This window comes from Eumetopias jubatus, unplaced genomic scaffold, assembly GCF_037043125.1.
Source record: "Eumetopias jubatus isolate StellerSeaLion01/CBP00866 unplaced genomic scaffold, mEumJub1_p1.0 scaffold_11, whole genome shotgun sequence".
Classification (NCBI taxonomy): Eukaryota; Metazoa; Chordata; class Mammalia; order Carnivora; family Otariidae; genus Eumetopias; species Eumetopias jubatus.
Window position 1 is genome coordinate 126,189,982 of NW_028274817.1, and position 117,507 is coordinate 126,307,488.

Consider the following 117,507-nt stretch of genomic DNA (forward strand, 5'->3'; position numbering starts at 1 on the left):
AGATTCAGAGACAGATATTTATTGATCCCGGTCCTGGAGGCTGAGAGTCTGAGATCCAGGCGGGGCTGAGGCTGTGAGTCTGAGATCCAGGCGGGGCTGAGGCTGCAAGTCTGAGATCCAGGCAGGGCTGAGGCTGGGAGTCTGAGATCCAAGTGGGCTGGACGCTGGGAGTCTGAGATCCAAGTGGGGCTGAGGCTAAGAGTCTGAGATCCAGGCAGGGCTGAGGCTGCAAGTCTGAGATCCAGGTGGCGCTGGAGTCTGGGAGTCTGAGATCCAGATGGGTTTGGAGGCTGGGAGTCTGAGATCCAGGTAGGACCAAACCTGGGAATGTGAGATCCAGGCGGGGCTGAGGCTGCAAGTCTGAGATCCAGGCGGGGCTGAGGCTGGGGGTGTGAGATCCAGGCAGGGCTGAGGCTGGGAGTCTGAGATCCAGGCAGGGCTGAGGCTGGGAGTCTGAGATCCAGGCAGGGCTGAGGCTGGGAGTCTGAGATCCAGGCGGGGCTGAGGCTGGTTCCTCCTGAGGCCTCTCTCCTGGGCGTGAAGATCCCAAGTCCTCCCTGTGTCCTCATGTGGTCATCCCTCTCTGCGTGTCTGTGTCCTCAACTCTTTTTATAGGGACCCCAGTCCTATGGGATCAGGATGCACCCTATTGACCTCATTTTGATTTAATTACCTCTGTATAGACACTGTGTGCAAATACACCCACATTCTGAGGTCCGGCGGGTACAGTGTTCCAGCATGTGAGTTTGGGGCGGGGGACACACTTCAGCCCGTGATAGGAAAAAGACCTCAGAAAATATACAATCATCCAGGTGCTTACTTGGGAATAACAAGCAGTCGGAGTAAGCTTTTCAATCATTAATAGTAAGCGATCCGTTTCCAAAGTAAAATAAAATAATATGAAATGTATCCAAAGAAAGCGACACTTGAATGTACACCCTGTTCTCACCATCAACTTACCCATCCCAAGAGGCGCCCTGAATATATTCAGGTGGAACTTTTTTTAATAACATTTTTTTCAAAAATGTATATTAAAAAATCTGTGAAATCCCCTGCAGTGACCAACTGCGCCCTGGGGCCCCCCCCCCACACCTCCCCGGGAGCCCGCTGTGAAAAAGAGGAACCTTTTCCATGCCCCGGGGCTCCGCCTTTCGTAACCTTTGTGCGTTTAATTAAATCTGCCGATGACAGGTTGCCGTTACCAGCCGGCGGCTGGGTCCCCTGGGGTGGAGGGTTGGGGACCGTGTAGAGTTTGCCGGGTGGGGGACGGACCGCCCCGGGCGGGGTCCCTTCTCTAAAGGGAGAGCTACCTGTGCACCAGCATAAGGGTCCCCACCGCACACGGCTCAGACTAGCTCCACGGGGTCAGCTCGCCCAGGACCGTCGCCGTAAGTCAATGGGACCAAACGGGAGGTGGGGAGGCGCATCTGTAAGACAGAGTCCTGCAGAGGTGTCCCCACCCTGAGGGAGGCAGGGCAGACCCCAGGCGAGGGGATGCACCTCTCCACCTTACAGATGCTGCTTGATTGCGGGGTACGTGGGCAGCTTGGGCTTTGGGATGTGCTGTTATAATCCCTGGTCACCCCAGTGTCCAAACAAGTGTTTATGGGGCGCACGAGGAGAGCGCAGAGCCTGCCCGGCCAGGCCTCAGGGCTCCAAGGAAACCCCCGTCCTTGCACATCTCAGGATACGCGAACCAGGAAATAGCTCAGCGTCTTGTGGGTTTTCACACACATCCTCAGCCTCACGCCCAGCGCCCCTCTGCCCAGTCGCCGTGACTGCCCCGTCTCTCCAAAAACGCACGCTCGCCTTCTTCAACGTGGGTTTTCCCAGAATTCTCTGAACACCTGCCTTTCCCGCTTTCTTTTTCTTTTCTCTGTTTTCTTTTCTTTTCTCGGTCTGGGTTTAATGGGGGTGGAGGCATGTTGTTTTCAGTTTTTATGCGCCGTACTTAGCATGGACGGAGTGCTGATGGCCACGCCGGCCCCTTTCCCCGGGGTTGTGTGCAGGGAGTTTCTGAACCCTATTGTCCCGATGGGGAAACTGAGGTCCTCACGGAAGGGACCGGCCCAAGACCCATACCCAGAAAGGGGCGCAGCAGAAGGCTGGGTGCCTCGCACGTGTGGGGCTACCGTGGAATGACGGTGTGTTGGCTGAGGCGGGAGGCGTGGTCTCCGCAGGCTCCCTGGCTGGAATCAGGCCCCTCTGGAATTCTGTCCCCCAACGAAGGGCAGGCCGGCTCCTGATGGATGAGGCACAACTCTTGGGGTGGCACACAATAGACGCTTGATTCATGCTTTCTTAGGTCAAAGTGGAAATTGTCTAGTTGGGTAGTTAGGCATTTCAGGTCAGCTTCAGGCATGGCTGGATCCAGGAGTGTAAATGGTTGTCAGTTCCTGATCTCTCTCTCTCTCTCTCTCTCTCTCGCTGTCTCTCTCTCTCTTGTCCCCTATTTCAACTCTGCCTTCTTCCACCTCCCATCACTATAGGGTTTAGGGTCTCTGGAGGAAGTCCGCTTGCCCTCTGTGCAAGGAAAGAGGTTCCCTGGCAGGCTGGACCCCCTCTTTGGAGAGCAGAACCCAAAGGGACCAGCACCTCTTGAGGGTTGTGATGGATCGTGTCAGGGTCAGAGGAGGGTAAGTCTTGGAAAAGTCCCTATGAGTGCAGGGATGGGGTTCTGTGATGGGACACGCTTGGGCCACATCTCACTCACATGTGATTGACAGTCCTGTGTGATGGACCACGAAGCACAGAGAGGGACGGGGAGAAGGGGGCTGGACTCCAGGCTCCGCTGCAGCAGGGGGATGGCGGGCAGAGTCCGAGGACCTGGGGCAGGGAGCCAAGGGTGCAGGAAGGGGCGCTGGGCGAAAATGCACACTGGCCCCTTTCTTCCGTTCATGCATGCACGGGCTCACGCGGCATTTACGGAGTGCATCCTGTGTCCTTCATTCCTTGTCTCACTCATCCGTTCCCCCGTGCGTTCCCTCAGTGCGCACGGACGGGGAGCGGCCCGTGTGCTGTTCGCTCCCTCTGGGTGCGTTTAGCGAGGGCGCCCCGCGTGTCCGGGTCTAAACTCAGGACGGAGCTGTGTGTCTCCCGGGCGTGGCCTGGAGGAGAGGACCCTCACCTCCCCGGGCCAGCAGTCCCGATACCGTGCCCTGCGGATGCGCACAGGTGCTCAGACAGGACTAGGTGCTCGCTGGTCAGGGGGGACAGAAGACCAGCGTGGCCGGGACCCCCCAGACCTGTGCCAGTCCGAGGGCTGAGAGGCTGCGTTGGCAGAGACAGAGTCGGGACACGGTGGGGGGCCTCGGGGAGCAGGTAGGCTTGGCCGAGGGGCTCCTGGGGGACTCCCCAGACACGGGGACACTGCTGACACCCTCTGCCTCTTCTGTCCTTGTGTTCTGAGCTGTGCCCATGCCCCAGGCTCACACCCTGCCAAGAGGCAGGGGTGAACTCACCTGATGGCGGATCACGGCCAATGGTCTCAAGTGAGGACTTGTCCCCGCCTGACGGAAACCCAGGGCTGGTCACGGGCAGGTGGGTGCAGGCCACGGTCTTGGGCCGGCCCCCTTCTGCTCCTCAGCACACGGCATGGCCCCAGAAATGCCCGCCGGGACGGCAGACGCTGAGACAGGACAGCCAGACTCAGGGCACGAGCAGGTCTCAGACAGGATGGCCAGCGCCGCTCACAAATCGTTGCGCCAGACACATCGCCGTCTCTACCCGCGGCCGGGAAACGTGCGCCTGGGTCCTCGCTATACCTCTCGCTGGCTGCTCAGCTTCCTGAAGGCCTCCGTGCCTCGGTTTGCCCACTTGCGAGGCGTGTGTTTCCAGGACGGCTCGGGGAGAACAGGTTTGCAAACACCGAGTGTGGGGCACGCCCAGGAGTACCGCCGACGTGGTCTGAGGGCTCACAGACGGCTCAGCCCGAGCCTTCCCGCCAGCCCCGGGACACGAGCCAGGAAGAAACTGTCTGCGGCCTTGGGACAGAAGGAAATGAAAACGACAGGAGCCCCCTGGGAGCCCTGAACCCACAAACCCTGGCTTCCCGAGGGGAAAGTGTTATGTCACGAGTGAAGGCAGATGTTGTCACCCCTTCCTCTTTAGTCCGGTCCCGCCGCGGGTTCGACTGGCCACGGCAACCACAGGCCAGGAGACGTGGGTGTCCAGCTCCAGACACCCCAGCCAGGACCCCAGGGGTGCGGACGCCCGAGACCAAGGGAGGGAAGTCTCAGAAGCTGGGGTGAGCAGGGAGCCAGGAGGACACGGGGAAGTTCAACAGAAATGTCTTCAGGCTTTTTCCCCGCCGCGATCCCCCAGGCCCTTTGTTTTTATGGAGTTAGAATTCACACAGCACACGATCAACCCTTTAAAAGTAAGCCATTCAGGGGGCATTTAGTGCATTCCCAACATCGTGCAAGCACCACCCCTATCTGGTTTGGGAAGAGGCTCATCGCCCCACAAGGAGACCCCTTCCCCACAATGCAGTCCCCTCCCCGTCTTTCTCTGCAGCCCCAGGTGACCACCAATCTGCTCTCTCTCTGTGGGTTTCCCCTTCTGGACGTTTCACCTAAATAGCATCACACAGAATGTGGCGTTTAATGTCTGCATCTCTCCCTGAGTGTTGTGTATTCAAGGTCCGATTATGTCGTAGCGGGCGTCAGATTTTCACTCATTTTCCATGGTTGAGTAATATTCCTTTGTGTGCATGGACCATCTCCTGCTTATGCATCCATCCGTTGATAGAAACGTGGGTTGTTTCTACCTTTTGGCTGCTTTGAATAGTGCTGTTAGGCACATGCGTGTACATGCTTGTGTGTGGACATATATCTTCATTTCTCTTGGGGTTTATGCAGGAGCAGAACTGCTAAGTGATAGATAGATGGTAGACAGATAGATAACAGATATAGATGGATAAGTGCATGGACAGTCTAGGTAGGTGGGTGGGAACGTTCGCATGCAATATTTCGCCCTCCATTGCCTCATTTCAATGCACAGTTCACCATCCTACTGGAGGAAGAGCTCACTTTTTATCGAACCCTCCTTCGGAAGGAACCAGCCCTGCTGACACCTTGATTTGGGACTTTCGGCCTCCAGAGCCGGGACAGAAAGTTTCCATCGTTTTAAGTCCCCAGCTTGTGGTCACGTGTTGCCGTAGCCACAGGAAAGCAATACTGTCCCATCTTCCCTGGTGGAAACTGGGCTCACAGAGGGAGGTCCCTGTCCGGGGCCATCCCGCTCCCACTGAAAGAGCTGGGACTTGAACCCAGGTCTTGCTAACCAACCCCCCCTACCCAAGGCCAGGCTGCTCATCACCAGGCCATCAAGCCTCCATGGACACACTGCAGGGCAGGCCACCGATTTCACACGGAAAAAAAATGTAAATGGGTCCATTTAGGGGATTTCCCCCTCCCCTAGCCCCAAGTCACCACAGTTTTCCTTCCATTCATCTTAAGACACTGCTTCTTTGATGAAACAATAAAGTAAACATCTCATTTCATATAAATTTTAACTGTGGACGGGGGGCTTGGAGCAGATGAGTTTTAGTTAACAAGCAAGGTTTTTCTTAAGCAGAATGATGAATTATACGTTGAAACGAGGCAAGCAAGGGGAAATATTTCAGGCAAATGTGCTTCACCTCCTCATCCATTTATCTAGACAATCCACACACCTATCCATTTGTATCCATCTGTCGATCATCTACGTATCAACCTATATCCATCAGCCGTCAGTCATCTATCCATCCATCCATCCATCTATCCATCTGTACATGTATATCTGTCTGTCTATCCATCCATCCATCATCCATCCATCCATTATCCATCCATCTGTCCATCTATATTGATCTGTTATCTATCCATCTATCTATCCATCCATCTATTTATCTATCGATCTGCCCATCTGTATCTGTTATCTACCTATCCATCCATCCACCCATCTGCATGCCCATCCATCCATCCATCCATCCATCCATCTATCTATCCATCCATCCATCCACCCATCCACCCATCTGCATGCCCATCCATCCATCCATCCATCCATCCATCTATCTATCCATCCATCCATCCATCCATCCATCCACCCATCTGCATGCCCATCCATCCATCCATCATCCATCCACCCATCTGCATGCCCATCCATCCATCCATCCATCTATCTATCCATCCATCCATCCATCCACCCATCCATCCACCCATCTGCATGCCCATCCATCCATCCATCCATCCATCCATCTATCTATCCATCCATCCATCCATCCATCCATCCACCCATCTGCATGCCCATCCATCCATCCATCCATCCATCCATCTATCTATCCATCCATCCATCCATCCATCCACCCATCTGCATGCCCATCCATCCATCCATCCATCCATCTATCTATCCATCCATCCATCCACCCATCCACCCATCTGCATGCCCATCCATCCATCCATCATCCATCCACCCATCTGCATGCCCATCCATCCATCCATCCATCTATCTATCCATCCATCCATCCACCCATCTGCATGCCCATCCATCCATCCATCCATCCATCCACCCATCTGCATGCCCATCCATCCATCCATCCATCCATCCATCCATCTATCTATCCATCCATCCATCCACCCATCCACCCATCTGCATGCCCATCCATCCATCCATCATCCATCCACCCATCTGCATGCCCATCCATCCATCCATCCATCCATCCATCCATCCATCTATCTATCCATCCATCCATCCACCCATCCACCCATCTGCATGCCCATCCATCCATCCATCATCCATCCACCCATCTGCATGCCCATCCATCCATCCATCCATCTATCTATCCATCCATCCATCCATCCATCCACCCATCTGCATGCCCATCCATCCATCCATCCATCCTGCCATCTATCCATCCATCTATCTATCCATCCATCCATCCACCCATCTGCATGCCCATCCATCCATCCATCCATCCTGCCATCTATCCATCCATCCATCCATCATATCTATCCATCATATCTATCTATGTATCTATGTATCTATCTATTTATCTATTATGTATCTATCTACCATCTATGTGTCTTTTTTTAAAGATTTTATTTATTTATTTGAGAGAGAATGAGATAGAAAGAGAGCACATGAGAGGGGGGAGGGTCAGAGGGAGAAGCAGACTGCCCGCCGAACAGGGAGCCTGATGTGGCACTCGATCCTGGGACTCCAGGGTCATGACCTGAGCCGAAGGCAGTCGCCTAACCGACTGAGCCACCCAGGTGCCCACCATCTATGTATCTATCATCTACCTATCATCTATCTATTTATCTATCTACTTATCAATCTTCTACCTATGCATCCATCCATCTAAATGTATCTATCATCTATCTATTTACCTATCTGTGTAAACCTATGTTCCATCAGTCATCTACCTGTCTCTATTATCTATGTATTGATCTGCACACATATATGATGCCCTTATTAAAAAGACCCTTCTCTGGAACCCAAGCATGTCCTGACATCACCGGGAGATGCACGTCTGTCTGTCTTCACCAGCATGTTGGGGGAGCGCTTTGCATCAACAAGAGAGAGGTTTAAACACTATCTGGAAAACAGGAAAATGTGTTGGCCCAGGGTGTGTCACACTGAACAGCTCCTGTCCCCGGGGGGTTGCAATCCAGAGGACAAGGGAAGGGGCCCATGCTCAGGTTCAAGCAGGTGCAAGACAATCGGGATGCCTTGGCCTCTCCTCAAATGTTCCTTTGGACTGTTTTCTCTTTGGTAGAAACTGGATGAAGACAATGAACCCAGCTGTAGTTAAACTATTGCATGGCACGTCGATGTGTTAACCTAGAGAAGAGATTTGAATTGCTATCTTTGAACACAGGACAGCTGTAGTACCTTGACTGTGGACCCACCCACCCCTCTTTCCATCGGCTCCTTCTGTAGATCTTGCCAACGTCTTAATGCACTTGCCTTTCTGTTTCCTTCATGGTGGAGGTGCCTGAAATTCCCATTATGTGCTGCTTGCAAACTGCTATTTCCCAGCAGGTCCCCAACCCCCAGGCCGGCTGGGTTTTCTTTCACAGAATGGCTGTTCACGTTAATTAATGCTTGCACACCGTGGCTTCCTGCCTTACAGACAGACGCTGCTTTGGCAGGTGCCCCTCAGAACTGCTGGGGAACATGTGCGTAGGGGGTGCAGCTTGAAAATGGAAAAAACAAAACAAAAAAAAACCCCAACATTGTAATGCAAACAGAAAGCAAGGGACTTGTTGCACTTCAGAGAATCTGGTCTCTGGTTGGTGAGGTAGCCCTTTGGTTGTGTCCCACTCTGGGAAAAAGACACAGAAGGCAAGGAACCGCGATCGCGGCTGCTGTCTCGCGGGAGGCGGAGATTAAAATCTGCACACTCCACACACGTTTAGACAGACAACTGGCATGCAAATCATCTGTCATTTACAGCGTACTCGGGTTGTGCAATGCAGAGAGAAATAGGAGAACAGAGAGCGGTAAGACCATCACGTGTGCCCGTGTGCACAGAGGGAAGGATTCTTGCACTGTGATCTGAGCAGAGGGACGGGCCCTCTGTCCCCCACCCCCAGCCTCGCCCATCAGCTGTCCCCATGACTACTGCTTTGCCACCTCTTTGAAGTGAAGAGTGTTCACTCAGAGGCGACGCAGCAGTAATGGATGACTCGGGTCTACAACGATCAAGGACTTTGAGGCGTGGAGGCTTGGGTGATATCCTGTCATATACTTAAAGAAGATGCTGTGACAGGCTGCAAGGGTGACCAGGAGGCCACTGGTGATGCAAAGGCCCCCTCTGGAAGGCCCCTCGTGGATGGAGAACGGTTCCGCATCCTCACCAGCATTGGCTGTTGGCGGTATTTTTAGACCCCAGTCATTCCGATACCCGTCTCATCGTGGTATCTCATTGTGGCACTAACGTGCATTTCCCTGATCACACACCACGGGTGGTACCTTTCAATAGGCTTCTGTGCCATCTGTTATGTCTTCTTTGGTGAGCTGTTGGTTCAGATCTTTTGCCCATTTTTCAGATGGGGCTGTTTGTTCTCTTATGGTTGAGTTTTAACAGTTCTTTGTATATTGCAGATATACATATTTTAGATGTGTGTCTGGCAGATATCTTCTCTCCATCTACGGCTTGTATTCATGTGCTCTGGACACTGTCTTTTCCAGAGCAGAAGTTTTTAATTTTGATGAAATCCGGCTTATCCATTATATTTTTTTTCATGCATCGTGCCTTTAAGTTTTGATGAAATCCGGCTTATCCATTATATTTTTCTTCATGCATCGTGCCTTTGGCGTGCTGTCTAAAAAGTTATCACCATGCCCAAGATTATCTAGATTTTGTTCTGTGTTAATCTGGAGAAGTTTTATACTTTTGCATTTTTACACTTGGGTCTGTGACCCATTTTGAGCTCATTTTTTGTGAAGGATGTAAGGTTTCTGTCTAGATTCTTGGTTTTCTGGGGGCGACTTTTTTGGTTTTGGGGTTTTGGTGTTTGTGGATGTCCAGTTAGTTGCTGCATCAGTACGTTGAAGAAGCTATCTTTGCTCCAGTATATTAACCTTGCTTTTTTGTCAAAGATCAGTTGACTATATTTATGGGGCTGTTTCTGGGCTCTCATTCCTTTTCATCAGTCTATTTGTCCATTGTTCTGCCAATACCACACTATCTTCATTGCTGTAGCTTTATAGTAAGTCACAAAGTCGAATAGTGTTAGTTAGTCCCCCAACTTTGTTCTTCTCCTTCAGTATTGCGTTGGTTATTCTAAGTCTTTTGCCTCTCCAGATAAACTCTAGGATCAATTTGTCGATATCCACATCTCGTAAGGAGGTGTTGGGATTGGAGGTATCTCTCCTCTATCCCACACAGGCCATGACAGGTTCAGGCGAGGGCTTACAACCTCAGCTGGGGGAACAGTCAAGCTCACATGGGTGAGTGAGCTCAGGGATCTCTCGGGTACCATTAGTTTCTGAGCTTATGTTGTGTTTTCTTAGATCCGATCATTCATACATTCACTCGGCAGACACTAGGCCTGGGTTAAGAGCAGGCATGATGACATGATTGCCATGACAATTACAAGACAGCTTGGGCAACAGCCTGAGGATGACAACTGGAGACCAAAAAACTGTGGAAGCACTCAGAAAAGAGGGAGGAGAATGTTTTATAGTTACAGAATGGAAAAGCTATAAGACATAATACAGAAGACATCATGGGAAAGATCTTGTGACATAAAGATATAAAATGTTAATGCAACATGAAACACCACCAACAAAATTAAAAGATGGGTGGGTGCATGAATGTATGAATAGGTGAATGGATCGATAGATAGATGATAGGTAGATAATAGATAGATAGATAGATATGGATGGACAGATGGATGGACGGACGCATGGATGGATGGATGGAGAGAGGAAGGGAGACAGGGATGGCCAGATGGATAGATAGAGAGATGGCTCTGGGGTGGGACGCCCTATACACTGTAAGATGTTGAGCAGCATTCCTGGTCTCCATACACCAGACAGCAGTATCACCCCTAGCCCCACCCAGTAGTGACAACCAAAACTGTCTCCAGACGTTGCCAAGCGTCCCCTGGCGGGTCTAGCAAAGTATCCCAGGTGAGAACGCTTATCCCCGAGCTATAGGTATTGTCACCCCTCCAGTACCTTTTACCCATCCAAGAGATCTGTCCTTTTTCTGAATCAATAATCAAAATGTTTCTGTACTCTTCCATGCAGTTCCTGAGCCTGTGGGTGGGCTCCTCACCTCTCTCTGTTACCTTGCATTCCTACTCTTTTCATGCCTTATCTTTTCTTGAAGGCTCTTCCCTTTCTTTAAGTAGGATGATCATGGTTCCTATCATTTCTTTAGCTTGATGGAGTGTGTCAGTGAAACCCCTTCCCTCTTTTGTGTGTGTGTGTGTGTGTGTGTGTGTGTGTGTGTGTGCATTAGTTTCCTGGAAATTTGCTGTATCAAATTACCCCAAACTGGGAGGTGAAACAGCACAAATGTATTCTCTCTTATTTCTGGGGACCAGAGTCTGAGACCAAGGTGTCCAACGGGACTGGTTCTTTCTGGAGCGTCTCGGAGAGAGTCTGTTTCATTCCTGTTCTGTCTTCTGGTGGTTGCTGGCAATCCTGGGTGTTCCTTGACTTGTAGGAGCATCACCCCTCTCTCTTTCTCCATCTCCACGTGGCCTCCTCCCCACGTGCCTGTCTATGTCCAAATTTCCCCTTTTTGTAAGGACGCCAGGCATTCTGGAGTCAGGTCCCCTCCTGCTCCAGTATGACTTCCTCTTAACTTAACAACTTGCAAAGTCTCTATTTCTAAGTAAGGTCACATTCTGAGGTATGGAGAATTAGGATTTCAGCATACAAGTTTGGGGGAGGCATATTTCAGCTCATGACAACCACAGACTTTCTTGTGTCCTTGGTGAGTTGCCCACAGTTGACCAGAAAACCCAATGCATCTTCCTCTCCTAGGTCACATAACAAACATTGGCCACGTCCTGGGGCTGTGGTCAAGAGGGCGGTCTCCCAGACGAGGCTGGTGATGGGGGTGCACAGCTTCCTGGAGCCCAATGTGAATGGCCAGAACCTCTGGGTGTCAAAGTCAGATTCTAAACCACAGTCTTGCTGCCTCCACCTCTGCTGGCTGGGCATCCTGGGGAGTCTTCTCTCCAAGAACATCCCTCGGCACTGGTGGGGACATCACTGTTGCTGGGAGCATCACCCTGGAATGCACTGAGGGTCAGCTGCAGCTGGCTGGAGGGAGGGTCTCAGGGGGGTGGCTCTCATTCTGATGACACCCCAGGAGAAGTCAGTCCTGATGGACGCTTATTGGCTCTGTCTGTTTATTGAAGGCAGGGGAACCAGAAAACACTACAAAGAGCTCTTAGGAATATTCTCCTCATTGACACGTCCTGCAGTGGGCTGAATGGGGGGGTCCCCAAAACACATGGCCCCCAGAACCTAAGAATGTGATTTGTTGGGAAATAGGGTCTTTGCAGATATGATTAATGAAGGATCTGAGATGAGATCATCCTGGATCGGGGTGGCCCTACATCCAGTGGCAGGTGTCCTTGTAAGGGATAGAAAAAGAGACACAGACACAGAGGAGAAGCCACGTAAGGACGGAGGCAGAGATGGGAGGGACGTGGCCATGAGCCCAGCGACACCTGGAGCCCCAGAAGCTGGAAGAGGCAGGAAGGACCCTCCCCTGGAGCCTCTGGAGGGAGCATAGCCCTGCCCCGCCTGGATCTCAGCAGCCCTGCCCCACCTGGATCTCAGGCTTCCGGTCTGCAGAGCTGGGAGGAGGATGAATTCCCATGTTTGGAGCCCCCAAGTTGCGGTCACTTGTTAGAACTGCTCCAGGACATTCGTACAGTTGCTGATCTAGCTAAAAACATTTACACGGCACAGCGCAGTTTACAAAGTGTTTCCCCTTCACTGGGTCACCCCATATCACAGCAACGCTCTGAGGATCACAGTCGAAGAGGAGACTGATGGCCCAAGTGGGGACACCACACTGGGCACTCTCAGTGCTGCCAGGCATCCGTGCTTCCCACGTCTGGAGGCCGGTGAACCAAGCTCAGCTCGGCCCAGCATCTGAGTCTGGTGAGCAACACCTCAAGAGAAGTAGAGTCTTGCCCGTGCCGTGCTCATGTGGGCACGGCTGCTGGGAGCTCAGCCCGTGCGTGCCCCATGACTGAACATTCTCCGACATGACTAAAGACACGTCCCATTTGCATTATCCAACGGCACCACGTCTCCAACACTGTGGCATTGGGTGGGGGCCGTTGGAGTCTCCCAGGGCCGCCATAACAAAGCACCACAAAAACCCAAGACACCCAGAAGGGAGACCAGCCCACAGTGCAGGGGGCTGGCTCATGGTTTCCTGTCCCCACGGTGAGCTCAGCACCTGGGACAGCCCCCAGCACGCAGGAAACACAAAGCCTGACCGTGAGAGAAGATGCCGGGGACCCAGAAGGAGCACTCACGAGCCTGAGTCTCCGCTGCTCTTCGCCGGCTGCTTTCTGACCTCTGAGGAAGCCCCACCTCAACTGAGTCCAAAGGACCCCCATGCTCAGCACCGGGAGCCTCCAAGTACAGGGTCCGGCGCCGGGTGCAAGATCAACAGCATTGTTCACAATCGCCAAAAAGCAGAAACAACTCTAGTGTCCACGCACAGAGGGATGGATAAACCAAATGGGGCCCTTCCTCACGGGGGAATAGGAGTCAGCCATAAAAAGGACCAAAGGTCTAACGCCTGCAGCCCAGGGGACGGACCTTGAAGGCACGAGGCTCTAGCAGACGCCCAGGGCCACAGCGTGTGTGATCCCGTGTCCCTGAAATGTTCATAACAGGCTCGTCCACAGAGACAGGAAATCGATGCATGGCCACCTGGGGTCAGGGGTCCGGGAGGAATGGGGCTGGGGCCTAGCGGGGGAATGGGGGTGCTGGCGCTCCGGTGTGCAGGATTTCCTTTAGGACAGCTCACAACGTTCTGGGACGGCATTATGCTGATGTCTGCGCATCTGCGAACATATTCAAAACCGCAGAATTGTCCACTTTAAACGGCTGAACTTGACAATATGTAAATGAGGTCTCGATAAAGGTGTGAAGAACCAAAAAAACGAGGGGCATACAGCGGTCCCAGACAGGAGGGCATTCGCCCGCCGCCGCCGTGCGCTCAGACCCGCATGCATTTCCTGCGAGGCAGGGGGTGAGAGGCGGTCCCAGCCGCGTCCCTCTGCAAGAGCCCCCTCCGCTCGCGCATTCATACACTTTCCCACCGCACCACCCGCCGCCGCCGTGCGCTCAGACCAGCGTGCCAGAGCTGATTTCTTTATTAATCACCCGTGCCGCTCAGCGGGCAGCCACACCGCGTGGGGGCCCAAGCGCTCCAGTCGCAGCTGGGGCTGGCCTAGCGCAGAGGGGGCTGAGTGCTCTCCAGAGGTGAGTCATGGGGACGCGGGGGGCCCGCGGGCAGGGGGGCTGCTTCACGGACCTCTGTTCCTCCCACCACCCACCACGCACGTCGGCTTTCAACAGGGCCGCACAGCATGCAAATATGTGGGGCTAACAAGCAGCCACCTGCGGGGGGGAAGGGGGCACATTAGATCCCCACGTCCCTCGCTCCTCTGTGAGCAGAAAGGGAAACTGTTTCCCCCCCCCAGGGCCGCTCTGTGCTGGGAACAGCAGGGCAGCGTCCCGCACAGGTCCGTCGCTTTCCTGCCGACCATTGTGGGCTCCAGGACATCTGCTCAGCCCCCTGCAGCGGACACGTCCTCAGAGCACACAGCAACGTCCCTGCTCACCCTCTCTGCACCCTGCACGGTCTTGGCATCTGGCCCCCACCTGTGTCCCTCCGTGGCACCCCTGGGGACCCCAAGGAGCATGTATCCCTCTCTCTGGCTCCTGACGCCCCAGCGTGGACTGAGGCCGCCCCGGGGTAACTGTAGGATGCACACCTGAGCGTGCTTTAGTGGAGCAGAAAGCATCCCACTCAAACTGAAACTCGAGGCCATTTTTAAACCGGTTTGAGGAACCTCTCCGATGCTGGCGGACGGTGGCAGGTCTTGAGGCAGGAAGAAAGGCCCGCTCAGGGCGGCGGGTGGAAATCTGCAAGGGCTTTGAAGGCGGTGTGCGGCCTCTCCGGCATGCGGACCCTGCACGTCGTGCTGGTGGACACCCCCTGGGACGGTGTCCCCTAGGATGAAACGGCCAACGCCCAGGCTAGCTGGCGTCACGGTGAGACAGGTCGCCGTGGGGCCTGCCCAGGGAGCCGAGGGTGTCTTTGGGGCTCCCGTCTGCATGAGGGAGGCCTGATCTACCAAGAGGCCACCCTGAGCCCCACGCCCTGCTCTCAGGAGCCCCCACATCTTGCAAGTGGGGAGCCCACAGACTCAGCCCCCTGCAGAACAGCAAGCAGGAATCCACGTCTGGATCTCAAGCCAGCAAAGCTCAGGAGAACGGTCCTCGGCACCTGCCGCCCAAGCCCCAGGCCCTCCTCCCAAGGAATGTTTTCTGCCCTCCACCCCCCAGGAAAAGACCAGCTGCAGGTGCAGACAGCCGGAAGCAATGAGGCTTGCCCAAACAGGACAGAACCGGTCAAAACCAGAACAGCTTGCTCAGCGTCCCGGCCTGAGGCCATCAGTATAACGGTGGTGAGGCTCATGGTCCACAAGAACACCAAGGCTTGAGGACACGCTGCGCGCTCTGGGCCCGTCCCAGCCCCAGCTCTATGCTTGCCCCTCTTGCAACCTCTGAGCCCCATCTGTAAAATGTGACCCTGACGCCCGCCTCACCACCTCCGGGCATGGCGGCAGGGACCAGGGAATGGGCGAGTGGCCCTGTGCCGTGCGGTGCCGGCCATACAGAGAAGTTACCGTGACCTGAGCGATCACAGGAGCTCCTGTGCAATCACAGTGTGAGCGGGGCCAGGGGCGGCGGGCTGAGGCCGTCAGCATAATGGTTGGCGGGGCCAGGGGCGGCGGGCTGAGGCCGTCAGCATAATGGTTGGCGGGGCCGGGGCGGCGGGCTGAGGCTGTGAGCACATCCATCTCTATGTGTATAAATATGTAGTAGGTTGTGTGTATATCCACATGCATATATATGAGAGAGAATAAATGTGCAATAGGATGTGCATATATACACATACATATACAATACGATGCATGTATTTGCAGTGACTGCATACGCAATAGGACATGTGTGTATATACATACATTTGTATAAATATACGCAAGAGAACATACGTGTGTATGTATGTATATAAACACACGCATATACAGAAACATACAAAAAAACATACATCAAGGAATTGGACTCACGCGATTGTGGAGCTGGTGAGCCTGAAACCTACAGGGCAGGTGGGCAGGCTGCAGACTCAGGAGAGAGCGGGCCCTGCAGCCTGGGGGCAGGACACCTTCCTGGCTTCCCTTTCAGGCCTTCCCCTGATTACACAAGGCCCACCACAGGATAGAGCATCATGTCTTTACTTCAAGGCAGTTGCTTGTCCTCTAGAGCTGCACCTACGAAACCCCTTCACAGACACCCTCGCAGGTACACCCAACTGGAGAGATGGGGGCTGTAGCCAAGCCACGTGGACACATCGGCCAGCCCTCCAGGTGGACTTGACCTCACCTCAGGACACACTCTTCCTTCCCCGGCACAGGCACACTCTCTCTCCTGCACCCCTGGGCTCCACCAGCATGCACAAGACTGCTTTGCGGCTCTACCCAGAGCACACACCACCTCCGCCTCCGGCAGGCAGACCTCCACTGGGGTCAGCCCTGCCTGGTCGGCCCCGGCTCACAGACACGGCACAGGTGGGGCCTGACCGGGGTGCCCTGGCCCAGGACCAAAATAAATAAACCAAATCACTGTTTCCCGAAAACTTGGATAACCAAAATTCCCAGAGTTTGCCGTGTACTCCACTCTTGGTATATATTCAGATGATTTCATAACCCCACCCCAAAGAGCCCATAGTCCGTTTGGGGAAAGCCATGGGACCTAAGGCAAGAAATCAAGAGTACGAAACAGAGATAAGATGCAGATGGCAATGTGGAGACCGGTCAGGTACTCTGTCTGCCCCAGCCAGAGAGGGCTGCCTACCTGGGCGTCTGGGTTCCTGTACCTGGGAGGCTGGGAGGGCTATGGGGTTTTGAAACCACACTGGAGACGTGTGTGTGTGTGTGTGTGTGTGTGTGTGTGGTTTTGGGACAGGTGCACAGGTTTTGTACCTTGAAGCAGGTGCATGGGTGTTGTTACCTTGAAACAGAGACGTGAAACAACCGTGTGACAAGTGGGTGCACTCTTCCCTGCACCTGTGGCCATGCACTTAAATGCATGGGTAGAGGGGGCTGTGGGGCCATTGGCGACGGAGCAGGGGACTTCCTGTGTGGTCTGCGTGGGGCCCTCCCAGAACCCCCATCGGGGCCTCCAAAGTCCCCCCGGCGCTAAAGGGTGGCCCCCCAGTGGGCACCCCAAGATTGGGGCCTTAGCGGCAGGTGGGCGGGGCTGCGGTGTCCAAGCACGAGGCAGAAGAAAGCAGGAGGGCCAGGCGCAGGGTGACAGGGACGGACCTACTGGGACTTCAGTGCTGGCGGCACGGCGCCCCCGTGTGGCCAGGTACAGTAGCCAGCCATAGTCAGGACAGGGGGCGGGGAGGGAGGGGGACCCGAGGCGACCCCCTCCACCTTTCAGGGGTCCCAGAGGAACTTCTGCAGCTGGAAACCGGGTTAGCGCCTTGGCAACTCTGTAACCTCGCAACTGTGTGGCACGTCTCCCCCGGCGTCCTCCTGGCCCCAACGATGAAGCCGCTGCACCCTAGCTCGCAGCCCGCTCCCTGCGCTTCCAAGGAGCAGGAAGGGCGCGACTGCCCAAGCAAGCGCCCGGTGTCCCGGCGCACGGGAGGCGTCTGGGTGCGACGCAGCTTCCCGGGATTTAGCGCGCCTCCGCTCCGCCCCGTGCCACAGGGGGAACCACACCAGCTGCGCACGAGCGTGCGGGACAGCGGGGGAGGTGAGCGAGGGAGGCCGGCCGGGAGCCCCGTTGTGCTGTCCTCCTCACCCGGGTGCCCCTTGCCTTCCAGACGCGCGCGCGCGCGCGCAGCAGGTGCAGGAGCAGGATGGATATGAACATGACGCGTCCGGACAACGCCACCATCCTGATGCTGCGGGACCCGACCATCGCCGTGGTCCTGCCCGTCGTGTACTCGCTGGTGGCACTGGTCAGCATCCCCGGCAACCTGTTCTCGCTGTGGGTGCTGTGCTGTCACATCGGGCCCAAGTCCCCGTCGGTGATCTTCATGATCAACCTGAGCGTCACGGACCTCATGCTGGCGAGCGTGCTCCCGTTCCAGATCTACTACCACTGCAACGGGAACCACTGGGTGTTCGGGGAGGTGCTCTGCAACGTGGTCACCGTGGCCTTCTACGCCAACATGTACTCGTCCATCCTCACCATGACCTGCATCAGCGTGGAGCGCTTCCTGGGCGTGGTGTACCCGTTGGCTTCCGCGCGCTGGCGCCGGCGACGTTACGCGGTGGCCGCGTGCGCCTGCGTCTGGCTGGTATTACTGGGCGCGCTGTCCCCGCTGGCGCGCACCGACCTCACCTACACCGTGGAGGCGCTGGGCATCGTCACCTGCTTCGACGTGCTCAAGTCCACCATGCTGCCCAGCGTGGCCATGTGGGCCATCTTCCTCTTCACCCTGTTCATCGTGCTGTTCTTCATCCCGTTCGTGGTCACCGTGGCGTGCTACACGGCCACCATCCTGACCCTGCTGCGCTCGTCCGACGTGCACGGTCGCGGCCAGCGACGCCGCGCCGTCAGCCTGGCCGCCGTGGTTCTGCTGGCCTTCGTCACCTGCTTCGCGCCCAACAACTTCGTGCTGCTGGTGCACATGGTCAGCCGCCTGTTCCTGGGCGGCTCCTACTACCACGTGTACAAGCTCACGCTGTGTCTCAGCTGCCTCAACAACTGCTTGGACCCCTTCGTGTACTACTTCGCGTCCCGCGAGTTCCAGGAGCGGCTGCGCAGGTACTTGGGCTACGGGCGGCTGCCGACCGGGGGCCGGGACGCGCGCCGGGACACCCTGTTCTCCGCTCGGACGCTGTCGGCGCGCTCCATGTCAAGCGGCCCCGGCGACGGGCTCGACGCGCCCAGCCGGCCCTCCCTCAAAAGGCAGGAGAGCGTGTTCTGAGCCGCGCCCCCCCCCCCCCGCAGTGCGCGCAGTAGAGAGGTGTGGGACGAAGGGGCGGTGCTCTTCCCCGCCCGCCTGCCCCCTGCAGCCGCTGCTACTGCGTCCGTGCGCATGGACAGGGTCCCCGGGGGGGGGGGGGGGTGCTCGAGTCGGGTGCCCCAACACAGCCGCAGGGTGCAGGGACGCAGCGTGCCAGGCGCACTGGCCCTGCTCCCTGAGGGTGACCACCCAACCCGACCTGGCCGAGCGCCCAGCCAGCCCAGCTGAGTCCCCATCGACCCGCAACATCCGCCTGCCTGGTTCTCTGTGCCTCTCGCTCGGGGACGCCAGTGACACCTGATGCTCCCCAGCCTCGCACAGCTTGGACTTGGTGCTCACACCGCCCTCGGTCACTGTGCGCGCTGGGATTCACCCCAGCGAGGCTGCCCCCGGCTGGGTCCTGCATCCTGCTCCCAGCGGAGAACCCCGAGTCACAGGCAAGGCCTCCCACGTGTGAGGTTGGCCTCGTGCACCTGGCCTGACCCAGGCACCCAGCAAGACGGCGGACCGCACAAGCCTGTGGGAAGACCAGAGCCCAAGGCTCCTTTGTGCCTACTGGCCGCCTGAGCACACGGGCAGGGGCTTCCTTATCTCCTCCTGAGCCCAGGACACAGCTGTGCCAGCCCCAAGATGCACGGTGCTTCGGGAAGACAAGGAACCGCATCCCCACGGGGTCCGGGATGCCAAAACAGTGCGTTTCCAGAGCCTGAGATTTGCCTGAAACAGCAAAGTTTCTGATACTCTCTTCATCACAAGGCGATGCACGGTTTCGGGCTCAGGGGCCTTCCTGGGGCAACGGCTGCGGGGCAGGCAGCCTCCCCACAGGAGGGCCGAGATACAGATGGAGATTGATAGCTGCCGTCCAGGGGCCCCTGGGGGCACCTGCTCCTGCCATCACTGCTTTGGAAGGAAAACAGACACACCTGTCCTAGAGCGAATAGTGACCCCAAACCCGTGTCCACCCAGGACCTCGGGGTGTGATCTCCTGGATCGGGGTGGCCCTAAATCCAATGACAGGTGCGCTTATTAACAAAAGAGGAGACAGAGATACAGAGGAGAAGCCGCGTGAAGAGATGGGGTGGGGGTGGAACGCGGCCACCAGCCCAGAGACGCCTGGAGCCCCAGAAGCTGGGAGGCAGGAAGGACCCTCCCCTGGAGCCTCTGGAGGGAGCTTGGCCCTGCCCCGCCTGGATCTCAACGGTCCTGCCCCGCCTGGATCTCAGCAGCCCCTCCGACTCTGGGATGAATCCCCTGTGGATTTAAGTCTCCAGCTTGCACAGAGAAGGCCGGAGTCCCAGCTGGAACTCTCACCCACGGGCTCCTCAGTCCTCAAGACCACGTGGCCGAGAGGTGACCTCTCCCCTTGTCGATGCACACAGTGACGTGCACGCATGGAATCCAAAAATGATGCAGGTGGCCGCCCTTCACGGAGGCACCCGCTGCACGCAGTAACTGGAGAGGCACGCACGGTTCCGGCTTCTGGTTACGTGCTGTGGATCTCAGAGGTCAGCGTATAAACTGTGGACCCCGATACCAGCCTGGGGGGCTCCAGGCCCCCTTCCCTGTGCGTGGTCCTAGAATCAAACCCAGGTTCCTAGCTTTGCCCGGTGCCCATGCATGTCTGGTGGGGGCAGAGGCACGTGCAGGTGGAAAGCAGGTGAGTGCATGCTATGCTCGCCCTCAGGAACTGAGAGTCAGCCTTGGGGGTCCCCCTCAACACCCCCCACGCCACGCCGGGGTCGCGTATCATCCTTGCCCACTGCCTTGCAGCTAGAATGTCCCCACAGGGGACAGTGTCCGAGCAAATTGGTCCCGAATGCCCAGCTGTGTGCACCGAGTTCAGAGCCACCGTAGGGACCCTTCAGAGAGACCCCTTGAGACTTACCTGGTGAAGGATTTACCTGGGGGAGGCACAGGTGACTCCAAGAAGGCCGGCATCAGGAACCCGAATTCTGCAGGGAAGGAGCCACATCCCCCTATCTCTTCCAGACTCTCCCAAACCCAAACCCTAGAAAGCAATGTCGAGGCAGTAGGATCCAGACTCGGAAATCCTGAGCCAGCAAGACGCCCCCACCCACACTCTGGGTGTGGGCCTCGGGGCGTCTGATGCACAAAAGCTGTGAAAACCTCAAACCAGCCGCACAGAACACCTTGGCGGCCCACGAGAAGCTGCACACCTTGATTCTGGAGGAAGCCTGTGTACATAATATCCTCCTCCACAGGATGTCAGGGCCTGGAGCCCTCGGGTGACAGAGGGGACTGTCTCCGGTGTCACTGTCCAGTAAACGGGCAGCACGTCAGCATGGGGCGTTAGCGGGGGGAAGGAGGCAGCCCCATGGGGTCTTTCCCATTGCTGGGAATCCTAGTGCACAGGTCCCAGCTTCATGCCACGGTGTCTGTCCTATGGCCTGAAATGCCAGGGCTGCTCTTGCTTCTGGTTCAACATGCGAATAGTGTAGTGTGCCGTGCGGGTCTCTGTGTGTGTGTTCCCCAGAAACTCAACCTGTTCACCTGCTAAGTAGCAAATAAAAGTATACACGTGTGTGGGTACGTACGGATGTGAGCTTTTTCAAAAGATGTGATACCGGGATTCAGCTCCTGGCTGCACGTGGAGAGGCAGAGGCACCCCGAGACTTATGATCCTTGATGCCAACCCTGATTTTTCCCCGTGCAGAAGGTGAACGCATTGCTCATTCTGACCTCTGAGACCCCCGCTTTCTAAAGACATGTCCCATCTTGCTTTGAACCGCACATTCCCTCCAGCCAGCTCCCGGGATCTTCAATGCGAAGACTCTCCACGGAGGGTGGAATCAGGTTCCTTGGAAGCACACGGCATGAATCGGGGCAGCACAACATGGATGGGGCGTGGGGTGTAATCAAGGATTTGTTGCCCCGATGTCAGGGCTTTAAAAAGACATCCTTTTTTGTAAGAGATACATGTGTAAATATTCATGTGTCTAATGATATGATGATTGATGCTAGGCTTAAAATACTAGAGCAAACACATGCATACTCACACATACGTGCATGAACGCACACACATACCCATATTCACACAGGTATGCGGGCATCCCTCAGGCACAAATGCACACAACATACCCATGTGCATGCATGCCAGCATCCATCCGTGCATGCACATACATGCATACACACACACATGCACACCATGTACCCATATGCACACATGCAGGCATCCATTCATGCACGCACACATGCACACACATACGTGTACACAATGTATCCATATGCACGTGGATGAGCTCCTCCGTCTCACTACAGTGGGGTAAGTTTTGGGTCCATTTTGCAGAGGAACAAACTGAGGCACGGAGAAGTTGGAAGGACTTGTCTGGGGTCCCAGAGCCAGCAAGTGGGACATCCTGGTTTTGAACCTGGCACTGTCCCCAGAGCTCCAGCCCATGTCCGCCGGAGCCCGGGCAAACCATGAAAACACCAGCCAGCCTGTTGGCAGTCCCAGCAAAGAAGCAGGCGGGGGGTGGGGGGTGGGGCCTCTCCGGGAAAACGACATTCCGTTAACCAGATCGTGGAAGGGTGCTGGGCAAACGGGCTGCCTTCGATTGTGGTCTGGGGATGTGCCCGTGCCGGCTCGTACTTGCGACCAACGCAGCACGTGACGGGAGGGTGTTGTCAACCGGACAGGGAAGGACGTGACAGGTGTGCAAGGACCCTCTGTGCTATTTGGGCAACCTCCCCAAGAGCCTAAAAGGATCACAAAATGAACTGGCTCTTCTTTAAAGAAGGAGACGAGTGGCTTGTGCACAGACGTGATGAGGATCTTGAGGGAAATGTCAAGCTCAACCTACCAAGGACTGACTTGCAAAATCCGCGGGATGCTCAGGGCAGGCTGCCCTGGGTGAGGCCAGCCGGCGGTCAGAACCGCTATCAGCGGGCTGGCTGGTGGGCGGCCCTAACCAAGAGAGGCTCCATGATGGGGTCTGGGGGGCTGGGATGGACAGGCATAGGGATGGGGTGAGGAAGGGGTGGGATTACCTGCATCCTGCCCTCCTGTGGGGAGAGCAGCAGGGACAAGCAGAAGGCGCCACTGTGATCTCTACGGAAGGTCCCCAGGCTCTGCCCACCACCCCAGCCCCCTCCGTGTGTATCACGACACGGGCTATGAGTATCTAAACCTGCTTCGAGCCCTTATCCCATGCCTCACGGGGGATCAGCCAGTGCAGCACATTAAGGGGGAAAAATGAGAAGTAGCAATGCCATCAAAATATATCACAGGCTGTCACGTCGAAATACGTCTGTGCCATATATATACAGACACATGGGCATGTACATAGACATACTTATGTGCGATATGGGTTTGTATGCCCGTGTGCATATTCGTCTGGGGACATTTCTGGTGGTCACAACAGTGGGGGGCGCTCCTGGCACGTGGAAGATAGAGTTAGGGACACTGCGTGGCACCCTCCGGTGCCCAGGACGCCCCACATCAGAGAGTCCGTCAGCCTCAGATGTCAGCAGTGCCCAGGCTGAGAAGTTCGGACCTGCATGAGAGACTCTATCTGTCCATCCATCTACCTACTCATCCATCCACCATCCATGCAGCCAGCCAGCCATCCATCCATCTCTGTCACTATATCATCTATCTATCATCTATCTATCACCTATCAAGCATGTTTATGGTCAGGGTTCTCAATCAACGGTTATTCTGTTCCCGGAGACCCAGGGTCAATGTCTGGAGAGAATTGGGGTTGTTCACAACTTGAAGGGAAGGCACTGCCATCTAGTGGCAGAAACTGGGCATGCTGCTAAATATCGTGGCGTGCGCAGGTCGCCCCCACAAAAATCAATCATCCGACCCCCCAAATGTCAGTCGCGCTGAGGCTGAGAAGGCCCCCCCGAAAACGTTAGCAGGAGAGAGTCCTCCTCTCTCCCTATCTACCTGTTTACCTGTATCTGACTATATGTGGCAGGGCTGTCAAACAAGGGCTATTCAGACCCCCCCGGGGAACCCCCATCTCTGCCCCTCCACCACCTCCGGGGGACCCCCATCGCCGCACCCTCCGCGGTGCCCCGGGGACCCCATCTCCGCACCCCCATGCCCGCGCCCCCCCACCGCCTCCCGGGGATACCCCCATCTCCGCACCCTCCGCGGTGCCCCGGGAACACCCCATCACCACACCGCCCGCAGCGCCCCGGGGACCCCCATCTCCGCACCCCCATGCCCGCGCCCCTCCACCACCTCCGGGGGACCCCCATCGCCGCACCCTCCGCGGTGCCCCGGGGACCCCCATCTCCGCACCCCCATGCCCGCGCCCCCCCACCGCCTCCCGGGGACACCCCGATCTCCGCACCCTCCGCGGTGCCCCGGGGACCCCCATCTCCGCACCCCCATGCCCGCGCCCCCCACCGCCTCCCGGGGACACCCCATCTCCGCACCCTCCGCGGTGCCCCGGGGACCCCCATCTCCGCATCCTCTGCGGTGCCCCGGGACCCCCATCTCCGCACCCCCATGCCCGCGCCCCCCCACCGCCTCCCGGGGACACCCCCATCTCCACACCCTCCGCGGTGCACCGGGGACACCCCATCACCACACCGCCCGCAGCGCCCCGGGGACCCCCATCTCCGCACCCCCATGCCCGCGCCCCTCCACCGCCTCCCGGGGACACCCCGATCTCCGCACCCTCCGCGGTGCCCCGGGGACCCCCATCTCCGCACCCCCATGCCCGCGCCCCCCACCGCCTCTCGGGGACACCCCTATCGCCGCACCCTCCGCGGTGCCCCGGGGACCCCCATCTCCGCACCCCCATGCCCGCGCCCCCCCACCGTCTCCCGGGGACACCCCCATCTCCGCACCCTCTGCGGTGCACCGGGGACCCCCATCTCCGCACCCCCATGCCCGCACCCCTCCACCGCCTCCCGGGGACACCCCCATCTCCGCACCCTCCGCGGTGCCCCGGGAACACCCATCACCACACCGCCCGCAGCGCCCCGGGGACCCCCATCTCCGCACCCCCATGCCCGCGCCCCTCCACCGCCTCCCGGGGACACCCCGATCTCCGCACCCTCCGCGGTGCCCCGGGGACCCCCATCTCCGCACCCCCATGCCCGCGCCCCTCCACCGCCTCCCGGGGACACCCCCATCTCCGCACCCTCCGCGGTGCCCCGGGAACACCCATCACCACACCGCCCGCAGCGCCCCGGGGACCCCCATCTCCGCACCCCCATGCCCGCGCCCCCCACCGCCTCCCGGGGACACCCCCATCTCCGCACCCTCCGCGGTGCCCCGGGGACCCCCATCTCCGCACCCCCATGCCCGCGCCCCCCACCGCCTCTCGGGGACACCCCTATCGCCGCACCCTCCGCGGTGCCCCGGGGACCCCCATCTCCGCACCCCCATGCCCGCGCCCCCCCACCGTCTCCCGGGGACACCCCCATCTCCGCACCCTCTGCGGTGCCCCGGGGACCCCCATCTCCGCACCCCCATGCCCGCGCCCCTCCACCGCCTCCCGGGGACACCCCCATCTCCGCACCCTCCGCGGTGCCCCGGGGACCCCCATCTCCGCACCCCCATGCCCGCACCCCTCCACCGCCTCCCGGGGACACCCCCATCTCCGCACCCTCCGCGGTGCCCCGGGAACACCCATCACCACACCGCCCGCAGCGCCCCGGGGACCCCCATCTCCGCACCCCCATGCCCGCGCCCCTCCACCGCCTTCCGGGACACCCCCATCTCTGCGTCCGCCCCCCACGGCTCCCAAGGGGTCCCGCCACGTCGGGTTCCCGGAGACCGTCCGCAACGACCTCCGCCCCTGCCCCTCGGCGGGCACAGCTGGTTTTGAGGCGCAGCGCGGCGGCGACGCGCAGCCTGGGATCCGGACTAGGAAGGCAAGGTCGGGGCTCCGGCGGGCGGGGCGGGGGCCTGGGCGGGCCGTCGCGCGGGGCGGGGCCTCGTTAGGGGCAGGGCCTCGCTCGGCAAGGAACGGGCGGTGCGGGGCGGGGATCCGGCGGGCGCGGCGTGGCGTGTCATGGGCGGGGCGCCGCGCCGCGCGGGGCGGGGCCTCGTTAGGGGCGGGACATCACTCGGCCCAGAGCGCGCGGCGCAGGGCAGGGCTCCGGCGGGCGGGGCGGGACCTGGGCGGGGCGTCGCGCGGCCCGTGCCTCGTTGGGGGCGGGGCTTCCATGGATCCACATCGCGCGGCGCGGGGCGGGGCCTGGGCGGGACTTCACGCACGGCGCGGGGCGGGGCTCCTGTGGGCGGGGCGGGGCCTGGGCGGGGCGTCGCACGGCCCAGGGCCTCGTTGGGGGCGGGGCCTCACTGGGCCGGAAGCGCGAGGCGGGGCATCCGGCTCCAGGTCCGCCTGCAGGCCCGGTACGCGGCGCGGGTGTCGGGGCGCCATGGTGCTGAGCCCGGTGATCAGGAAGCTGCTGCACAAGCGCGTGGTGCTGGCCAGCGCCTCCCCGCGCCGCCGGGAGATCCTCAGCCACGCGGTGAGCCAGCGGCCTGCGCCGGGCCTGGGGCCGGGGTCTGCGGCGGGGCTGGGGGCCGGGGGTCTGGTGACTGCGGGCCTGGGGCCGGGGTCTGCGGCGGGGCTGGGGCCCGGGGGGCCTGGTGGCCCGGGGGCCTGGTGACTGCGGGCCTGGGGCCGGGGTCTGCGGCGGGGCTGGGGGCCGGGGCCCCTGGGGCCGGGGGTCTGGTGACTGCGGGCCTGGGGCCGGGGTCTGCGGCGGGGTGGGGGCCCCGGGGGCCTGGTGACTGTGGGTCTGAGCCCGGGGTCTGCGGCGGGGCTGGGGGCCGGGGGCCTGGGCACCTGCGGGGGGCCCTGGAGCCTGGGGGCCTGGTGCGGGGGAGGCCTACTGATCTGGGGCATCTGGGGCCAGAGGGTCTGGTGACCTGGGGCTCTGGTGACTGGGGGACTGGGGCTCCAGGTGATTGGAGGTCTGGTGACTGGGGCTTCTGGTTCTGGTGTGGGGGCGGGGGCGCGCTGGTGAGCCAGGGACCTATTGATCTCTAGGCCGGAGGCCTGGGGGAGGGGTCTGGAGACCTGGGAGGTGGGGGGCGGTGGGGGGAGGTGTGGAAGGGGGAGGTCTCGGTGACGGGGGGATCTAGTGATTGGGAGCCTCGTGCCTGTCGGCCCGTTTCCAGGGGCCTGGGGACCAGGAGCCTGGTGACCAAGGAAGGGTCTGGTGCCAGGTGGCCAGGGGGGTGGTCTGGTGACTGGTCCCTGGGGCCAAAGCGCCCTGGTGACCCAGGATGGCCTGGTGCTGGGGGACCTGGTAACCGAGGGCTTGCTGACCAGACCAGTGGGGCTCGTGCCAGGAGTCCTAGTGACGCTGCGGGGCCCTGTGACTGGGGTCTAGTGACCAGTGGCTCCAGGCCAGGAGCTGCGGGCTGCAGGCTGGGGAAAGTGGGACTCTTATTGATCTGGTAGCAGGGGTCTGCAGACTGGGGTCTTCTTTGGAGCCATGGCATGGTGCTGCAGGGTCCCAGTGACTGAGAGTAATTGCAGTCTGTATGGTGTGGGACCAGAGTCTTCGGGCCAGGCCAAGTAGCCTAGGACCTGCCGGCCGGGGGGCCGGTGGGGGGTAGCGCTGCCAGGCCAAGGCCATGTCTGTGCCTGAGCTGGGTCCATCCTGGAGCTGGTAATGGGGGAGAGACGGAGCCAGAGTGGAGGGGACGTGGTCACTGTGGGGAGGCCCTGTCTGGGGGGCAGGGGGTACTGGAGATAGGAGGAGGGGTTGGGGGGTGGTACAGAGCAGAAGACAGGGTGTAGGAGGTCAAGGGCCGAGGAGGGGGCCCCTGAGAGAGGTGGGGGCAGGGGTGCCCAGAGCCCTACGGGAGCTCTGTCGGGGGGCTGCCGGTGGGTTGGGGAGGTTTGGCGGTCTGTGTTCAAGACCACAGTCCTGTCTCCACCAACTCCGGGGTGTCACCTTCTGCATGACCAGCTCCCCATGGGGAGCTGCCTTGCCTGTCCACATGTGTTTGGGGACCACGGTCGGTCCTTTGTGGCATTTTGTGCTGGCGGGATGTTTTCAGCTCTTTGTCCACCGTGGGGGTGAAATGCTGGCCTCAGGGACACTTTGGGAGCCCTTTGACCCCACAGAGCCTCGGACCCCTGCGCCCCAACCAAACTGTCCTGCTGGCCTCTGCGTGGCTGCCCCGTGTACCGATGTCTTCCCACCAGGTCTGCGGGTCCCCGGCCAGCCAGGGGCTGACACTGGTCAGTGTCTCACTTCTTCCTGGCACGTGGGAGAGGCCACGTTTGCTATAAACCTGGCACATGCTGCTCAAGGTCCTTGGGTTCTTCCTGTCATGCCCCAAGACCCTGTTCTCCCCTCTTTCAGGGTCTCAGGTTCGAGGTGGTGCCTTCCAGGTTCAAAGAGAAGCTTGATAAAGCGTCCTTCCCCACGCCTTATGCCTACGCCATCGAAACCGCCAAGCAGAAGGCCCTGGAGGTGGCCAGCAGGATGCACCAGGCAAGGGGGCTCTGCTTCTGCGTCTTTAGGGAGTTCTCTTGCTCGGTTTTCGATGGACATGTCATAAATAAATGCCATTTACCGTATCCTATGCAATTACTGCAGCTGATCTATGAATGAGTGTTGCCGTGTAGCATACTGTTATAATTAACGTGATAGTACCTTTGATGTAACATAGTTGACCCGTCTTACTCTGTAATATGCCATTGGGATTAACAGAATGGTATCATTTATCGTAAAAAATTAACGTAGCTTATTTATTACTATGTGCTACTGTGTAACATACTATTACGATTAATATTATAATATCACTTACAATAAGGAATGAATATAGAGTATCTATTTCTGTATGTGACTACGTAAGTAATATTGTAAGTAATATAATGGCATCACTCATGATACAGAATTAACGCCCAGGGTCCTGGGATTGAGCCCTATGTTGGGCTCCTTGCTCAAGGGGCACCTGCTTCTCCCTCTCCTCCCAGCTCCTCCCACCCAACACTGTGTCTCCCTCTCTCTCAATAAATAAAATCTTTAAAAAAAAAGAAAAAAATGATACAGAATTAACGGACCTAAATTAGTGTTTTATGTTGCTATGTAGTATACTGTTGCAATGAGCATAACATCGTCATTTATGATACAGAATTAATGAACCTAAAGTATTACTATTATTACTATGTAATATACCATTGCAGTGAGTATAACAGCATCGTTTATGATCCATAATTAAGGTAGATTAGTATTGCTAAGTGTTATAATAATATCCTATTGTAATTACTGTGACATAACAGATGCACTGTACTTAATGCTATAATAAGTATTGCTATAAATAAACAAGTATTGATCCATTGATTTTCGACAGTGGAAAGGTTAATTTTTAAGTACAACCTAGTCTGTATAGATCCCAGACGAGCGTGTTCAGCTGCAAGCCTGAATTTTCCACTTGGATTTATTTTATTGTCTGGACTACCTTTTCTTCAACTTACATTGAGCAGGTCAAAAAACCGGCTTTGTCCTTAATTCAGGGTAGCTTGGGGAGGATTTGGGGTCACACTCGTGTTCCTACTGGGGACATTCTTAATTTCCGAAGTGAGACAGGCTTCGTATCCACCCGTCACGCCACCAGGGTATTTGGGCAAGACCCACAGGGATGTCGTTTCTAAAGCTGGGTTCGGATTTCTTGCAGAAGGACCTCCGGGCCCCGGATGTTGTCATCGGAGCGGACACCATTGTGGTGAGTCCCCCCTCAGGGGCCTTTTCTGGCCTCCAGTTTGGTTTTTGTGTCCTTGGTGACTGAAATCAAGGTGTGGACGGTGAGATCTGGCTTAGTGAGAGTGGACCCCTCCCTGGTTCTCTGGCAGACGGTCGGGGGGCTGATTCTGGAGAAGCCGGTGGACAAGCAAGATGCGTACAGGATGCTCTCCAGGTGGGTGCAGACTGCGGTCCCCCTGGGAACAGCACTGGGGCAGGGTCTGGGGCAGGGTCCATGCGTGGGGTGGGGTCAGGGCCCAGGATGGGGTCCACACCTGGGGTGGGGAGCAGGCCTTAGGGTGGAGTGAGCACCTGGGTCTGGGTTAGTGTCCCAGGCAGGGTCAGCACCTGGGGTGAGGTTGATGTCCAGGGTGGGGCCTGGTTCCCAGGTTAGGGTCCCAGGCAGGGTCAGCACCTGGGGTAGGGATAATGTCCAGGGTGGGATCTAGTTCTCCCATTAGGGTTCTGGGCAGGGTCAGCACCTGGAGGGGGGGTTAATGTCTGGGGTGGGGTCAGGTCCACAGGTTAGGGTCCCAGGCAGGGTCAGCGTCTGGGGTGGGGTTAATGTCTGGGGTGGGGTCAGGTTCTCAGGTTAGGGTCCCAGGCAGGGTCAGCACCTGGGGTGGGGTCTGGTTCCCAGGTTAGGGTCCCAGGCAGGGTCAGTACCTGGGGTGGGGTCAGGTTCTCAGGTTAGGGTCCCAGGCAGGGTCAGCACCTGGGGTGGGGTTAATGTCTGGGATGGGGTCTGGTTCCCAGGTTAGGGTCCTAGGCAGGGTCAGTACCTGGGGTGGGGTCTAGTTCCCAGGTTAGGGTCCCGGGCAAGGTCAGCACCTGGGGTGAGGTTGATGTCTGGGGTGGGGTCAGGTTCTCAGGGTAGGGTCCTGGGCAGGGTCAGCACCTGCGGTGGGGTCAGGTTCTCAGGTTAGGATCCCAGGCAGGGTCAGCCCCTGGGGTGGGGTTAATGTCTGGGATGGGGTCAGGTCCTCAGGTTAGGGTCCCTGGCAGGGTCAGCCCCTGGGATGGGGTTAATGTCTGGGATGGGGTCAGGTCCTCAGGTTAGGGTCCTGGTCAGGGTCAGCACCTGGGGTGGAGTTAATGTCCAAGGTGGGGTCAGGTCCTCAGGTTAGGGTCTGCACCTGGGACAGCGTTCAGGTCCAAGGCGGTCCATGCCTGGTTCACGCCTGGAATGGGGTCCGAGCCTGGGGAGGGGTCTGCGCCCAGCCTCCCTGGCCACCCTTCTGGTTGTCCGTGTGTCCGTGAGCTTTTACTCCTGGTCTTGTCCTTCTGAGTGATGGCCTCCCCATGCCCACCTCCATATGACCGGCTTTCCCCGTGAGCTTCTGCTCAGGCAGAGGGCAGACGGGCAGTCTCCCTCCCGGCGGGGCATGCCCACCCACCCATCTCAGGGCGTCTCAACCCCCAGGCCCTGCTGTGTCCCGTGCACTGGTGTCTCACTCTACTGCAGGACAGTAGACAGACGCAGGCTGAGAGCCGGGTGGCCGGAACATGCTGCGTCCGTGAGGCGGGGGGGGACACATCATACTGATTGCATCTTGCAGGCTGAACGGGAAAGAGCACAGCGTGTTCACGGGCGTCGCCATTGTCCACTGTTGTACCAAAGGTACAGTGCCAACAGCACCCTCCCCAGGCCCGGGGCCACCACTGGAGGAGCATGCTCCTCCGTCCCCGCAGAACTGCACCCTCACTTCTGCTTCCAGAAGTTGGGGCTGCATGGAGGCTTCGAAGCACTTGACAGAGATGGGCTCGCCCGCCCAGCGTGACCCATACAGGTGCTTCCCTCCACACCTTCTGGGGTCTGGAAGGCAGAGGGGATTGGCTCACTCTGGCCATCCTGAAATCACAGTAGAACAAAGAAGGTGTGTGTTTCTTTTTTTTTTTAAAGAACCCAAACCCCAAGGATTTGCTGTAAATGCTGCTTTGTGTAATGTGCCCTGCAGGCTGTGCTCAGGGCTTTCCAACCCCACAGCAAAGGCCTCTATTCCTGCAGGAAACCCCAGACCCCCCCTCCCCCCCCCCCCCCCCCCCCCCCCCCCCCCGCCAACCCTTAGTCTGGGTCTGTAAGTTGCAACTTTTTTATCTCGCAAATCCCAGGCCCCCTGCTGGTCTGGGTCTGCAGGTTGCAACTTTTTATCCCCCAAACCCCAGCCCTCCCCCACCCCTCTGCTGGTCTGGGTCTGCAGGTTGCAACATTTTTATCCCCCAAACCCCAGGCCCCCCCACTGGTCTGGGTCTTCTGGTGGCAACTTTTTATTCCTCTCACCAGTTTTGCTTGCTTTAGTTTATAACTCTTACTTTTCCTGCTTGGGGCCTCCTCTTGCCCCCGATTAACAGTTCTTAGCTGACTTATACTCAGAGCCAGGGCACATGTCCCTCAGATACGCAGAGAACAGCTCTGGGGTCCTGAGGCCGTGCACCCTGACCGGTAGCCCTGTGTTGCAGACGGCCAGCTGGACACGGAGGTGTCCGAGTTCCACGAGGAGACCACGGTGAAGTTCTCCGAGCTGTCCGAGGAGCTCTTGTGGGAATACATCGACAGCGGGGAGCCCATGTGAGTCCCTCGTACGAGGACACTAATCCCGTGCGTGGGTGCGCCACCCTCATGATCTGATCCCCTCCCAAAGGCCCCACCCCCTAACGCCGTCGACTTGCAGGTTAGGTATACTTGCTTGCATATATACTCAATATATGAATTGGAGGGGGGGCGGGGGGGGACACAGACATGTAGTGCATAGTCATCGTGTTCGTGTCCCGATTACAGCGGGGGCCGGGCTCGGGCTGTCAGTGCAGGGACTCAGGTGATGCCTGTGCTAGAGGAGCAGTCGGGGCCGGGGGCTGCAGCAGGGCCCGTGTCAGGACCTGAGCTGCCCTGTGCTGGGACAGTGGATGAGAACCACCCACCGTGTGAGAAACAGTCTTTCTTCACGTGCTGCTGTCAGGTGAACCGGTGGCTACACGGCTGAGCACCCCTGCTCCCCGTTCCGTTTCCCCCCATGGAACGGGGCCGGGTGGGGGACAGGTGCATGGGTGCAGACGCCAGGGGACGGTCCCACTGCCGAGGACGCCCTGAACTGATGCCTCCTGCCATCTTAGGGACCGGGGTCTGGGCCAAGCAGAGGAGGGAGGGTCAGGTAGAAAGCACTAGGCGCTAAGTCAGGGTCCGGGAAAGGGTCTTTGAAGTGCCCTCTTTGGTCCCTAAGGAGGTCTTGGCAGAGGCTCCTGGACCAGAGATGCGGACATGCACAAGAGCACGGCCGGGGTCCGGGTCCTCTCTGCACTGCCCCCGAGACTGCCGTGCCCCAGGCCTGGCGTGGGAGGGAGGCAGTGACCCCGGGGGACCGCCCGGGACACCTTGTCGTTGCCCCTGGCGGGACCAAAGGATCACTTGGGACTTTTCCCAGAGCCAGACTCCTCACTGAAGCAGCCGGGGTGATGGGCCGGCCATCCCGTCTGATGGCACGGAATGAAGCCATCCACCAGCCACCAGTCTTTTGAGCCTCGAAACTTTGCTTTCTCCCGTAATCTTGCACCCGCTCTCCCTCCTGCCCCGTTCTGCTTCCTTCCTCCCCGCGCAGGGACAAGGCCGGTGGCTACGGAATCCAGGCTCTGGGGGGCATGCTGGTGGAGTACGTCCACGGAGACTTCCTCAACGTCGTGGGCTTCCCCCTGAACCACTTCTGCAAGAAGCTGGTGGAGCTATACTACCCGCCCCGCCGAAAGGACGTGCAGCGGGTCAAGCACGACTCCATCCCACCTGTCGACACCTTCGAGAACCTGAGCGACACGGAGCAGGGCAGCTCAGACCCTGCTCAGGGCAACGAGGGTGGCAGCCACCGAAGGGCAGAGGCGGGCGGTGACAGAGGACAGATTCCTGCTGGCTCGCAAGGAGCAGACTCCAACGGGACAGTGGGGATCACACCCCAGTTCCCAGCGGGCCTTCTAGAACTCATAGACGGCTTCAAAGCATCAAAGGTACCTGTCTGAGTGTCCTGGGGCAGCCGTAACAAATGACCGCAGACTGGGGGCTCAAGACCACGGAAATTCATCCTCTCCCAGCTCTGGAGACCAGAAGTCTGAGATCCAGGTGGGGCAGGACCACTGAGATCCAGGCGGGGCGGGACCACAGCGTCCCTGGGCTGGTGGCCGCATCCCTCCCGTCTCTGCCTCCGTCCTCACGCGGCTTCTCCTCTGGGTGTGTGTCTCCTCTTCTGTCTCTTGTAAGGACACCTGTCGTTGGATTTGGGGCCACCCTGATTCAGGATGAGCTCATCTCAGATCCTTCACTTCACATCTGCAAAGAGCCTGTTTCTAAATAAGGTCCCTTTCTCAGGTTCTAGGGGTCAGGACTTTGGCATATCTTCTTGGGGCCAGTGTTCAGCCCATTAGAGTGTCCCCAGCTGGTTTTCGTCCTTCACTAAATGGCTTGGCACAGAGATACTGACTTCGGGGGCCACAGAGGCTATGACCTGATTTCCCGGGGCGCACACCCTGGCGTGTGAGACTCCGTGCTCAGGGCTGCAGTGGCCGAGGCCTGTGCCCAGCGGGGGCAAGGTGTCTGTAGGGTGTTTGAAGGTGAGCAGCGGTCATGACCCCAGCCTGGGCCCGCAGTGCCTCGCTGGCCGACTTCTCTGCAGCCCAGGGAGGCAGGGCCAGAATGCTGACCGGGCAGCAGCCTTGGGATGCCCAGCATTCCCACTGGCCAGGTGGTAGGTGGGCTGTAGCACCGGGTCACCGGCTGCCTGGAGGGATCTGCGACCTCGTCCTGCTGTGTGGCCTTGGGAATCCCGGACAGCTGTCCCAGCCAGAGGGTGTCCCAGGAGGGGTGGGAACCTGCAGGCCAGTGAGTGCTTGCCGGAGGTAGCCGGTGCCTGTGATTGTGGCCTCTCCTGTCCTTCCTGCACGGTCACAGACAGTTTCCAGGAAACACCCGGGTGTCCAGGCCAGACTGGACAGCGTCTCAGGCAGAAGCCTACCTGGTCATCTCCCACCATCTCCGCCAAGGATGGGGCTGGTAGCGGCCGCCCCTGCACTCTGCCCTTCCGTGCCCACGCAGCTGGTGCATCTTCTCCGGCCTTCTCCCGCTGCCCCACTCAGCCGACCTCCCAGCTACCGGAGTGGCTCTGGGCTTGAGAGACAGCAGGGAGATGGCCCTCCCGGTGCCTGGGCTCTGCTGGGGCCACGTCAGTGGCTCTGGGGATGCTGGGTGGGGACTGCAGACTGCCCCTTCCCACACTCCACCCCAGCCACCTCCTTGTGATGGCCTTGTCAGGGGCAGAAGCTCTCATGATTAGGAGAGGTGGTTGTGCTGTGTTGTACCTCCAAATACCAAGTTTCCCTGCAAGTAATAGTTAAGACAGAACTGCAGCGGCATCGTGCTGTCACTCGATTGAGCTATACTCTGGTCCTCGCATCTGCCTACCTATTTTTTTTTCTTTTTAAAGATTTTATGTATCCATTTGACGGGGGGAGGGGGAGAGGGAGCATAAGCAGGGGGAGCGAAATAGGGAAAGGGAGAAACAGGCTCCCCACAGAGCAGGGAGCCCAACGTGGGGCTTGATCCCAAGACTCTGGAATTATGACCTGAGCCGAAGACAGACGCTTAACCGACTGAGCCAGCCAGGCACCCCTTCTCTGGTCTGTTTATCTGCCTACCCACCTATCATCAAACTATCGTCTATGTATCTACCTGTGTACCTATGGTCAAACTGTCTATCAATTATCTGTCTGTATATCAACTATCATCTGTCTGTCTCATGTATTATCTATCTACTTGCCCACCTGTGTATCCGTCTGCCCACTTAGTGCATTGCTCTCCTTACAAAGGTGTCCCAGTGGTCAGGTGAGCTGACCAAGCTGAGGGGCAGTAGGGAATCTGGGAGCATATGTCACCTTGCCAGGTCCATCACGGTAGTGCTAGAAGCAGCTCCGCGTCTGGCCCTTTGTGGATGTGCATCAGTTGTCACAAAAGGTTTTTGCGTTCCAAGCTGAGAGCAGCATGAGTGAAGGTCATCGCTGTTACCGGAGGCCATGTGTCCTGAGCTTTGTAGAGACTCTGCACCTTAGGACAGCCCTTTGCCTCCAAATACCATCACAACCTGAGGTCCTGGGAGTTAGGGCTTCAACATACAGATCTTGGGGGAAAACACAATTCAGCCCCAAACTGCAACATACCGGTTTTTCTCCCATGGGACAGTTTTTCCACTTGGTATTCACTGATGTGCTTTTGCCTTGTGCAAACCTTGTACCGGCTGGAGCCTAAACCCACGGTTCTCTAGAGGAGACGTTTCTATTGACAAGTTAAATACGTTTCACAGCTTTGACCTCCATGTCTGGGGTCTGTGGGAGTCAAAAGTACATGACAAGTCACGTAGTAAGTCGAATTGTACTTGTTTTTCATGGACAGGCCCTGTTCACAGCTTGCAAGCTGAAGGTGTTTGATGTACTAAAAGATGAAGCCCCGCTGAAGGCCATGGATATTGCAGGCAAAATTGATGCCTCTGTGTGTGGAACTGAACGGCTCCTGGATGTCTGTGTGGCCCTGGGATTACTAGAGAAGGCAGACAGAGGTAAGAACACATCCGAAGTGTCTTGCTGAGAATCGCTGTAGGTGGAAGGGAGTCACCGAGTGAAGGTGGCTTCTAAGCCAAGGCAGGGAGGACCAGACCCTCAGAACGTGGCTTTTCCCCAAGGGTAGGAAGCAGAGGATGGAAGCAAGGAGCCATAAGTGTGTGTGGGGGGGGGGGTTGTTTGTGTGTGTGTGTATTAGGAGAATGACTTCTTTATGGACTGTGCTCTCAAAGGAGCTGTATCACTTAGAGTTCAGCGGAGAAACAGAACCGAAGGAAGATGTATGTGTGCACGTCATAGATACGGGTTTGTTTTTACTTATCTAGAGAAATGAGATGAATGGGTGGATACACATAGACAGATGACGGATTGGTAATAGAGATGAAGAATAGCTAGGTAGGTCACGGGGTTTTGATGGATAGACTGACGGATGGATAGATGAATGGCTGCATGGATGGATGGAAGGACAGATGGAAAGAAGGAAGGATGGCTGGATGGATGGACAGAGGCAGGAAAGAAGGAAGGAAAGCGGTGACAGGAAGAATGGGTAAATGGGTAGATAGGAAAGTAGATGGATGGATGGATGATACGTAGATGGATGGATGGAAGGAAGGGTCGATGGATAGGTAGGTAGGAAGATGGGTGGATGGATGGGCGGGTGGGTAACTGTGTGTTTGCTGAAATGAACGAGACTCTGGCGCATGGTCTCAGAGCAGACGGTCCTATGGATGCTCCCTGTGGATGGCTTGGAAATGACGGCGGAGGGTCAAGGACCCCAGGCAGGAGAGGCACCTTCACTTCTGTGATAAGGAGGAAAGCGGGGTGCTGGCATGGGCCCCAGAACCTGCCCTTTGCACAAAAGTCATACAAATACCTAGTTACGATTTGGAACACAGACAACAGAACTTTCTCCTCACCCAGATCGTTCTAATGGTCTTCTCCTCTATCAAAAATAATGACTGAACCTAGAGAAAGTTCTGGGTGTCCAGACTTTTAATCACCCCGGAGCTTCTTCCCGCACGTTTTTGCCGATGCCTTGCGAACCCTGTGAACCATTCCCACACGTGCTCGTGGGGCATTGCTGCTCTTCCGAAGGCCCCTTTGGAAGTAACAACATTTAAGTATTAAAACGGATGCAGTGCTGTTCTTTATCTCCAATGGTTGCAGTCGGTGGGGCCTTCCGTTGAGAGATAGGGGTCTCCTCCACCATCACCTGTACCCCCAGCCTCCCATTCTCCAGATGTGGGTGCCCTGGAGGGGCTCTTGGAGACCAGGTCCTACAGACAGCCCGGCTGAGTGTGAAGAGGATGGAGGGAAGAAGAGCCCCACCAGTCCAGGCTCTCCAGAGAAACAGAACCCGGGGGATATAGACCTGCAGTTGTAAAGCAAGGAGACGGGTCATCGAGCTGCCATAGCGGGGATGGTGGAAAATCAATTCACAGTGGCCCTGAAGTCTTGAGGCAGAATTCCTTCTTGCTCAGCAAAACCTCATCCCTGCTCTTAACGCCTTCGACTGATTGGACAGGGCCCACCCCCATCGCCTAAGGTCATCTGGTTCTAGATGTCAAACCACCCTCCACAGCAATATCCCGCCTTAGCATTGCATTGAAGAACTGGGGGCCGTGGCCCAGCCGGGTGACTGTCCCCGGGGCTTTGGGGGGGTTCGCTCTGGGGATGTCTACTTTGGGTAACCCAGGAATCCACCTGCATGCTGGGTCGGGGCTTGTCTCCCTGTGGAGCCGCCCCCATGCCAAGACCCCCGCTGTGGGGTCTGCTGCCGCGTCCCCGTTAGGAGCCCCCACGATGCCTTGTCGCATCAGGTTACTGCAACACGGACCTGGCAGATCTGCATCTGGCATCCGACGGCGAGTATTCTCTGCACGGCTTGGCCATGCACAGCAATGACCACGCCTGGAACCTCTTCACAGACCTGGAGCTCGCCGTGCGGGAGGGAGCCAACGTGGCTTTCGGGAGGAAGGCGGAACACCCCGTTCAGGTAGTGTAACTCCGGACGTTCGTTTTCACATCACCGGCGTAGCTTGCGGAAGGACTGACGGGTGCAGAACCCGTCTCCTGCTGGCGGGTTAACCGGGACCTGTTACAAAACCGTGGAACGTTGGCCTCTGTGACATCAGGGATCGTCCAAGGAGGCCGCAGCTGGCTGGCTGGTGTGGGTGGGGGGCACGGCGGGGGAATGGCGTGCAGGGTGCCTGGCTGCTCACGGCTGCGATGACTCTGCAAGGGCCGGGCAGCACCCGAGAAGGAGACAGTGTTTGTAGGACCAGGCTCCGGAGGTTGCGCGGAATTAACGCACCATGTTTCCTACCTGCGGTTAAATCGAAGGGACCCTGTTACTCAAGTCACGGTTTACAAAGCACTTCCTGCCTGTGTCTCTCCCTCGTTCCCCTTTCCCCTTCGAGAACCCTTTGGGGGTCCACAGGCAAGACTGCAGTGGGTCCCGTCGGGCCCTCCGCCTCCGGCTGCAAGTCTGGGTCTGCAGAGCAGGACACAGTGGGTGCTTTGGGGTGCGCACGGCCATCGCGGCCTCGCCCCCCGCAGGCAGCACGGTGCTGCCTGCAAGGGCCACTGGGGGACCCCACCCCATACCCCCTCCTGCTTGTCCAGGGAGATACTTTGTGGGGGTCTGGGGCCTCCAGCGTGACCGTCCCCGTTGACTGACTTCAGATCTTAGACGTGGGCATCTGTGAGGGTTAGGATGGGCGGATTCCACTGGAGCTGGACCTCAACCCACACCCACACCGCTGTGCTGGACACGGCCCTGCCCCCACCGGACCCCACCCCAGTCTGCTTCTGCCCCACCCAACCTCCACCTGCCCCACCAGCCCTTCCCCCACCCAGGTGTGCCTAGCAGGGCTCTCCAGCCCCCAACCCTGCTCTGCCCCTCCCTAGTTGGCTGTGCCCCATCCACCCCCTCCCAACCCAGCTCTGCCCTGAAGGAACCCCCCCCCAGCCACCCGGGCCTGACTGTGTCCCCCCAACCCTCTCCTGACCCAGCTCTGTCCTAATGCCCCCCGCCCCGTGAGCCCTACTGAGCTCCCTACCTGCAGAAATGCCCGGTGGCCCCCAGCCAGGGTGCAGAAACCCCTGGGCCTCTGTGTGGCTCTCCTCAAACCCCGTTCTGTTTCAGAGCAAGCAGACCAAGCTGCAGTTCATGCGGGCCATGCACGGCCTCACCAACCTGACTGCACGCCAGGTGGCCACAGCCTTCGACCTGTCCCGATTCACCTCCGCCTGCGACCTGGGAGGTGCGTAGCCCCCCCCGCCAGGAATCGGGTGCAAAGGACTCCATGCGTTTCTTGTGTTAAGTCATGCCCAGCTCATCTGCTAATGAGATGTCCAAAATGGGTTTCTGTCTCTACAAAGCACCCAAGGCCCTGAATTTAACTGCCATGGTGGGGCTTGGGCAGATATTCCCAAGTGTTAGGAGGGTCTAGTGATGGGCAAAGACCCCCATAGAGTCTGTAGGGCCCTTTCTGGTGGCTGCTGACGGGCGGGACGGGATCGCAGACCTCGTCTGCCCCCATCCCATCAGCTGTAATTATGCCCCATATAGTTTCCACCCCATCCCAAACCCCTCCTTATCCCAGGACCGCAGACAGGAGGAGCAGACTCCTGCTTAAGGGGCCCAGTGGGGTTGGGGTCCCAGGGGGAGCCCAGAGCTACCAGCTTTCATTTGCCTGTCATCTGCACACCTTTTGTCCCAGTGGCCCAGAGTAGGTGCTCTAGCTCCAGCCATCACATCTGCATTCTTGCACCAGAAAAGAGAGAAGAGTGCAGCCCCCCACAGCTGGGCCCTGATGCTCCCTGCATGAGTCTGTGGCCACCCCTGCTCATCTGCGCTGGGCCTGCACCGGCTCGCGCACCGGCTAGCGAGGTCCTGACCCTGAGGGGCCCCGAGGTCTGCATGAGGCAGCACGGATCTCTGCCGCCGGCTGGCTTTCTTTCGCGGTGCTGGCCTCACTCTGTGTGCTCGGCCATCAGTTTGGTTTTGCCAAGGTTGAATTTGGGAGACCGGCAAGGGTTTCGTCAGCGCCAGACGGGTCGGGTCACAAAGTCTGTGTTTGCATTCCTGCAGGCTGCACAGGTGCCCTGGCCCGAGCGCTCACCCAGCAGTACCCGCGTCTGAAGGTGACTGTGGTTGACCTCCCGGAGGTCATCGAGCACGTCCCGTGTTTTCAACCTGAAGGACGGCAGACAGAGCGGATCAGCTTCGTGCCAGGTCAGTGCTTCTTTGTCTTTGCCGTGAGTCAATGTTGGGCCAGCCTCATTTGTTTCTACAGAGGAGTGTGCAGGTCTGAGTGTCTGTGTGGGTGCGTGTGTGTCTTCTGTGAATACGTGTGTTTGCATACGTGCGTATCTGTGTGTGATGTGTTTACGTGTCTCTGCGCAGGTGCATGCAAATGTGTGTATCTCTCCGCATGGACATGCGTGGGTGTGTTGTCTGTCTCTGCACGTATGTATTTGTGTGCATGTGCCTACATGTGTGTGTTGTCTGCGTGTGCAGGCAAATGTGTACATGTGTCTCTGCATGGATCTGTGCCTTGTCTGGGTGCGTGTGCATGCATATGGGTCTCTGTGTGTGTGTGCACGTGTGCATCTCTAAATCACGTGAACGGGAGCGTGAGCAGCTGCGTCAGTGGCATTGGAAGCGTCGTGGGGGGAGGGCAGGTGCGGACGTGGAATGGCAGACACGGGCGTCTCCGGGTGTCTACACCCGACCAAGGCCACAAACAGAAGTTACATGAAAGCCGGAGCAGGAAGGCCTTGAGTTAGACGTGAGGGAGAGCTTCCAGGGGGCAGCCCTAAATGTGGGAAAGAAACCCTTCCTGTCCTGAATCTCATGAACGCCGTGGCCTGGCCCCAGGGCAGACGTGCTGGCGGGCGCAGGGGTTCCGACTGGCATGTTCTGGGGCTCAGGACACAAGTCTCCCTCCCTAACAAGCAGTCTTTCTTCTGCTCCAGCAGTTCTGGGGAGCGGGCCGCCCCCCGCCGCCGTGTCCATCAGGTGCAGGACCCGCTCCGGCTTCCCTGACGGGCTCCTGACACCGTGTTTTCACCCCAGGTGACTTTTTCAAGGACGACCTCCCGGAGGCAGAACTGTACCTCCTTTCCAGAATTCTGCACGAGTGGCCGGACGACAAAGTGCACGAGTTGCTGAGCCGCGTCTCAGGCAGCTGCAAGCCAGGTGAGACCGTGCCGCGTCGGGTCCTTCCTGCAGATGTAAACGCCGTTTTCATTTAAAAAGAAACAATTTACAGAGAGCCAGGTTGCCCCCTTCCGGTCCCCTGGGTACCGTTTACCATCCCCCTGACCACGTGCTTAATCCACAAGGAGGATGGTGGGAGCTTTGGGAACGTCTCACCTGAGTCTCCTCGTCCTGGACCCATAAAGCCAGTGACGGCGTCCATGCTCCTGGGCCCCAAAGTCTCCTGGACACAGCCTGTGGCTTCCCCGAGTGGTGTCCTGTGTCCAAGCCAGTCGGGGCCGATATGCCCATCAGGCCGCGGAGCAGGGTGCGCCTGGCCCCCGGAAGCTCTTCCCGGGCCCTAAGAGGTCCCAGTCCCATAAAACACAGCGTCAGTGGCATTGGAAGCTTCGTGGGGGGAGGGCAGGTGGGGACGTGGAATGGCAGACACGGGCGTCTCCGGGTGTCTACACCCGACCAAGGCCACAAACAGAAGTTACATGAAAGCCGGAGCAGGAAGGCCTTGAGTTAGACGTGAGGGAGAGCTTCCAGGGGGCAGCCCTAAATGTGGGGAAGAAACCCTTCCCGTCCTGAATCTCATGAACGCCGTGGCCTGGCCCCAGGGCAGACGTGCTGGCGGGCCCTCACTCCCGTGTCTTGTGCTCCCGGTTTCTTGCAAGGCACCTCCGTTGCCGCCTTGTGCACTTAGGGAACATAAACGATGCAGCAGTTTGCGGGTCCTTTTTTACACTGCGACGGGGCTTTTGTCTTCTGCTCCGCGGGCGCCAGGAGACACCCCACGTGTTTGATCCCATTTCGCACACAAAGCAAAGCAAAGGTAAAGTGCAACGGAGTGTGTGTGTGTGTGTGTGTGTGTGTGTGTGTGTGTAGAGATAAAGAGAGAGACACAGATTTGTTGCCAGGAATTAGCTCATGTGATTGTGTAGCCTGGGACGTCCAGGCTGCAGGTTGAATGAGGCACCTGGAGACCCAGTGACAAGCTGATGCTGAGGCTCTAGTTTGAAGACCGGCCGGAGGCAGAATTCCCTCTTCCTGCAGGAGGTCAGTCTGTTTTTCTCTTGAGGCCTTCAACTGATTGGACAAGGCCCATCCACGCTACGGAGGGCCCTCTGCTTTACTCTGAGTCTGCAGACTGAACCGCGAATCTCATCCAGAAGGAAACTTCACAGGAACTCCACAGAATGATGCTCGACTGTGTATCTGGGCACCGTGGCCCAGCCGACATGACCCGTAAAATTAACCATCACCGCGAGCCCCTCCCCTGCAGGGGTCTGATGCCCCGCACAGCCGGGAAGGCCGTCTCTGGTTCTCAGTGGCTCCCGGTTCAGACACAGGGCCCCGTGGAGGGCGCACGGGAACGTTTTATTCTGGACGAGAGTCGGCCGACATTTTTGATGCGTCCCGTCCGCCTCTTCCTCCAGGGCCCCCTTCCACGTGCCGGCCGCTCTGTGTCCCCTCCCCCCACCTCCCATCCTCCACAGAAAAGCCCCCTGCCCCCGGCTGACGTGGGCGTTCTCCTAGCTCCAAGAGCGCCGAGCCCCCACTCCTCCCAGGTGAGCAGGTATCCAGGCCTCGAAGACACACGTGGGGCCCGTGGGACAGAGCATCAACACACCGGCTCCTGGAGGCAGAGGGCAGAGTCTGTCTGTGCACAGAGCATGGCCACAGGAGTAAAGAATGAGAATGTTCTTACAAATGAAGAATAAGGCAGAGACGGATTGGACCTACAGCCACGGCACGGAAAGCCAGGCGATTCAGGGTTCCAGCCAGGAGCCCTAACGCCCGACCCGTGGGGGCCCCCAGGCCCCGGGAGCCAGAAGCCGGGAAACCACCACATCCCGTATCGGGCACAAAGCTGACATTTGAGGATCCCGGGGACCCAGAGATGAGCCTGTGTGGAAACTGAGTCACACACCAGGAATGGGCATCAGAAACACACGGGGTCCCTCAAAATCAGTGTGAGGACAGCAGAGCCACGGTATATATTCAGCGGGAAGGGGGGCTGGGTGGCTCAGTCCGCTGAGCGTCCGACTCTTGATACCGGCTCAGGTCATGACCTCAGGGTCGTGGATCGAGCGGCGAGTCAGGCTCTTGGTCAGCGTGGAGTCCGCTTGAGAGTCTCTCTCTGTCCCTCTCGCTGGCTCGCTCTCTCTAAAATGAGTAAATCTTAAAAAAAAAAAAAAAGTGCAGCATGGAAAGTGAATGCACAGATTCCCCCATTACTGGTTTACATGTGTAGACAGAAGTACCGTAGACGTTTGTGGACTCAGTGAGCCTGCCATTCCTAGGAGGCTTCTGGAGACATTCTGGAGTGAAGTGCACACGGACACCCAGGAACCGGGACACTAGGATGCTCCCGCCACGGGACAACATTGGGGGGCCCCAGGTGACGGCCCAGGCAAGGGACGGGGGGCGGTGAGAGGCCTTTGGGCCGGACATGCAGAGCCATGGACACAGATGAGAGTTACATCACATGCCGGAGGGTTTGGAAACAGTATCACAACGTGTTGACAAATCTTCCGGAGCATTTAGGAACCTGTTAACAAGAGCTGCAGAGGAAACTAAGCAACTTCTTTTAAATGAGCAAATTTCAGGGCCAAGATAGCGTAGTTAAGGCATCCTTGTTGGTCCGTGTAGCAGGATGACTTGTTCAACCTTCCCCCCCCACCCCAAATTCATGTCTCCTTGGAACCTGTGAATGGGACCTTATTCGGAAACAGGGTCTTTGCAGATGTGATGAAGTGAAAGATCTGAGATGAGCTCATTCTGGATCAGGGTGGCCCTAAATCCAATGACAGGTGTCCTTGTAAGAGACACAAGAGGAGACACGGACACAGAGGAGAAGCCACGTGAAGACGGAGGAAAAGATGGGAGGGACATGGCCACCAGCCCGGGGACACCTGAGCCCCAGAAGCTGGAAGAGGCAGGAAGGACCCTCCCCTGGAGCCTCTGGAGGGAGCACAACCCTGCCCCGCCTGGATCTCAGTGGCCCTGCCCCGCCTGGATCTCCGACTCTGGTCCCCAGAGCTGGGAGAGAATAAATAACCAGTCCGTGGTCATTTGTTGCCACAGGCCCAGGACACGCATGCTCTTAGTGAGAGGTGTGGTCATACCCATGTCACATGGGCTCACCACGAAGAACGTGGCCCTGGGAGGACTGGTTTCTGCCTGTTTCTTCCCCGCCACATTCCCAAGCCCGGGAACAGAGCCCAGCCCAGAATGCATGTTCACAAAGCTGAGAATGAAAGAATTGTAAAACTGTAGTATCCCCTGGGGAGGAGACAGGGTTGGGAATTGAGCTCTGGGTGAATCCTCACCCCCCTCGGGAGACAATTAAGTTTCAAGGAGTGTTTATACTGTAGAGGGAGTGGGGTGGGGGTGGGGTTGTGCACGGGGGCATCGAGGCTTCTCCCCCACTGGGTGGAACTGCTGGGTAAACTTTCAGTAATGCTGCCTGCCCGCCCATTCATGCCAAGCTTGAAATCGGCCACGAGACACGTCCTTACAACACAGACCCTGGCAGCCGCCAGGAACCAGGGCTTCTCTCCACCCCCAGAGCTGGGAGTTCAGTGGTCAGCTGCACCGAGGGCAGGAGGGGGGGGCGGGGGGAGCCTGGGGGCCGCAGGACAGAGCGGAAAGTGGGTGGTTTTAACTTAAGTCTTGGGGAGCCAGTGGTATTAACCGCTCGTATGTATTACTTTGAAAAGCACAGACTGATACACTACAGAGCGAGCATATATGCTCAGATCCCGGTTCTGTTAACTGCCTAGTCACTGAAATGCCTGGAACCAACAGAAGACGCACCAGAATTCTCCTAGTTGCCGTCACTGCTGTGGTGTTGCTGTCTCCCTTGCCCCTTGTCCGTGGGTCTCAGTTTGAAGAACAACCACATAAAGCAAACATAACCTACTTCCTTCGGGGCTCCTTTCCATCCCAAGGGTGTTAGGTTCCCGCGGCTTGGTTTCTGCATCCTTTCTGAACGCTTTTAAGGAAAATAGAGGCGCAGACAGACGTCTATAAGGGCGCGCACACGGGCGCACACACACGCACACACTTCGTTCTTGAAGCTCACGCTTTGTGCACCAGTAATCCAAGTGTTCCTGGAACTGGCGGGGCGGGTCCTAACCCTGCTCCAGAGCTCCCGGCTGCTCCTGGGATTTCCAAAGTGAATGCGTGCTCCCTGACGGGATCTCGGGTCCCTACACCCAGAGTTCCTGACTTGTTTCCCCACGCGGTGAATCCATAGTGGAGCCCCGGGCTGTGGGCGCGTGCGCTGGGCATCTCTGCAGCGCGGGCCCTGAGACTTCTCCCTATCTGTTTTCCTCTTCTCCCCTCCATGCCTTTCTGTCTCTGTGCCCCTCTGGTCCTGGTTCCCCAGGCTGGTGGGCACTGTCCTCAGCCTCCCCGCAAGTAGTCCCGTCCCCCTGGAAACCGGCCGCCCCAGCCGGGCTCCCCGCCGGGTCTTGCGCACGACTGCAGCTGGCTGTGTTCTTCGCAGGTGGTGGCATCTTGGTGGCCGAGACAGTCCTGGAGGAGAATCGAGCAGCGCGGGGCAGCCTGCCCGCGTCCTTGAACCTGCTGGTGCGGACCCAGGGGCGGGAGCGCAGCCTGCCCGAGTACCGCAGGCTGCTGGAGCAGCATGGCTTCTGGGACGTCCGGCTGGCGCACGCGGGAGACAGGCTGGACGTGGTCCTGGGCACCAGAGCCTCGCCACCCTGAGGCCCCCGGCATTACACGCTGCTCTCCCCGAAGGCCCACGGGGGTCCCCGTCCCCACTGTTGTCCGCCAGGTACAACGATGACCGACAGCTCACCAACCGTGTAACCTAACAGATTAAAGCAGCAAAATGCACTTGCTCCAAGCTCATTTGTGGGTTCCGAGATGGGGCAGGCCGTGCCCGGAGGGGGTCAGCGCCGGCCAGGGCTCGCCCGGGGTCCCGCCTGCGTGGCCGGAGCCCGTCCGCCTTTGGAAAGGCGGCGCGGCACCCAGGGGCGCCGGTTGGGCGGGAGCCTGGGGCCTGCCCGGCTCTCTCCAGCAGGTGTCAGCGTTCCGCGCTGCCCTGGCCCCACCTGCTGACATGGTTGAGTCCCTCCTCCTTCACGCCTGTTCTAAATGGGTGTGTCCATGTGAGTCCCAGCCCAGGGGCACCCGGGGAGTGTGCCGGGTTCCTGGGGCGCCCCGTCTCCCACCGCCTCTGCCCGGATGCTGGGAGGCAGGGCCCCCTCCGCCCCCTGCGACCTTGAAGAACTGTCTCTCAGAAGCTGGTTGGCTCATGCGGGCTGTGGTTTATGGGGTCAAGAGGCGGTGTCCAAGCCACGTCCCCAAGCGACCGATGTCACGCCCAAGGCTCTTGTGGATTTCAGGAATTTATCTTGTGTTAAGAGAGCAGGTGCGTTTCCATTCTCTCTGTTGTTGACGTGACCTAACTGTTAGAAAAACGGCCCAGTCGGTCAGACGGGACACCTTCAGATAGGCCACCCTGTGTTATCGCGCTCATGCTTGCCCCCTAATGGTGACCTTCAGGGCCGCCGCCTGCCTCAGTCGGCTGAGGGCTGGATGCTTGGTTTGGGCTCAGGTCAGGAACTCGAGTCAAGGGATCAAGCCTCCTGTCTGGCTCTGCGCTCAGCGGGGCGTCTGCTTGAGATTCTGTCGCCTCCCCTCTGCCCCTCCCCCTCCCCGCACGCACCTGCTCGCTCTCTGTGTCGCTCACAAATAAATCTTTAAAAAATAATAACAGTAGGGGCGCCTGGGTGGCTCAGTGGGTTAAGCGTCTGCCTCCGGCTCAGGTCATGATCCTGGGGTCCTGGGATCGAGTTCTGCATCCTGCTCCCTGCTCAGCGGGGGGTGTGCTTCTCCCCACCCCTCCCCCAATCCTGCACGTGCACTCTTTCTCTCTTTCTGTCAAATAAATGAATAAAATCTTAAAAAGTTAATAATAAAAAATAATAGTAAAAATAAACCACTGTACGCAGCTCATAAAATAGACAAGTATATGCAAATTCTGTATATAAACATATTTCATATAACAATAAATTGTCTTTTATATACAATTATATAGCTATATGTACTTACAACGTATATCCTACATCTTGTGTATTACAATTATACGTGTATATATATATTCCACACACACATAAATGCATACTTTTGGTTGGAGTCCAATTTTTTTTTTTTTTAATCACAAGCTGGGTCTCCATAGGAGGCTGCAGTGGAGGAAGGAAATTAAACGCTGATCCAAGGGGCTGTGCCGTCCAGTGGGGTGACCACAGCGGGTGTTAAGAACAAAGGGTAACGGCTCAAGGCTCCTCCATCCCCGTCACCTGGCCCCGGGGTGGCGCCGGGGAAACACGCCTCCTCCCACACCGGGTCCCCTCCTCCCCCCCACCCAGTCCGCACACCGGCTGGACGATGCTCACATCCGCCGTGCTTGCTAGCTCCAGCTGGGTGGGTGGAGCTGGGGGACACTGACCCGGTCACCTTGGGCCACCCCGGTCAGCCTCCTTCGCAACCTGGGAGAACAGGGCAGTCTCTGCAGAACACCTTTTGTGTAGCGGCCCGGCTGGGCAGGTGGAGAGCTGTACCCTCCCCAGTCGCATCACACACCTGTTCTCCGGCCCGCTGGGGTGGCCCACGAGCTGTCTCAAGGACACCGGGTTTGTTAGAAGCCTCCGCGCTTCTCACCACCTCCGGTTCCTGCCCGCGTGGCTTGGAACACCCAACCCACCGTGCGTCCTGGCTGCCCTGTGGTGGCTGCACGCAAGGCCCTCACCCCGGGACCGCAGGAGCGGCCGACCCTGCGTTTGCAAACCCACGACTGTGCCCTGAAACCCAGGACCCTCCCGAGGGAGACCGCGGGGTGGAGAGCAGCGGCCAGATAACATTTGAGAAGGATGCAACAAACGGTCCGTGGGTTCGTTATCCCCCTCACTGCCCTGTTTGTGTTTGCTGGAACTTTTCGTAGCAAAACATCAGAAAAATGAGAAGAGAAAATGGGACTTCTGTACGATAGGACCTGACTTTCCATTGGTTAGGAATGCTGTGCACAGGCTACCTTTAGGGGAGTCTGAGGAAGGACGTAGAGGGTGCGCGTGCACACACACGCATTTATCTTTAAAGGGTTTTTACTCTTTAGGAATCAATAGGGCTTTCGAGGTTGGAATTCTGGGCCTGACCTCGCCCCCGTCCGCCCGGTGATACTCATTCGCTGATGCACACACACGCTCTCATTCAGCAGGGAGCCGCACTTTCTGAAGGCATCACTTAGATACAATCTGCCGGGTGGGGGTGGGGCTGGAGGCCATAAAGATAACAGCAGAGAAGACGTCCCAATGCAGAGTCCCATGTGGGAGAGTATCTGGCACCGTCCCTGGGCAGCCTCCTCGCCGAGCACCAGACCCGGTTACTTCAAAGCAGGGCCTCCGTCAATGCACCCCCCACCCCGGGGAAGGACTCACCCACGGCCTGGATCTGCCGCCCCCCACTCGATGCTCCACCCCCGTCACCTCACTGCCCCATTCTAAGCCGTTCGCTGAAACGCACACTCCTTTAAAACTGATTTTTAGGACAGTCTCCTTTTTAATTCACACCCGCATTTCTCAGATACTTTGGGGAGGCAGATTTAAGCACCTCCTGGCCAGGCTGTGGCTGACCTCCAGTAACACCCAGGCCGCCGTCTTAAGTCTTAGGAACGTGGGGCCCTTTTCGGTCTCCCCGTGGGGGCTGGAAACTTGACCTTTGGAAGACCCCCCACCCTTCCCCCCCCCACCCTCCCACTTGAGGAATCCTCTCCCCCTTCCCTGTCGGGGTGGGGGGCAGGGCAATCTACCTGGACGCTACGTTCCCAGGTCCATGAGGCTCTTGGTTTCCGGTGTTCAGACCGCGCTGCCCCCTTGGGTCAGCCCCCACCATGTCACCCACGCCCCCTGCCCCCGCACACATAGCAAAGACAAACAGGTTGAGTGCCTGAGTCTAACCCCCGCAGAAGAACGTGTTCTGAACGCCAATTAGCAATAAAGGAAAGAAGCCTCCCTCCCTCCCTCCCTCCAGAAGTGTTCTCCAGGGCCCCGGGGCACCACGCTGACCACTGGGGTGGCCACTGGGAATCCAGAGCACAGGAAGGGGAGCAGACCACTCAGAGGCTAACCACGCCCACCTACACAAGAGGGTCGCTCTAGGCAAGCACCTCACTCCAAGTCTCAGGCCTGGAGTTCCCCCGCTGAGCGGACCCCAACCAGCTGCATCCTGAATGAGCAACTGGCTGGCCCCGCGGTTCCCCCACGCGGTCATAATCATTGCCAGGGCCCCTTCTGCCCCAGGCAGGCTGATCCTGTTCTCCCTGGCAGCGCCCAGACGGGAGCCTCTGAGCGAACTCCGCATCCCCACTCGGCACCCAGGCCAACCCTCCGTCCTCTTCCGCGGGGCCCTAGAGCTGCTCTGGCCGGGGTGGGGCTGGACCCTCCAGGGACCTTCTCTCCACTTGCTGTCCCAGTGAAGGCTCAAGAATGCGCCGGAACCTCCAACGCCCTCCCCACAGCCATCATCGAAAGCCCAGACCCTCTCACCATTTAAGTGACTGAATTCAGAGTGCCCCCCCCCCACCTCCCCTCCTACAGCTGGATCAGCCTCTGCACCCTGGCCAGCCTCAGACGCCTATGAGCCTTACCTGCCTCTCCTGCAGGTCAGGACAGGCTAGAGAGAAGCATTTGCCAGGACACCAGGGACCGGCAAAATCACAGGCTCAGGGTGCCCCGGAGCTCTCCTGGAGGTTTTGCTGGCAACCATCCATCCCTCCAGTACAAGGATTTTCTACCTGCTACCGGGGACACAGGAAACCAAACAGAAGTGCGGCAAGCACAGAGGAAAAAGAGGAAGGAAGAAGAGAAGAGACAGGGAGGAAGAAAGAGAAAAACAGGGAGGGAAAAGACCAAGAATCCTTGCCTGAAGATTGCTCCTAACGATCTTTACACCACTGTAAAATTCAGCTAATGATGCACTTATTTGGTTACAATTCAATAAAAGCTTCAGGACTCGAGACCTCTGGGCTTGGTGAGCTTCCATTCGGGGATGTGCTCGTGGGTGCATGGGAGTGGGTGTGCACGCGTGTACGAGTGCACGTAAGGAGTGGGTATGCACGTGTGTGTACAAGTGCATGCGTGCGAGGAGTGGGTGTGCACGTGTGTGTACAAGTGCAGTAAGGAGTGGGTATGCACCTGTGTGTACAAGTGCACGTGCGTAAAAAGTGGGTATGCACGTGTGTACAAGCGCACGTAAGGAGTGGGTATGCATGTGTGTGTACAAGTGCACGCGTGTAAGGAGTGGGTGTGCACCTGTGTACAAGTGCACGCGTGTAAGGAGTGGGTGTGCACGTGTGTACGAGTGCACCTAAGGAGTGGGTATGCACGTGTGTACAAGTGCATGCGTGCAAGGAGTGGGTGTGCACGTGTGTGTACAAGTGCACGTGAGTAAGGAGTGGGTATGCACCTGCGTACAAGTGCACACGTATAAGCATGCACACGTGTGCAGCTGGCTGAGCACCGGCCCGGTGCGCCGAGCGCCAGCATGGATCACCGACCGAGGCGGGCTGCGAGGCCCCCACGTCCGGGTGGGGTCCTCCAGGGGGGCCCAGCGCGGCCGGACCCGGGATGGTCTGGGGTCTCTGGGGCAGGGGTGTGTCTCGAGATGTGTCAGTGGAGAGGGGGGCCCTCCGGCTGTTCTGGAGGTCTAGGTGAAGGACGGGTCCGGGAGCCAACGGTGGAGCCCACGGATCTTTGGGGTGAGCGCGGGGGGTGGCTGGCGACCTGACCTCAGGCGTCTTTAGGGCGAGCCTGAAGGTCGTGACCTGACCTCGAAGGTCAGCAGCGAGAGCCACAGGGTAGCGGCTGGGGATGGCGGGTGCGGGGGTGATCTGGGCGAGCTCGGGGGTCTCGGTCGGGCGTCGGTCAGAGAGATAGGCCAGGGGCTGGGGGTCGGGGGTCTTCGGGGCGAGCCAGAGGGTCGCGACCTGACCTCGGGGGTGAGCAGGGAGCGCCAAGGGGCTGCGGTCGGGAATCGAGGGTGGTGTTCGGGGCGAGCTGGGGGGTCGCGGTCGGGCGTCGGTCAGCGAGATGGGCCAGGGAGAGGGTCGGGGGTGTTCGGGGCGAGGCCGGGGGTCAGCAGGGAAAACCAAGGGGTGACGGCCGGGAATTGGGGGTGGGGCGTGTTCAGGGCGAGTCCGGGGGTCGCGACCTGACCTCGGGGGTCCGCAGAAAAAACCAAGGGGTGACGGCCGGAAATCGGGGGTGGGGCGTGTTCGGGGCGAGCTCAGGGGTCGCGGTCGGGCGTCGGTCAGCGAGATGGGCCAGGGGCTCGGGGTCGGGGGTGTTCGGGGCGAGCCCGGGGGTGACAACCGGACCTCGGAGGTCAGCGGGGCGAGCCTCTTCCAGCGGTTTGGAAGGAGCCCGGGCGCCGGGACCCAGCGACACCCGGCCTTTTTCCGTCCGCTGCGCGCGCCCGGGCCCCACGGTAACCTTGACAAGGTCACGGTGGCGGCCGAGCCCCCCCCCCCGCCCCGTACGGCGCATGGGCGGGGCCCCGCTCCCGCCATGCCCCGAGGCGCGGCGCGCGGGAAGGGGCGGGGCCGCAGCAGGGACGCGGCCAATGGGCGCGGCGCTGGCGGGCGCGGGGCGGGGCGCGGCGCGGCTCCCGGCAGCCCGCGGGGGCGCGGCGCAGCCAATGGGCGCGGCGGGCGGGGGCGCGGGGCGGGGCGTCGGGCCCTTAGCGGCTGCGCGCTGGCCGCCCCGTCTTTTCGGTCCCGGCGGCGGCAGCGCTGAGCCAGCAGCGCCCACACTCCGGCTCTCCGCGCCTGCACTCCGCTGTCCGCCCGCTGCGCCGCCACCATGACGGAGCAGGCCATCTCCTTCGCCAAGGACTTCCTAGCCGGAGGCATCGCGGCCGCCATCTCCAAGACGGCCGTGGCCCCGATCGAGCGGGTCAAGCTGCTGCTGCAGGTGCGGGGCGGGCCGCGCGCGCTCGGGGGGCCCGGGGCCGGGCTGCCGGGGCTGCAGGAGGGTCGGTGAGAGCAGGGCGGGCCGGCCGCGTGCACCGGGACCGGCCAGGCGCGCGGGCGCCGGAAGTGGGAGGACGCGCCGCTTTGTCCGCGCGCCGCCGGGTTCCGGGGCCGGCCGCGCGTCACGTGGGGGCTGCCGCATGCGCGGGGGTGGGGCCTCGGGCGCGCACGCGCGGGTGGGGCCGGAAGGGGTCCTTCGCGCGTGCTCCCGGGACCGGAGCCCCCCAACCCCACCGCCGGGGGCGAACGGACCGCGGGAGCCCCGCTGCTGCCGCCTTGGTCGCTCGCCGGGTCTTGTCCTCGCTCTGAACGGGTTTGCGCGGCTGCAAACCCGAGGGAGTGCGCCGGTGGCAACATTGTTGCAAAGCGTTCCGGTAGCGACATTGTTGCGGCGGCGCCGTTTACGAGCTCGGTAAACGGGTTTCCCGGGCTGTGAGCTCTCCCGACCAGCCAGCGCGCTCAGATGCACGGAGTAGTTCCCTAGGGACGGCTGCGGGTACCGGGTGGACGCCCTCTTGCGAGCCTGTCCGTCCGTCCTGCAGGTGCAGCACGCCAGCAAGCAGATCGCCGCCGACAAGCAATACAAGGGCATCGTGGACTGCATCGTGCGCATCCCCAAAGAGCAGGGCGTGCTGTCCTTCTGGAGGGGCAACCTGGCCAACGTCATCCGCTACTTCCCCACGCAAGCGCTCAACTTCGCCTTCAAGGATAAGTATAAGCAGATCTTCCTGGGGGGCGTGGACAAGCACACGCAATTCTGGAGGTATTTTGCCGGCAACCTGGCCTCGGGTGGGGCCGCCGGAGCCACCTCGCTCTGCTTCGTCTACCCCCTGGATTTCGCCAGAACCCGTCTGGCCGCGGACGTGGGCAAGTCCGGCACCGAGCGGGAGTTCAAGGGCCTGGGAGACTGTCTGGTGAAGATCACCAAGTCCGACGGCATACGGGGCCTGTACCAGGGTTTCAACGTTTCGGTGCAGGGCATCATCATCTACCGGGCGGCATACTTTGGCGTCTACGACACAGCCAAAGGTCAGTGTGTCCTTGTGTTGGGGCTTTAACATGAATTTCAGGGTGCACTGTTGACACCCCAAAAGCGAGCCTAGGCGTGCTAGCGTCGAGGGCTGGGGTGTCTGCAACAGAACAGCCTCACGTGTGGTGTGTGTGCTTCTCCGGGCTTGTCTGATCCCTGCCATACAGAGAAGCTGCTCCCAGGCACTAAGTCTGGGGCTCTGGGACTGTCCTGGACCTGCGGGTGGTTCCTCCACCTTCCCACCGCCCCCAGCAGGCCCTGTAGCAGAATCCGTCGTGATACCAGTGTTACCTGGTACTGGGAGCTCCCTGTGGAGCCAGGGTGGGTAGTACCGGTCTTGGACTGTTGTGTGTGCAGCGCTAGGATCTAACACTGGCTGGTGATCCCGCAGGCATGCTCCCAGACCCCAAGAACACCCACATCGTGGTGAGCTGGATGATCGCCCAGACCGTGACGGCTGTGGCGGGCGTGGTCTCTTACCCCTTCGACACCGTGCGGCGGCGGATGATGATGCAGTCAGGGCGCAAAGGAGGTATTTTCTTGTCTCAGTCCTGGTGACAGTGGCTCGTTCTTGGGAGATGAGAAAATGCGAGAGCTCCTTGAACGAATGGCCCTTTGGCCTCAGCCCTCGGGAGGCGTGAGCTAGCACACAGGTGCTTCCCAGGGAGCTTAGGGGCAAGGTTTTGTGGGCTGCCTTCACAGGTGCGGGGGGCGGGGGGCCTGGTCAATGACAGTAATTCTCCAGGCAGCTCCAGACCTACACAGCCCTGCTGGGTGCCTGCCTTTCCTTTGCTCTTGTCTCTCAGAGTGGCCAGAGCCCTTGTATTGACCCCAGGGCTGGAGATGGGGCTCCACGGTGGCTGGCAGCTCGAGTTTCTGGAATGATCATCCCTGTCCACCTCCCTGCCCACAATCTTGGGCTGGACAAGGGCCATAAACCTGGGCCATTGGTGCGCAGACCCTCATTTGTCCCTGTGATCAGAAATCCAGTTCGTTCCGAGAGCAGCCTCCGATTCGGTGTCTGTAACGTGTCTTCCGCGGTTCCCTCTGTGCCCCTTCCCAGAACAACATCCCAGTGAGCTCTCGTCTCTGTCTCTTGCAGCGGACATCATGTACAAGGGGACGATCGACTGCTGGCGGAAGATCTTCAAAGACGAAGGGGGCAAAGCCTTCTTCAAGGGCGCGTGGTCCAACGTCCTGAGGGGCATGGGGGGCGCGTTTGTGCTGGTCCTGTATGACGAGTTGAAGAAAGTCATCTAGACCTTCCTCCTCCAGACGTGGGGACCCAGGCAATCCTGTAGAATATTTGTAACTGTTACGGACCATTGATCTTCGAGAAATTCCAGGGTCCTTGTCCCAGCCAGATCATGTGTAGAGGGCTGGGGAAGGTTCCAAAGGGGGCTCATTGTGATCAGCCATTGGCACCAGATTCCGTGTATTGATTATGGGGGGGGAGGGGAATCAGGAGGTCTTCGTGGGTCCACAGGCTGGCAGCTCCGCCGCACAGACCTTCGAGTCCGGGTGCTTGTGGGACCCGAGTCGTGTTTAAGTATTTATTTAAAAAAAAAAAAAATTGTTTCCATTTGTACTTAAGCACTATTCTCTTTTGCACAACCGAATATTTACAATTATGTGTCATGTCAGGCATTCTGCTGCAAAACCATAAAAAATGGGACACAGAGACTCTGGTGGTTTGTTTTCAACTAAGCGGTCTTGTGGCGTTGGGGTGAGAGACACGTTTGGGGCCACGTTCTGCCTTTTGTTGGGTCGTCTAGCAGCCTTGCGGGATGGCATAGCACCCCAGCAGGGAGGGGATGGAAACTGAAAGGCACATCACAGGCCTGCATAGCTCAGGGAGGACCTCCCCCCTTGGGTGGTAGACCAATGTGAGGGAGCCTGGGGGCATCTGAGCCTCCCTGCTCCAGGGATCTTTGAGGAGACAGACCTTCCTTAACCTTCCATGAGCTGCTGGGGCCTCTTAAGTCCCCCATTCAAGTTAGTTTTCCTGCTGAGAAAAGCCAGCCCATTGCTTTGGGGGGACCTGGGCTAGAAAGACCCCAACTGAGGGTTCTGGAACCTCTCCAGGGCCGGCGCATCCGGGATGTGGAAGGCCAGTTTCCTCTTCAAGACTGGTGGGTGCAAATGCTTGTTTTTGCCACAACCGGGGTGGGGGGGGTGTCCAGTTAGAGATGAAGTTTGAACTTTGCCCAGGGTCGTGAGGCAGTTTAAAAGGGGTCAGGTTGGGACTGTGTGCCCTTAATGCCCATGTTTACCCTGCCCAGCTCCACAGAGGAGCCTCGTTGGGAACCTCAGCTTCTGACCCACTTGAGTGAGCCCTGGTGTTCTGGTGGACGTTGCCTCCTGCCTGGAGCCATGTTAACCACTGGATTTGGAGACCTGTTTTCACCCTCTGTTCATCTCAGCTAGCTGAACGGTCCCATTTATGCAGCCAAGCCCTTCTTACTTAGCTGTCAGGTCCCCAAATACCCACGGGTGCTGGTGGTCTCAATAGTATTTTTGCGATGACGCTGGGGTGCTTTCTGGCACGGCTGGTTCGGCAGTGTTAGGGTGCTCGCTTACCGCCCTACAGGAAACGTTCCAAAGGGGAAGCGGTCCCTCAGTAAATGCCGAGGGGGGGTGTGTGTCCAGGGAGCCCTGCCCCTGGGAGACCCAGGCTCCTGTGAGGCAGGCGGTGTCCACGGGTTTACAGTGGGCTGTCGAACGTGGCTCCGTGTCAGGTGTCCACGCTGTGGGCAGTGCAAGTCAGGCCACGCTGCGGGGGACGGTGTTGGCAGACAGCCAGGCCCCCCGAGCGTCCCAGGTGCTGCTCTCCCCGTCTCGGGGGGGTGTGTGGCGGCCCCTCCGTGTCAGGTGCTTACACTGAACGCGGCAAGAAGACCAGTCAGAGAACCAGACGTGGCCACTGCAGGCACTCGGACCAACCGGTCCCGCCGACTTGTTAGCGGCAGTCTGGATGGGGCCCATTTCAGGAGACCCGAGAGAGGGGCCCAGGGGGCCCACCATGGCGGGCTGTCTCCCACCCCTGGAGTCCAGGGACTGGGTGGAAACGGCGTTTATTTACAAAATGAGCCTGACACAACTTGCTCGTGGCGGCTCCGCGGAGTGTGCCCTGGGGTGTCCCTTACCCCACCCCCATACAGTCGTCCGTTGGTCCAACGGCAGCCAGGCTGTGCGGGCACCTGGCCGTGTGCCGAGGAGGTCTGAGGTCGCGTGTCATGTCTCCCCCAAAACCTGCACCTCCGCCACCGGGCAGTCCTCCCTGCTTGCTCTGCTGGCCTCCCAGGCCACCTGCAGGGGACAAGGGAGTCAGGCTGAGCCGTAGAGCTGCAGACTTGCAAGCGAGGGTACCACCCCGACCCGGAAAAACCGCAGGAGGCTGACCGGCCCTGGGCACTTGGGTCACCAGGGCTCCAGGCCTTGTCTGCCTGCAGGAGCGCCTCGGGGCGAGCGTCCATCTCACGTGACCGTCACCGGGCAGCCTCCCCCTGCCTCCCGCCAGGACCAACACACAAGCATCCTGCTCCCCAGGAGGGGCTGTGGCCACCCCGTCCCAGACCCACCCACCGCACCGCCAGCAGAAGCCCTGACGTACCAACTTGCTGCCCTCAAGGTTGTCAGTGATGGGGTCTTTCATGTGAGGGATAGGAGGGAAGAGCTTCTGCAACACTGAGTACCTTGGAGGACAGAGAGAGACACAGGCTCAGAATCCAGAATTCGGGGGTCTCTGGACGCCAGACAGAGCCGCAGGCTCCGAACCCAGAACTCGAGGGGGGGGGCACCGGATGCCAGGGAGAGCCACAGGCTCCGAATCCAGAACTCGGGGGTCTCTGGACGCCAGACCGAGCCGCAGGCTCCGAATCCAGAACTTGGGGGGCACTGGATGCCAGAGACACAGGCTCTGAAAACAGAACTCGGGGGCCCCCGGATGCTGGGTTGGAGTTAGGACGCTAGTCCCAGGGTGGGGGTGGGTGGGGGGCTGGTCTCTACCGCCTGCCTCCAGCACCAGGTCCTACAGCCAGGAGCAATCCTGGTCCACAGGGGCCGAGTGCTGATCTGCCGCTGGGGCCCGTGCACCCCACCCCAGCCCCTGCCACAGACCCCCCGGCCCCAGGCTGCTGGCCTGGGCGGACCCTGCCACTCCCCATGGCTTGCACACAGACCAGTGGCCCCTACCTGAGCAGGAGGCCCATCCACGCCCAACGCCCGAGCCCCTGGGCTGGGCGGCTCTGCCTGAAGCGGCTGGGAGGGGCGTGGGTGCAGCCAGACAGAGGCCAGAGCCCCCAGGGACAGACCCCGAGGCCCGCCCGCCCGTGGGACAGGACCTGGCAGGGCTCTGCAATTTGGCATTTGGGAGGCGCCCCAGGGGCAGGAGTTGCTATCCGGTGGGAAAGGTCAGGATGACCCCAGCGCTGGCCCTCTGCCTGCTGCGGAGATGGAGGAGGGGGACGAGGAAGGCGGCTCCCAGACTCACCCCCTGAAGGGGGTCGGGGATGGGGAATCTGGGCCGGGGTGCGAGGCCGAACAGCGGGGACACATGGGGACACGCAGGTGAGCCTGGCTGCAGACCCGGCCCTCGAGCTAAGGGTCTGAGGAGGGAGGGTCCTGAGGGTGCTGGGCCGGCCCCCAGCTTCTGGATTTCCAGGGGCGGGAGGGACCAGAACAGAGTCATGTCTCAGAAGGACCCCGGGGACGCTTGAGGCGGCAGGCTGCTCCCTGGGGGTGTCGCGGTCCTGCAGGTACGACCCGCACACGGTGGCAGGAGGGGTGGGACGGGGCGCCGCGCCCCGCGGGGAGGCCAGCAAGGTCGTAGGGGGCGGTGCGCTCACCTTCCACACAGCACGACCGCGAGTCCCGGGACCAGCAGTGTTCCCAGCAAGACCAGCGTGGTCAACAGCCAGTTGGGCCACTGTGAGTCCTCCCCAAGGTCGCACACTATGAGAGAGGGTGGACGGGGCACGTCAGCAGGTCCCAGGGCTGGTGCTGGCACCCAGCCCCGAAGCCTTCCCCAGGGGCGCCCCGACAGGGAGCAGGCACTCGGGCGCGTCCAGGAGGGGGCAGTGGCCCCCTGCACAGGGGGCCGGCCACAGCGCCGCCACGCTGAGGCCCCCACCGCAAGCCGCTGGGGCACCTCCCAAATGCCACACCTCTTGCAGCCGAGCCCCGGTCCTAGACCGCGAGCATTCCCCTGCAGCCTGGCCGGGAGGGGGAGCCCCTGACGCACCGATCTGCAAAGACCTCAGGCTCCCCTCTGGGACAGAGGGGCCCTGTGGGGGAGTTGTGAGTTGTCTGGGGCTGCCACAACCAGGTCCCACAGACAGGGTGGCTGAAACAGCAGATACCTGTGGTTTCACTGTCCTAGAGGCCGGGAGTCCGAGACCCAGGCGGGGCCGAGGCGGGCTCCTCCTAAGACCTCTCTCCTGGGCGTGTGGACCCTGTGTTTTCCCCGTGTCCTCACGGGGTCGTCCTTGTGCGCGTGTCTGTGTCCTCATCCCCTCTGCCTATGAGGACCTCAGTGCTATGGGATCAGAGCCCACACTACTGACCTCCTGTTACCTTAACCACCTCTTTAAAGACCCCACCTCCAAATACAGTCTCATCCTGAGGTCCTGGGGCTGAGGACTTCAACAGGTGAATTTGGAGGGACACATTTGAGCCCACAGCAGAGGGTCTTTGCAGATGGAATCAAGTAAACGTGAGGTCCCAGTCAATAGGATGGGCCCTAATCCAATGACGAGTGTCCTTATAAAGGGAGGAAATTTGGACACAGAGAGACACAGAGAAGCCACGTGAGGACGGAGGCAGAGATGGGAGGGACGGTGACACAAGCCCAGGGGCACCTGAGCCCCAGAAGCTGGAAGAGGAAGGGAGGACCCTCCCCTGGAATCTCCATAGGGAGCAGGGCCCTGCCCCGCCTGGATCTCAGCGGTCCTGCCCCGCCTGGATCTGAGACTCTGGTCTCCAGAGCTAGAGGAGGATGGATTCCTGTGCTTTTAAGCCCCCTCCCCAACAAGGTGTGGTTATTTATTGCAGTAGCCCCATGACCAAGGTTTCCTATGTGCCACCTCTGAAACAGGACGTTCTTGGGGGAGCCCAGGAGGAGGGTCTGGTTTCAGAACAGGTCAAGGAGAAAAGGCAGCTCTTAATTTGGGGGAAATCCTTCTATAATCAGGCCCAAGAGCCATGCCAGGGACCATGTTGGATAAAAGAGGAAGTCGTGTGCCTGCTGACAGCAAGCCATGGGGGCTCTAACTGGGGGTCTTGTTCCTCCCCCTCTCTGCCCCCCCATGGGGTGAGCACAAGGCGCAGGGTCAGCTGTTGTCTTCAGAGCCGTCTTTGGGGACACAGAAGCGCGTGGAGCTCGATTCTGGCTCCTTTGGCGGCGGAGCATCCAAGAGCAGGGATGAAGAGCCCGTCTGAGCGTGCGAGGGGTCTGTGCTTCCTTGACCAGGACTGGTGCCCACCCCCCCCCAGCGTCCGGCGCACATGAGGGAGAGGTGAAAGGGCTCCCCACTCACCAAAGTATTGGGGGGCACTCCACTCGCTCCACGTGTTGCGGAAGAAACCTTTCACCTTTAGTCTCGCCATGTAGTTCCCGGGATTGTGAATCTGGAAGAAGTTTTCCTGGAGCTGAGGTTGAAAAGGAAAGAAGGAACGGCTATTCCTGGTTGGCAGGGAGACAACGGGGCCCTGTCGCGGGTGGAGTGGGTCCTCCCCTGAACTCGTGCGTGAACGTTCTCACCCCGTAGCGCCTCCGAAGCTGCCCTCCTTTGGAAACAGGGTTGGAGGAGATGCAATCAGTTAAGGAGAGGGCCGCTTGTGTAGGGGGTGCTGTAATCCATTACCACTAGTGTGGTTACGGAAAGGGGGAATTTGGCAACAGACCACACACACACACACACACACACACACACACACACTCACACACACACACACCGGGGGAAGACCATGTGCATGATGGTCTCCCATCATGCCAAGGAGCCCCAGAAGCTGGGAGAAAAGCCTAGAGCCTCCGGAGGGAACGAGGTCCTGCCCCATCTGGATCTCGGACGTCTGGTCTCCCTGACCTGGAGAGAATAGAGCTGTGTTTTAAAACCCCCAGTCTGGGACACGAGTTATGGTAGGTGTCCCCCCACCGGGGGAGCTAACACAGGCCCTCCAAGAGAGCAGACCCGACCGGCCTCGATCAGGGACGATGCCTGCACTTCAGAGGGGCCCGGAGCCCCCTACCTTTCTCAGCCCAGGCTCTTGGTGTCCAAACAAAAATGTTCTCTGTCATCACGGGGAGGTAAAGAACCCAGGGACACCCTCAACGAGGCCAAGATTATGGTGCCATGAGTAGGTGTTGTGCCCTGCCAACTTATGAATGGGGACCTCCCCACCCCGTTCCCCAAGAAAGATATGTCCCCTCCCCCCGGAGGCTGTAGTCGGGACCTTCTTTGCAGATGTGCTTACGTGAAGGATCTCGGGATGACCTCATCCCGGATCAATGAAGCTCTACGTCCAATGACAAGTACCCTAACAAGGGACAGAAGTGGAGACAGACACAGAGGAGAAGCCACGTGAGGACAGAGCTTCATCTCCGAGCTGTTTCCACTCAGCACAGACTCCTGGAGATTGCCAGATGGCGAGCGGGGCCCCCACACAGAGTCGGGCACCGCGGAGTAGCTGGACAGTAAGAAAAACACATTTGTCATGCCCAGTTCAGGGACGGTGGGGGACACTCACCTTCTCTGTGTAGGCGGGATCGCTGCCCTACAAAACAGGAGTGGAAATTGGTGGCTGTCTGATGCTGTCCCCTGACGAAGGCCCTTGTTTGAGCCCTTTTAGGTTTATACAGAAACCGAGTACAAAATAATCAGGGACTGAGTCTAAATGATCCATATCATATATAAATATCATATATAAATATGAGTATAAAGGAGGGATTAACTAAAAAGTACCTGGTCTTTTTTTTTTTTTAATGGAATTAATAACCTTTATCCTTCTAAGCAGTTTTAGGTTTACAGAAACATTAGGTATAATCACTAGTTGAATATAAATAATAAATAAATACACAAAGAAGAAACATAATACATTTAATAACTGAGTATGAAATACTAATTAGCTCAAAACATTCTGTCATTTTCTTTTAACTTATAGACTTATAATTTTTTTAAGTTTATTTATCCATAGTCTCTACACCCAACGTGGGGCTCAAACTCACGACCGTGAGATCCAGAGTCGCACGCTCCACCAACTAAGCCGGCCTGGCGCCCCCATACTTGATCATTTTTTAAGATAACTTTATTCAGGCACAATTTGCTTGAGCAAACCACACATTGAAAGCATAGGATTTGGTGCGCTTTGAGAAATGTTGTGCACATAAAACCACCTCAGCGTTCCAGGTGAGGAACGACCCCGTCATCCCCAAATTTCCCTGTGCCCCTCTGTCATGCCTTCCTCCCTGCACACACCCAGAGCACACGTGTGTCCCTCACTATAGGTCATTCTGCATGTTCTATGCTTCTGTATATAAATGGGACCCTCTAGGGTGGACCTCGAGTCTGGCTGACCTTCCCTGGGGGTGCGGACTCCACAGAGCAGATATATTTTGTTCGTCTCTTCTCTTGGGTTGTTCCCAAACTCAGCTGCTATGAACACGCAGGTCCTCACTTTGGTGGGCTTACGTTTTCATTACCCTCGGAGCCAGACCCCGCACGGGAATGGCTGCCTCCACGAGATACTACCAAAGCCTCTTTCCAAAGTGCCTGTGCCATTTTTTTCTTAAAAGGATATGACTTTATCCTGGCTCTTACCATACGGAGAATGTTCATCCACAAGGGACACATCTCAGAGAAGAAGAAGCCACGTATATCATTTTAAGTGGTCACCAGTTTGTGACAAGCAAGTGTTGTAATCAACTGGGTGACAGCCCCACCCACCCTTGGTTTGGCCAGACTTTGTCGTTTTAGCCAATCTGAGGTGTGGGGAGAGTGGCCTCTCCCTGCGGTTTGTGTTTCTGTGGCACCTTTTCATGTGTTTATGGGGCAAGAATACATCTTTGGGGAAGTGGTTGTTTCAACTTCTTGCCCCCCCCCTTTTTTTTTAATGCGGTTCTTTGTCTTCTTGGTATTGACTTGGAAGCCTTTCTCATGCCCCCCAAACATGAGTCCTTGGACAGACAAATACGCACCTGGTTTCTTCCATCTGTGACCTGCATTTTCAATTTCACCTCTGTATTTTGAATAGCCAACATTGTTTCTTTTGTTAAAGCTAAATTTTTTTTTTTAGGGTTTGTATATTTTCTCTTGATGATTTTCACACATACAAAAGCTTACATGATCTTTAATTTTTTTCAGTTTTTTTTTTGTCTTAACATTCTTCATTTTTATGTAGGGTTTATGTTTTTATTTTTTTATTTAAAATTTACGTTTTATTTTTATTTATTTTTTTTACTTTATTTTTATTTGTGTTTATTTTTAAAAGACTAAAAACTTTTTTTTGATTCATATTTTTTTGTGTGTATGTTTTATCTGCCCCCGAAGCTTTGGGGTACGGATTCTAGAGAATCTAGAATTGCCAGCTAGGACAAGCATTTACCTTTTGTATTTGAAGTTGATACTCAAATCTGAGATTGACGTGGCTTGACGCTTTCCATTCCATCATCGAATATGATTTGTTACACATCGCAGTGATGTTGGGTGGACTTAATCTCTCTAGGACAGGAGGAAGAAAAAAAACAAAGAGACTTGAATGAGTAAACCAAATCAACATTCCCCCCCTCCGCTCCCAGAAGATACTTCGAAAACAGGCTTCATAGAAATTTAGGGTGGTGGGGAGGAGAGGAAAAAGTCGTTCCAAGGTTAAAGAATGGGCAAAATATCTATACAGATGCATGACAAAATACGTTGAGATATCTATCCACTCGGATTAGCCTTAGGTCTAGCTGCTCAGAGCCTGGGAGAGACCCCCAGCCACCCTGGGACCCTTCTGGAAAGCACTCTTTAGGTCTGTGCCTTGGACGTCCCCAGGTCCGGCGGCCTGGCCCGCTCCCCACCCTGCTCGGGGTGCGTCCCATTTCCAAAGCCCTTGGCCGGCCAGCTGTACTCCCAGAAACGTCTGTCCTCTTCACGTTCTCCAGGCCCTGCCTGCTGTAGCCAGGTCGTCCCCGGACGTCCTGCCCCGCCTCCTGGGTGCCGAGACCCACCTGGCCGGCCCCGTTCGGGGGCTCTGCCCTCTGCCCTCCTTCCGGGCCTTCAGCCTCCCCTGACTTCGTGGTTTCGCCAAGCTTCCGACGTGACCGCGTCTGAAACTACAGCCCAGGTCTGACCTCCACTGGGAGCCCAGCCCTGGGTCCTCACCTGCCTGCAGTGGACTTCCACCTGGACCCCCGGCTGAAAGCTCACTACAGGGCAGTCCCCAGCTCCGAGTCTCCTCCCCCCGGCCCCACAACCCACCTGCTCTTCCTCTCTGCGGGCCCTCGCCCTCCTCCCCCTCCCCTCCCCCATTTATGACATCACCCTGCCCCCAGGCTCCCTCAGTCCTGCCTCTACCGCAGCAGCATGCACAGAATCCATCCACAAAGTAGCCTCAAAACCAACTGCCCTCCCTCCTCCCCGCAGCCAACCAGGCCCTGCCCATCTGGGGCCACCTTGCTGTGGGACACGCCCACCCCCACCCCCACCCCCACCCCACCAAAGGCCTTGTCCCCTCAGAAGCAGGAGACAGGGCGCGAGGCCTGCTTGGGAGGGCGTGCCCACTGGCAGGGCCAGGAGAGTGCGGCCCGGAAGGCAGGCGCACCCCGAAGGCCAGGTAAGTCAGTCCTGCTGGGGAACAACCCTGAAGACGGCCCAGAACCCACCTGCTAGGAGCCACCCAGCCCAGGCGAGGGAGCAGGGTTACCCACCAGCCCCTCCGACTTTGGGCAGAGTGCTCACATCCTGCCTGCCTGTGGGCTGAAAGACTCTGGTCACAATATAACACGCACAGGCAGGGTCCCCTTGTACACCTATGGCTCCTTGTGGGAGGAAGGGCCAGGCACAGGGTGAGACGTGAGTCACTTTCTACAGAGCTCTACAGGGAGGGGAATGGCCACCCCCAAATGGTACATCCATGTCAAATCGCTAAAACCTGTGAATGGGATCTTGTTTAAAAACAGGGTCTTTGCAGGTATAATAAGGGAAGGATCTTGAGACGATGTCCTCCTAGATCACGGTGGCCCTAAATCCAATGACAGGTGTCCTTGTAAGAGACAGAAGAAGAGACACGGACACAGAGGAGAAGCCACTTGAGGATGGAGGCAGAGACGGGAGGGACACGGCCACCAGCCCAGGGAGGCCTGGAGCCGCAGGAGCTGGAAGAGGCAGGAAGGACCCTCCCCTGGAGCCTCAGGAGGGAGCACAGCCCTGCCCCGCCTGGATCTCAGAGGCCCTGCCCTGCCTGGATCTCAGTGGTCCTGCCCCACCTGGATCTCCAGGGCTGGGGGATAAATTCCTGTGCTTTAAGCCTCACGGTTTGGGATCATTTATTAAGGTACCAACTGGGAAATAATAAAGCACCACGGCCCTATTCTCTTGGTGTCAACTGGCAACATCCGGGACCCTCTTCAGCAGCCACCCCTGCAAGCCTGAACCTGGCCCATCGCAGCACAGAGCTGTGTGTGACTGATGTCCTTGCGCATGGCCCCAGGCTTGGGTCCATGCTCTCCCGGTGCCATGCTGAAATGGCTAGTAACGGTATTGTATTCATTTCCCAGGGCTGCCTGGTAGACCACCAACGGGTGGCTTGAACCATAGAAATATGTGTCCTCGCAGTTCTGGAGACCAGAAATCTGAAACCCAAGTGTCCACAGGGCTGGTTCCTTCTGGAAGCTCAGAGGGAGAATCTGTTCCAGGCCCCTTTCCCACGTGGGGTGGCTCCTGGCGGATCCTTGGCGTTCCCGGGGTACAGACACATCACCCCCATAGCCTCCCATAGCCTTCCTGTCTGTCTTTGGGTTGGCCTCTGTGTCCCCTCCTTTTCTTGTAAGGGACCGCCATACCGGATTAGGGCCTGCCTGTAATAAGCGCAAAGACCCTATTTCCACATAAGGTGGCATTCACAGCTGCCAAGATGTGGACAGGTCTTTTGAGGGGACAACAGGCATTTTTCAGTTTGTGTTCCTGGGGAATAATGGAGCATGCACTGGGGACACGGAGCCCCCAGTTCTCATTTGACCCCTCCGTGCATCCCCACGGGGCTCTCAGACACCCACCACCCCACTGCACTAACCACTGTCTCCACCCACCCCTGCTGGGAGCTGGGGTGAGGACACAGGGGTCCAGGTGAGAGCGTGCATTGAGTTGCAGGTGGTCTCGGACACGGTCTGGATGTACCAGTGAGGGCCCCGTGTCTGAGGGAACAGTGTCCAATCAGTGCCAGTAAAACATGGCATGGAGCTCAAGAGGCAGGAGGCCACAGACAAAGGAAGAGTCCCCCTGCTTTTCAAACAAGAGGCCTTGCCTTTTTCCCCTCTGCACCACGTCTCAGTTCATGTAGCCGGCCATGTGCTTCCTTACCCCACGTGGACCCGCCAGGGCAGGCCCAGGCTCCCGGAGGCTGAAAGCTGTCACAATCTGGGGAGGGGTCCAGTTAAAGAAAATGGATGGGGACATAGCTTTGTTACGATGGGGTTTGTGTTCCAGAAACCCATTGGCATATCAATGCAGGGCCGTGACAGGTGCTGTGGGCACGACTCTCACCCCTCTCCAAGACTTGTGACTTGGAGGCATGTGTCCCTTGTGTTATGGGAATGTTCCAGAAGCAAGCGGGTTACTTCCTTAGGTGCAAGGAGCTCCTAGCCACCGCTAGGAGCTGAACGCATGTCATCCCCAAATGCACAAGCCCTGGCCCCCAGTGGGATGGCATTCAGAGGTGAGCCTTCAGGAGGTAATTAGGGTTACCTGACATCATGAAGGTGGGGCCCCCATGATGGGACTCGGGTCTGGATAAGCAAAAGAGAACGGAGCTCCCTTTCTCTCCCTCATCCCCAACGTGAAGTCACCGTGAGAAGGCTGCCAGGTGCAAGCCAGGAAGAGGGACCCTCACCAGGAGCCAGATCTGTGGGCCCCTTAAGGTCGGGCTTCCAGCTGCCAGAACCGTGAGAAATCACGTGTCATTTCAGCCAGCCGTTTGGGGTTATTTTGTTACAGCCCCCTCAGCTCAGACACCAGCATCCCAGAGCCGAGGGTACAGCCTGAGAGCCGTGTCCTTGACCCGTACTCACCAATTTCTGATAATTCGACAGAACGGTCCAAGCAGGGGATCCTGGCGCCGTGGCTTGTGCCTCTCACCAGGATCTGGAGCTGTTTCGGCAATCTGGACACATCATTGAAACGACACCGGACGTGTCTCCCCCGATCATCCATTTCGTAATGTGGACACTCCTGCTCCCTGTGGGTCCTTCGGTAAGGAGGGAGCACCCAGTAATGACCCAGCAGCCCCATGTGCCCGGGGAGAGCCCAGCCGTGCCATGGCCACACCTACCTCAGCTCCTGCCAGTACAGGCGATACTGGACATCACTGGGGGCCTCCCTGCCCACCTCCCAGCTGCACGTCAGGAAGTCCACATCGTGCACCCAGCAGTCCAGACGTTGTGCGGCCGCCCCAGGGTTTCCTTCTGCACTTGCAAAGGAGGTGAAAAGAAGGGCAAATCCCCTTTCACACACACAGTTACAGGGACAAACACAGAGCTATGCTGTGGAGGCTTGACCCAGTTTCCCGTGACGATAACCCTTGGAAAACACGGTTGTGTGGTATCTCCAGCCAGATGTCAACACCCACACGCTCAAGATGCAGGACAGTCTCTTCCCCCAAGGGCTCCCCAGATGGTCCTTTTCTCGCCTTACCCCCTTCCCTCCTGCCCATCCTCACCCCCCCCACCACCAACCACTCATCTGTGATGCATTTGCACACTTCATCAACTCAGGTAGGTCCTATGAATGAAATACTCCTGCAGACGTGATGCCCTAGGGCTGTGTGCTTCTTTTCTTTTCTCCCCCCACTCCTTGCAGGTCCACCCAAGCTAAAAGTCATGGTTTTTGTATTCCTACGACCAACCAATGACTGAAGGCAAACAAAACCCAAAGAGGAACACGTTCCGCTCACCTTGCAGAGGATACTGAATCCCCATCAAGAATGGTGGGCCTTTGGTCAAGGAGATGGTGAAGTTTCTCACTTCACATAAGGGAAGTACGTGGAACTGGCAGTAACGGTTGTTGTCGATGGCCTGAGAGAGAGAGAGAGAGAACCATTTATTCATTGTTGAAAGAGCACACGTAGTGCCATGCTGATGAAATTCGGATTTAACAACAACAGCAACAATAACAACACCAACAAAACCATAAGTCTCCAGGACTTGCTCCATAGATTCCCCGCAATCTTCATCAAAACCCCAGCAATTTATTTTGTGGCGGCCGACAAACCGGAGACAGTCTATAAATTACTGGTTGGTGGAGAGGGAGGGAGATGTGAACAGGTGAGGAGCACAGGATTTTTTTTTTTTTAGGGCAGTGACATTGTTCTGTATAAAACGTATCGTTCAAACAAAACAAAACAAAACAAAACAAAAAACGTATCATTCTCCATTTGTTGAAAGTCACCAAATCACACACTAAGAGTGACCCTTCGATAAACTGTGCACTCTGGGTGACGATGATGTGTCCAAGCACGTTCATCAGTGGTAACGACTGTGCCATCTGGTGGGGAGGCTCATAGCGGGGAGGCCGTGGCTGTGTGGGGGCAGGGGGTTGGGGGCTCTATACCTTCCTCTCAATTTTCCTGTGAACCTCACACTGCTCTGGAAAAAAAGTGAAGTTTATTAATTGTTTAACACTGTACAAAAATTTCTATAAAATAATTCCATTTATAATAAATAAATGAATATTCCATGTAAGGAATTCCATTATGAATAAATCGACCCTTTTCTAAGGATCAAATGATAAAAGAAATTGGCATGGAAAAGCTGGGAAAATGAGGAAATAAAAATCGAATGTCACATGGAACAAAAATGAAAGGAAAATACTTATCAAGCTCATGATGGATTCCAGCTTCATACCTGTATTGTATAATAAGTTAATATAAATAGAAAATGATGTGAGGCTCCGAATGGATTAATAAGCAGAAGGTTATTTTCTTAAGACTTTCTTTTTAAGTCATCTCTACACCCAACGTAGAGCTCAAACTCACGACCGCCTGACGTCAAGAGTCACACATTCTACCAAATGAGCCAGCCAGCGCCCCCAGTTGGTGGAAAGTGTAATCAATAAATGAAGAAGACCTCTATCTAGTTAATCGTATATGTAACAGATTCAACCAGACTAGTTGTTAAATACATATTAACACAACGCATCTGAAACTCTGGGAAAATGTGCGCCTTTGTGCAGTTTTCGGCACTGATCTAAAACTTCCTTGGATAATTCAGGTGAGGTTCGTAAACACAGTCACTGTCTCTTGTCTGAGGAACTCGGGTTCCATAAAGGCTTCTAAAAGGAAGGTCAGAACAGCAGAATGCGGGGTAGACGAGTGTTTTCCCAAACCTCCCATAGCTGTGCTCAGCGCTGCCTCTGAGCATTCTCTGGCAGCCCGAGGATGGAGGTCTTCATGTATGCAGATCACGAAAACAGGAGTGGGACAGACTCCACCCACTGTGAAGGGGAACCCGTCTCCGTTGAGGACAAACACACCAAACCGAATGGTTCAACACAATATTTACCCATTTGGCCAAGAGCGTAACGTTCAAGTAGCACAGATACATGGGAAAACTGGACAAAAACGCAAAGACCGTTAACAAAACAGAAATGAATTCAACTTAGGGAAAACCAACAGCAGATGAGGGAATGACAACAGGGTCCAGTATCTTGAAACAGTCCTCAGCAATTCCTTCTACATCTTCGGTACCGAGAAAAAAATATCTAGATCTCTCCTACATGCAATTTACGTGCATGGACGTTGTGAAGTAGGAATCCAACTTAATTTTAGTGCATTTTGGAAATTGTGCTGACTTCATGCATACAACACTCTATCGCTTCTATATCGACTTGAAATATCGTCTTAGTTAAAATCCACCCCACCCCCACCTGCCACCAATGCATGCTTCTGCTTCCGGATTGTTCCATTTCTTTAATCTATCCATGCATTCTGTCAATCTGATACTTTGGATAATCATACCTTCTCAGCACATTTGGAGGCATCATGGAAAGGCAAATTCCTGATCACTAGTGTTCTTTATCAACATTTCTTGGTTCTTTCTGTAGCCTGTGTTGTTCCAGAGTTTAGAGTCAACTGGCCAAGCTCCAGTGAAATCCCACTGAGGCTTGTCATGAACTGGATTGTGTCCCCCAAAATTCACGATGAAGCCCTCACCCCAGGACCTCAGAAAGTGGCTGTATTTGGACATTGGGTCTTTAAAGAGGGGATTAAGGTAAAATGAGGTCAGTAGGGTGGGCCCTGATCCCATAGGACTGGGGTCCTTATAAGAAGTGGGGGATGAGGACACAGACATGCCCAGAGGGACGACCACATGAGGACAGAGAATGGACATAGTGTGTCTACACGCCCAGGAGAGAGGTCTCGGGAGAAACCAGCCTCAGCCCCAACTTGGATCTCAAGACTCCCAGCTTCAGGCCCACCTGGAGCTCAGACTCCCAGCCTCCAGGAGTGGGAGGAATAAATATGTGTTGTATGAGCCCCTTCCTCTAGGGTATTTGTTCTGGGGGCCCAGGTTGTGACGTATATTGTATTAAATCAGGAATCATCTCAAGACAGCAAATTCATTCTCAAGGAAGTTGACAGGTGCCTCTTCCTCATGAGGCTCTATGAGCTGTGAAAGTACTGTATTCTCACCATGGCCCACCCATAGGATCTGCCCCAGTTCTCAAGACCCCTGAGCCGCGGAAGATGACACAGTACTAGGTTTGGGTGAGGGGCGGGAAATGGAGGGAAGGCGAGCGCTCACTTTCAGCTGGGTTTGGCTCTCTACCCGCAATCCCTGAACACATTTTCTCACCAACGCTCTCCAGGGGCACCATCTTGGACATCCTCCAGGTGGCAAACCCTGAGCTGTGGTGCTGGGAATAGACCCCACATCCCACACCCAAGCCCAGAGTAGAACCCCCACCTCTGTGATGTCTGGGCTGGACTTGGCCCTGGGGTTCTGGTAGCTCTTAAGTCCCCAAAAGTCACAGAAGCTCCAGTGTGCCAAGTACAGGGAAGTACCTTAGTGATAAGTTTTGAATTTATGAAACACATAATTTCAGAAACATTTCCATGGAGGTCCCAGGTCAGTCTCCTTTCTCCCGGCTCCATCCTTAGGTTCTTAATCAGTACATTGGGATCTGAAATGTTTAGAGGTCAGAGTTAGAAGAAATACTGCGGATGTTTGAACCCTTACCGCCATGGAACTTCCTCCCACCGAATTCACCGACAACCTCGGGAAGCAGAATTCTACATGGACAAGGCATGGCTGGGACCTGGCCGAGGCCATCAATCAACACCGCCTTATTCCTCTCATTAGCCTGCCCTCCCAGTGATGGAGGAAAACAACCCCAAAAGTTGGGTGAAGCCGGTCACTTTCTGCCATCCCCATTTATGTTAAATGTACCTTTTGTGACCATGTTACTTTCCCTGAGAACCGAGAACAAATTCTGGCTTACATACATCTCTCAAGGTCAACGATTCTGGGACTAGTGGTTGCCAATGGCCATCAAAGATGCATTTCCTTTTTTTTTTTTTTTTTGTTCTACTTTGAAAATATAAGGCATGGTCCTTAGAATGATATTCATGACCTTCCACAGTTCACGGGCTGTTGGAACAATTCTGATATTGCTGGAAAAACTCCGTGAGTACATACATCTGGTTATGTTTTGAAATGGAATCAAAGCTCACGCATTCCTGCCACAGGGTCCCTGGGAAAGGGGGTCTCTAGTGGCAGACCACAGAGCTCAACATCTCTCATCAAAGTCTTGCTTGCCCATGTCCAAGGCGCTACTGAGTCATGTTTTGCCAATAAGTCTGTAAGGCTACAACAAATACTTGGTGAGATTTTATCTGTGGCTCCTTTCAAGAACTTACAGGATATGACTTTCATAAACGTTCACAGAGTTTATAAACTGCAAGTATCGTGATTAGTTATCAAGATCAACAGCCTTAGTTTCATAAGCAAGACCAAACCATATCAACACTTTGGTTTCTGCCATTATTTTCTTCTAACATATAAGGACAATTTATTCCTTCACAATAATAAAAAAATTCATTTGGAGAAATTTCTTTTAAGTTGAAAATGTAATTCTTGATAGATTCTTTTTTAATTTAAATTCAATTAACCAACATATAGTACGTCATTAGTTTCAGATGTAGTGTTCAATAATTTATCAGTTGTGTATAACACCCTTTTAAGAGAGTCTTATGCTTCAGGGGCGCCTGGGTGGCTCAGTCGTTAAGCGTCTGCCTTCGGCTCAGGTCATGATCTCAGGGTCCTCATCGGGGTCCCTGCTCCGCAGGAAGACTGCTTCTCCCTCTCCCACTCCCCCTGCTTGTGTTCCCTCTCTTGCTGTGTCTCTATGTCACATAAATAAATAAAATCTTTAAAAAAAAAGAGAGCGAATCTTATGCTTCAAAATTTGCACTCAGTCCTGCCAACACATTAAATATCATTAAAACAGATATGAAGGATGAAGTAGTAAATATTAATGTTAGTATATTTTATCATTTTAGTTTATTTTTATAAATAACATAAATGTATATAAATTATCAGATATTTAAGGAAGAAAAAGTATCATGTGCTCAAAAGTTCAAAAAAGAAAGGGTGGGGGCGACGGGAAATATTTTCTGATTCATTTTAGGAGGCCAGCATTATCCCAATATCAAAATCAAAGATATTAAAAGTAAACTCGAGACCAACGCCCTTTATAAACATAGACACAAAATCCATTCAGAAAATATTAGTAAAAAAAACCAGGAATACATAAACCTGGTAACACCTTATGACCCAAGAGATTTACTCTGGGAATGCAAGGTTTCTTTAGCCATCAATATAATTCGTCCCCATTAACCAGAGACTAAGGATCTTCTCCATAGAAGCAGAAAAAAAAAAAAAAAAAAAAAAACTGACCCAACTTAACAACCATTTGGGATTAAGAAATCTCAGCAAACTGGGTGCCTGGGTGGCTCAGTTGGTTAAGCAACTGCCTTCGGCTCAGGTCATGATCCTGGAGTCCCGGGATCGAGTCCCGCATCGGGCTCCCTGCTTGGTGGGGAGTCTGCTTCTCCCTCTGACCTTCTTCCCTCTCATGCTCTCTCTACCATTCTCTCTCTCTCTCAGTAAATAAATAAATAAAAAATCTTTAAAAAACAAAACAAAACAAGAAATCTCAGCAAACTAAGAATGGAACAAATCTTCCTTACCCTGATAAATCTATGAAAATCTTTGAGCTAATTCAGACTCAATGGTGAAAGACTAACCACGTCTCCTTAAGACCAGAACAAGGCAAGGCATCTGGTTTAACACTTTTAATCCACCTAGTACTGTACCAACGGCCCTCTTAATGCAATTTGGCCAACGGTGAAGCTTTAGGGGGCTTCCAGCTTGGGAGGGAAAATGTGAAAATTTTATTGCATCAGCTGCCTCCTTCAGCCTTTGATTTCTAGAAAGCAGCTCACTTCCTACCTGTGGTCAGCGATCCTAGAGTACCCTCAGGCCTGAAGTGACCGCAAAGGCGGCAGCGGACTCTGCCCCAGGACAAGACAGGCAAATCAAAGATAATGCTCAGACCTGGGGGTGTCGGGCTGAGAAGTAGGGGGAGCCCCTTCCCTTCCCAGACATCCCACATCTCCCAGCCCCTTGGGCATGGGGTGTGGCCATGTGACTGGGTTCTAGTCCACAAAATTCTACAGGAGACATCACAGTACTTCCAGTTCTCACCCATAAATGCTCCTGGAGATGGTGAAGGACCCTGGATCTTGGAGTAAATAACTGGGACAAAACGACCTGTTCTGAGTCGCACTGTGTCCCCTCAAAATTCATGCTGGAGTCCCAACTTGCAGGACCTCACGATGGGACCTTATTTGGAAATGGGGTCATTGCAGGTGTTAATTCATTAAGATGGGGTCATTCTTGAATACTGAGGAACCTAACACAATGTGACCGGTGTCCTTATTAAGAGGGAATATTTGGACACGAACAGATGCAGAGGAGAAGCCACATGAAGACGGAGGCAGAGATGGGAGGGATGCAGTCGCAAGCCCAGGGACGCCTCGAGCCCCAGAAGCTGGAAGAGGCAGGGAGGACCCTTCCCTGGAGTCTTGGGAGGGAGCACAGCCCTGCCCCGCCTGGATCTCAGTGGTCCTGCCCCACCTGGATCTCAGCAGCCCTGCCCTGCCTGGATCTCAGACTTCTGGTCTCCAGAGCTGGGAGACATAAATTAAGCCCCCTAGGCTATGGTATTTTATTCTGGCCGCCCACGCAGACTCAAATAGCAGCCTTCAGAAGAACAATCCCTTCCTCTCCGTCCCCCACAAAACATCTGAATTCCACCCCTATTTGAGGAAGGAATAAACGTCTAAGGGGTTATGAAATCTTGTGGCTGTCACTGCAGCTGACATCTTCCGGACTGATGTAACCACCAGGTGGATAAGATCCCAGACTGCTGGAGAACCTATCATGCCTGGGGCCCCGGGCTCGGCCCACGTCTGTGTGCCATGGGAACCCGGCGTGGAAAACATGCAGATGGCCTCTGTCTCAGGTCCGCCGCTTACTCGGAAAATTCCTGACAGTGACTGGGTTCCATGCGGACATTCCAGCAGGTCGGCGCGAACCTTCAGAGACATTAGCAGCCCCGTCTTCCTCGTGGCCTTGGGCACACTCAGGGCCCGCACCCAGGCTAAGTCAATGCTCTGTGCTCTGTACCGGGCTTCACTGGCTTCCAACTGGCTCCCTGGGACATTCCCTGCTGCATGCCCATCGGCCGCCCCTGTCCCCTGAGTCTGACCAGACAGTGACAGTCAGAAGTGGGCACAGATGGCTCGGGGATTGTAATCAGCATCTTCTCATCTCACTACTTCTGGTTACTATGGAATCTCATTATCCTTCATTGAATGATCTCATTATTCCCCATCATCATGATGCAATATCGTATGAGCCACATGGAAGGCAAGGAGACGGTACTTTGCCACACGTGGCCTTCTCCTCGGGCGCACGTCTGTGGCTACACGTTCCCTTCTTATAAGGACACCAGTCCTGTTGCATTAGGACCGCACCCTGATGGCCTTATCTCCGCTTAATTCCGTCTGGAAAGACTCCATCTCCAAACACAGTCACAGGTATAGGTTCTGAGGGTGAGGGCTTCCAGGGAGGAGCTTGGTGGGGACACAGGTCAGCCCATAACCAAAGCCTTTCCCGTGACCCTACCCAGGAAGGGGAGACACAGGTGAAACCCAATTTCGCACTGGAATAATGACTCAGGACCAAGGTAGGTGATGCATCTTTGCATTCGAGCTATATTGAAACGCTCAGCACCTCGACCCTATCACAGTCGGTATCCTGGCTATGAGACTGTACCGTGACAGCATTGCAAGGTGATCCCATTGGCGGGATTGGGGTGAGGGGCACATGGGCAGTCTCTGCATCAGCTCTTACAGCTGCCAGTGGATCTATAATGATCTTGACATGGAGTTTAACTGAACACCAAAACACCTAACACACCCACAGACCACAGTTGGGTTTTCGTCCTACCTTCCTCCATTTGCAGCAGACCGGAGACAGACGTCAGAAACACCATGAGCCACACCAAGGCCATAGCGATGTGGCTCCCACGGCAGGGAGGTCGTGTGCTGGAAGAGAAGGCACAGTCAGAGTGTGGGACAGGGGAGGGTGAACTTAGGGAAGCTACTGCTCACGAGCCTGGAGCTCCTTCCGGGAGGGAAGGCTCTGGGTATGTGCATGTGTGTGGGCGTGTGTGCATTCGCATACACCCATGTGCATGTGCTCACATTCATGTACGCATGTGTGCATGTGTGTGTGCATACGTGTATACCCATGTCCACGTGTGTGTTCATGTACCTCCATGTGCACATTCGTGTACGCATGTGTACATGTGTGTGCCTTTGCATATACCCATGTCCTTTTGTGTGCATTTGCGTACATCCATGTGCATATGCACACGTTCGTGTACGCATGTGTACATGCGTGTGCATTTTCATATATCCATGTCCATTTGTGTGCATTTGCGTACACCCATGTGCAGGTGCCTGTATTCGTGTACACCCGTGTGTGGGCATTCATGAACACCCACGTCCATGTGTGTGCATTCGCACACACCCACGTGCATGTGCTTGCATTTATGTACACGTAGCGTACCACTACCGTGTGCATGTGTGTGTGCATGTATATGTGTGTGCATACATGTGTGTGTCTGGGTGTGCATGCGTGCACCTATGCCTGTCGTGTGTGTGTGTGTGTGTGTGTGTGTGTGTGTGTGTGCATCCCTGTGTGTATGTCAGCCTGCCTTTAAAGACTTGCACCCTGAGGTCTGAGCATGCTCTTGGCTCCAGCCTCATGCAGAAACCAGGAAAGCACACTCAACGCGTGGTACCGGGAAACACTGCCATGACAAAGCCCTGGAAGGAAGTGTCATTAAAAATGTGAAGTCAACACAGATCTAATTTCCTGAATGGGCAGAGTTACGGTAACTGAACCCTGCATGGTCCGAACGCCCTGGCCAGGACCTTCCCAGGGTCCCCGGGAAGCACCCCTCCTCAGGCTGGCTCTCCGGGACCCTCGCCTGGGTGGCCAGCCTCCTGCCCCCACTGGGACCGTCAGCAACAGGGTCTCCTGATGGGCCCCCATTCCTCCCCACAATATTATCGTTGGCAAACGCCATTAGTGGCCTGGGGCCAGCCCTCTGTGCCCCTCAGAATTGCCCACAAAATGTGCTGCGTACACACCAACCCATCTGGAAAATCTTAGCCAGGATCAATGAGCTGGGGCCTCAGACTTCCCTGGTCTTGTCCCAGGCATTCACAGCCCCCATCACAGGACCCAACATGGACCCCTCTGGGGGTCTCATCTGCTCCCCTGAGCTCAGCCTTGGGGCTGCAAGGAGATTTCCCGTCTTGACAACAGGGCGGACAATGATTTCCAGCAAATGTGAACTCTTGCACGATCTGATAGTGAAAGTGCTTCTTGCCAAACCGGGGAGCACGCCTGAGAGACCCCTTCCCCAGGAGAGGGAGGGAGGCGGGAGGCGCCCAGGAACAGGTGTTTTGTAGTCGATTTGTAATACGGGATGAGCATGCAGACAGAGACGCATGAGGCTCCAAGTTTCCCGGGGGGCCCCCCAGCCCATATTCACCATAAACCATATGCATCAAAGTTCGGTGCAGGAAATCCACGATGGGGAAAAGCTCGGAGTTTTAAACAGAGTGGCCCGGGCCTTGTCGTTAGTTACTGAAGACAGCTGGCATGAGGCTGCAGATGGTCGGACAGGGTGGGTGCCGATGTGGACACACATGTCCGGGGCTCTGGAACCCCCATTCGGATGGAGCCCATGGCCAGCCCAGAGGAGAGGCCAGGGGTGTGCGTCCTAGAGCGGGGCAAGGGCTGCCCCAAACAAGGTCCTCGGTGTCCCCGTCTGGCATCATCACCTAAAAGACCTTGCTCCTCACGGGACCCACTCAGGGGGAGTCCTGGGGTGACATGCAGGCATCTGTGTTTGAAAAAAATATACCTATTTTTTCAAAAAGATTTTATTTATTTGACAGAGAGAGACACAGCGAGAGCGGGAACACAAGCAGGGGGGAGTGGGAGAGGGAGAAGCAGGCTTCCTGCGGAGCAGGGAGCCCGATGCGGGGCTCGGTCCCAGGACCCCGGGACCATGACCTGAGCGGAAGGGAGGCGCTTTACCACTGAGCCACCCAGGCGCCCCTAAAAATGTATCTATTAATTAATTTTTTATGGAAGTGAAACGCACATCCCATAAAGGTCAGCCTTTTAGAACGCAACTCAGGGGCACCTGGGTGGCTCAGTCGGTGAGGCGTCTGCCCTCAGCTTAGGTCATGATCTCAGGGTCCTGGGGTCCAGTCCTGAGTTGGGGCTCCCTGCTCAGTGGGAAGCCTGCTTCTCCCTCTGCCCCCCACCCGCTCGTGCTCGCTCTCTCTGTCTTCTCTCTTCTGTGAAACAAATAAAATCTTTAAAAAAATGTAACTCAGGGGGCATCTGGTGCCTTCTCCACCTCTCTCTGGCTCCAGAACATTCCATGCAGCTAAAAGAAAGCCCGTGGGCATGAGCTCTCAGTCCCCGTCCCCTGCCCAGCGCCGGGCAGCCACTGACGCACTTTCTGTCCATGCATTTCCCCGTTGTGCACAGTTTTCAGTCAATGGGATCACGCACGAAGGGGCCTCGTGCGTCTGCTTCTCTCGCCGCGCATCGTGTCCTGGAGCTCCGTCCGCCGGGCGGCAGGTGTCAGACCTCCGTTCCTTCTCGGGGCTGAGTCCCGTTCCCCTGCGTGGATGGAGCATGTTTTGTGCACATGTGGGCCGTTGTGCATAATGCACCTGCAGCGGATTTGTGCTTCCTGATCGATCCGAGCCCCCAGCCCCAGCAGCTCCCCGGCAGGCTGCGCCGGACGTCAGGAGTGAGCCGCCGTGCCCACCTCGTACCCGAGCTCCTGTGGACCACACAGCACTGCGGCCTCATGCGTGCGCTTACGCTGTTCCAAGAACCACGTCACGGAATGGGACGGCGTGCTGGAGCTGCATCTCCATTCTCTCCCGTGTGCGGCTCAGCACGCCCAGCCGGTCAGCATGCAAGCATGGCCGTCACCCCTGTCCCGGGTGGATACGCGCGCCGTCTCCTGCATCCTTGGATGCGGTAAGCCCTTCGGATCCCGGGTGCTGTGCCCAAGGGAGATGCACTGTGGCTGGCACGAGCCCCATCCCAATGCCCCTCGTCCCTCCCGGGGGTCAGGGGTCTTACCTGGGTGGCGGAGAAGGTCCCCCGTGGGAAAGGCAGCCGGCCTGGGGAGGGGGGGCGGAATCCAGACCCCGGACTCCTCTCTGTGGGTCCTCCCAAATGTGCTGGAGAAGTGTCCCCTAAAGAGAAACCAAAGCTGGCTCTCCCTTCTCTGCGTTTTTATGGTCACGACCAGGGGCCCCACCCCTAAAACCCGGACCCAATGGGGCTCGGGGTGGGCGGGGGGTGGTGGAGAGGAGGTGGGTGACTGGGTCGAGAACACCGTCCCCGTGTCTGTGTGTGTCTGTTCCCTTGAAGCCCGGGTCAGCCACTGCGAAGTTTCCCTGGAATGAGTCCCCTTTCTTTCAAAACTGTTACTTTCCTGTTCTCATTTCTGCTTGCGTGTTCCTCTTTGTTACAATCCTAATTACTGCTCACCGTCCAGGGCCGGCTTTGGGCAACTTCCTGGCATTGGGGACTATATTCCGCACACACCAGTGGCTGGGTGGAGGGTTCCTGCGCCGTCTTCCCACCAGGTCCCTGGGAAACGCTCTCCCGTCCGTGCCCCCGAAGACAGTCCCTGGTTAGGACCCTGGGTCCCCGGTGAGGACGCCGCCCAGGGTCAAATGCAGCCCTTCAGGTGGCAAGCGGCCCCCAGCTTTATTTCCAGCAACAACGGTCCTGTGCTCAGCCCCTGCTGGACGGACCCCACTCAGGGACGGGGCTGACCCCTAGTCTCCACCCCGCTCACGCCTGTGAGAACACACCAGCTCCTCAGCGGCTCCGCAGCTCTGATCCACCGGCACGGACTTTATTCTGGTAAAGGGTCTTTGCAGATCCGAGCGAGTCAAGGATCTGAGATGAGCTCATGCTGGAGTACGGTGGCCCTCAATGCAATGACAGGTGTGCGTCTAGGACACAGAAGAAGACACATGGAGACACAGAGGGGAAGCGACGTGACAGAGGGGACTGACTGGCTCATGCGTGGCAGGGAGTCCAGAACGGGCTTCCCCCACGGGACGGCCACACAGAGGAGAAAACAGCCACTACCACCCTGCTGAGCCCCAGGACGGACCCCTTTCCGGGGCAGCGATCATCCAGATGCCCTGGGCACGGAGCTCAGATGCAGAAGTCCGCGTGGGGGCATTGGAAGCCAGCTCCTGAGGATGCCCCAGGTGGCAGGTGCCCGGCTGCAGGTGTCTAGGACACGGAGGGGAGACCCAGGGCCAGCAGTGCAGAGCGGCCAGCGAAGGACAGGGCTGGGACGGGGGGGGCTGTCGGGGTGAGTGGGAACCTGGGAGTGAGTGTCGTGGGACGAAGCGTTCTCCTTGGGCAGAAGCGGAAGCTGCCGAGGATTATTAAGGAGGCAAAGCTGACGTCAGGAGTTTGCACCCCGGGTCACAACACACCGACCCCCTTGCAGCTCAGGACTCTGTGCTAAGGACGGTGTGGCCAGAACCAGGGAAGGATTCAGATCCACATGCTGGGCCAGACATCGACTCCCCGAGAAGGGCTTTGGGTCTGTTTTTCTGTTGGCTCCTTCCTCCCTCCCTCCTGCCTTCCCCACTGCCGGCTGCCAGGCTAGCGTCAGCCGTAACCCCGGACAGAACTGCAGGTTAGTCTCCGGAGGGTCCCTGGACCGGGGATGCTGGCAGGGCTGAGGATGGTGGCCCCCTCCAGACACCAGCCATGATGGCATCTGTCCATGCAAATGCGAGACCTCTTCCCTCCGGATTCTACAACGTCTTTAACTTCGCTCTGGGGAACCCCGCTCGCTCCCCACCTGCTTGCTGCATGCTTCCCAAAGCCCTGTGTTCTGTCCCCCGTGCTGATATATGGCCAGACAACCAAAGACTTCCAGATTTCAGAAAAGTGGAAAAGCAGGACCAAGCAAGCAATGGGGGGCCTGGGGTGGGGGTGGCGAGAGCTTCTGTTGTGAACAGAGAGTGCAGCCCTGCAAGGGCAGGGAATGCACCTGGGGGAACAGAGGAACAGAAGACAGGAAGCGGGAAAGGAAAGCGGGGGAGGCGGGAGGCACAGCTGCATGGTGGGGCAGACCCAGAGTAGACCTTCACCCAGCGAGATGCACCTGTGCACGGAGCCCTTTGGGGGGCACAGCAGGCTCGCCTGGGGGTGTGGTCAGCTCTGGGGGGAGGACAGGGCTCGTAAGAAACCCTTGGGCACACGGCCCCGGGGATGGCAAATGACAGCGCCAGCCTCATGGCTGTTGGGGGAAGGTGAGTCCTGAGAGGCGGTCAGATGGGCACCTCTGAGGGGCCCACAGAGGTGGCAGATGCCCCAACATTATATTATGTTATAGTATAGCTTATTGTGTTATATATCACTGTATTATATATTATTATATTATATATTATTATGTTGTATTATCTATTATTGAATTATGTTACAATGTATTCTATAAAACAAACTATGTATTACAAATAATACACTATTACAACACACGCACACCAATGTATTCTATCCATTATATTCATGTTGACATTAATTAATACCCATTAATTATTATATAAACACTATTTTCTTGATATTTTTATTAATTAATATTAATGTACCCATGTACTCACGCATATTAAAATGTTTTCGATATGCTTCTGTAGGAGGAAGTGATTTGTTTTCCTGTCCGGCGGTGCTGTGACCAGGTACGCGTTTTCCAGCGGGGCAGGCGGACTGGAAGGAGTAACGTGATCTGAGCCGTCACCCGCGGCCCCGCATCATGGACTCCTCTGTGTCGACCTGTTCCGTCAGGCGGCGGGAGGTGAGGCCCCCCCCCCCACCCCACGCAACCCCGGACCCTGTTCACACGGACTCGCCCCTGGTATTCCGAAGAATTTCCGGAGCTTCTTTCTTGGGAAGACCAGAGGCATTTCACCTGGTCTTCCCTGCACATTACCTGCAGACAACGCCTCCTCTCTCTGCGACGCCTGCCTCCCAGTTAAGAAGTCCCGTGATCTTGGGGGTCTGTTCTGAGCAGGACCGTCATGAAGGCAGGTCCAGAATGGGAAGGGGCACCTTGAGGGCCTCTTAGGGAGGGAGACCTCGGTCTAGGGGGGTCTCGGACTCCTGGCCACCGCACCCCCGCAGTGCACCCTTCCATGTGCTGGCGTGGGTGATGGTCTGCAGCTCAGAGAGAAGGAGCTGGGTCCTCCTGCACCGGGGTCTCCGAGCTGCAGGAGGACCCGGGACCCAGCATGTAGGAGTGCTTTACGTGCCCGGTGCAGGGGTCTGGGGAAGACCCCCAGTCCTGCTCCTCCGAGAGCCCAGGGCAGGAGGGTCCGAGGAGCCGAGGTGAAATGTGCCTCCCACACACCTTGTCGGCTCTGAGGTCCTGCAGACACCCAGCTGCGTGCACCCCTAGGCGTCCCCGGGGAGCTTCAGGGCCACTTTCTGCTTTGAGGCTGGCCTTGCCCTGGGATCAGGTGGTTGCATGACCTCTCCCCCATCCTCTGGGGGGTTCCCCCGAGATGAAGGGCTTCCCTGGTGAACTTTCCCCGGCTAAAAACACAACCGCCAAACACTCTGCCCCTCCCCCAGAAGGGGGAGGATGCTCCTTGCTCTGAGATCATCAGGCTCTGGGACAACCTTGCCCACATCACTGAGGCTTCCCCTCCGCTCTGTGCAGAAGCTCCCCCCACATGCTTCTTCTCCCCAAGATGCCCCGGGCTGCACCCCTGCTGCTTCCAGGGGAAGCAGGCATTTGCTCTTCACCAGCACGCTGTGGCCGGGAGATGCAAACCCCTTCTGCAACTTTTCTGCTCCCCAAATAAACTCTATTTTTTTTTTTAATTTACTCACAGTATTTTTCTTTCAGAGGGAGAGAGAGCGCATCTGAAGCAGGCTCCACGCCCAGAATGTGAGCCGGACGCGGGGCTCACTCTTAGGACCCCCAGATCGTGACTTGAGATGGAATCAAGAGTCGGACGCTTAACCGACTGAGCCACTCAGGGGTCCCGGAAAATAAACAGTTTCAGTAACTGTGCTGGGCCGAATGGTGCCTGCCCAGATTTATGTCCCTTGGAGCCTGGGAAGGAGGCCTTATTTGGAAATAGGGTCCTTGCCGATGTGATGAAGTGAAGGATCTGAGATGAGCTCATCCTGGGTCATCCAGGTGGCCCTAAATGCAATGACTGGTGTCCCTAGACAGAAGAGGAGACACACAGGGAGGAGAAGCCACGTGAACACGCAGGCAGAGACGGGACGGAGGCGGCCGCCAGCCCAGGGACGCCTGGAGCCCCAGAAGCTGGGAGAGGCAGGAAGGACCCTCCCCTGGACCTCAGACTCTGGTCTTCAGAGCTCGGACGGGATGAATCCGCGTGGTTTTAAGCCCCCAGTTGGTGGTCATTTGTCACGGCCACTAGAGGATGCTCCTACCATCATAATGCTCTTCCTTATTCTTCTCTGGACCCTAAGCACTCACCCCCGGCCCCTCACTCTGGCCCTGGCTCCCAGTCCCCAGTCCCCAGTCCCCCGAAGGCTGGCCGGGCCACCCCGTGCGGTCCGGGACCCAGTGAGGCACAGAGTTGCCCCGCCCATTCCAGAACCTGCGGGTGCCCGGCACGGGCTAGGGCTGCATTCCCAGGTTCGGGTTTTTAACGTAAAATCCGTGCACGTAACCGGAGGCTCCCGGGTCAAGCTCATCGGCGCAGCCAGAGTGGGTATTGACGGCAGAAACTTCTCTCTTCGGCTCACACGGCCTCGCCCCGTGGTTGCCGAGGCCTTCCCGTCACCTCGGGCCGCTGTCTGCTTATCGCCCTTCGCACCTTGCCGGGGCGGCTCCTTGGCGTTGCGGGACAGGTGGCCGCGGAGACAGCCGATAGCGAGCCAGCGCTTCCTCTGCCCGGAGGACACGGTTTTCTTTCTCGGTGCGTGCAAGTCTTTCGAAAGGTGCCAACTGTTTTTTTTTCTGTGTATTTTAACCCCGCCCGGACCCCAAAACGTGGAAGCTTTTCAACGAAAACCTTCCTTATCAGCCAACATTGCCTCTTGTGAAATACGTTTCTTCACAGCCTACACTTTTTTTTTAAATTTTTTAAAAGATTTTATTTATTTATTTGAGAGAGAGAGAGAGAGAGAAAGGACGGGCAGGGGGAGGGGCAGAGGGAGAAGCAGGTTCCCCGCGGAGCAGGACCCCCCCCCCCATGTGGGGGTCGATCCCGGGACCCTGAGCTCATGACCTGAGCCGAAGGCAGACGCTTCACCGACTGAGCCACCCAGGCGCCCCGCAGTGTAGACTTGTCAGTGGATCCGGCTGTGCCGTGTAATCCGAGCGGACATCTCCCCGCCCCGCGTCTGCGTGAGCGCCTTCTGCGTGCTTCCGCACGCCCTGGAACGCGCGCACACGGCCTGGAACAGGGTTTTCTTCCTTAAATGCTCCCAGCCGAACCCGGTGTTCAGTATGCGGTTGTGCAGAAAAGCGATCGAGGGGCGCTCTCCTGAATTCGCCACGCGCCATCCGCATCCTCTGCGCACGTGAGCCCCGAGCTGAAGGGCCGAGCGGGAAGAGCGGACGTGAGTGTCCCTCATCCTGAGTCCTGGGTGCCTGGCGTCTGCCTCCTGCGGGGCTGGGGGGGTGGGGACACCTGGCAGCCCCCTTCCCCAATCCCCTTCCTCCTCCTGAGAGCTCCACGAGAGACACAGACACAGACAGAAGGTCGTCCCGATCCCGCTTTCCACAGGAAAAACTCTGGGGGGAGCAAACCCACAAGGACCTGCAAGATCATCCGACGTCTCAACAGCCTCCCGACTGTGTTCCCACGGCTCTGGACACGCGATCCCACGTCCCGCTCTGCGGAAGAGCGCAAACGGGCTACGTCTCTGCCAAACGTCCGGAAGGAGCCCGCCGGCAGGATCCTTGAGAAACCGTCTGTTCTCCGTGAGGACGCTGCAGAACCGGGAGGCGCTGCGGGGTGGGGGTGGGGGGCAGTCCCAGGGCAACAGGGGCCCCAGGAACGGGACCTGGGGCGCTCCGGGGTCTGTCCGCGGCTCCCGCCGGAATCCCTAGGCAACCGGCATCATGGGCCCACCTGCCCACCAGCCCCCGTGTTTTTTCGTATCGCCGACACACTATTTATGGGGTTGCCGCTAAATGTCACACCATAAATGCAGCTTGGTGGGTGTCTGGTGGTCGGGGTCCAAAGGACCCAGTTCAGGGAGCGAGGTCCTGTCCAAACGCCCTGGTGGGTGGGAGTCGGGCTGGGGTCTGAGTGCAGATCCCTCAGGGCAGAGGGGGCTTGGCCGAGTCCAGGAGGCAGAGCCTGTGGGTCTGCAAAATGATGCCCGTGTAGGCAGCCAATGTGCACACCAAAAGAGCGGCAAGAAGGACCGAGGGCTCAGGGAGGCCGGATGGGAGGCTGCCAGGCACCTGCTGGGAGACGTGGGTGCCCAGGGGCCGCTGAACCCTCACCTCCGGGTGCACGTCCCAAGGCCCTCCTGACCCCAAGCCCTAACCGAGATGGGCCCGAGAGATGGGGGGTCTGGCATAACTCCCACTCCTCCCTGTCCTGGCCACGTGCCCGTTTGCAAGATCTGAACGAAGCACTCGATACGGCGGAACCCCAGGCTTCCACCAATAACCCGGGACAGAGACACCTCCTTCTCTGGGCGCTGGGTCTCCCCACCCCTCCAAAGAGGGACCCCACGCTCCACCTGCAAAGTCGTGCGGTGGGTGTATCTGGCTCGAAAAACCACGGCTCCATCCACGCCCTGGAGCCTGCCCGGCGGGAGTCCCATGTCGTGGGGACGCCCACCTACCCCACATTCTGCTTTGCGCTCCCCAAAATCACCTTCCTGCCCCATGGCCCCCGGCGTCCTGTGCGGACAGAGGGTCTCTTTAAAGACAAGGACTCTTGTGAGCAAGCTTTGTTCACCAGCAACGGGATTCATACAAAACCAGCCGTAACGAGAGCATTGCGCATTCATTCCCGGCAATTTGCAAAATCAGAACAGAAGAAGACGGTCTTACTCCCATCGAAACATACTCCCAACACTAGATTTTTTTCCCCTCAAATGCACCCACCACTTTCTCCCTGTAAACCTATTTCTTCCCCCCCCAACCCCCCGAGTCAAAAATACAGACAAGCATGAAACAAAAATGCGTGAAGTCTGCAGATAAGCATCCTTGACGTGCAGGGGTCAAAAATCGATTCTTGCACCTGTGGGCGGGGGGACGTGTCCCCAGCCTGTTGGCACTTTGCGAACACTGCACGGTGATCATCTTTCCCAACGAGCACCTGTAAATGTGCATCAGCGCTCACCGGGGCCCCACAGTCTGCACCCTCGTTTTAAAGCAAATCCGTGCAAAAACGTCCCGCCTATCTTGCATGTAGTTTTAAGGAGTAGGGATGGTTCTCCACAAACACAGGTGCTTCGATGCGTGTGCTGTGTGTGGGCAGCACAGGGTGGCTGGGCTCTTTGAAATGAGGGTATAATGGCCGTATTTGGCGGGAGGAAGCCACGGGGAGGGAATGCAGATATTTCGTGTCCGGGGGTTCATGAACGCGTCTTCTGCACTGACAGCTTTGCTTTATTTCTTCTTTTTGTTCTTTCCTTTGTGTGTGTGTGTGTGTGTGTGTGTGTGTGTGTGTGTGCGCGCGCGCGTGGTTTGGATAAACAGCCAGTGGGTAGCGTGGCTTCTGTGGACACGGGGCAGCACTTATCTTGACCCCCAACGCCTCTAACATCCACGGGGAACGCGTGTCTCCTGGCCCCACGTGCCATGGAGACCGTTGTCTTAAAAGCAATGGCACAACTCTGCAAGTAACCCAAACAGGTGCCGATCCACTAATGCAGACGCAGAGGCGCATCCGTCGGAAGAAACGCGTGCTCTCTCTTTCCGCCCTCGCCCTCGGCCACTGCCCGGCTAGCTCACGGCACGGTGAACGTCTCCAGGGCTTCGTCACTCTGGGACGTGCTAGGTGCACGATGGCGACGGGCGACCCCGGTGCTTCCCAGACTGTAGGACCAGCCCCCGGGGACAAGGGGAGCGTGGCGGCCTCTCTCCACATCCCCGAGCTGCCCACACCGCCCGCCCGCTTGGATGCGTGTAGAAAGCTAGAAAGCCGTGCTGCGGGGTTTTTGGTGGTGGCATTGCAGGTCAGGTGAGAAATCTTGCCCAGACGTGAGTGGACGATGCACATATGCGACGTTTTCGGGGTGGCGGGGGCAGGGGATGAGGCCGAAGCCACAGTTTCCGCTTGTCCCCACACCAGTCACATTTCCTCCACCACGAGGACGTCCTCGGGTTCCTGGGAGCCTGGCGGTGGCGGGCGGCCGTCCTCCCAAGCGACCTGAGACAGAGAGAGAAGACGGGCAGCGTTGAGACCACCCATGCGCGGGACTGTGATTGTGCCGCCAAGAAAGCTTCGGTGCAGAGCCGCGTGGCTCCCCGTGGCTGAACGGTGGACACCCCCCCCACTCCAGTGCACAGATGCGTACGTAAATGTGTGCACGCCCGCAGGGGTCAGGACTCAGCCAAGAGCAGGAGCACAAATCGGACACCTCCTGCCCCGTGGATGGACGCGGACCACACAATGCTCTGGGGGAGAAGAACACATGCAGGACCTCGTAGCGTGGGACCCCCCTTGATACAAAACGTCCGGAATGGGCAAATCCACAGACAGAATGTGGACGTGAGCTCGCCGGGGGCGGGGGGGGGGGCTGCGAAGGGGATGGGGCTGACAGCTCATGGGGACGGGGTCTCCTGGGGGGAGATGCGAATGCTCGGAAACCAGAACACCCTGGCGAATGTGCTCACTGCCCCCGAATCGGGCTTTCCAAAGGGGCGAATGGGATGGCGTGTGAGTTGGGCCCCAAGAGAGCCACGTCATCCATGGAAACGATGTGTCCCTGACACACTCATCTGGGATACACGTGCGGGCAGCCATCCCTTGCCTGGAATGACCTCTGCAGACGTCCCAACACCCACCCTGCCCACCCTGGGCGCCCCTTGGGAACCCACGCAGGCTGCCCCAGCCCCCTTGCATGCAGGAGTGATGCCCTGGGTGGCAGAGTCTCCCTGGGAGGACACGGCTCCCTCCAGCCTGACGGTGGTGGCCGTGGGGGGCCTGGGCAGAGGGCTGCTTCAAGACTCAGGGGGGCCACCCCAATTTATGAGGGGGTGACCCCGGCCAGCCTGAGGCTGAGAATCGTGTTTCTAGCTGGGACCTTATGGGAGGGGTCCCTTTGCACCCACCGAGAAATAGGGACCTGGACGTCCACCCGCCGGCCACTCTTGCCTCTTAGACAAGTGGCATTTCCTGGACTGCATGTTGCAGAAGGGCATCCCAGAAAGGGTTTGGGGACCACCTGTACTGGCCAGGGTGTGGGCTGTGGACAGGACCCCAAGAAGTCGGGCTGGGCCCCTAACTCAGCAACGCCTTTCCCTGGAACGCTGAGACCCACAGAGAAGCCCCCTGCAAAACCCCAGAACCTCACCCCAATTTTATCCATGAACCCTAAACCCAAATGAGACAGCAGCCAGGCCTTGTGGAAGCCCCAGGGGCAGCCCAAGGGGGTGGGTTTCCCGAGGAAACAGCCTCAAGCCTAGAACCAGAGTCCCTGGGTTGGGGGCGTCCTTCTGCTCGTCACAGGTCAGCACGTGGGGCTGATGCACGAGGAAGGTCAGATGGAGGAGGGGTGCCACCCCGGGGAGGGCCCCTGACCCAAGAGCCAGTGGCAGCCCCAGCAAACCATGGTCAGGGATTGAGTGGTGGCCCCCCAAACCCCACCTCCATCCGGAACCACCACAGGCAGCTCTATGTGCAAATAGGGTCTGTACCCATGTAATGGGTTCGGGGTCTTCTGATGAGGGGTGCCTGACTCGTGAGAGGGAGACCAACAGTGGCCTGAGGACCAGCCCGGGATTTCCAGCAGGGAAATAGGGCCACCCCCGCTTCCCCTGCTCCAGGAGCTGTTTCTGTCCTAAGCCCCAAGCTGTGGCTTTTGTGGTGAACTCCCCACCCCCACCCCCGGCCCTGGGGATGGAGTTCTGTGCTGAAGGCTGCTGGACGCAGGCAGTGGCCCCTCCACTTCCCTGTGTCCTCCAGCCCTGGCCCGGAACTGCACGCTAGTGCTGGGGAGCACAGGAGACCCCTGCCCAATCACACTGCTCCCCCCAGCAGACACCCCCCCTCCAAAGACTCCGAACCAGGAGGGGAAGAGAGTGTGGCAGGCACTCACCTCCAGGGGCGGCACAAACGTCCCCGTGATTTCCTTCTTCACCTGCGGGATTCGGGGGAACAGCTTGGACTTGACGGAGAACCTGCCGACCAGAAGGACACGGTGAAGGGCCCAGCGAGCCGGGCAGCGCACCCCAGATCTGCCGGCCTCCTTCCCTTCCTACAGAAACCCCGGGCGCACGTGCAGTGGCCAAGCCGGGTCTGCACCTGCAGGACGGAGCTCGCCACTGGGGCTATGTGGCCCCGGACAGACGTGGCTCAGGCAGCAGGAGACCCCCCCACCCCACCCCACGGACAGTCACTCCTTGTTCCTCCCCAGCCCTCAGATTCCCTGGAATCCGCGCCCTGACTCCGGATTCGCCCTCCCCTGGGCATTCCACAGGCACGGGGTCCTGCGCCCGGGTGGGGAGGGGGGTGTTCCTGGCGCCAGTGTTGGGGGCTCACCATTTGCACAAGCCCATGAGGACCACAGCGAGCGCAGTCGTGGCCGCCGCCACCACCCCGAACAGGACGCGGCGGAAATCCTGCTGCGGGAGGCCTGGTGCGGGAAGAGGAGCTGAGGGTCAGAAGCGCGCACGCGCGGGGGGTGGGTGGTCAGCTCTGCGCGCACCCGCAGCCCCCTGACCCTGTTACCCGATTATGGGTGGAGGGCGTGTTGGGGGGAGCAGGGCTGCAACGGACGACCCTCCCTCCGGTCCTGTGCCCACGCTGCCCCCCTGGCCATCCTGCCGGTCCCCTGCACGCCTTGCTCACAAGAGAGCTCCCGCCGTGGCACCAAGACACAACTAGTACCGCGCAACGCATTCCTTCTCAAGGGACGTTCGCTTTCCACACCGCGCTGCCTCGTCAAAGGAATGAATGCGTAATTGTGAAACTCCAGGATGGGACAGAGGTATGTTTCCTGTTGCCCTGCAGGCTTTCCTTGGGGAACCCTGATTTGACCTGTGCGGTCTGTGCAGCTTCTGCGAGCCGTGAACGCGTTTCCTGGAAAGAATGAGCCCCACACGTGCGTTCGGGGCTCCAGTGGGAGGAGGCTGCCAGCCTGTGGAGCTGTTAGGCATCGAGCTGGTGCGTTCTTCGAGCTCATGCCCTGTCGCCCCCCAGAATGGATGTGTGGGACCCCTGGAGGGGCGCACCAAGCGGACCCCTACCTTGTGGGGTGTCCGCTGCCCCTGCAAGCAGGTGCGCTGAGAGGCCCGGTGAAGGACCCCCGAGACCCCCAGAGCGCCATGAACCCCTACATTTGTGTTTCCTGCCGCCAGCACTACCGCGTGATGGGGGCTGTTACGCTGAAGACCACTGGCTTTGGGATACCCGTCCCTGACCCCATAAAGGAGAGGGGGTGACAGGGCACCCAGGGGGATAGATGGAGCCCCCCTGGGCCCTGGCTGACCCCTCGGGGGAGGGGGACACCTCTGGGTTGGGGAGTGGCCGGCGACCGGGGCCTTCCAGACACCTGAGCGGGACTAAGGGAACAGTAGCCCAGGGGGGCTGGTGCCCTGTGGTTCAGTCTGGGGGTGCGCCCTCCCAGGACGGAACACGGGAGGGGGTACAGGGCAGCGGGACACGCTGCAGATGGTGTGTTTGGGTAGAGAGCCGGCAGGGACGTCCCCGAGCCCCCTCCGCTGGGGGGGGCTGCCGCGGGCTCATAGGATCCCCAAAAAGATGCGTGCGCCCTAACCCCGAAACCTGGCAATGGGACCTTAGGGGAACAGGATCATCACAGGTGTGATGAAGTGAAGGGTCCCAGAGGAGCTCGGCCTGGATCCAACGGCAGGTGTCCCCGTAAGACCCAAAAGAGGAACCGCGCAAGGGGACCCCCAAAGAGTATCCCTCCGCGGCGCGCGAGGAGTGGGGCCCTCACCAAGATGCAGCGTCGGGCTCCATTCGCTCCAGAGCTCATTATGCAGGTAGCGCACCCTCACCCGGAACGTGGTGTCGGGCCTGACGGCAGTACGGGGCATCAGATACACATTCGGATCTTGCCCCCTCTGGAAAACCTTGAAGAGAAGAAGGCACGGTCTGTGAGCAGCGTTGGTGAGGCGGGAGGCGGGAGCGTCCCCTGGGATGTGAGTTCTGGGGGTCCGTGCAAGGACGACCGACGCCTGACGCCCGCGGCCTCCGTCCGTCCCTCTGGCCCCAAGCAGGGGCCCTAAGGGGCTTGCCCCTGGGGAGGTGGACTCCACGCCTGGGCCCCACGGCTCCCCGAGCTGCGCCCACTGCTCGCACAGAGTGCCCACGCCCTGGGGACCTGGCTTGCGGTTATTCCGAATCTATACACTGGCAGCCGGGCGTGGGGAGGGCAGGAGCCCCACCTGGCCTTGCGGTTCCTAGGGGGCACAACTGGACTCTGATTTCGTTTCCTAGGGGCACAACTGGACTCTGAATCTGGCACCGCCGGCTGGGCGCCAGGGGTCTGCCATCCCCTTCTGCCCTCCCCCAGGGCCAAAATGAGGCCAGTTCTGGGACGGGCCCCATGTTGTCCCTCTGGATGAGGGCCACCTCTCTGTCCACTGCACAGGGGATGTGCACCCTGGTGTCCGGGGATGTACAGGTCTGGAGACACTGGCAGAGTAAGACTGACCAGAACACTAGGTGGTCAGCGAGGAAAAGCAGGCACAGCCTGCAGGGTCCACAGGGGAATGGGGAAGCATTTCCTCACTTGGCATATGCCCCAGTGCAAATCCCAGTCCCATCCAACCACGTCCTGGGGCCAGAGCTGAGTGGGACATCCTGCCGGCCTGGCTCGTTCCAGAGCCCACGGTGTTTCTCTGGAGACCAGAGTCTGAGATCCAGGCGGGGCAGGGCCGTGCTCCCCCCAGAGGCTCCAGGGGAGGGTCCTCCCTGCCTCTTCCAGCTCCTGGGAGCTCTGGACATCCCTGGGCCTGTGGCCGCATCCCTCCCGTCTCTGCCTCTGTCCTCACGTGGCTTCTCCTCTGTGTCCGTGTCTCCTCTTGTGTCTCTTACAAGGACACCTGTCATTGGATTTAGGGCCACCCCGATCCAGGATGAGCTCATCTCAGATCCTTCACTGATATTTGCAAAGACCCTATTTCCAAATAAGACCCCATGCTGAGCTTCTGGGCAGACATGAATTTTTGCAGGACACTCTTGAGCTCACGACAATCTTTGAACTGAAAAGGTCCGAGGATGTGCTTCCGGAAGAAGGACGTTGCTCTGTCCACGGGGTGTATGATGACTAGCGACTTGAGTCAGAGGATTTCAAGGAAACACAGCTTCTCAATCCGAGACTAAAAGCCTGATGGCCACTCAGGGGCTAATTGGGACCCCACAGCCGAGGCGATCAGTGAACGCTGAAGTTTGACCTGCCTTTGGGCCCAAGCACAGGAGTCGCAGAGAGAGGAAGAGATACTTACGGGGTTTGTCTTGGAGGTGCTGCCCTGTAAAAAAGGAAAGATTGTTACCATCTGTGTTTTCAGCATTATATGCAAACGTGGGAACCCACGTGGAACCCCAGAACTGGTATGAGGAAGCCTCAGAACTTCCCTAATCTGCCAAAGAGCAGAATACTGGAACGAGGCGGGCCATGAATTCCCCCTTTGGGGAGACTTCACTTCCAGGAAGGACAGTGAACATAGCATCAGTTCCATCTCCAGGGAAGTTTTATGCCCATGAAAAAGACAAAAGAGACCTCTGGTACCTGCCTCAACGAGCATCATCACAATTGTTCTTATCCCCTATTTGTTCAAGCCCGTGACTTGAGCTACTCAAGAGTCACTTCTTTTGTAAGCTCTCATATGCATATGAGTACCTTTTGCTCCCCCCTGCCCTGCCCTGCCCCTTCAGCTCCCTTTTATTTAATTTGCAGCCCCCGTTCGGGACCTAAGAGGGTAGAGGAACAGCTTTTCCTCCTCAGCACAAAGTTTCCTTATTGTGAATTTATCTCTGGCTGGTGAGTTTGCTCCGGGGATATTAATGAGGGATGAGAAGGCAGCGCCTTCAGTAGCATTTTGTTCTGCATTCGTGAACGTTCAAATGTCTGGTAAGGACTGACCGTCTCAGCGACCGTCCACCTCCTCCAACATTTACTGAGCGCACCCACGAGGCTCTGCGGAGAAAGCCAGAGAGGAGCTCGCTACCAAAGTGTTGCTGTTCCTGGTGGTCCTGTGACGTCAAGGGCCGTACGGGGTATGGGACGGGGCCAGTGGGTGCCGGCCAGCCTCCGGGCACGTGGACGAAGGTGGACCCCCACCCCCCGGAGACGCATCAGGGACTCAGATCCAGGGCTTGTGGCGGGTCCCCTGCAGAGGAGAGGGGGCTCTTGCTTTGCCACGTGGGCCACCCATGGCTGTGTCCTGTGGGGTCACAACTCTGATATTCTGGAGAAGGCAGCTAAACGCGACGTCCCAGGTCGCGAGGGGTTGGGGGCAAGGCAACGAGCGGGTGGAGCACAGGGGATTTTTAGGGCTGCGGGACTATAACACCCTATGACGATATGTCCATGCTGCTGTGCATTTGTCCGAACCCACAGAATGGGCACCACCAGGAGCCAATCCTACTGCCCATGACGGACTCTGGGTGATGCACGGGTGTCAATGCACGTTCACCAATTCCAACAAATGCACCGTCTGGTAGGGACGCCGATAACGGGGCGGACCGTGCTTGTGTGCATGTAGTGGGTGTGGGGGACACCCCTTTACCTCTCCCTCAGTTCTGTTATGAACCTAAAACGACTCAAAAAAAAAACTATTTTGGGGATCCCTGGCTGGCTCTGTTGGACGAGCAAGTGACTCTTGATATTGGGATCCCGAGTTTGAGTCCCACGTTGTGCATAGAGATTTTACTTTAAAAAATAAGAACAAAGAAGCAATTTCATGGGGGAAAGAAAAAAAAGAATGAGCCGCCCATTTAGGGCAAAAACAGAGCAGAAGCCCAGGAGCTCCCAGAGAACAACCCCAGAGCAGAGTCGCCTGCCCGTGAGTCGGGATTGAGCTCGGCTCGAGAAGACGGGGCCAAGCGCGGGGTTCTCACCGTTCTTTGGATATCCAGCTCATAATACAAGACGTGACTCGAAAGCTCGTATCTGATCTTGGGATTCTCCCACTGGATAATGTGATGCGATCTGTTGTAGGAGATCGTGATGTTTGTTGGCGGGTCATACTTTTCTACGGAAAACAAAACAGAAACAACAACAGAAAACCTCGCAAACAGCCCAGCATGTTTTAAATCTGCAACACAGAGCGGTCAATCAGGGGGATCCCGAACATGTCCCGTTTTTCTCTGCAAACAAGCACCCCTTCCGTAGCCTGTTGAATGTGGCGTTGTTCCCGCTTTTGTGCTTTGGGTGGGCGATGTCACCATTTAAAACGGCCCCCAAGCATACAGCTGGAGTGCTGTCTGATGTGCACGAAGGGGACAGGAAGGTCACCTCCAAAATAGGGCACTTTGGCACACGGGTCATTTGGGACTGAAGGCAATTGAGAGCCACGGATGCAGAACGAAGCCTTTGTGGAGCGTCCCTTATCTGACTAAAACCGGAAACTTCTGAGAAATTTGGATTGCCGTGAATCCTGTCTCTGGGCAAGTTTTCTGTCCATGAAAGTCAGCACCAAGATGAGTTTGCACAAACAAACCTTACTAATATAACCCTCTCTCCCATTACTCCCATACATATATTTACCACCTCTAAAAGCGCAAAAAGTTTATTCTTTAACTCCAAAATTAATTGATTTTTATTAAAATGGTAGATAAGTAAAAAAATAAGTAAATAGAAATAAATGGTGTATAAGTCCCTGAGTCTAACTACTTCTTTGGGAGGTTTTCATTTATTTTCTATGAAGCCCTCCCCCCATGCATATCAAACTTAAACATTGAAATTACATTTGTATGCTTTCCTCCTGTTAATAGAGTGTTTGTCAGGTTAATTTGCAAGCCCCGCCTACAGAACCTAAGAGGGTAGAGGAAAACTTTTTTCTTCTTTTGCATTCCTACACACAAGAAGGCCATGACGTGCCTGTTGGAGAAAATACACGCGCTCGGTAAGCATTGTTCAGGCTTGAGGTATAAGGCTGTGGGCCTCGTGTTCGGTGTTAATTCATCAGCAATGTACATTACGTAAGACGTCTTTAAACAGAAACCCACATAAAACACGACAAACCCTGTATTTCCACACCAGCAGCCATGATGAGTCAGGATTTGCAAATTCAGGATTTGCAGGGAATTTAAAAAAATTAGCAAACATGGCTACGTGACATGAACACATGCCTCTCTCTTTTTTTTCTCAGAATTTTTTAAAATTAAAGGATAATGTACTATTTGTTTCAGGGGTACAGGTCTGTGATTCATCAGTCTTACACAATTCACAGCGCTCACCATAGCATGCACCCTCCCCAGTGTCCACCACCCAGCCACCCCCGAACACGTGCCTCTCTTGCATCCCACTGCAAGGGGACAGTCGGGACCACCGTGCCCCTCTCTCTCCCTATCTCCCAGACTCCGACTGCAGATTCTGGATCTCGCTCAGGCCGGTCCAGAACCCAGCCCTGTGTCCCACACGGCGGTGGCGCGAGCCCAGATGAGTGAAGCCAGCTCTCCTGGGTGGGGTGTGGGGGAGAAGACACGTCCAGGGAGCCTCTTACCCATTTTACTGGCTTCAAATGGAACAAAGTCCAAAAATGGGATTGCCGTCTCATTGCTGGTCCCGTTCACCAGGAAGAAGTAGTTATCCGTACGCTGGGGCTCACCAAGTTGATCGAAATGGCAGCCCACGCGTGTTCCCGTGGGGTCCACGATGTAGTGGACGCACTCCAGCTCATCCTCATTCCTGTCATTTGCAAAAGGGGCACAGGAAAAGCCCCACTGGGTACCCTTCCGGGCAGACATTATCCACAACGAAATCTCCTCCCCAACCCAGAAAACCCTCTTAAGAAAAAAAAAAAAAAAACTGACACAAATCTGTCCCCGAATAAGCACAAAACCAGAACGGGCTATGCGTCCCAGGTAACCGGCCAGGACGTGGCACAGACAGGGACGGATCCCGCCCTTTACAGGGTGAACCCGTTACGACCCATTCCGCGCACGGTAAAATTGTGGAACTGTGGATTTCCTCCTCTCTTTAGGACGGGAGGGGGGTTTGCCTTTCAGAGCCAGGCGGCAGCAAACGTAAACCGCTTCTCCGCCCAGGGTTCTGTGATTTTGGGGACATTTCGGGGAGGCACCCCCCGGGGCCCCATGGCTCGCTGGGCATTTCCCGCTACGGTCCCCACATCGATCCCAGGTGCTCGGAGGGAAGGCTCCCGGCTTACCAGGAGGCCCACCAGAAGAGCTGATAGTGGACATCAGCTGGGGCGCGGGGGCCGGGTGCCCAGCTGCAGTTCATGAGGCGGACGTTGTAAATGAAACAGGAGAAGTTCACGGCACCGGAACCTTCCCTGCCTGGGAAGACACAGACCGACATCCTCAGCGGCTGCACCACCCCCCACAGACCCTGAGTGGTGACACGCATGGGTACCCGTCGGGCGTGGCGGGAGCCGGGATTCACCAGCCCCAGGGACCTCACCCGGGTTCACAAAAGGCAGGACTTTCTGGGACACGACCCCGTCAGAGGTGACCCTCACGGTCAGCTTGGCCCCCCTATGAAGCACGCGGTTATGGAAGATGCAGAAGTATGTGCTGTCCTCTCTGACCTAGAAAGGGAATCATCAAGAACCTATATAGGTCATGCGTTCGCTTCAGGCTCCCCTGGACCCGACTCCATCCCGGGAGAGGTCCACAGAGGGGCGTCCCCAACAAGGACCTCCCCGTCTTGGATCAAATATCACTCGGACCCCTCTCAAGCCCTGTTGCACACTAGGTTTCATGCCTGGTCTGCAGAGCTCAGCTTTGGCGAAGAATCCCGCTCAATCGATTATCGAGAATCCCCCCCCACCACCTCTGGTGTTCTAGGGGGTTTGCAACACATCACCCCAAAAAGGCCACTTGGGCACACCTGACAAACAGCAGGTGCACACACACACACACACACACACAAAAGCTCTCTGCCCTCCTCTCTGCCTAAAACCTGGGCACACATTTCCTTTTCAGAAGGTGCCCCTACCCCGTTGGCCCGTCTGTCTGACCGGGAAGGGCAGAGTGAATCTCACCAGTGGAGAGACAATTCTAGACACCCACCAGCCCAGAGATGGACCCCAATCTGCAGGACAAACTTCGCCAGAACCTTCCATTTGTCCCCCCAAATGATCGCCTTCCTCGGGTACAGAGCAGAACTCGGCCCCACGACCTGCAAGAAACCTGCCTGTTGCCTATAATCATCAGCCCACAAGTCCTGCTACGTGAGATGCACGGGAGACCGCTACCCCTGCAATAATGCAAGGAGCTCACAATGGCCAGGACTTGAGTAACACCAGCAATGTCCCTAATTCTGTCCCTGCTTCCAGTGTGGTGTAAGGATTATTCTGAGCCGGAAGCAACTGACAACCAACAGATACAGAAAGAAACCTTCCTGGAGATTCCTTCATTGGACTAACAGCAGAAACTTCTAGAAACACACATGACACAGCCCCCTCTCTCTCTGAGGGAAGTTTTAGTACCATGAAGAAGGCAGAAATTCGGCACCAAGACGGACCTGTACAAACAAACCTACTAAATAAAACCTTCTCTTCCAATAGTGTCCATTCAAATATCTGTCTTCCCCAAATTTGCTGCTCTTAGCAGTCTCAAACTCTTTTCCTGCACCATGTATGTGCTCTTTGTGAAAAACGGTATACAAACTCTCAGGTCTAACTGCCTCTTTGGGGACATTTTCTTCTTTCTATCAAGACGCCCATGTCATGCCACCTAAAATTTTAAACATCCTATAGAACATGCATGCCTCTTCTCAGTTAATCTGTGTTCTGTCAATTTGCAGAGCCCCGCTGACTGAACTTAAGAGTGTAGACAAAAGTGGTGTTGCTCGCCTGCACCACGATAAAGTTTTCCCACTCCTCTGCGTGAGTCTGAGGCTCTGCCCAAGGTAAGAGCTGGTGGCTGACACCCTGGCCAGAGACCCCTTTGTCCTCATTTGGGGGGTCTTGGTTGATGTGATTAATTGTGAATGCATTTTATTAATGCTCATGAAGTAATACAGCTGTTTTGTCTTTGTGGGGGAGGCTTCCTGGGTTGGGGGGTGGATTTTGTGTTTAAGTTTCCCCAACAAGTGTCACCAGGGATGGAAGGGGGTGAGCAGCCATAGGGCACTGGGGGATGGGGAGGGACCGCAGTGGAGACAAGGTGCATGAATATTCCTGAGAATCCAGCCAGGCCTGCACTCAGGAATCTGCCCCCATAGGAAATAATAGAAGGATTTTTTTTTTGTCTTTTCCTAGAAATGGAAGTAGAACACATTCCACATCTGAGTCTATAGAAACCCTTTCTTGTGAAAAGGTTTTGCTCCACAAAACAAAACAAACAAACAAAACCCTCCAAACAAAACCAAAAACAACAACCAAAAAAACCGGTTGCTTGGGAATCCTAAAACAAAAGCAGACATGTATCTTGAAACAAGGATGATCGGCAAAGACCTGGAGGGAGCAGGGGCTGCCCCAAAAGCCCCGAAGCCCATTCTAAGAGTAACAGCTTAAGAATTACAGGGATGACAAAGAGCCCCTTAAAACATCCAGGCAGAAAAATCTGGGATTTACATAAAAATTGGGTGATTGACAGCCTTAAAACACCAACCAGGAGGCCACCAGCAGGCAACCCATTCAGAGGTTTTTTGGAGGAAAATGTTTGAAAAGAAGTTTCAATAGAGCGGGGCCTGTTTTTGGCCAAGATGAGGAGAAAAGCAATTTCTTAGATAATCAATGGCTCTCAAAAACGTCCCAGTTGCGCATCATGAGGGTGAATACAAATCTAAATATGTATATATATGTACACACACACACACACACACACACACACACACACACACATATATGAAATGTTTTCTAGTTCCAAAAAGGACAGAGAATGCCTCCCTCCTCTTTCTCATTAGCATTCCCTTTACTAAATGGGCAACAGCATGACGTCTCCTGGAGACGTGTGCAAATCTCTGTAAAAGCCGAAGGACCTGAGGCCAGTTCTGGGTCCCAGCGGAGTCTGTCCTGGGGGCCGGGAGCCTCTGCATCTGGAGCATCCGTAAGGGGTCCTGCCTCCTGTCTCTGGGAACTTTGCTTCCACATACAATTTCCTGCTTGTCTAAAAGAAGGGACTTTTAATATAATAAAAAAATAATAATAATAAAATAAAAATAAAAGAGGGGACTTTGATGTTTCCTTTGGGTCAGGACAGAGAACAGGTGCATCACGGGTTGTGTCTGGCAGAAAAGGCAGAAAAGGCGAGGTCCCTCCCATCTCTGGCAAACACTAACCCACTTCCTTTTAACAGGATTTGTCTATCAGTCTAGTGGACTGATGCACAATGTAGCCTTTTGCATCTGAGAAGCAGACACAACTGCAAAGTCCATACACATTGTAGCAAGTGTTTGAGCTGGTCCCCTTTCATGGCCGCCTGGCAGTATTTACTTTTCATCCATTTTCCCCCTATGGCCGCATCTTACCCGACCGAGCACTGCTACGTGCACAGGGACAAAATGAGGAACTGGAAAAAACGGGCAAAGCAGCCCTGGCAGGAGAGTGACGGCAAGGAGCCCAACACGGTGTCACGTGCTAAATACTGAGCATAAACATGGTGACCCACGGAGGACACGAGATTTAAAAAAGGCTCGAAAGGAAAAACAGACCACGAGGGGGAAAAAAAAAGTCAGCACACCAGCATCCTGTTTGTGAAATCCCAGATTCCATGGGCGCAGGGCAGCCGGTGTAGACTTACTGCCCGTGCGGCTGGTCAGGTAGAGTCCGACCAGGAGGGTCATTATATACATTCAGAATTCCTCAAGTTCAAAATGTAGGAAAATAAAATCAGAGCATCATTGACGTCCATTGCGTCTGTGCCAAATCTCATGCTGAAAGCCAGAGTCAGGACCCCAGGGCTCCGGGAAGGTCCTCAGGCTGCAAGAAGGATGCCTTCAAGGATTGAATCAACCCATGCCTATCCCGTCTTCCCTGCAAGCATCTTTGTGCAGCCTCACGGAAAACCCAAAATCCCAGTGAGAAATTCTGCAACCCCATTTTCTGAGTCTGCAAACAAACAAACAAACAAACACACAGTCAACTCCTAACTAAAAAGAAGAAGAAGAAGAAGAAGAAGAAGAAGAAGAAGAAGAAGAAGAAGAAGAAGAAGAAAGAAGAAGAAGAAGAAGAAGTCTGACTATTTTTAAAAACAGAATTATGTTTTCCCAAAGGAAGTCTTAGTACAGGAGGGCATTAGAAGCACAATGCAGGCCGTTTAAGATAAAAATGGCCCCAGGAGGCCTCCCAGGGCCTTCACTTTCCAACCAGCAGGAAGGAACTCGCCACCACTCACCACTCGGTTAATTTAAAACATTAGCACCTCTCTCTGCAAAACAGCTAGCATTCCCCCCCACCCCATTTCCTGCAGGAGAAAACCCTTAAGACAAATGTGCTCAGAGCAGGCGGAAGGAAATGAACCAGAGGTTAGTAACTCAGAAAACGCACATAGGCAAAAATGACGGCCTTTAATAACATACAGAGACTTGATTTTATGTCGCTGGCAGAGCTCGGATCTAAGACCATTCAGAGGATATTTTATTGTATTTTTTTTTAAGATTTTATTTATTTATTTGAGAGAGAGAGAGGAGGAGGGGCAGAGGCAGAGGGAGAAGCAGACTCTCCACTGAGCAGGGAGCCCGATGCGGGACTCGATCCCAGGACCCTAAGATCATGATCTGAGCTGAAGGCAGACGCTTAACTGACTGAGCCACCCAGGCACCTTTCAGACAATGTTTTTTAAAAGAACCAGTTTTATTAAAAAAAAAAAAAAAAGAGTGAGTCACCCGGCTAGCTCAGTTGGTGGACCGTGCCACTCTTGATCACTGGGTTGTGAATTTGAGCCCCACCTTGGGTAGAGATTTACTTAAAAATAAAATCTTTTTTATTTTATTTAATTTATTTATTTGACAGAGAGAGACACAGCGAGAGAGGGAACACAAGCAGGGGGAGTGGGAGAGGGAGAAGCAGGCCTCCTGCTGAGCAGGGAGCCCGATGCGGGGTTCGGCAGGACCCCTGGGATCATGACCTGAACCGAAGGCAGACGCTTAACGACTGAGCCACCCAGGTGCCCCTAAAATTAAAATCTTTAAAAAAATGTAAAGCTATAAAAAATATAAACCCCAAAATGTTATGCTCATGCACTGAATTCAACACTATTTTTTTTTTTAATTCTATCAAGATTGTGCACGGTCTGTTTTCATAAGGTCGATGCAGTGGGGGAAACAAAGTGATAATCTCAGCAGAGGTCCAAAAACACATTTTCAAGAATTTGCAAAATCTGTGCTAGAGAAAAACAACACTTGGAACAGCAGGGATCTAAATGAATCTCTTCGAGAAGACAAAGAAGATTTTTGCTTTTGGGTTTTTTTTTGTTGTTGTTGTTGTTTTTCATCAACAGGCAGTATTGTAATTCATACGGAAACACTAAATGTAGGAACATTTTCTTGAATTCACAACGAAAAATGAGACGAAACAGAAAGCCAAGACAATTATAAAGGGGAGAGGCACATTAGCATTGTTTCTCAATTACAGGACATTTGGAAAACCAGATACTTCCCCCAAACACATTGAATTTATAAAACAAAAACAAAAACAAAAAAGAAAACCCCACCCTGGACAGGAAGGCCATTAAATCAATGCCTTCCGTGCACCAACAGAACACTTAAAATCGAAAAAAAAAAAAAAATTCAGGCAAGCAAGAGAAAAGTATACAATGCATAGAAATGACCCACTTATAAAAGAAGGTTAGCGACCCATTTCTATCTGTTTCATTACGTTAAAATTCAATTTCATTCCTTTTTAAAAGCACAGGTGCATAATGACGCCCACAGCTGGGTCTCCGTGGGCCCCTAGGTGGAAACACTCCTTCTTGCCTCCTTCTCTCGGGGGCCATAAAACACTATTCCGTTCATGCACGGTCTCTCACACCTAAGGGATGACCTTAGCAGAATATAGCACCCCCAAAATAAGCCACCTCGGCACAAGGATTATTTTGAGCTGAAGGCAATTACAGAGAGCAGATAGAAGACAGCCCCAGTGCCGGTCACTTGCCTAAAAGCAGGACATACCCTGGGAAGGTGTCCCCCGCCCCCTCAGTACTTAAATCTCCGGAGACAACGCAAGACCCTCCTCAGCCTGGAGGTGGCGCCAGAGGAACCCATATAAAAAATCCTGCTAAAGGGGCATCAGGTGAGGCAGTGGGTTGAGCGTCGGACTCTTCGTTTCAGCTCAGGTCGTGATCTCAGGGCCCTGAGATACAGGACCGCGTTAGGCTCTGCGTTCAGCACGGAATCTGCTTGGGATTCTCTCCCTCTCTCTCTGCCTCTCCTCTGCCCCCAAATAAATAATAAATCTTTTTAAAAAATTCCACCTAAAATCAGCTGTAAATACACAGGAGCCCTCCTCCCCACAGTTTGCATTGGCAGGGGTATGGGAGCACGGCCCACCTGCTCATTCTGTGTTTTGGCTTTTCTTAGGGCAGTTTGGATTCACATTTCACCCTAGAATCGTTTTATGGAGCGATCCCAAGGGGTCTCCCAAGGTACCGTTGTCCTACGGAGGGATGGAATCTCAGGGGCTGAAAGCACCCCAGGGGCAGGGTTCGGGGCAGAGGAGATGGATCCCTTGCAGCCCCCCACCCCCCCACCCCCGTCTAGAGCACACCCCCACCTGCTGGGGGGAACTCCCACCCCCCCCCCCCCGGAATCCCAGAATTGCTTTGAAGATTATTTTAAGCTGAAGACATCTGGATTCAAGAGATGCAGAAGAAACATTTTTGGGGGGAGTTTCTCTTATCTGACTAAAAGCAGAAAGTTCTGGAAAATGAGGCTGCCATAAATTCCCTCTTTGGGGTCGCTTTTAGTGCCAGAAAGGACACCGAGGGTAAACCTACCATGAATGCCCTCTCTGGGCAGAGTTATATGGTCACGAAAAAGACCGGAAGACTTCTCACACTTGCATGAACAAGCATTATCGCAAAATTTCTTATCTCCTGTTTTCTTCTGGAAAACTGCTTCTTCTTCCCATAGTGACCTTTACTCTCTCCTCCCTTTTTCCTACTGGTTAGGTACATAAGTCCTTAACTTTTGCTATTTATGGAGCTACTTTTTTTCCTGCAGGCATGGGAATACATTTTTCTCCCTCTTGTTCATCTATCTTTCGTCCTGTTAATTCGCAGGCCTCCAGAGACCAAACCTAAGAGGGTAGGTGACAAAGTTTTTCCTCCCTGACATCCTTAGAATGAAACTAAGGGAGTATGTGAATGAAGGCAGGTGCAGAAAACACAGCTATTATATTCTCACTCATACGTGAGATTTAGTATGTAAGTTTTACTCCCACCCTATAGAAGCAGAGTGAAGGAGGCCATCCTATATATGGAATTTGCCCCAACCCCAAATAGACCACTTTGGCATAAGGATCATTTTGAGCTGCTGGCACCTGAGAATGGACAGATACAGGAGGAGTTCTCGGCCTCCTTATCTACATAAAAGCAGGGCACAGAACCCTTTGTGAAGGGTTCCCCCACCCTGTCCTGTGCCAGGAAGAGGAGAGTGACCCTTATCACTGGAGAGGGGCCACCAGCACTGAGAAGACACTTCACAGACAGACCTTACTAAAATAACCCGTATCGGCCATTAGTTCAACCACTGATTCCCTAGTCACGTCCCCACGATTTATTGGGCCCAGAAGCAGAAATCCCCATTCCTGTATCATGGAATCCCCTCAATTTCTCACCTCTTTAAAAAATGGCAGGAAAGGGGCACCTGGGTGGCTCAGTCTGTTAAGCGGCTGCCTTCGGCTCAGGTCATGATCCCGGGGTCCTGGGATCGAGCCCCGCATCGGGCTCCCTGCTCTGCGGGGAGCCTGCTTCTCCCTCTCCCTCTGCCTGCCTCTCTGCCTACTTGCTCTCTCTCTGTATCTCTCTGCCAAATAAATAAATAAAATCTTTAAAAAATAAATAAATAAAATAAAAAATGGCAGGAAAGCTCCCTAGTCTGACCACTTCTTTGGGTGTTTACTTCTCTTCTGTGAATCTTCATGTATGTAAAAAGTTAAACTAAGAACAAATCTGTATGTCTTTCCTCCTGAAAAATCTGGCATTTGTCATTTTAATTTGCATGTCCCTATCCTCGGATCTAAGAGGATAGAGGAAATGCTTTTTCTTCCCTGACGAGAGCAATAGGAGCAGAAATCAAGAGCAGGGAGGGGACTCAACAGTCATTTCACAGGAATTCAAGATTTACAAGGAGTAAAGCCATAAGGCATGAGCCATGAACACTCACCTGTGGGAATTGCCTGGTGGGAGAGTCGGGCACGGTGGGAGAGTTGAGCGGGGTATATATTGTGCATTCTTGCTGACTCACATTTCTTATGTAATTCCAGGTTAACATTCTTTTCCTTGAATCTAGCTGCATGTTTGTAATAGGAGATATATTCTCTTGTGCTGTAATTTAAAAAAAACCAAAAAAACAAACAAAAAAACCCAGCAACACTTCGTAGGAATTAGACACCCTCACCCCCAAGGTGATCTTATAGTTACGGGTGAGAGGAGACAATCTACAAACATCAGGCGTGGATTGTTACGTTTGTTTGTTTACTGAGGCCAAATTCACACACAAAACTAACCATTTCAAAGTGAACAATTCAGTGACATACAGGAGTCCATGAAAAAAATGCTCAGATCCATTAGTTATCAGGGGAATGCACATCAAAACCATAATGAGGAGTCACTGCATACCCATAAACTTAGCTTTGGTAATAGTAATTTGAAAAATACAGAAAATAACTTGAAAAGTACAAGTTAGCTCCTGCAATAATTTGAAAAATAAAGAAAATAATTTGAAAAATATAGAAAAGTTAAGTATAGTAATAATTTGAAAAATGCAGAAAATTTGAAAAGTACAAAAAAGTTAATTATAGTAATAATATTTTGAAAAATACAGAAATATACAGAAAATAATTTGAAAAATATGGACAAGTTAGTATAGCAAAAATAATTTGAAAAATACAGAAAATAATTTGAAAAATACACAAGTTAAATATAGTAATAATTAGAAAAATACAGAAAATAGTTTGAAAAGTACAAGTTAGCTAAATAATAATGTGAAAAATAAAGAAAATAATTTGAAAAATACAGAAAATAATTTGAGGGGTGCCTGGGTGGCTCAGTAGGTAGTGTTTGCCTTTGGCTCAGGTCATGATCTTGGGGCCCTGGGATCAAGCCCCGAGTTGGGTTCTCTGCTCAGTGGGAAGTCTGCTTCTCCCTGTCACTCTTCCTCTGTGCTCTCTCTCTCAAATAAATAAATAAAATCTTTAAAAAAAATGAAACTGGTAAATATTTTTAAAAAAGAAAATAATTTGAAAACTACAGAAAAGTTAGCTATAGTAATAATTTGAAAAATACAGAAAATAATTTGAAAAATACAGACAAGTTATCTATAGTAATAATAATTTGAAAAATACAGAAACTGATTCTTAAAATACAGAGAAATAAAAATACAAAAAAAATTTAAAATACAGAAAAAAGTTTAAATACAGGAAAAACAATTTGTAATACAGAAAAGAAGTACAGAAAAAATTTAAAATCACAGGGCAGGCTGTGGAGACATTGGGACCCTCTAAACCTTCTGGGACGGAACGCAAAGTGGGCCTTCCTGTGTCAATCGAATTGAGGGGCTTCCCTCTCAGGCCTTCGGGGTGAGCTTTGCCCCTTGGGATGGGGTTGGGAGTAGGGGACCTGATGCATTACCTGGACCAGGCAGGGACCTGCCACAGGTGAGGACAAGTGGAAACTAACCACGAGGACTTTAATTCTCCCTCTCAGGGGGGGAAAAAAAGGTGGGGAAGGACCAATTAATTTACAACAACAGAGCCAAGAATATAGAATGGGGGATGAATAGTCTCTCCAACAAATGGTGCTGGGAAAAGCAGACAGCCACTTGCAAAAGATTGAAACCAGACCAATAACCAGATTCACAAAAAACTGACTCAAACTGGATGAAAGACTCAAAGGTACAACCTGAAACCACAAAACTCCTAGGCAAGAAAAAAAATAAAAACAAAAAGCCAGGTAGGTAACTTCTTGACATTGGTCTCGGCAATGATTTTTTTTTTTTCGACTTGACACCAAAAGCAAAGGCAACAAAAGTACAAAGAAGAACATGGCCCTTCATGGAGGGGCTATGCAAGTGTCACAAATCCAGAATGTCTGGCCCCAGATCTGGGGCATCTGTGAAATGTGATCGTCAGTGAAGTGAACGTCCGTCCCCAGCCTCAGGGAAGGAGAGGCACCCACCTTCCCCAGGAACCTGGCTCCAAACCAGGGGAGATTTCTCTCCCTGCCTCCTATGCATCCTCTTTGTTGGGTCACCTGCGGTAAGAGTTCTACATTCTCTTGCACCTTTGTGGAGAGGTTTTGCGGGTTAGCAGGAGATTTTTTGTTTTTAAAATACATTTCTTAAAAGATTTTCTTTCTCCCTTTCTTTTCTTTTTAATATTTTATTTATTTATTTGTCAGAGAGAAAGAGAGAGAGAGCACAAGCAGGGGGAGCAGCAGAGGAAGAAGCAGGCTCCCTGGTGAGCAAGAAGCCCAGGACCCTGAGATCATGACCTGAGCCAAAATTGAAAGAATGGGATGCTTAACTGACTGAGCCACCCAGGCGTCTGAGACTTTTTCTTTTTAATAAGCTTTTCCCAGGACAGGCAGAAGGCCTGACACCCCAGCTGGGTTCGGGGTTTGGGGATAGAGTCTTCACCTTTTGGTCCTTGATTCTGCCAGAGGATAAACATTCACCTATAGTTGGATTTGCAAAAGGACCCCTTCCTCTACCAGAGCAGGGGGTGGGGTGGGGATGTTTCGGGTCTGGGGGAGGGATGTTTGTCTCCTTCCAGCGTTAGGGGCTATGGCAGTCCTGCCCCATCCAGACCCTGGCGTTGGAGCGCCTGCCTACGGTACCTACCCAGCTGTGCTTGTCCATGGCATGCTGAGTTCAGGAGGACCAGAAAGCTCACAAGATCCAGCATGGTCGCCATGCACCAGCCCCAAAGCTGCACCTAAACAGAAGGAGACGCCAGGTAAGAGATCAGATTCCAAAGGGGGCAGGAACCCTCCCTTCTCGGCAGCCCCCACGCCCTCTAGGGGAGTCACCAGTAATGAGCCTCTACAGAGCATGCAGGAGCTCTTGGGGTGCATCCCGTGTCCCTATTTGGCTGGCACTACCCCATCGGAGCATTGTGTGGGGCCACCGTCCTATTGCCACACCCCTGGGTCCCCCGCACAAAATCATAGCACCTCCAAAGCTCTGCTAGAACTCCCTTCAAAGCATCAGTATGTTCAACATTCATCCCTGATGACCACTTTCTGCAAGCTGGGATTGAGCCAACTTTTCCCAGCAGGCATGACTTTCCCCTAGCCCACTGTCACTGGCCGTTACTGGTCCAGTCCACATTCCTGCTGCTGAAACACTTGTGTGGGGACCCATTCCAAACCCCAGAGTTGCTACTGGGATTATTTTAGGCTGCTTCTTTTGTACAGGGTGGCTGAGGGGTGGGACAGGTGAGACCTCCAGTAAAAAGAAGAAGGAATGTGTGGTGAGGATACTGGTGCACAGCAGCCACTTTGGGGTATGAGGCAACTCTGTCTGGCCTTGATCCAAGCCCCCTGGGCTACCATTTTCCTATATCACAAAGGTCCCAGCGGGTAGGGACACTCCTGGCATCATCCTAAGCGACCAACCACGGTTCAGAGGGAGGTCACATGCTTTGGTGTCCATGTGACGAGTAGTGTCTTTAAAAGCCATCTGGAGGTGGGCAAGGAGCTGTGGAGCTGGTTGTGTTGCAAAAGCCATAAAAAGCAACGAAAGTTTCTGGAATATTCTGCAGGAACCTCTTTCTGTGTCTGGTGATGGCAGGGGCAGTGTTTTGTATATTTGATCAGATTTTTTTCTAATAGCTCTACATCAGTGCAGGTCAGCAAGGGCTGGACACAAAGACAGGGGACGGCCTCATGGCTGAAATGAAGTCACTGGGGGTGAGGCCACAGGTGACCTGGCTGGGGATGGAATATTTTTTTAAATTATTAATATTATTATTATTACTACTGTTATTTAGAGAGAAGGAGAGGTAAGGGGAGAGGCAGAGGGAGAGAGAGAATCTCAAGCAGACTCCCTGTTGAACATGGAGCCCAATGCAGGGCTCCGTCTCGTGACCCTGAGATCACGACCTGAGCCGCAATCAAGAGTCAGACGCCTAATGGATTGAGCTGCCCACGTGCTCCAAGGATGGAATACCTTTGTAGAAAGAGCCAATACGAACTTGGAGCTCACCAGAGACTTGGGGTACACAACCCCCTCAGGACATGACAGTGTTTCAGCCCCTTTCCAGAGACCGTCACCAACCTCCTGGGATGAGAGACATTTATCTTCCTACCTGGAGGAAGCAGGTAAACTCCTTTCTGCTCTGTGTCTCATTAGCGAGCAAGAAGTCTTCCTACATAGGACAGACCAAGGGAGAAGGCTGGGAAAAGGGAAAGTCAGAGAGTAGAGGTTGTACGGGAGGAAAAAATAAAAAATCTTTTCCCTCTAACCTTAACTTGCAGGTTCCCCACACCTGCAAATTAAGCAGATAAAAGATTAACAGGAATACCAGCCTTAACTACCTATATATGCCTGGAGGTTCACAAAGAAAAATGTGGCTCAAGGAGACAGCCAGATGATCAGGGCTTATAAAGCATCTTCGATTCAACATCAGAAGGGGGTTTCTGGGTTCCAAATGGGGAAGAACAGTTATGGGGAAAGGGAAAGCAGGAAATGTGTGGTAAATACAGGCTCTTCTTAATAAAAATCTCTTATATGATAATAAATCTGTGGGTGTGGTCATGTTCCTGGTAGGGAACCATTTTTACCATTAAAAACTTCTTTTACAAATGTAATTTTCCTTTCCCAAGGGGAACTTGATGTCCCCTATTTTCTGGCAGTTAGGGAGGTATATAGAGCTTTTTCCTGCTTCTGCTGGTTCTTAATGGCTTGTTGCCCGAAATCATCCGTATGCCCAAGAGGTACATTGTGGGGTGGGGTGGCGTGGCGTGGTGCCCTTCAAGGCTGACCTTGGCCCCTCCGTGTGGGGTGCAGGGCTCTATAAACCAGAGCAGTGGGTGGGAGGGGGGGTGCTCTGGCTCAGCCTGGCGGAGACCACCCCTGCTGGAAGGCGTTCTCAATGCACCTGTTCTGGGTCAGTCCCAAGGCAGGGGTTGGTCTGCCTCTGCCTGATGGTGGTGGGTCTCAGGCGCATCCTGGCTCACAGCTTCCCGCCTTCCCCTTCGGGGGGTGGCCCTGCCATGCCACCGACACCACCCAGCCACTCTGGGATCATTGCTGAAAAGTTCCCCCCCAAGGAAGGAAACCTGAGGACATATGTGAGCTACAAAGGGAAACCCGAGGTCTGTTTGGAGGTGCACGTCCAAGGCAGGAAGAGCCCACGTGGCCGGGGTCGGGGGAAGTGAGCTCTTTGGGGAAGGGCCAGCGCTGGATTGGGCTCCGTGTGAACACAGACCGCAGAAGGGCCACACAGAACCTCAGGGTCAGCCGCCGGAGAAGCTCAGAGGGGACAAAGCCAGGCCAAGCCATAAGGTTCCAAAGGGGCATTTGAAGCCCATGGAGGAGAAAATGCTTTGAGAGGAAAGAGTCCTTTTCAGCATAAGGAGCTGAGGTCCTGGCCTGAGGGGGCCTGTGAGCAGTGAGATGGGTACATCCCTTGTCCAGGAAGGGGGCTTCTCCTGGGGGCTGAGTTGTGCCCCCTAAAATTCACGTGTCAAAACCCTTGCTCTCAGGACCTCAGAATGGGGCTGTATTTGGAGGTGGAGTCTTTAAAGAGGGGATTAAGTAAGGTGAGGCCATTGGGTGGATCCTGATCCCATAGGACGGGGTCCTTATAGGAAGAGGGGATAAGGGCACAGACACGCACAGAGGGACGGCCACATGAGGACACAGGGAGGACATGGGGGTCTACACACCAAAGAGAGAGGCTTCAGGAGGAACCAGCCTCAGCCCCGTCTGGATCTCAGACTCCCAGCCTCAGCCCCGTCTGGATCTCAGGCTCCCAGCCTCCAGGACCGGGATCAATAAATGTCTATTATTGAAGTCGCCCCCCTCCGGGCTATTTTTTCGGCCGCCCGAGCCGACTCCCTCAGCCTAGTCTCCAGGAAAGCAATGCATGGTGACGCTGGGTGAGTGTTCAAGGCTGTCCCCACCATCAGCCGTGTCTGCATTGGGAGTCCTAGGGCCGAAGGATGGGGGCCACTGTCTGTTGCATGCAGGGACCAGGAGTGTGGGGTCCTGTCTGGACCCTGGCACGGATGCCTGGTGACTCCGGAGGTGGGAGCCGAGGGCAGGTGTAGGCTCTGTAAGTACCCACCCTCAAGACAGGCCACCCTGCGGAGGGAGCCAGGGGAGGGCTGGACGCACACTTGTCATCTTGGGGCATCCAGCAGGGTGGACAGAATTAGAACTCAGGACCCCAGGCCCCTGCTGGAAATTAGCTGCCCCCTCTGCCAACTCCTAACTTGTCCTGAACTTGCTGCATTCATCCGCTTCGATGCTCTCCTAAGAGACCGACAAGAACCGTGGTGTACAGGCTGTGTCGCTGAGGCATGGAAAACAAATGTGTGTGTTTCTGCATTTTGAACGGGGCTCAGCATCCCCTGGAGGGACGTGGCGGTGTCTCGGCACGGGCAGGTGGAGAGGCCCACGCGGGACACATGAGTGGCTGAGCACCAGGCCTGGGACTTTGGCATTTTCATAGAGTCTCCAATTGCCCTTCTCATGGCATTGACCCAACGACATGCCCATTAACCCTTCTGGGCACCCCGTTTCTTCTGCACGTCTTCAAACAAATAAGACTCCTTTTTCTTTTGGTGTGCATGCCCACGGCCATCCTTGATAAGACAACTCTTCTCCCTGAGCCTTGTGCAGATTGCAGGAGTTTGGAGACATGTCTGCACTGAGTTTTCTGCACTTTTGGAGGGTGCACGGGGGAGGTGGGACCCTCCATTCTCTCTGACAGTTGTCATCACGCCCCCTCATTTGTCCCCTGTACCTCCCTGCCTCCTTTCCTCCGTCCTGTGGGATGTTTGTGGCAAACCCTAAGCCCATATCTCAATGAAAAATATCTCGCTGTGTATTTTTAAGCCACCAGGGTGTTTCCAGAAGTAACCCCAGTGTCATTATCTGAAAATATGCAAACACCAATAAAAGGGGTTCAATGTATTTAGTCCTAAATTGGGCATTGGCTTGCTTTCTTTCCCGCGTTTCGGTGATCTATCCCCGATCTCTGGCCACCAGCTACAGATGGCACCCGGCCCCTTCCCGGAGACGCTGCGAGAGTCTTCTCCGTGGGGAGCAACGCTTTGCCTCCGGCGGCAATCCCCTCCCCCCTTTGCATAAGTCTCACCTTTGCCCTTTGGTTCGGTGGTTCCCGCTTCCAGGAGGACAGATCTGAGCTGTCAATGTTTGCCGCAGGGACAATCTGCGAGCTCGTCCATCGCCGCCCGCGGCTGCACGTCGGCGGCCTCGCCTTGCTCGGGATGGAGCTAGGTGGCCCGTGCTGTCCTCCCCAGGCCACACCCTTCATGGAGACCCCCGCCCCCGGGGAAGCTGCAAGGGGAAGGCAGCTCGTCCACCCCGTGCAGACCTGCAGACCAGAGCCCACGTCCCCGCCTGGACCACGGCTCTCGGACCCGTCGGTTTCGAAGCCCGGCCCTCGGTGACCTTAATCCTCAAAAACCCCCAGGGAAATAGCGGCTGATTACCCGGGAGTAATATGCCTTCTACACACTAGCCAGACCCCGCGACCAGCCATGCCCACGCCGCCGGCCGGACCCGCTGTGTGTTGCGTCAACACAGCAGGCCGGCTTCCCCAAGACGTGGGTTCTCGTCTCCCTGCCACGGGGGTGCTCACCCCCACCAGTTTGCCCTCAGCCCCCCACCCCCGCTGCGTGAGGGACGCAGCAAGCCCCACCCCCGTTTCCCTCCCATCCCGATCCCCCCCTGCGGTAGGATCACGCCAAAGCCACTGCCCTACTGATGCGAGAAACGTGCAACTTACTGGTCAGCGAGCTTTCCGGAACGTTCTCGGACCGTTGCAGCACGTTTGGAAGGCGCTGTCTTGCCCGGCTGGTTGGCCGCGCTGTAGGCCGCCTTCCCCAGGACGGCACTGAATGGCGGTCCCCGAGGGCACCAGCAGAAAGAGCCTGGCCAAGAGCCTCCTGCGTACGGACACCCACCCACAGTTCCCGCTCAGGTCAGCGTTTGTACAGACGCCTTATCTGCCATCCGCTGGGTCCTGCTTCTCAATGCGCGGCCGGCCCGCGTTATCGCCCCGCCGGACAGGAAACGTTCCAACCCAGCTCGCCGTCTGTCTCAAGCTCGAAGCCGGCCCCTTGCTTTTATCAGCATCGTGTAGGGTTCCTCTTTTTTTTTTTTTTTTTTTTTTCAGCAGAATGTCTCTGGCCACTTGCCACCTGTTCCCTTTGGGGTGGTCAGGGTTTCTGTGCTCTGTGTCATGTTCTGGAGACTTCTGGTCCCCGTGTCTGCGCTCACGCACGCTCCCCTCCATTTGCCGGAAGGCGGGGCCTTCCTACGCACTCAGCTGTGCTCCATGTCCTGTGTGATTCTGGTCCTGGCTCGTGTCCCCGAGGCTCCCCCGGGCGGGGATGCAAACCTCCAACGCTTCTCCTCGGAGGGGAGGACTCCTTGCCACTGTGGGAGCCTGTGCCTTCCTTCTTCCCTGACCACCTTAGTCCGTGGAGCCTGGATGGACGGATCCAGTGGGAGAGCTCGGGAAGTGGTTGCTTCCTTGTACTAGCGGGGTCATTACACCCCCGGCGCTCTTAGGAATGGGGACAACCATTCCCTGGGTTTCTCCTCCCTCAGAAATGGTGTCCTTTTCTCATGAGATGTGTGTATCGCATTGTTTGCTCTTCTCAAAGACCACTTCATCCTGCGGTGTAGACAAGAGAGATCCCAGAGACGCCTCGTGAACGGAGTGCGTGGCTAGAAAGACAGCTCTTGGGATGCCTATGCTCTGGAACGCCTTGTCTTCGTTGGGTCTACAAAGTCCAAACCATGTCCCTGGGTAGGGAATGGGTTAGCATTTGATGAGTGACATGATCCCCCATGGCCTTATGCAATAGTTACACTCCTGCTGTTTACTCTAGGAGCAGGTGACTCACTCCCAAACCCAGAAGCAAGTGGGAGGTTTGTAGAAAAGCAGGAGTGTTGGCGGGAAGGGTCTCTCTTTGCTTTGATTTGAAAGGGAAAGCGCCTCCTGCCTGTAGATTCAATATGGCGCCCTCTCCAGCCAGATCCCTGGTTGTGGGGAAGAAAGACCCCCACGCGGGCACCCGCAAAGCCGAACGGGCAGTCGGGACCTGCCCGGGTGGGAAGGAAAGGGGGTCTGAACTCCTCAGCCACCCTGTTATTCTATAAAGACCAGAGATATGGATGGCAGATCTAGCCGAGTCCTGTGTCGTCCGTGGCGTTGGTGATGGCGGAATGGAGAAAACGGTGACAAAGTGCTTGCTGTTGCAGGGTTGACGTTCCAGGGCAAAGCATGGCCACGAGGAGGGAACTTGTCAGGGATGGTGGGGACGCCGAATGCACAGGAGCGAGTCAGGAAACGGGGGTCTGCCGGAGCAGGGGTGTGCACTCCCGGCTACACCTGTTAGGGCGCTCTGACGAGGTCTTACCCAGTAGGACACGGTCGAACAGGTGCACTGATGAATCAAGGGAGCCCGTGGAAGATTCGGGGGCATAGGAGGCACTGGTGCAAAAGCCTTGGGGCAGGGATGACCTCGGGGTGTGCGGGTCTGGAAGGTTCTAGAAACAGCAACCCATCAGGAGTGCAGAGTGCGGTGGACGGTGCAGGCTGGCAGGTCCTTCTGAGCTTCGTGGGAGTCTGGGCTGTGGGTCACGTGGTCTAGTCTTATCCACCCCGACCCCCACAAATTCGCCGTGGACGTGGCGACCACGGGAACAGGCCGGCAGCAGGAAAAGGAAGCACAGCTGATGCCCACCATCGGCGGATAATTGAGGAATGATGGCAGCTTGCCATCGCTTGGTTGGTCGGCATGGAGGCCAGGAGAACGGACGCCCTTTGGCAAAACCATCTGATGCCTCAGACATGGCCGGAGGGCACAGAATACGGACCCTGAGCACGGTGCGCTCTTGGCGGGGATGACCTCGACGCTCCCCAGCACAGAATGGGCAAACCAGAACACTTTACAATTATTTAATGATTCAAAACTCCCCTAACCATTGTAAGAGTTATTAATTGTTCAGAAATCGGGCCACCCCTCACACCACGCGGGTTTGAAACGCCTGGGTCCACTTACGTGCAGATTTTTTTTTTTCTTTTTTTCCAACGAATACACGACGGGACCGCGAATGTATTTTCTCTTCCTTATGATGCTCTTCACCCCGTTTGCTTTTCCCCAGCTTGTTTTATTGTTAAGAACACAGCCTATGTTACACAGAACACACAACACTGTGTTAATGGACTCTGCACATTATTATCGGTCAGGCTTACGGCCAAGAGCAGGCTCCTCCTAATTAAGTGTTTGGAGGAGTCAAAAGTGATATGTGGGTTTTCCACCCCGCACTGGGTGGATGCCGCAATCCCGTTGTTTACGGGTCACCTGTGTGTCCCAAGTCCTGCGTAGCGTTGATGGGGTGACGTAGGTGTTCACCATCTGCACCGTGGACACGATCTCGCAGGGGTCTGCATAAATCACACGGTGTCACGCTTTACGTTTCAATCACGTGGAGAACATTCTATCTCTGCGATACCTCGTTAAGGTGCTCTTTAAAAAATTAAGCTTCTCGGTGGTCACCAACAATCATGTCACATTGCTTACATGGAACGTGTACCTTTATTTTTTTGTTTTTAAGTGATCTCGACACCTGGCGTGGGGTTCGAACCCACAACCCCGAGATCAAGCGTTTGGGTGCTCTACCTACCAATCCCAGCAGGTGCCCCCAAATCGGAACCCTTGTTAGAGGTGGAGAAGGAACATTGGTTGGGTGGGAACCACGTTGTTACTGGTTTTAGACACGATGTATGAAGGTGTGGGGTATGTGGCAAGAGGTGTTGGGGTCTTCTTCAAATTTAACAGCCCCCCCAGGTCCGTACGTCAGCCTTCAAAAAGGTTATCATTGTAGGGGAAATGTCCAGCGTTGTTTGCAGAGTCGACACACTTGCTCACGCTCACCTGACCGAAGGCCCGCGATGCCCACCCCAGTGGACGTCCCCGGAGTCATGAACCGCGGGACACGTTGAATTCCGAGGGATGCGAAGGTCTGCAGCTGCGTCTGTACCTGGCACTTCGGTGACGGCTCTGGGGACATGCCCCATGACGTGAGAGCAAGGTGACAGCCCTTGTGGGGTTCATGGGGACTGCTTGGGGGCCGTGCAGGGAGACAGAGCTTTGGGGTGGGGGGCCCACACGCTGTGTTAGCACGCTTCGTTCGTGCTAACCCCGGGTCCCGAAGCTCAGGGTGGGGACAGCCCAGGCCATCTGGGCAAACAGGCCTCCCCGCAGGACTCCGCGTCCCGCCCCACAAGGAGAACTCGGACAGCGGGGCGGTTGAGACACGGGGATGGTGAGTCAGAGCCTCTACATCCTGCCCCCCCCCCCGAGCCTGCCCAGCTGCCTCGGACGGACCGGGGTCCCCTGTGTGGCCCCTACATAACAGCAGATGTTACTAACTTTGGGACGGGCTCCACGTGAGGGAGGGGGTCCCCGAGACCCTCAGATCTGACTGGTCAGCTGGCTCTGCCCGCACGACGTGGGGGCTTCTGCTGGCAGCAAGCGGTGGGTGGGATTCTAGAATCTTCCGCTGCCTGCCGGGGTCTCCACGGAGAGACAGAGACACAAGAGCTGGGAACATGTCCATGCACGTCGGAAGTGACTCGATTTGCACTGAGATCCACCCAAAAATGACACTTTCTGAGCTCACTCGCCTGTCCTACATCCCGTGCGTCCAAACCTAAAAGACAGAATCTTCCGAGACAACTTTTTTGCTTCAAACGACCGTGAGACACTTTATTTTCTGCTTTTCACCTAGCTTCTCCCTTCTGGGACTTTTATTGTTAATATTATTATTAGATTTCTTTTTTTTTTTTTTTTAAAGCAGTTTCAGTTTCCTAGAAACGCTGAGCAGAAAATGCAGGGTTCCCATGACCTTCCCAACCACCTCTTGCACTTCCCCGATTATGAACTTCTTGTTCTGGGCGGTACATTTGTTACATTTGTCACAGGTGATGTTGATACACTGTTACAAGCTGAGAGGTGCATTCTTGGCTACGATGCACTGGGGACAGACCCCCATTATGTCACACACCCTCGGTGACATCACATAGAAAGGTTTCCCTGTCCTCACCCATTGGCGTTAAAAGCAACGGGTCCCAGGTCTCAAAATTTTTATTTCTGAACTCCCAGCCTCTGAATCGGAAGGGACAGGAGAGGCTCCCAGACTCGCTCCCCACGCAGCTTTCCTGGTCCCCCGTCTCCCCATCTCGCCATCTATGAAAACTATGAATACAGTGGCACCCTTCCTCTGGAGGACGTGCATGGGGACAAGGCGTACAGGTGCAGTTGGGGACAGATTGGGGCATTGGGGGCTCACCTGGTGGGGAAGGGAGTCCTCATTACAAGGCTGTAGTGGGTGGGATTTTCTCCCCCACAAAATATATGCCCATGTTCTAGCTCCTTGTACCTGGGAAGGGGACCTTATTTGGGAATAAGGTCTTTGCGATGTGATCAAGTGAAGGAGCTGAGATGAGCTCTTCCTGGATGAGGGTGGCCCTAAATCCAAGGACAGGTGTCCTTATAAGAGACAGAAGAGGAGACACAGACACAGACGAGAAGCCACATAAAGATGGAGGCAGAGACAGGAGGGACGTGGCCATAAACCCAGGGACGCCTGGAGCCCCAGAAGCTGGAAGAGGCAGGAAGGGCCCTACCCTGGAGTCTGCCTAGGGAGCACGGTCTTGAGCCACCTGGATCCTGATCAGCAGCCCTGCCTGGATCTCAGCCTTCTGGTCTCCAGAGCTGGAGAGGATGTATGTGGGATGTTTTGAGCCCCCCACCCCCTGGTTTGTGCTGCTTTGTTATGAGCACCCTGGAAACTTGTCCAAACACCCCTGCCCAAACCCCAGCTGCCCTGCCTGCACATCTAGACTCAGATTATCTTCCGCAGGATCCCTGTCTCCCTTATCCATGGCCAGCACTTGCCCTGCTTTCCTGGCCCCTCTCCCCCTGTCTGTGCAAGGGAAAGCACCCCCACTTGCCTCCCTGGCCTCCTGTGATCCCCCAGGGCATGCTCAGTTCTCATGTTTCCTGGAGGAGATCTCCTCCCACCACAGGCAGAGAGCTTGCTCTCATATACAGGGCATTTTCTCATGCATCTGCAAGAACATGGGGTGCACCCCAGCTCGGTTCCCCTGATCTGTCAGCTGCTCACCCTGCTGCATACCTTCCCCTGATGTTCTTGACAATGTGAGCCCACGGAAGCCGAGTGTGACCCCAGACTGTTTATCTCAGCAGCACAGGCTTCAGGGAGGCTTTCTCCCTAGAAGCGGGCATGGCCCCCGCCTGTAAGGAGAAAGGGCTCCAAGGAGGAGCCCATCTAACCCCCAGGTTGCGACTGGTCCTCACAGCCTGCTGACCCCCTGAAGGTCTTCCTCCTGGACTCATCTGGGGGACAGAACTCCTACCCGGGTGGTCCGCTGACCCTAGTCCTCTTGGGCGTCCTCTGGGTAGGACCCAGAGCTGGGGTGAGACCCCCCCCGCAGCATCCAGGCGGAGAGCTATTTCCAGGATCCCGTGTAGAGTGGGGT

The 117,507-nt window shown here is 55.9% G+C and overlaps 4 protein-coding genes across 6 annotated transcripts in view; 3 read left to right on the forward strand and 1 right to left on the reverse strand.

Moving 5' to 3' along the window:
* P2RY8 (P2Y receptor family member 8) overlaps positions 1–21,301 on the forward strand; it is a 38,258-nt gene extending 16,957 nt beyond the window's left edge. The window contains exons 2-3 of one of the 2 annotated variants that reach the window (XM_028115037.2): positions 2,490–2,636; positions 17,600–21,301. In XM_028115037.2, the coding sequence (XP_027970838.1) occupies positions 17,636–18,712 (1,077 nt within the window). In that variant the 5' untranslated portion in view covers positions 2,490–2,636; positions 17,600–17,635 and the 3' untranslated portion in view covers positions 18,713–21,301. The remainder of the gene's footprint in view (positions 1–2,489; positions 2,637–17,599) is intronic. The other variant, XM_028115036.2, reaches the window with a different exon arrangement.
* Positions 1–46,112, forward strand: part of ASMTL (acetylserotonin O-methyltransferase like) — a 63,067-nt gene extending 16,955 nt beyond the window's left edge. Inside the window, exons 1-13 of one of the 2 annotated variants that reach the window (XM_028115034.1) lie at positions 26,060–26,212; positions 28,067–28,198; positions 29,385–29,432; positions 29,560–29,624; positions 31,009–31,070; positions 31,910–32,018; positions 33,043–33,439; positions 35,871–36,033; positions 37,855–38,030; positions 39,183–39,300; positions 40,131–40,274; positions 41,118–41,240; positions 45,760–46,112. In XM_028115034.1, coding sequence (XP_027970835.1) covers positions 26,120–26,212; positions 28,067–28,198; positions 29,385–29,432; positions 29,560–29,624; positions 31,009–31,070; positions 31,910–32,018; positions 33,043–33,439; positions 35,871–36,033; positions 37,855–38,030; positions 39,183–39,300; positions 40,131–40,274; positions 41,118–41,240; positions 45,760–45,980 — 1,851 coding nt within the window. In that variant the 5' untranslated portion in view covers positions 26,060–26,119 and the 3' untranslated portion in view covers positions 45,981–46,112. Of the gene's footprint in view, positions 1–26,059; positions 26,213–28,066; positions 28,199–29,384; positions 29,433–29,559; positions 29,625–31,008; positions 31,071–31,909; positions 32,019–33,042; positions 33,440–35,870; positions 36,034–37,854; positions 38,031–39,182; positions 39,301–40,130; positions 40,275–41,117; positions 41,241–45,759 lie in introns of those variants that run through there. The other variant, XM_028115035.2, reaches the window with a different exon arrangement.
* Positions 46,113–52,022: 5,910 nt separating this feature from the next.
* Positions 52,023–55,018, forward strand: SLC25A6 (solute carrier family 25 member 6). The gene is made up of 4 exons (XM_028114990.2): positions 52,023–52,246; positions 52,848–53,334; positions 53,727–53,867; positions 54,438–55,018. Exons 1-4 carry the CDS (start codon positions 52,136–52,138, stop codon positions 54,593–54,595), a joined length of 897 nt encoding a protein of 298 aa, XP_027970791.1. The 5' UTR covers positions 52,023–52,135; the 3' UTR covers positions 54,596–55,018.
* A 1,372-nt stretch (positions 55,019–56,390) lies between these two features.
* On the reverse strand, positions 56,391–112,012 carry IL3RA (interleukin 3 receptor subunit alpha). The gene is made up of 29 exons (XM_088028587.1): positions 111,715–112,012; positions 111,061–111,263; positions 106,575–106,668; positions 103,899–104,059; positions 96,030–96,156; positions 95,776–95,905; positions 95,110–95,294; positions 93,503–93,636; positions 91,888–91,911; positions 90,375–90,510; positions 88,955–89,048; positions 88,512–88,593; positions 86,547–86,620; positions 86,203–86,286; positions 85,086–85,143; positions 84,159–84,332; positions 83,025–83,168; positions 78,342–78,457; positions 75,102–75,199; positions 70,589–70,707; positions 67,481–67,601; positions 66,860–66,992; positions 66,600–66,775; positions 62,936–63,051; positions 61,082–61,108; positions 59,872–59,983; positions 58,183–58,288; positions 56,949–57,030; positions 56,391–56,644 (listed from the first exon to the last, which is right to left on the reverse strand). The coding sequence occupies exons 2-29, from the start codon at positions 111,238–111,240 to the stop codon at positions 56,570–56,572; spliced, it is 3,162 nt and encodes a 1,053-aa protein (XP_087884713.1). The 5' UTR covers positions 111,241–111,263; positions 111,715–112,012; the 3' UTR covers positions 56,391–56,569.
* Positions 112,013–117,507: the final 5,495 nt, after the last annotated feature.

What these genes read in the sequence shown, in the direction of transcription:
- SLC25A6 (XM_028114990.2), top strand. Translation starts at nt 52,136, where the DNA reads ATGACGGAGCAGGCCATCTCCTTCGCCAAGGACTTCCTAGCCGGAGGC. An exon ending in GGGTCAAGCTGCTGCTGCAG is followed by an intron (nt 52,247 to 52,847) that starts GTGCGGGGCGGG and finishes TCCGTCCTGCAG; the next exon opens with GTGCAGCACGCCAGCAAGCA. An exon ending in CGTCTACGACACAGCCAAAG is followed by an intron (nt 53,335 to 53,726) that starts GTCAGTGTGTCC and finishes GTGATCCCGCAG; the next exon opens with GCATGCTCCCAGACCCCAAG.
- IL3RA (XM_088028587.1), bottom strand. Translation starts at nt 111,240, where the DNA reads ATGAAGGGTGTGGCCTGGGGAGGACAGCACGGGCCACCTAGCTCCATC. An exon ending in CCATGGACAAGCACAGCTGG is followed by an intron (nt 104,060 to 106,574) that starts GTAGGTACCGTA and finishes TTTAAATTACAG; the next exon opens with CACAAGAGAATATATCTCCT. An exon ending in GCACCTCCAAGACAAACCCC is followed by an intron (nt 90,511 to 91,887) that starts GTAAGTATCTCT and finishes CTTCTCTTCAAG; the next exon opens with GTTTTCCAGAGGGGGCAAGA.